The sequence below is a fragment of the Muntiacus reevesi genome, chromosome 14 (genome assembly GCF_963930625.1).
Source record: "Muntiacus reevesi chromosome 14, mMunRee1.1, whole genome shotgun sequence".
Taxonomy (NCBI): domain Eukaryota; kingdom Metazoa; phylum Chordata; class Mammalia; order Artiodactyla; family Cervidae; genus Muntiacus; species Muntiacus reevesi.
In genome coordinates, this window is record NC_089262.1 from 50,144,013 (window position 1) to 50,288,191 (window position 144,179).

Consider the following 144,179-nt stretch of genomic DNA (forward strand, 5'->3'; position numbering starts at 1 on the left):
CTTTTAATTTCATGGCTGCAATCACCATCTGCATTGATTTTGGAGCCCCAAAAAATAAAGTCTGCCACTGTTTCCACTGTTTCCCCATCTATTTGCCATGAAGTGATGGGACCAGATGCCGTGATCTTAGTTTTCTGAATGTTGAGGTTTAAGTCAACTTTTTCACTCTCCTCTTTCACTTTCATCAAGAGGCTCTTTAGTTCTTCTTCACTTTCTGCCATAAGGGTGGTGTCATCTGTATATCTGAGGATGCCTTGCTCTAATTTGGTCTGCTGGCCATTTCCTACACTTTCCTACCTCTGGGCCCCCTTGATTTGTTATTTCTTTTTACCTAGAACACCTTTCCCACTAAGCCACTTCCCATTTTGATAACCTGTACATGACCCACATTTACATACCTTCATGGAGCCTTCCCTGCTACTAAGTGCCAGAACCTTGACTCATATGACACCAACCATATACTTCCCTGTAACACAATCTCCTCTGACAGCATGCAAGCTCCAGGGGGTACCAACTATGTGGTAGGCATCTTTGATTTTCATTTTTTAGGCTGTGCTGTGCAGCATGTGGGATCTTAGTTCCCCAACCAAGGATTGAACCTGTGCCCCATGCAATGGAAGTGTGGAGTCTTAACCACTGGGCCATCAGGAAAGTCCCATGTGGTAGGTAGGCACCTTTGTATTTTGTAACACTCTAACATCCAGGACTTTCCTGGTAGCTCAGACAGTAAAGCATCTGCCTACAATGCGAGAGACCCGGGCTTGACCCCGGAGTCGGGAAGTTCCCATGGAGAAGGAAATGGCAACCCACTCCAGTACTTGTGCTTGGAAAATCCCATGGACAGAGAAGCCAGGCTACAGCTCATGGGGTCGCAAAGAGTCGGACATGACTGAGCGACTTCACTTTCACTTTCAATGTCCAGCACAGGGCTCTAAACAAAGCAAAGGTAGAACAAGTGTGCGAAATGATTTGATTAAATGAATATTCAGATTACAACACCATCTTTCCATGCAAACATACATAGTTAGATTCCAAAATGAAAAACACACACACATAGACATGCAACACCACAAATTTATTATTATATTTCACACACCGAAAATCAGACCTGAACTTTGACAGTTTTCACGGAGTTTTCCACAGTCTTTAAAGTAGTTAACAGAAATAAGGGATAATTGAAGAAATGCAACTTCATAATCTTATAATTTATGTAACAATGCAGTCTGCTCAATTAAGATTGTAAAATGGCAATGTCCCACAGATTTTAAATTTTTATATTTGTATTTATCTATAATGTAGGTATAGGTTCTAAAGAATTCACAGAGCTTTGTATCATAAGCCAGGTTTTGTAGCTGGCCTTTTTATTTGTCAGGTAAGCAGAGAACACCCAAAGGCAAGGAAGTCTTGAAAAGTGGGATGAAAGTCCAACAGAAACTTTATGTGACCCACAGAGCCATTTAATAAAACAATACCCACCCAGTCCTGCAGCCAGTGGCACTGATCTGCTGATGTTCATTCATATGGAGGTTGCCTCTGCCAGTTCTGATTTCTTTTCATGTAACATTCTAGCTCTCTACCCCTATTCATAGTGTAGACTGTGATTCCATCACATGTTGCTATTAGTTCATAAGCACCTCAATCATTTTAACGGCTACAGGAAGAGGAGAGGAGGTTGTACAGTACAAGGCAGAAAGTATGCAAAAATACCAAGTGAGTGAAAGCTGTTCAGTCGTGTCCGACTCTTTGCGACCCCATGGATGATAGCCCACCAGGCTCTTCTCTGTCCATGGGATTCTCCAGGCAAGAACATTGGAGTGGGTTGCCGTTCCCTTCTCCAGGGGATCTTCCCAAACCAGGGATCAAACCCAGCTCTCCTGTTTTATCTTCTTTTAGTTTTGCTTCCTTTTGGTCTTTACCCTACTGGGGTCTTTGGGAACTGTGCATATGTGTAACAGCATCTACCATACCTCTTCACTTTAGCTTAGACTGGATTTGAAGAGCCAAAACAGGAAAACACTTAAGGAGACCTGAGACTCTCATAGAGAGATAAGTTAGAGCTGCTGTTTTGTTTACCTTTGCTTTCCTGTTCTTTATTTTTTATTTTTTTTAAAAAGGTAATCTCTCCTTTTATCAACCTTCATCATTTTATACTGTAAGAAAGTGAAATCACTAAAGGCAAATAACTATGAACCTGCTGAATGTGAAAAGAAAAGACCATGGTATAGATGAATGGATTAAGAGAGATACACCTAACTCTAGGGGTTTACAGTTGGTAGAAACTCAGGCTTTGTTGTACAATAAGTATCATTATGTGTCACATAATGACTGGGTACCAATTGCTTGCAGTGACACAAACATAAGCAACCCTTCAAAATCAAGTATAACAGTAAAAAAGCTATATGGAAAAATTCAGAAATATTCAACTATTGTTATTTCTTGGGTGAAACTCTACTGATCAGTAGTTGGGTTCCCTGACAAAATGTGAAAAGAGGATTTTAGAAAGCAGCAATTTTAAAGGAATGAAAGCTATGCAAAATGCATTGCAGTCCTTCATTATATAGATCATAAATATGAAAAAAAAGAATTCTAGGCTGTTATTTAATTCATAATTCTGGAAAATATTTTTCCATGCAGTGAATTTATAACAATAACTGCTACACAGTCTCTCTCCCTCCCTCTCTTTATGAGAGGCCCCTATCACCAAGTCTTCCCTGGATAGTTTCTGTGACACCATTTGCTTCCAGTTGCTTCACAAGCCACTGTTAACCCACCCCTGGAAAACTATGTATAAAGTCATTTAATGTGTGCTAATGATATGAGCATTTACACATCTAACCAATATATATTTAACCAAGAGAATCCTTTAAGCCATGATCATATGAGAAAGTGACATTACATCAATACTATAGACAACTATTTATTTTTTCCTTGGACAAATTCACCTCTTCCCAGAAATATGCAAAGTTCAATGCAAAAGAGTAACAGTAAAGTGTTCATTAAGCCATCAGAACAAATCACCTTGTTTTCAAAATATTAACTCCACCTTAGTTTCAAGTGCATCAATGACTAACATAAAGGATTGTTAACTTTTAAACAGTTTACCAAGCAAAAGTGTTGGAAGTCTTATAAGCAAAACCGGGGCTGGCTATTTAAGAGATTCATTAAAAATGACTTAGTGATTTTAAATGATAACTTATCAAAAATCATGTTAGCTCTTTAGAATGGGAATTTAAGTTTAAATACAGTGTCTTCTGAATATAGTCAACAAGCAACAAAGCCAGAGCCCATAGTTAAAGGTTTTCAGACTCTGCAGAAGGAATCTACTGTACTGCATGGATCTCTACCCATGCTCAAAATATCAAACGATATTTTTCATGTATACTGGACTTCTTTGTAGACTACTGTACTGTTTCACATCCTTCTTTCAATCTAAAAAATGTGTTAAATAAGATCTTTAGGTTTAAAAGCAGCTGAAAAACTGGCTACTTTAGGCTCTAACTATCAGAAGACTGTTCTCTGGGAGCTTTGGGCTCTCAAATACTAGCAACCCCAATAACTTATCATAAAAACACAAGCTCTTGGTTTTGAAAAATATACAAAATGCACTGCACATGGAAATATCTCTTGATTGTCAAGGAAGACAAGATATCAATCTTCTTCATAGACCTATGTTGTGCTTGAACTTTAGTGATCTTTGTTTTTGCAGATTCCATGTTTCACAGTTTTGGGTAGCCTCTGACCTTTGGTGTAAGCACGGTACCAAAAATGGAGAAAGAGCAGCAGGAAGATGCAGCTGAAACTCATAATGATGTACAGAAAGACTGGAAACTGGTACTTGCAATCCTCCATGAAAAAGAACTGGCCGATGTGGATAGTGACAAGACTGAACTGGATCTAACAGATGGAAGAATGAAAAGTACTGTTAAGCTACCAAGAGTCACAATGGAGCAATTATTTAACGCATTCTTTGTCTGCTTATATTTAAACACTCTCCAACCACATCTAAGCTACTGTTGAACAGGGAACTTTATCTTTCAATCTAGCCTCCATGGGAGTCAGAGTAGGTGGAACACTGTCAAAATGCAGATGGGAATTTGGAACCACTGTTCATTGGGGCCAAAGCACACAGCTCCAGGGAGTACTATGTCAATTCCCTGGAGCTGTACAGCCACAGTCCAAGGGATCGTGAAGAGTCCGACACAGCGGAGCACGCACGCGTGCAGTACGCTGCAGCAGCCCTTCAACACGCAGAGAACCATCAGTCTCAACTTGAGCTCTTGTCTGAAGAAATACACTCAGGACCACTAGCTTATGGCCTAATTTTCTATGACAGCTTGATATCAAACATTCCGTCCTGCTGTTAAGCTGGATGTTTCAGTTGAGGATGGGGTGGGGAGGGGAATAAAAACATTCTGATTAGAGCCTCCTTTACATTATGGGAGCCACACCATCACTGAGTCTTCATATTTGCCAGCGGTCCTCCACTGTCATAGACAAAAATATATCCTATCTGCCAACTGTAGCAGAGAATCTTCAAGCAGTAAGACAGCACTGGGGACCCCCTCATATGCCCAAGTGTTCTGAGTTCCAGAACGTTCTACACAGTCTTAAAAGAACGTATTACATGTTCTGGGCTAATGTCCACATTTTTTGGATATCTTTTTTCTCATGACTAAAAGGTAACACGTGTTCTGTGGAAATTTTGGGAAAGTAAAAATCTACACATAAAAATAAATAATGATTACCCACAATCTATTCTAACCATAGTTAAGATTTTTACATCATTCTTGTTATTATCATCATCAACTTTCCTTGCATTATCTCAAGGAACTTTTAGGACATTTCTGTGCGGCAGCTACAATTATTCCTCTCATTCTGCAGATGAGAAAATGAAACTTTAGAAAGTCAAAGTAGCATCCTCCGCATTCTATGCAGGTGTGTTTGTGTAAAGATTATTAATACATTCGAAAAAATAATGAACAGCATGTATTTTCTCTATATAAGTATTTTTCCATACTATTAAAAAGTTTTTTACAACACTTAAGAGTAAGTTAAGTGAAAAAAAAAGCCTAAGATAAATTCTATATGCATCATAGATGTTCTAACTTCTCTACAATAAACATATATTACTTTCCATTTATATAAAATGCTTAAAAAGAAAGGACTTGTGAATAATTCTCAGAACTTTGTAATATTTCCAAGCAGGAATTAAAATAATTTACTTCTCCATTTCCTTATGTTTGTTTATTTAGGGTGCTGTCACTTTTGTCAATATGTATTTTACAGCACCACTCTGCACCTTTAATTCCCACAGGACTTTTACTAGTTGGAGGAAAGATAAACTTATAAATGTCAGGACTAGGCAGGCAGGCACACAGGAAGGCTCATAATTCTCTGAAAGTTACATTCCCTCAAGGTCATTTAGATCTAGCATATGGAATTTCTAACTTCTAATTTAATATTATGTCTAATGAGGTTCACATAATTTTGAGATTATTTTGATCATAAATATATTTATTTTATATAAATGCATGTTGTGTATGTGTTAGTTGCTCAGTTGTGTCCAACTCTTTGCAACCTGTTCACTGTAATCTGCCAGGCTCCTCTGTCCACGGAATTCTCCAGGCAAGAATATTGCGGTGGGTTACCATTTCCTCCTCATATAAATGCATAAAATAATTTAAAGATGGTATAAAGATACACATGCTAGTTTAATTGTCTGAGCCTCTTGGCTACCAAATATACTTTGTTTTCAATCAAGTTCCTGACAAAAGTTCACAGAAGATATAAAGAGTGATGGTATGCCAGGCGTGTGCTAGTCGTGTCTGACTCTGCGATCCCATAGACTGTAGCCTGCCGGGCTCCACTATCCATGGGAATTCCCTGGCAAGAATACTGGAGTGGGTTGCCATTTCCTACTCCAGGGGATCTTGCCTACTCGGGGATGGAACCCGTGTCTCTTGCATCTTCTGCACTGGCAGGTGGACTCTTTACCACTGCGCCACCTGGATGCCTTAGAGGTCAGGCAATTTATATTCCTATGTTTTGTAAACTTTGCTCTTTCGTTAGTATCCTCATTCATAATGAAGTCAAGCGACTCCCAGTTTAGTTTCATATCTGCTTTTAAAGAAAATTAACTACTCACAAGTTGTAATGATGTCAAATATTTTTTCCACCACAAATACTTCTGGTAATCTGGTCCCAGTGCACACAGTCCATAGTAGGAATACATGACTACGTGTACAGCTGTGTTTACAAGGGCATGGAAGGTTCCCAAACCACCTGGAAAAAAAATAACCATAAAATAGGGGCACTGTTCCTTAAGATGAGATATATTTTGGTCTAAACTTTTAGTATATTTCTTTAATTTTAGCGGGAAGAAAAATAAACATGAAATATCATTATTATTAAACATCTATAAAATTAGAGGGATCTGGATACTACATCCATTTTGTAAAATGCAAAATAAAATCTTGGAAAATAAATGAACACAACTTTATTTATTCTATCTTAACATTAAGATTTTCCTGTGATTTGAACTTACCTTAACAAACTAAGTGGAATTACCTTTTAAATATAATATATTGCTAAATAATAGTAATCAAATTCATTTTTACTAAGAATTTACATACATAAAGCACACAAAGGACACTAACCTTAAGTGTACAACTTGATGATTTTTTACATATGTTACCACCACCAAATTCAAGATAGAAGACATTTCTGATGCCACATAAAGTTCCCATGTGCCCCTTCTAATGAATATACTCCTTCCAATGTAACTTTTATTCTGACTTCCATCATCAACTGTTAGTTTTGCCTGTTATAAAACTTCACATAAATAGAATTATACAGGATGTATTCTTTGTGGCTACCTTCGTTTAATCAACACACTTTTAAGATTCATCCACATAGATTGGCTTTTTATTTCTGTGTAGTATTACCTGATATGAATTCATCACAATGTATTTATCTACCCTCCAATCAAAAGATGTTTGAGTTGTTTCCAATTTGAGGTATTATGAATTAAGCCACTAAGAATCTATATATATATATTTCTTACATATTATTGTGTAAAATCAAGTTAACTTTTTTTCACTCTTAATAGTTTTCAATAAATACTTTTAGTGCCACAAAATTTTAGCAGTAGAACCACTGGCTTTCATAAGTAAGCTATGTTAAGTTTGCTTGAATCAATCATTGTTTTTCCAAAATAAACATTTATTAATTGTTAGGCCATTTTGATGCTGTTTCCATTTGACTATTATCAATTGTGCCTTCCTATCTTGGTTTCCTCTTCTAATCCCACCACATCTCCCACTGATCACCTTCAGTTTAGGATAGAAGAAAAGGACCCTGGAGTAAATATAACCCTAGATTCTTTCAATTGTCTTTAACTAAATCAGTGAAATGAAGTGAAAGTGGCTCGGTCATGTCTGACTCTTCACGACCCCATTGGACTATACCCCATTGGAATTCTCTAGTCCAGAATACTGGAGTGGGTAGCCTTTCCCTTCTCTAGGTGATCTTCCCAACCTAGTGATCAAACCCAGGTCTCTCACATTGCAGGCAGATTCTTTACCAGCTGACCCACCAGGGAAGCCCTAACTGAATCAGTAGTACAGTGGAAAGGGAAAACAAAGTGATTAGCAGATGGTGGGAGAAAAAACCAAAACTCTTCCCCAGTGTCTTTTTCCTAAGATGAACCACTTAGAAGAATCTTCATTCTTTATATAGAGCCTGAATCAGCTTAGTAATGTTGACTTGGAATTTAAATTTTTCTAAAAATATTCTATTTACTCTAATATTCTTTAATTTCAGAAATAAAATCTCACAAATTTGCCTAATTACATTAGAGAAATGACTAAATTCATGAATACTGTGATTTATAGAAAGTTTAAAGCAAAACTGAAATTTATTACTTTGACTACAATCTTCTAAGGGCAGATGTCATAAAAGCTGCTTCATAGCAGAAATACTTTTTAAAAAATCATCCATAATTGCAATAATGCTAGATACTTCTAAATGTTACCATTGCCAAAGTACTCCTTAAAATAACCTGCTTTAAATAATAGTTAAAACTACTTAAAAGTAATTAAGTAGTTTTAAAATAAATATTTGAAAAATTTCATATTTAAATATGAAAAATCTTTTTCATGCTATACTATATTTCATAAACTTTCCTCTCCTGGATAGAATAAATCAAATTTCAGCTAATCCTTTCATTATCACAAATTTCAAGTAAGAAGAAACTGACCTAATGAAACTTATTAACAAACTCCCAGCTTCTATTATTTACATTTGGATTAGTCTTTTTCCCAAAAGAAATATAAATAAATAAATTAGTGTGGTGTAAAAACACCTTTTCTAGGGTAATTTAAAAATAGAATAGTTTATGAGTTAAGCTACTTAAATGGGGACAAGCCAGCTACCTCTCAAATCCACTGTCTCACAATTACAGATACACAGGAAATCTATTTCATGCTTGATAATGAATCAGACGGAGCCTTTCTCACTAAGACACCTCTTCCATTTTTTGGTAGAAGAATTCTATTTTCCATTCAGAAACTTTCACCATTTGAATGTCCTAAAATGAGGCTCCTATGGACAGGAATTTAACATGGCAGTAAGTAGCTAAGAGTGTTTATAGTTAGGGTTACTGATTAAAATAAGCTATCAAATCAAATTAGCTTGCTTATTTTCTCTAGTAGTGATTGTTTTCTGATGAGTTACTTTAATGTTTGTTCACAGAACAATCACATTTTAATTAGTAATACTTCTCATATCTCCTTTGGAAGACTTTTCTTATAAAGTACTTTGTAAGCTTGCTTTCTTCTTTACAATAGTTCTGCAAAGAATGAATTATAATTAGTACATCACATTTTACTTCTTTGGTTTGGAAAAAATATAAAGGAACCACCTGGGTAATTATCACAGTTCTCCATATCTCTGAAAGGGAGTATACACATAATTAATATAAAAACCTGCCACAGAAATATTTTTCATCACATTCAAAAGAAGAGCTGGATTGCTGTTATCCTGGGGAGGAGTACAATAGGCAAACAGGAAATTAAATACTAGATAGAGATCAGTTGTGCTCTGGTTTTTGAAAGGACAGATAAAACTGGACAGTTTTATTCTAGGAATGAAAGCCAACACCACACCACATTTCTGGAAACACCCTTGCTCTTGTTGCTGCATTTGTCACTGAACAGATATCAGGTATGCTGTTCAAGTGTTTGCTAGTCCACTATAGAATCAACAGATATTCAAACAAGAAAATTTAGAAAATGCAGAGATGGATAAAGAAGGAAAGGGAGACCCCTTGTGTCAATATCTCTTAATCACTGTATTTGGGGGTACTGCTTTCCTATTTATTTTTAATTTATATTTATTCTTCAGTGTTGGAATAGAATCATCTGGTCTTTTGGAAGATATCTGAATAAATAAGTTCTAAGAGTGTGAAAACACCTTGTCTAGCATATTTTAAAAATAGAATAGTAAGAATAGTTATCTATTTCTGATAAATTTAGGAGCCAAGCTGCTTAACAGGAGTTGAAGCTACATGTCTCTCAAAATCATTTGCATTTCACAGTTATAAACACAAGACATCACAACCATTTGATTACTGGATGTTTAGGTATTTTCTAATTTCCGCCAAAAGAAATAGTGTCGAGAAATATCACTGTAAAAAGAACTGAGAGGCGCAATATACGTGCAAGAGAAAACAAAAGCGTGGAAAGCAAAGTAAAACAATGGAGATTAAATAATATAACTACCATCGATTTGTGAAATGGACACAGATGAGACCATCTTGTTATGATGTGAGTTAAAATTTTAAATTCACATATATACATTATAAGAAAAACAACTACATTTCCTTAAAAAAAAATCTTCAACAGATAAATGCCAATTTTTGGCAAGGAGCTACTTTACATACTGGAAAATCTGATACCCTTGGGCCAAAGTAAGGCCAGCTCTTCCAGCTCCCCTAGGTTCTGGCATCCTATTCTAGCCACTGGCTTATCTATGTCCCTTCATGCTCTGAGACATGCAGACTTCCACCCCCTGCCCCCGTCCCCATGTCTAGAGAGTCTAAAACTCAAACAAGAGTTCCTCAATTATAGTTTCTCTTTCCTTTAGTCTTACAAAGTCAGAATGCCCAAAAGAGGTGAGCTGTTCACAGAAATGTTAAACATTTGCCTAGAATGGGCTGCAAGCCTACAGGAAGTCTTTTTTTTTTCCTTTCTGTGAAAATGTTTAATTTGGAGAAATAATCGATAGCGATGGGGAAAACAGATTATTCAAAGGATCTTTAGAGTTGCTTCCTAAATTGAAGAAACTAGAACAAATAAATCCCCCAGACAACTTTTGCTAATAAAACTATATCGTTGAGGATCTCACTTATTTAAAACTTTATGATAGGTAAAATTACTTACCTTCCTGTTCTCTCATATTCTAGATGTTCAGAAGCCTAAAATCAAAACCAACTAAAGAATCTGTTTGCCACGCTTTTGAGTTAAACTATTTTTGACGTTAAAAAACAATCAAAGCATTCTTTAATATGGTAGGATGTTTAGGGAAGGTGGGACAATTGTAATCTGACACATCTTTAAAGAGTTCTTGGTGTATCAGCTTTTGGAACTTTGAAAGCAAAGAAGACATGGAACTTGAGGTAAGCATTCTAACTTCCTGGAAACATATAAGCAATAGTTATCTAATTATATTCCTATAAAATTAAGGATTTTACCATTTTATCATTTATTACTTATTTTAAAATATTTATAGAATTGTATAGGAAAAGAATAAAATCCAAGCAAAACAACTAAAGGATGAGTAGAAGACTATACCAAAGGTCATACATACTAAAGAGTATTGGGGATTGGGGGAAGATCTAGTTAGGAGTCTTGTGTTTATGTTTCAGATAATTAATGAAAGTCAGAAGTTTGATCACAGTGATTCTTTGATGTTTTAGGATTCTTTTTAAGTCACACTTAAAGATAAGAGTTTATGCTTAGAGCATACAGAAATGTAACCAATTATAGCACATAATCCCAACTCTCCCTTGGCTACCTGCAGCAAATTTGACTCCAAACCACCAGGTCCATGGCATGATGGTATGATGGAAGACATGCAGGAAAGTCACTTGACTATTTTTCTTACGCAGAATAAAAAAGATCTGAAATAATTTAAAGAAAATCAAGTTCATATAAAATCATGCAATAATTTTCTAATGTTACAAAAATATCGGCCAAGTGCAAACTATTACTATTCCACTTTGTAATGTGCTTTGAAAGAGTTGCCTTATAGAATCTAAAGAAGCAGTTGATTCTCCAAGAGGCAGCTCAAAAGATAATTAGCATGAGAGAACTTAGGTATGATGCCTAGTCACAGAAGAATCAATAAAAAGGTGAAAAGACACTGAATGCCATGTTTAAAAATCAAAAATATAAAGTGAAGGATATGACCAAAAATTATTGAAAAAATGTTACTTGTTCAAAAATAAAAAATAAAAAACACCATGTGGACTTTGAAATATATAGAAAAGCAGACTTTGAAGTCCTAGGACTGAAATTCTACACTGCTCCCTAACATATTCTACCAATTTAGATAAAGGATCAAGCAAATTGAAAAAAGACTTGCAGCAAATCAGAAGATAGCAAATTATCATTAAAGAAAGATGAAAAGGGAGATAATTGAAGAATTAATTAGGGAAGTAAGGTGAAAACGAAAGCAAAGCAGCTTAGGAAAAGTGAGAAGGGTGTCAAAGCCCTCATCCAGATTGAACGTATCCAGTCAGAAACTCTATCATTTCTATAATAAACAAAGAGGTAGAATAAGAAAGCTGGGGGTAGGGGGGTTGGATTTTTTTTTCTCAAAAAAAATATTCAAAAGCAGAATTAAATGTTCAAAAATATTCAAAACGCAGAAAACCAGAGCTAAGTTAGACTTCTAAGTACAGGACTAAACAGAGTGGCAGAAACAAAAGCATCCCTAAGAGTATTTGAGAAATGTGGTTCAGGGAAGGACACAGAGAAGCAACAGTTTCCCATGGAAGCTGAAACTGAGAACATGCAAAGCAGGAACAGTGAGGTCAAAACACATTTCCTTTTGTACATAGAGGAAGGCAACCCAGGGCAACAGAAAAAGCCATAAACGAGCAATCTGGGGTCCTAGTCCCAGTCAGCAGCGGTATTTCTCTGGGTAAGTCTTATAACTGTCTGGCTTCTATTTCTTTTCAGATTAAGCGCTCTGGGCTAGATCAATGATTCTCAACCCTGTCTGCATCTTACAATGTCCAAGAAGGTTTGTCTTTTGTTTTTAAATAACCATGCCTGGTCTCTAACTCCAGACCATCTCCACACCAGACCTCTAGAGGTGGGGCCCAGGTTTTTGTTTTCTAAGGCAGTTAGGTCTACAGGGCCATAGGGTTGAGAACCAGTGGATGACAGCAGGGGTTCTTAAAGTGTGGACCCTGGACCAACAGCAATAACTTCACTTGGGAACTTGATAGAAGTGCAAATTCTTAAGCTCCATCTAAGACCCACTGAATCAGAAATTCTGAGGGTGGGGTTGAAGCATGTGTGTTTTCAATGAGTTCTCCAGGTGATTCTGTGCATGGGTACATGCTCAGTCGTGTCCGACTCTTTGCGACCCCGTGGACTATAGCCCAGCAGTCTTCTCCGTCTGTGGAATTTACCAGGCAAGAATACTGGAGTGGGTTGCCATTCCCTCCTCCAGAGGATTTTCCCCACCCAGGAATCAAAACCCACATCTCTGATCTCCTGCATTGGCAGGTGGATTCTTTACCACTAGGACTGCCTGGGAAGCCCAGCCAGGTGATTCTAATGCATGCTAAAATTTGAGAACCCCTGGATTCTATGCTTACCAAGTTCTCCTTTCTATCAATAATTCAGGGCTTCCCTGGTGACTCAGACGGCAAAGAATCTGCCTGCAATGGGGGAGACAGGGTTTGATTCCTGGGTGGGGAAGATCCCCTGGAGAAGGGAATGGTAACCCACTCCAGTATTCCTGCCTGGAGAATTCCATGGACAGAGGAGCCTGCTGAACTACAGTCCATGGGGTCACAAAGAGTCGGACACAACTGAGCGACTAACACACACATCAATAATTCTAACATTACATGTAGCCAGCTGAGAAGGTAAAGCATGTTTAGATTTGCTACTAGAAACGCAGTGGAATATATTCTGAAGAAAACACATTTGGCAGTCTTAGGCCAGAGTGGATTCCAGATAAATAAGGTCCACATGCCACAAAGATACAATAATAGCCAGTTTTCTGTTGTTTCTGGAAACAAAGGTACAAGGTTTTCTCCTCTCATTATGGATCCTAATCCATGGCACTTGCTTTTCACAGGAGCCAGTCAGAGTTCATCCTCAGGAAGGGAGAAGACCCAATAAGACAGACTTCAGAAAGGCGGCTGGAAATAGTTTTGATATTACTGATATCCCAGAGATAACAACATTCTAGTGTGACTTTATGAATTTTGAAGCATTTGTCCTCTTAAAGGATTATGGATGACACACTGCTTTGATATAAAGAATCAGAGGTAACATATTCTCTGTTCTTTGCTTCCTGAACTTACTTCACAAAACAACCGTCATCCATCTAGATAAAGATGCTCAGTTTTATAGTATATGTGACAGTTACATTTTTATCTTAACCAGATGATAGATACACAAAAAATCTTTTGGCATTTGCAAAAGACTGAAAAATAAGTTTATGCTATCTATTCTCTAAAATAACTGATAATAAAAAATAATAGATAATAGGAGTCTGCCTGAGGAAGAGAGATAACCAAAGTTATCAGACAACTGAACCCTCACAGTTTATCACTTTCATTGAAACATCAAACATTTACCAAATGTGGTGATGATATACTCACAGTATCTAATAGCTCAATAAATTTGGAGAAGTAATAAAGCCAGCAGGTGCGTACCATCTGCAGAAACACACATAGATAGGAATTTATTATTTTTTTTACATGGGAAAAAACTTTATGTTTTCTAATTTTGGCAAAGTTTACATTTCATAAAATTTACCATCTTAACCATTTTAAAGTGTATAGTTTGGTGGCATTAAGTACCTTCACATTCTTGTACAACTATCCATAAAGCTCTTCCTCTCACAGGACTGACTCTCTACCCATTAAACAGTAAGTCCACACCTGGGAATCCAGCCACCGACAACTACCATTTTACTTCCTGTTTCTAAAATTGACTATTCTGTGTAACTCATAAAACAGAATCATACAATATTTCTTTGTCCCTTTGTGCCTAGATTATTTCACTTAGCATAATGTCCTCAAGGTTCAACCACATTGTATCAGGTGTCAGAATTTCCTTCCTGTTAAGGCTGAAAAATATTCCATTGTATGTATATACCACTGTTTATCCATTCATCTGTTGATGGACATGTGTGTTGACTTCCGTCTTTTGGCTAATGTGAAGAATGCTGTGAACACTGGTGTATAAATATCTTTTTTTTTAATTGGTGTATAATTGCTTTACAATGTGTTAGTTTCTGCCATACAATGCAGTCAGTCAGCTATATGTGTACATGTATATCTTTTCTCTCTTGGACCTCCCTCTCACCACACCCTCATCCCAACCATCTAGGTCTTCACAGAGTACCGAGCTGGGCTCCCTGCCCTATACAACAACTTCCCACTAGTTATCTATTTCACATGTGTATATGTGTCATTTGAATCCTCGCTTTCAATTCTTCTAGGTATACACCCAGAAGTAGAATTGTTGAAACATATGGTAATTCCATTTTTGAGGAAACAGATACAAATTTACTTTTAAATCCAAGAAATTCAAAAAGAAAAGCACCAATTTGCATTTTACAGAAAACCCGACACCTGAATTTGATTTTTTTCTAGTAATTTTTAGCTTTTTTCACTCAACACATATGTGATAATTGAGCCATTTACTCCTTCTGATTTCACAGTCAGTATTTAAAAATGGAGTCTACAAAGTTTTAACACTGACTTCGAGTTATAAGTTTTTTCTGAAAAGAAACTTACCCTCAGTGCTGTAGGCGACTGTGAATAGTCAACAATATCACATCGAAACGAATAACCTGTACCCCAGCCAGACATTATAAACTGTAAGAGAGCACAGGCATATTACAGAAAAAAGTACTTGCTCAAGAGCTACAACAAAGGTAGTTTTGACCATGTCTCTTCATTGCATTTTCAGCTAACTCGGCAGCCAGTGCAGAGGGAAAAGTGGACTAGAACAATTACAAACCAGGAGCTCACTTCATATGAAAGCATCAAGAGTTTTAAAAGTTGTAAAGTCACATTTATATAAACTGTGTGCTAATTAAAATGACTATTTCTTGGAATGATTATTCTAATAAACTGGAGAACAAAATACCAGGAATGCTTTGTTTAAACAGCAAGTATTTGACCTTATTTATATACATCTCTATGTGCCTGTGCATATGTTTGTGTATTCTCAAAGCGGTGACTGAGTCTGAAATCAGCCTTTTCTGATGATTTCAAATCTCTGCAGTTAGTCAACAAATAAATGAGCAAACCAACCTTCTCAGTGTACTCATCCAATGTCTATAACAACTAGATTTTTCTTGTTTCAGTTAGTGGATGTAATAGGAAGTGATAGTTCATGGCTTTTAAATTAAGATAGACCAAACACAACACTCACACATTAGTTTAGATTTGAATTCACATAACAAGTAAGAGACAAAAATATTAACAAGAGAATACAATCTGGCAAGCCTTAATTCCAACACACCCACGAAGTGACTTTAGGCCAGTGGTGAGAAGAAAAGGCCTATTGTTAAGTCTGGACTATAACTCAAAGATTACATTGATATGCTTTCAGTCTAGTGGTAGGAAGGTCTCCTTTTAAAACAGTATCTGAAAATGAAAAGCTAAGGGCTCTAATTTTAAATTAATATCTATATTAAGTGGTTGGCTTAAGTTAGGGCTCTAACAATATGACCAGTTTCTTCTCTGGCATCCTGTTCTCACAAAAGCCAGCATCTTCCCTAAGAAAGATGACTTCCTTCCCAGCATAAGGATTATACCATTTTCTATTCCATTACATTTTAAGTCTGTACTTTTAAATACTATTAAAGCTGAAATGACAACTTTACAGTAAGTTAACTTCTATAGGCAAAAGTTTAGGAGGCAAAATCAGAATGACATTTTAATGGTGAAAAGAAATGAAGGAGAAAGAAAAACCATTTAGACCATAGTATTTAAAAACACTATCCTTTTCTGATAACTAGCTCCTAGCTTGACTTGCAATATAATCACACTATCAACTTGGCAAATTATGAAATCTTAAAAATTAAGATTCAGAAAAGCATAAAAACAGATTTCATGGATGAAAAAATATCTTACAAAGACATGTCAATAAATTTTTTCAAATGAACAAAGCAATGAAGTACTGAAATAGTTAAATCTGTTTTACAAAGTCCTGATCTGTCAGTGAGAGTCTTCATACTCTCTCGCACTCACTTCTGACTGACTCAGGTAACATGCTAACTCCATTCATTTAGATGGGGTTGACTGATTCGCTACTCCAAACAAGCACTGCGATGAATAGGAGAAGCTCTGTGATGTGACCATCTGTGGGGCCTCTGCTGGTCTCTCTTTATTATTCAACTTTTGCCAAGTAATTAGCACATTCAAGCCATCACTATAAAGTGAGGCATGTGGGTTCCTTTAGTCTGATGTACTTCCTTTCACCTTGTTCATATTTGCCCTAACATCCTTCGTGGAGGATGTAGACTAAATGCAATTGTGCTCCACCCAATAAACGTGGATGTGTCCTGGAGCTGACAAACTGCTCAGCTGTCAAAAACCTTTGATTAAACAGAAAGCAGAACTCTCCTGATATTAACTTTAAGAACATTCCAAAAGTCTGCAGAGCTTTTGACATATATGTCTATATTTTAGGCTTTCACAAGGGAAGAGTAACCATTTATATTTGGTAGGTAATAAATCTCCAAACTGGCATATAAGTTACTCAGGTATTACTGGTTAACAGGGGATAGAAACTCTCAGATTCAGACATTCTCAGACCTTTTATGTTGTAATTTCTAAAGCTGAAACCAAAACTTACTGGTTATAATTGGATTCCTTCCAGAGAAATATATTTGGAGACACCACATTCAATGACACAATTAGAAACCAGAGCATAAAAGGATCTGAGAGACAAGGTAAATCCTGACTCTATATAATGAGAACTGAGGCCCACAGAAATTAAATGATTAGTTAAAAATCAGGTAGCTAGTTAGTAGTATAACAGGGACTAACTAGTCCCTGGTCTCCTGGCTTCCAGGTCTGTTCTTAGTACTTCTGGGTCTGTCCTATAGTAGGTTATATTCTATCTCTAATAACTTGCCAAAAGCATGTATTTTTCTGCCACCCCCTCCACCCACATCTCTATTCCATTACTCCCTCCCTTTCAGTTGCTGATGCTCCAGAAAGAACAGTAAGATGACCTGTGAGTTAATTTTGGAAATAAAGTAGAAGGCAGCAAAGTAAGTTTGGACTTCAGAAAGGCCTGTGAGAAATGACGCCAGAGCAGATTTAAGGTGAGCTAGTCAGGTGAATCCATAGCAACAATCAGGCTGGAGAAAGGCATGTGCAGAGGCCATGATGTCTGGAGAGGATGGAGAGGCAAGCTAGGTCCTCCTGGGTCCTGGGAATGAGGAAGCACAGGCTGTGCTGCAGAGAAAGTGGATTAGGAGTAGAAGACGAGGAAGCCAGACAGCACTGAAAGAGAAGCAAGGAATCCCAGAAAAGCAGAGAAGGGAGCGTGGCTGAGATTTGCAATTAGCAGAAGGGAGAAAGAGAGAATTCATGAGTCTGCTTTTGGTCCTGGAAATTCCTCACCTCTCTTATTGACAAGGAAGGGACAGCTTGCCTCACCTACTGCCTTGTAGGAGTCTAAGTTCTCTGTCCCCCCCCCAAAATCCAGCTAAACCAAACCAGTCTATCACCTAACAGGTCATCAGGGTGTGTATACATTCTGAACCCCAAATTCCCTACCATGATGATGACAACTCATTAGAATCAGAATGAGCTCTGCTGTCAGATAGACCTGGACTCAAATATCAGCCCTCCACTTACCAGCTACACTATCTTTGTTGTTGTTGTTGTTTAGTCACTAAGTTGTGTCCGACTCTCTTGTGATCCCCTGGCCTGTAGCCTGTCAGGCTCCTCTATCTATGGAGTTTTCTAGGCAATACACTATCTTGACTGTATCTAATTTCTCCAACGATGAGTTTCCTTAAAGTTGAACATTTATGGATTCAATCATCTTTTATGGCTAACTGCATGTGAGTCCCTGGACTTAATGTTAATTTTTTTCACTATCTGCGAGGTAGCCTATACCAAGATCCTTTAAGAAGTTCAATATCTGGTCTATAGAAAACAATATTTTTGGGGAGGGTGAAAATACCTGCTCTAGTGAGCTAAGTTTCTGAAATTTCTTAAATCTTGGAGAGTTACCCTTAAAGTCATATCAAGAAACATCATGACAGACAAACAGAAAGACTCAGGTAAAATTCTCCCATTAGGAATACTGAAGATACTTGCCTCATAAAACATATACACAGAAAAGAGTACTAGGAAAAAATTGTACATTATCATCGTTTTCTTGAGTTCAAAAGGCTTTCGATTCTCCATGAGCTTTGGTCCCAGGGACGTGACAAAATAGACATAGAATCCTAGGATGATGGTTTGTGGCAGAGGTGAGGACATGAGGAGCCAGTCTTCAACTCTAGGATCTAAGAGAAAAACAAGATGTAAGCGCACAGACATTTAGCTACGTGGTAACTGACAGTAACCAGCATTTTAATGAGCACCTAGATCCTAATGCTGTCAGGGAACTTTTTGGTCAGTGATGACTACTATCTTCAGGATGTGTCAAGGGAAATCACGAGGGATTGGGACGGAGCTATAAACAGTGAGGCTCGAGGGGCAAAGGGAGGTAGTGGTCACCAGAGCTCAGGAGAGAGGCACATGGAGAAGCCCTTCTGCTAAGGAGCCATGTCCTGCAGTGGAGGGATTCAGCAATCCTGCAAATAAGGGGCCAGGGAAATCAATACCCTAACCTCACCCTCCTCCCTATCCATTAGCTGAACCCAACCAGAAGCCACAGGGCAGGAGAGCAAGTCCATGGAAAAATCGTATCATCCATCTATAACCACTAGTAACATAGTAGAGTTTCTCCACCCAGACATTCTTTCATATATATAAATATGTTTGAGCTTACTGTTTGTTAACTTTCTCCATTCCCCAAGAAAATGGGAAAAGTTTTCCGTGTACTGTATTATTCAATTGAAAGGGACTTTAGCATCATTTAAGTATCTGAACTGTGGGTTCTAGGTGTCCAGAATGTGGGCTAACCCATCTGATATTTAAAACAGAAAAACAGAAAAGTTTTAGCCTCACAATCATGTAAAGAAGAAATTCACATGATTACTGCTAGTTCCAGGCTATGAGAATTAGATTAATTAAAAAGCTGCAACTCAAGATGAAATGTGATTAATTCCATAATCTTAAGTAGTTTGGGTGTAATTTTACAAAATTGTTTCATGAAGCCAGAATATTATAAAGGAAAATATGTGTGGGCAAATTTCCAAGTGTGTCTGATTCAAAATCGAGTCTTTAACACTAGGTTGCTAAATACCACTTTTGTTAATTGGAAAGGACGGGTGGGGGGAATACAGCCCTTGCCCATTGAAACTGCTGATGGTGTAGCTAATTACCAAAAAAAGTTGACTATCCCTTCAAGTCTGACTTCTTACCCAATGCAAAAATTTCTTCAATAGACTCCATGATTGATGACTCACTTGGCCTCAGTTTTATTGCTGGAAAGCTCACATTTGATACTCAGATATACTGGGGCATGTCTGCAGTAATTAAAGTTGATTTATTCTACACTCAAATGGGCTTCCTTCAGAAAAACTGACAGATGCCTTATCTCAAAATAATAAGCTAAAAGTCAGCTCTAAGATGGACCTCAGATAGTTAGGAATTTAATATACAATAAAGAAAGCCACATAAGCAAGAAGAAAGGGAGAGATAATTCATTAAAAAGGAAAACTGGCTACTTGGGAGAAAAATGAGTTTGTGCCTTACCTTGTATCCTACCGAAGCATGTCCCAAACTATGAAATACAAGGAAGATATTAAAGAATTCTTTAAATTCAGCGGTAAAGAAATTGCCTGCAATGCAGACATTCGGGTTTGATTCCTGGGTGAGGAAGATCCCCTGGAGTAGGAATTGGCAAGCCACTCTAGTACTCTTGCCTGAGAAATCCCATGGACAGGACAACGTGGCACGCTATAGTCCATGGGGTTACAATATGACTTAGCGACTAAACTACCACCCCAAAAAGTAGGAAAAGTCTGCTAGAAATGCTAAGTTAAGCAAACAAAATACTTTTCAGCAGAATTTCTTAGTGGTTCATGTTTGTTTTGAATTGTCAAGATGAGAATGGTGGTATGCAGCATTCCTCAAACTTACTTGGCCATGGAGCCCTGATTTTTTGCATCAATAGGATACTATTTAACATCTTGTGGAATCAACACTGTGTGGAACACCATTTAAGAAAGACAGCCCTTTCTGAAAATGAATTCATAAGTGAAACTACTAAAAATTAGGTAGTAATAGGAGAATATCAATAGGATCAATCATTTTGACATATAGTAAGGAGGTAGAAAACATAAAATTTCATAAATCATTTAATCACGGGGAATGAGAGGTGGAAGTGAAGAAAAACATTTGAGTTTCTTGTTGTTGTTGTTCAGATACTGGCTTAGGAAAAGTGAGCAGAGTAAGTAGAGCAAGTGGCCAAAGTCATTGGCAAGTGGCCAATGTTGACTCTGGAGGACTCAACATTCAAAGGAGGAGAGGACTGAGAAGGAGCAGGCAAAAAGGGAGAAAAAAACCACAAGAGTGTGATATCCTGAAGCCAGAGGAAGAGTGAACTTCTGGAAGGAATCAAGGTAACAAATGCGGCAGACAAGGAAAGTAAAATGTGGGCTTAAAAGTACCCCTGGATTGATGCTCTTAGTAGGAAGAATTTCAGTAAAGTATCGTGTGCAAAACAAACGTTCAACAAACGTTGCCCAAAGACATTCAAAAGAACACAAAAAAATATAAAGTTCTCAAAATTAAAAAAATTGTTTTCATAGTAAGATGTCACCATTTTAAATCAGGAAAAGCTGTGAAATCAGCGATGCAGTTAGCACACATCCCTGTGTACTTCAATTTATTCCCTGCCTTTCCTATAACAAGTTTCCCAGGATATCTGGGTACTATATGCAATTAAAAAGGCTATAAGGAATGCCAGCCACAGTCTAGCAACTCACCAGGAAAGTTTCAGTAAGGAAAACTGTCACAGAACTGGGGACCAAAGGACAGAACTGGAACAGATCACACTTTTTTAAAAAACACAACTTTTAAAGGTTAAGCTCCATCTACAATTACTACAAAATACAGGCCATACTCCCTGCACTGTACATCTTTGTCGTTGATCTTACACTGAGTAATTTGTACCTCTGACTCTCCCACCCCATGTTCCCCCTCTCCTTCCTCTTCACTGGCAACCACCAGTTTATTCTCTGTATCTGTGAATCTGGTTCTTTTTTGTTATACTCACTAGTTTGTTGTATTTTTTGATTCCACATATGCTATATCATATAGTATTTGTCTTTCTCTGACATTTCATTTATCATAATGCCTTTAAAGTTCACCCATGTTACTGCAAATGGCAAAAATGTGTTTTTTTTAATAGCTGAGTAGTATTCCAGTGTGTGTGTGTGCGCGTGTGTATGTGTGTGTGTGTACACACCACATCTTCTTTATCCATTCATCTGTTGATGAGCACTTATGTTATTTCCATAACTTGGCAATTATAAATAATCCTGCTGTGAACAGGTACCTTTTTGAATTAGTGTTTTTGCTTTTTTTCCCCAGATATATACCCAGGAGTAGAATTGCTGGGTCATATAGTAATTCTATTTTTAGGTTTTGGAAAACCTCCATACTGTTTTCCGTAATGGCTGCACCAATTTACATTCCCTCCAACTATGCATGAGGGTTCCCTTTTCTCCAAATTCTCGCCAACATTTGTTACTTTTTCTCTTTTTGATGAGTACCATTCTGACAAGTGTGAGATGATATCTCATTGTGGTTTTAGAAATGATCAAAACTTTGATGGATTTTTTTTCCATCAGTGAGTAGTCTAAACCTTAAATATATGAACATAAACCATATTAATATGTCTAGCTTTTATCTCCAATGAAATAAACACATAAAACCAGTACTAAAAGAAGGCTTCTAGAAGAATGTTAACATTATTACTGTTGGATGGTGACAACACGGGTGATTTTTATTTTTATTTTTAAGAAATTTTAAATGTTTCTGTTATGAATGGACATCATAGGCATGGTTGAAAACTAGTTTTTTGATTTTTGCTTTTGTCAGTAAAGGAATTTCTGAATTAGAGATATTTTATTTCATTCTTTTATTAGTTCAGTGACAGCAGGGTGATGGTGAAGGTAGTGAGATGGGGTATCAAATGATACCATATTTCTGTTCTTCCGCTGGTAGCAGTAGGAAAAACAAAAAGCCAGGAAAAGCATGCTGGGCTGGCTCAGGAAGCAGAAGGAAATAATATTTAAATAAATCATGTTTCCTGCAATTTAACATTATAAGCACATACTTTAAAAAAAGAAAAATCCTGAGTGTGCCTTTCAAGTTCTGCAGATTTTTAAAAAAATCTTATCTTTGAGGAAAAGCTAGTTCATTTAATTTCATACTATTTTCAAAGCAAACAACAGAACAAACCACCCAGCTTTTTAATCCTTTCTCAGCCTGCACTGATCCTGGCCCTCCAACGGACTCATTGTGTGACCTGGGGTCACTGACTTAACTTCTCTGTGCTTAGTTTCCTCATCTGTGAACTGGGTGCAAAACAACACATATCTCAGAGAGGATTCAGTGAGTTATTACAAATATGGAGCCTGGTACAACTTAAATGCTCAGTAAGCATTGCTACTATTATTTCAGCAGATCTTGGTTTTGTACCCCTGCAGTGGAATCAGAGTCCTAACCACTGGACCTCCAAAGGAATTCCCCAGGCATTCATATTTTGAAACAAACTGCTGAGATGACCATGATGAACGTTCCATCAATGTTATAAACCAAGAGCTCAATGCTTCCTTCAGCAACACCGAGGCCCTCAGTACCCCACTGCTAGGTGCTCTGCGGTAATTTCATGTGGTTTCTTTGTCTCCTGACCCAATCTGCCACCATCTTATCTTCTATATAACTACCAAATTTACTTTCTAGAAGTAAAGCTTTGCTCAGATTATTCCTTTGCATAAATTAGCTCTCCCTACTGAGCAAATAGTCTTTAATATGTCCATGACTCTGATAACTGCTCATTTTTCCTGCCTTCTCTCTTGGCAGATACCTTTCCAAATAGGGAGCCCACTTTCATGTGAGGCAGGGGGCTCCCACTGATGAGACATCTACAAGTCAGATGGGGCTGGTGGCTCGATAAAGAGGTGTAGAGAGAGCTGCTAGACAATATTTAAAGGTAATTCTGCCTCAGTCTATGATCTCACAAATTGCAAATGTTCTGGGGTGAAGTGTGCTCTATTTTCTTTAGAGACGAAAGGCGGATAAGGGAGGGAGAGTTTCATGTACCTTCTATTTAGCATCAGAGTTGGGTTTAAGTACTATCAGCAGATAAAGGCAGAGGATGGAGGGGCAGGCTGTCTGAGAGTCCATACCTCAGTTCTGAAGTTCTGACTTATTCCTAGCCCTGTAATGCTTTTCTAAGAGCCTTCTGGAGAGTGAGTACAGAGGAGTACAAGGGTCACATACATAGAATATTAATGAGCTTTTCCATCAACCACTTTTAAGAGTGTGTTCTCTTTTTAAGTAGCAGTACTAGCTCAAAGGGTACACCCTTTAAAATTCTAAGTGCCAATAAGATGAAGAAGCTGGAAGGAGAAACAAACATGTACCTCTGGTACTTTGTGAAGTACTAGAGAGTCAGAGTGGCAGCAGATTTTCTGTCTTCTTGCAAAAAGATCACTCTGAGTCTGAAAGGTCATCATCATTACTATTCAAGCACAAGGAAAGTTGCCTTTTAAACATCAAAACATTATAAATCCTCTTATAGCTTAAGTATTCATTAAAGCATTTTAAAATTCTGTAGCTGTGGAATTTTCCACATGAAATAACTATGCCTGCCTCCTACTTCTCTAACAATCAGAAAGCCAACGAGTATCAGTAAGTTTCCCGAAGTCTATTCAGAATTAGGGCCAAAGCCAAGAATACACTTGAAATTCTTGGCACTTGATCATGGCCTTAGGCCTTTGAAGGGTAGGCAAAGTAAAACAGAACTAAGATGCCCAAAAATGATTCCTAATGGTTCTCAGAGATCAATACCACACTCCACAGAGCAAAAAAAAAAAAACCCTCTTGTTACACCCAACAGTATTCTCATAAAGTTATACATCTCAACATAAACCATTTTAAACCTCCTAGATTTCGACAGGAAAAAGAATGAAAAAACTTAAAAAAAAAGAAGATATGCTATATTAAAAGTATTTGAACATAGAAATGCACTATAAGTCATCAACCACCACCACTGTTTCTGTTGAGATACTTCCTAAATAACATAGCACTTTCACGCATATTGGGGAATGGCAATCTACACCAGCATTCTTGCCTAGACAATTCCATGGACAGAGGAAACTGGCGGGCTACACAGTCACAAAGAGTCAGACACGACTGAGTGACTAACACTTTCATGTGTATTATCTGGTAGCCGGCGGACACCAGTCTCAACTCTCTTTTGCTAACAAGGAAACTGAGGCTCACAGACAGTAAATAATTTGTGTAAGATCACCATGCTGGTTCACAATAGTGGCAGAACTTAAATCTAGGTTTTCTCACCACACATCTCCATACCTTCCCTCCTCTCTCAAGACTTTAAATTAGCATCGCTTCAGATCAGTAGCATCACCTGCCTCTTCCTCTCATCCTCCTCGCACTGTTTGCAACACTGCCTCCAGGACTTGCCTTGTCTATCCCGAACCACTTCTCACCTCTTTCACTCCCTTTTCTGACCTAATACTACTCATATTTTCAATGTAAGTATTCATAATAAAAATAAAGAGTTGACCCATGAATAAAATTGGAAGTGGAATTCAGAAGTAGTTCATCTTAAAACATTTTATACTTTGAGCACTATATAGATATTTATCATCACCTAAATCTATTTGCCTCGTGAATTAGGATATTGATTAATTGAATCTCTTGGGTTCTTACAATGGGGATAATGAGTAGCAAGAATTGGATAGCAAGTGATCTGTTCTTCCAAACATGTCTATTTCAAAACATTACCCAAATCTACTTGGTTCCCAAGGTTAAATCATGAGAGTTCAGGTAGCAAGTTACATCTCTACCTTGAAAATGAATTAAAATATTCATATTTTTAAATAAATAAATAAAACCCATTACAACAGACAAAAAATAGTATTTAAATTAAATACTGAATTTATGAGAACAACTGTAAATCTTCAGAGAAAGATGATCTTTAAAGAAATCTATATATTCTCTGTATCATTACATAAGCTGAAAAATAAGAAAAAATTAAATATATAAATAAAAATTCCCTTCACTCTCCATTCACCAGAGTGAAACTTCTCTACTTATGGGACCCTTTATAGTTAGGTCCTTTGCATTCTTCAGGGGCAAAACTATAGGACCTTTTTCAGTGACATAAGATTGGTTTTTAGTAATCTACTGAGAAAGATTTGTTGTTGTTGAATTGCTAAATTGTGCCTGACTCTTAAGACCCCAAGGACTGTAGCCCACCCATCTCTTTTTTCAGTGGGATTTCCTAGGCAAGAATACTGGAGTGGGTTGCCACTTCCTTCTCCAGGGGACTTTTTCCCAACCCAGTGATCAAACCTGGGTCTCCGGCATTACTGGTGGGTTCTTCACCACTGAATCATTTAGAAAGCCCACTGAGAAAGATAGCAACCATGAAACACTGTATCTTTGCTGATATAACAGAAATATAATTTCAACTGAGCTAGGTAGCAAGAAGCGACACTTTTTCCTCCTGAATTTCGTGAATATGTGATTTCTAAGTGATAGGTAACAAAGTAATCTAAAGTGGTGATGGTGGTGAATATGTGGAAAGGAATTCAAATGTGAAATACCAGAGTACTAATCATAACCAGAAAATGTATGTTCTGATCTTTCTGCCGACAAATGATCATAATGTTGGGAAGGTCCATACAGCCAAAGCTATGGTTTTTCCAGTAGTCATGTGCAGATGTGAGAGTTGGACCACAAAGAAGGCTGAGTGCTGAAGAACTGATAATTTCAAACTATGGTGTTGGAGAAGACTCTTGAGAGTCCCTTGGACAGCAAGGAGATCAAATCAGTCAATCCTAAAGGAAATCAACCCTGAATATTCACTGGAAGGACTGATGCTGAAGCTGAAGCTCCAATACTTTGGCCACCTGATGCGAACAGCTGATTCATTTGAAAAGACCCTGATGCTAGGAAATACTGAGGGCAGAAGGAGAAGGAGCAACAGAGGATGAGATGGTTGGATGGCACCACTGACTCAATGGACATGAGTTTGAGCAAATTCCGGGAGTTAGTGAAGGACAGGGAAGCCTAGCTTGCTCCAGTTTACGGGGTCACAAAATGTCAGACCCTACTGAACAACAACATGAGGAGGTAGCTTTGATGATATCTAAGTCCATTTCAGCTCTGAAATGTTCTGATTCTTTGTCTATTCTTTTAAAAATGCTACGTTTAAAACATTTTATAACAGCTATAAAAGCAACACATATTGATGTGGTTTAAAAACATCTAGACAGGGACTTCTCTTGCAGTCTAGTGGTTAAGACTTCACACGTGCACTGCAGAAGGCGAGGGTTCAATTCCTGGTCTGAGAACTAAGATCCCTCATACTGCATACTGTGGCCAAACAAACAAACAAAAGACAAAACAAGAAACCCCCAAACATCTAGTAGACAGACACAGAAAAGTAAACAGAAATTACCCATAATCCTACCACACAAATGGAATAGAAAATGGCAATCCATTCTAGTATGTTTGCCTAGAAACGTCCATGGACAGAGGAACCTGGCAGGCTACAGTCCATGGGGTTGCAAAAGAGTTGGACATGACTGAGCCACTAGCATGCACACATGAAATACAGGTGGTCTTTTATAACCTGTTTGCATTTAAGAATTTTAAACCACTCACTATGGCATTAAATGTCTTTCAATAACATTGATTTTTTTTTTATTTAATGGGCAATGGGAGAAGATCAGCATTTCAGAATTACTCAGGGGTTACCCCAGCAAATGCCCCCTCTTTCTGATACACTCCTGGGGGCTGTGGCCCTTCCCACTCAAGAGTTATTACTGGACAGAGAGTCACTATTGGTGATAACTGTTATTTCCTTTTAGAGCATTAGGGCAGAATCAAGCCTAAGAGCATAGTGCCTCTAAAATCACTTCTAATGGCTACTGAGTTGGAATGATGTACCACCATGTATTGACCAATTCCTTTCCCTGGATATAAAGCTATTTTCACAATTACAAACATCATATTATAACATCATCTATGTATTAATACCTCTATCTTTATACACATCTTCAATGAAATTTTTGATACTTCTTCACTAATTAAAATAAAAATCAGGGGGATTTCCCTGGTGGTCCAGTGGCTAAGACTCCTCATTCCCAATGTGGGTGCCCGGGTTCAATTCCTGGTCAGGGATCTAGATCCCACACGCCACAACTAAGACCCAGTGTGGCCAAATAAATAAAAATTTGAAAAAGTCAATATATGGGGTGTCTGTAAGGGAGTGTTAAGTCACAAAGTCTCTCATTCTGTTTCAATGAGATCCTACTAAGTACGAGAATCTGACCAAAAAAGGAAGGATGAGCCACAGTTAGGAAATCTGGTTACTTACCAGCATCTTTGATCCAATTATCATAAAGATGCACGGTCCTCGATGTAAGATCACTGAAGGCCATCTTCCACAGGATTTACTGACAAACAACAACAAAAAAATGGGTTTATGATCTATGGATGCAAATAAAGCCAAGTTTCTAGTAATATAATATTAAATATGCTAAAAATTTAATAGGAATAACTGGCAAAACAACAAACCTACTGAGGGTAAATGCATTAGTGAACCACATTAAACCCTGATGCAACTGCAATCACTTAAGACTTTTCATCATAAAGACAATGCTTAATTCACTTAAAAAGGCTGATATTCTATGTACCAGATGATACAAAAGGAGTAAGCGATTCTAAGAACTGTCATAGAAGCATCCATCTTCCTTTTATGGCAGCAAAATAGGTCAGGAATGGACTGTGCCTCCCATGGCCATGTTGAAGTAAAAACCCAGAACAAAGTCAAGAAGAAAAGCTTTCAGGAAAGATACCCTGATTCAGACTTTTAGCTGATCTTCAGGTGTAAGAAGTTCTTTTGCATTCAAGTTTATATAATTTACATGAAACAGAGGTACACAGAGGGAGGAAAAGAAGATCTACAAAAACCAAAGAGAAGGTGCCTAGTTTATCTGAACAGATAGACAAAAACAGTTGGAAAAAAATGTCTTCTGAAAAAGAAGACCAGTGAGGGAAAACTAGCTCTATTGTGTATTAAACGATATTTTGAATCTTCAGTAATTAAAATAGTGTGACATTAGTACATGAAGAGACAAACCAGTGGCACAGAATATAACGTCTAAGAAACATACCAAAAACATTTGGGAATTTACTACCATATTTCATAAACTCTAAGATATACACTTTCCCAAGTTTTAACATCTCTGAAAACAGCATACACCATACATCATAAAATGACCAGTATGTTTGATTTCAAGTCATATGGTGGGAAGATGAAAAAGTTCTGAAGGTAGATGGTGGTGATGGTTGCACAAAACATGCAAATATACTTAATGCCACTGAACTTTATATGGTTTAAGCTAAAAATGGTTAAAATGGTAAATTTCACATTATGTATATTTTACAAAAAAAATAAATCCTCTAGGTCTGCAACAGAAAAATTTAGACTTTATTCTGGTATTCTAAGATAAAGCCATTTTATATTATGTTTATAATATATATGTATATTTTTAAAGACATTTTGTATATGACATATGTGCACCTCAAACCAGTAGGCACTTGAATTACCAGCAGTTGTTGAGTAAATGGTGTGGTACAACTAGAGAGTCATCTGAAAATAAAAAGTTGGATACAAAAATTATACTATAAACCAAGATAAACTCCAAGTATTCATAGATCAAAGATTTAAATAAAATTTTGAAAGAACCATGAAAGTACTGGATGACAACAGGGAGGACACTTATATAATCTTGGAGTAGGAAAAACTTTTTAAATTTGACTTAAAAGTTCATAAGACATAAAAGAAGACTAATAAATTTAACCATATGAAAATCAAGAAGAAAAAAGGAAAAAGGCAAATGACAAAGAGAAAGAAATATGTTCAATTCATAATACAAACAAGTGCTACTCTCCCTAATATATTAAGGATTCTTAGAAACTGATTAAAAAAAAACACCTATAAGCCAAGAATAAAGCAGACAAATTTCACAGAAATGGAAGTGCAAACGGCTCTTAAGCATACAGAAAGTGCTTAACTTTAACCATAGTAAGAAAAATCTATAATACTGCATTTTATTGCATTGGATGGGTTAAAGTCCAAACATTTTATCAGTCAGATTAGCCAAAATTTGCACCACCACCAGCAATGTAAGAGTTTTCCACAATTCAAAAATGTGTTCCCTCTGTTGGAAGGATTGTGGAAAACTCACATATTGCTGGCGACCGTGCAAATTAGTATTACCCTTGGTGAGGGCACTTTGGCATTATCAGTAAAAAAAAAAAAAAAAAAAAAATATATATATATATATATATATATATATATATATATATATAAACCCATATTTTTAAAGCAACAATCCTATTTCTAGAAACTTCTCCTATAGAGATATATGCACATATGCACAACGACATACATTCAAGCTTATTCATTGTATCAGTCAGTAAAAGATTGGAAACAAGCCAAATGTCTATTAAAGAGAGCATGCTAAGTTGCTTCAGTTGTGTCCAACTCTTTGCAACCCTGTAGACTGTAGACAGCCAGGCTCTTCTGTCTGTGGGATTCTCCAGGCAAGAGTACTGGAGCGGGTTGCCATTTCCTCCTCCAGGGCATCTTCCCTGACCCAGGGATCAAACCTGTGTTTCCTGCCTTGTCAGGTGGATTCTTTACCCTTGTGCCACCTGGGAAGGCCACTTCAGAGGAGCTCTCCAAATGCAGGATGGTATCGCAGCATGACCTCTGATCTGATACATCCTGTGTCCTCAAGCTGAGTTCAGACCCAAGATTGGCTGTGGGGATGCCAGGATTTTGCCAGAGTAGCCTGGACTCAGTGTTCCTGTGGATTGTTTCTATACCAAAGGTATGATAATGGGAGTAGGAGCAGAAACTTTGGGATCACAAAGACCTTGGTTTGAATATCACCACTGACTAGCTAATGTGACCCTGGGCAAAATTAAAGTTCAATTTCCTTATCTGAAAAATGGCAATTTACAACCTACTAAGATTTTTTAAAAAAAAACTCATAGAATTGTTTGGAGGAATTTATGAGATAATATATAAAATTTATGAAATTTATATGACAATATATATGAAATTTAGAGCACAGAATCTGATAAAGAATGAACATTCAATCAAAGTCAGATATTATCGTTTGTAGAGATAAGTTGTACCGATTTAAATGGAAAGCATCTGGCCAAGTTGAATGGAAGTGTATGGAACAAATCTAGAGAAAACGCTGCTACTTTCATTTTTAGAGCTGGTATGTCACAAATTATACATGATTCTTCCCTTGATGTTTTTCAGTGGTTTTGATAGAAATGTTTTAGACACTGATAAAAGCTCCTTTCCCGCTCACCTTAACCACTGATGTAACAGACCTCGACCCACTGTTCTCCTAATTAAACTGCCAAAATAACGTTGTTTAAATTATTCAGAATCAGAGTGAAAGATTCTAATTTTATAGGGCATATGGTGGACTTACATTTCAAAGTATTAAGCTGTTTTTCTGGGCAAGCCCTGCCTCTTCTTCCCCCACTCATTCCACACAGGCCATCTTCCTCTCCCCAGCACTCATTAAAGCATGAAGCCTCAAAGAGACCACAGCAGCCTAATGCAGGTCAGTAATACTCACAGGCAGCAAACGGAGCTGGTTTCTCTGATCTAAAAGACAATGCAAGATTGAGATGGAGGAAGAGGGAGAAGGTCATCAGAGGAGTAACTTATACTGGAGAGGTCTGTGAGGGGGAAACTGCAGAAGTAGATACCCACCACCAAGTGAGGGAGGACCGGAGAGACAGAAAAGGGACCTGGTGGCTCCAGCTCACTGGGGTGGAACTCTCTCACTGATCCTTTGCTCGTAGATACCCTGCTATCCAACAGTCCTTAACCCTTGTGGACTCACCAGAGGAAAAGGAACGTGGATCATTGTATAAAAATGGGGCGTGAAAAGAAAACCTGATCCCTTTAGCCTGTTGGAACTAAATAAACTGCTGAGAATTTCCTTTTAAGCTGACACAGTGATGGACTCGGTGCTAATATTACATTGTGGGGTCTAGTCTAGAAAGTTATTAGTAAATGAATTGGGGGCAGCCTGAGTTGTCCTGTAAATACAGTGCTACCCCCAGACTAGAGCCAAGCATACCTTCCCCCTCTTAACCCAGACACCCTCCTCACCCGCCCTTCAGTACAGACTGTTGATTTTTTAGTGAATGTACCATTCAGATGGGGAGAAATGTATTCTATGTGGTGAAGGTATAGCTGATAGCAGATCTAGGGCCTTAATAACTGATTTAAAATACTCAGTGGCATAAAATTTCAGGTCTAGAGATGCCAGAATAGTCAGGGTTCTCATGCATGTAAAGCAGAGACTTAAAACTCAGACACAACGGACAGATGACCACACCTCCATAATAGGTGGAAAAGACAGGCAGGTGCTATCAGGGAAGAGAAAAAGCCTCCTTGCCAGAGCTCAGCCCTTCTCCAAAGGCCTTGGATATGTGTGTCAGGATGAGAGTAAACAGGAGCTTACTGATGGGGAACTGGTGCTTCTATTTCATTGACCAGTACCTGCAACAAACCATAAATTTCACTCTTTGTTGTGGACAGTATCACTTCATGACTGGATCATTTGGTGAAGTAAAGATTTAATCTGCCTAGACTAGCTCCTTTGTTGTCGTTTAGTCACTAAGTCCTGTCTTGACTCTGCAACCCCATGGACTGCAGCATGCCAGGCCTCCCTGTCCTTCACTATGCCCTGGAGCTTGTTCAAACTCATGTCCATTGAGTCGGTGATGCCACCCAACCATCTCATCCTCTGTCATCCCCTTCTCCTCCTGCCTTCAATCTTTCCCAGCATCGGGGTCTTTTCTAATGAGTCGGCTCTTCACATCAGGTGGCCAAAGTATCAGAGCGTCAACTTCAGCATCAGTTCTTCCAATGAACAGTTAGGGTTGATTTCCTTTAGGATTAATAGATTTGATCTCTGTGCTGTCCAAGGGACTCTTAAGAGTCTTCTCTAGCACCACAATTCGAAAACATCAGTTTTCCTCACAGCCAATCCCTCCCATCATGAAGCTTACACAAGTCTCTTATCCTCATGCACCGGAGGGCAGAGAGAAGAAGTAAGAACTACAATCCCACAGCCTTGAGAATGAAAACCACAACCACAGAAAACTAACCAAAATGATCACACAGATCACAGTCTTGTGTAACTCAATGAAGCTATGAGCCATGCCGTGCAGGGCCACCCAAGACAATGTGTCACGGTGGAGATTTCTGACAAAACAGTGGTCTGCTGGAGAAGGGAAAGGCAAACCACTTCAGTATTCTTGCCTTGAGAACCTCATGAACAGTATGAAAAGGCAAAAAGACTAGCCTCTTTAGACCTGAAATTAAAGATTTCAAGTTCAAATGTGATATATGTACCTGCTGCCAAGAGCTTACCTGGACACTCTTCAAAGCCACAAAAATATGAACACCAGGGCACATAATGAATTTGAGGGATCTGATCACTTTGCGATCTGCCAACAGGACTCACAGGCAGCACTCTGCTGAGGACTTCTTTCTGAAATTCACTCAGATGGGGCTGTGACCTTAGGGTTGCCTATGGTGGGAAGCACCTGGCAGGAGTCCAGAAATTGAAAACCTTTGCCAACCACTTCCAGGTGAACCTTAATGTATAGGGATTTATCCAAACCTTGCAAAATATATTGGGACACTCTCCCTGAGGGAAAGGAGGATAAAGTCAGCATCTGGCTTTCCCAGGGCACGCTTGTCATCCCAGAAAGGATACATGGTTTTCCCTTCCTCTTTAGATATTTGGGAGGTCCTGGGCTCCCCACTGATCTCTGCTTTAGAAGTCAGACATCAGGGACAAACCTGCAAGAACAGATCTGGCTAGCTGCAGACCCTGCTCAGGGACACATAAACTGAAATGACCTGTAGGAAGGTACAAGCAGAGAGATAGAGGTCTGTAATGGAAATAGGGCAGCAGGGTGAAAACAAAACATCTGACCTGCCTGAGGCTGGGGTAAGGGGATCAGAAACTCTTAAGTGTATTAAAATGTGAGAAAGACTATAAAGTGATCATTTGTTTCTTTAAACCAGGTTTTTCAACCTCAGCTTTATTGACATTTTTGCCAAACAAGTTATGGGGAGCTGTCCTGAGCAATGAAGGATCCTCAGCATCAACCCTGGCCTCCGCTCACCAAATGCCAAGAACACTCCTTCTCTAGCTGAGACAATCAGAAGGTTTCCAGAAGTTATCAAATGTCCCCTAGCGTGTAAAGTCATCTGACTGGTTTAAAGTAAACTACAAATATTTTTTCATTGAAATAAAATGCTTCAGGGTAATCACTTCAGCAATTATATATTCATTTCAGTGATACTGCTGTTCAAAGCAGCTTTTGAGCTTTTCTTTACGATTCATGGGGTTGCAAAGAGTCAGACACGACTGAGCGACTGAACTGAACTGAATTGAACTTACAAATCAACATCAGAGTTTTTCAGAATTTCATTTAACTGGCTTTAAGAGAAAAAAGTCATTGTCTACTGCTTTAAAAATCATGCCCAAAACTAATCATAAGTTAAGAATGGTTTCAAAAGTCAGTGGATTAAGCTGAGGTACGTCTTGATAAGTGGAGTTAGAATGGGGGAAGTGGAGGTGGGATTAATCATAATTTACTAACATTTTCAACTTATAGTTTGTAAACTGCAAAGGAATAAATCCAGAAATGTTTAGGGCTATGGTAATATTAGTGGAATATATGTATAGTAGCCTGAGGTGACTATGTGGGATGTGTATTTTCCAGCATATATTTTTTTAAGATTTATTTATTTATTTATTTTTGCCTGGGCTAGGTCTTTGATGGTGCATGTGGACTTTGTCTAATTGCAGCAAGCTAGGGCTACTCTTTGTTGTGGTGCCTGGGCTCTGCATGGCAATGGCTTCTCTTGTTGCAGAGCATGGACTCTAGGTACGTAGGCTTCAGTAGTTGCGGTACACAGGCTGAGCAGTTGTGGCACATGGGCTTACTTGCTCCACGGCATGTGGGAACTTCCTGGACCAGGGATCAAACCCTTGGCCCCTGCTTTGGGGAATCCCAGATTCTTAACCACTGGACCATCAGGAAAGCCCCCAGCATATTATTTTAAATCCTTTTTCTCTTTGTCATCTATTATGAATTCAAATTTAAATAAAGTAAATTGAGAATGTGAACAGACTCAGTGAAAAATTATTTCAAAGGATAGATTTTCAATTTTGCTAATTACTATATATGTGTGTGTACTGCAATTATACGTATATATACACACACACACGGAGCAGAAGCAAAAAGCACATCATACTCCTTACGCTTACCATACAGGGTTTGTTTTTTATTTTAATGTTTCATATATAGATTTGTGTTTCTCTTTGGCATTTTCTTAATCAGCTAGATTATGCAAATGCCTTGGGAATGAAACACAACAAAGAAGGCAAAAAACCAGAAAGTTTAATCCTAGATTCTGAGTTATAAAATCTTAGGTACATAGCCATACAGAAGAATTCAAGGGCCTAAACAAGAGATTTGGAAGGAAACCTTGGGAGTTTCCATGCCTCCTAGCACAGAAAGAGCATGTTTCAGGCTTGGGAAAGGGGAGAGTCAGAGGGAAAGCAATTCATGCAGATCTCAGGGAAAAGGCCAATAAGCCCAGGTGAGATGCCAAGTAGGATTAAAGAAACAGAGGCGAGGGATCAGGCTCAGCTGCCTGGGTAGAGAGGGACCAGGTGGCTGACGTGGCCTTAGGCAGCTATGGAGAGTGTCTCCTGTGTGGTGAAAGGGAAGCATAAAGTCTTCTGAGTGCCCTCAGTGGACGTGGAAGTGTTGCAGAAGAGCTGGAGAAAATGACAGAGTCGTGTTAGCTAGAAACAACGCAGACCTATACGGGCTAGTGCTCAAAGACCTGAAGGACCCCGGACATCTCAGGAGATGGCCATGTAGACAGAGGATACGGAGACCAAAGGACTCCTTCCAACTCGCTTGATATACAAGTTTTCTGTAACTTTCTGAGAGATTTTGTTCTTACATGGCTGACTTTATCAAAAGAGATTTGAAACCATTTATGTATGGGATCAGGTCAGTACTAACTTCTCTCTTCTCTACCCCTTAAAGTAGAGGTTGCCAGACCTGGTTGATTGTCATAATTACCTAGAGAAAGATTGGTATGTCTGGGGAGACGCTGATGATGGGCCAGGTTTGAGAACATTTTTTTTTTTTTCCTTTTATTTCTTTTTAATTGAAAGATAATTGCTTTATACTACTGTGTTGGTTTCTTCCATACATCAACATGAATCAGCCATAGATATACATATCTCCCTTGCTCTTGAATTTCCCTCCCACCAAGAACTTTTTTTTTTCTAAAGAGCTGCTTCTTTATACTGCATAAACCGTTCTCTGACATGACAATATCCACAGTATGAGAAATACATGATTTACCATAAAAGATTAAATAATGAATGTCACTTGGATATGATAATGTATCTGGGTCAAGAAGGGCAGGAACAGGAAGTGCAATCAACAATGGAAACAATTTCTCTGATGATTCAAAATAATTGCGACAGATGTGAAATCTGGAACATCTTACAGTCAGCATATACACCCAAAATGTAAGGTGTTTAAACTATGTCAAGGATGAAATAAGTTTCTTAAGCATTTGTGTAAAGAGAAATTATTGCTACATCTTAGGTCTTAGTAACTTACAGAAAATTAGAATATAAGACATGTCTTTTAGGCAAACAAAACTGATCAACACAAATACCAAATTTACTAAGCACCTAATTTCTGTTTTTCAAATGGGAATGTTATAGTATCAAGGATCATGCTTTCACTTGGAAATAACACAACTTAAAGTGCTAAGCAGTAGGAGCTGTTACATAGAACATAGAAAAAGAAGTCCAAAAGTAGGAAAATTTCTTCTGAGTTAGTTCATATCTACTTTGTCATTTTTGTGGAAAAAGATGGTGATTGTCCTTCCAAATATCACATTCTCATACACCTTCTTCCAGAGTAGTAGAAGAGTCTTTTCTTTGTGTCTCTTTAGGAGATTTAAAAGCTTTCCCAATGCTCTCAGAGGCCCCTTAAACACCTCCTCCCAGAACTGTATCACATTTCCATATTTAAATGAAGCATTGAAAAAGGTTTGGGTGTGTAGTGGTTTCTAAAGGGTAATTGATATTGTTTATCCTCACCCTGCACATTTGGGGAAGCACATGGCTGTCTCCTCTGAAACCTGTATGCAGGCCAAGAATCAACAGTCAGAACTGGACATGGAACAATGCACTGATGCAAAATTGGGGAAGGAGCACGGCAAGGCTGTATATTGTTATCCTATTGATTTAACTTATATGCAGAGTACATCATGTGAAATACCAGGCTAGATGAATCCCAAGCTGGAATCAAGATTGCTGGGAGAAGTATCATCAACCTCAGATATACAGATGACACTACTCTAATGGTAGAGAGAGAAGAGGAACTAAAGAGACTGTTGATGAGGGGCAAAAAGGAAAGTGAAAAAGCTGGCTTAAAACTCAATGTTCAAAACACTTAGATCATGGCATCTGGTCTCGTCACTTGATGGCAAATTGATGGGGAAAAAGTGGAAGCAGTGACAGATTTTATTTTCTTGGGCTCTAAAATCACTCTGGGTGGTAACTGTAGCCATGAAATTAAGATGCTTGCTCCTTGGAAGGAAAGCTATGACAAGCCTAGACAGCTTATTAAACAGCAAAGACATCATTTTGCCAACAAAGGTCTGTATAGTAAAGCTATGGTTTTTCCAGTAGTCATGAAAGGATATGAGAGTTGGACCATAAAGAAGGCTGAATACCAAAGAATTGATGCCTTTGAGTTATGGTGCAGGAGAAGACTCAAGAGTCCCTAGTACAGAAAGTAGATCAAACCAGTCAATTCTAAAGGAAATCAACCCTGAATAATCATTGGAAGGACTGATGCTGAAGCTGAAGCTCCAATACTGTGGCCACCTGATGTGAAGAGTTGACTCATTGGAAAAGACTCTGATGCTGGGAAAGATTGAGGACAGGAGAAGAGCGGGCCAACAGAGGATGAAATGGTTGGGAAAGACAGGGAGCCTGGCGTGCTGCAGTCCACGGCATCACAAAGAGTTGGACGTGACTAAGTAACTGAACAACAATGGCTTGAGGGAGGAAGGATGAGGCTGAAAAAGGCAAAAGACTTGTTAACCTACAAGGAAAAAAGAGGGGTTAGCTTTGAGAAACAATATCTGCTTAAATTGTGATGAAGAGGTCACTCTTCAGTGGCATTTCAAGTAGGAACCGAAGCTCCAGCAGGGAGCCCACCCATCGAAGTGCCCTCTGCTCATCCTGGTGTTCAGGATAGACTAATCTTGATTTTTTGTTTGTTTGTTTAAGCAAACATGATTGATAAGTTAAGCATGTTTTGTAACACCATATAAGACTTTCTAGTGACTCTTACATGTCTGCTATTTGGGGCTATCTTCTGCTACAGTCTGAGGATACAGATAACACACTATAAATCCATAAGTATAGATAGTATAGAGCTGGACACACACTTGTTATTTTTATGATTGCAAAGAGTCGAATACAACTGAGTGAAAACACTTTATACATTATTATTCAGCTGAATCCATTGTGGAATTATCCAAATTATATGCAGTCCTACAGCACAGTATACATAACCAGTACTGATATTTGACTCTGGTGCATTGGGATAGCCAGGTCAGTTTTCATGGGTGGTTTTCTGTCTGGTAGACTGGACATTCACGCTTCACTATTGTCAATTATTCTGCTTCTCAATCTTGCTTGTACCTGTACCTCTATATTTGGTAGTTGTCACACTACATTTTATCTGCAGACATGTCTTGCATCACTTAAAACTCTAGCAAGTTCTCCTGGAGTAGTGAGAGGGGTGTCATGTACAAATTTACATCTCACACAGAACTAAACCAGGGGAGGGAAGGCAAGAAATAAATGTCCATGGTATGAATCAATCAATCAATCAAGTAAATGATCAGAGCTAATGTCGACACTTTGTTGTGCTGGCTAGCAGGAAGGTCCAAGGTTCTTAACTTCAAATTAAGTTTAAGTATAAGGAAATGAGGCATATTTATCTGTAAATAACTCACACGACAAGGTCAACTTCTCAGTTACTTACAGTTTAATTGGATTTACTTGTGCCTTTTGCCTTTTTCTGAGAGGTTATACTTGATCTCTCAAAAGATTTCCTTTAATGGAATTTGATTCTGAAAAACTTGAGGAATGTTATTTTCATTAAAGGTCAATTGTACTTTTTTTTCTCTTTTTAACTCTAGAAATAAATTGATTACTTGTATTTCACTCATTTGAATTGTGACCATTTAATGAAATTCTCATGGCTTAAAGGAAGACAGGAACATTTAAATTATAGTATAACATATATATATATATATTCTATATTTATATTATATATGTTTAAAAATATTATTATTTGGGCTTCCCAGGTGGCTCAGTGGTAAAGAATCCACCTGCAATGCAGGAATGCAGGTTTGATCCCTGGGTCGGGAAGATCCCCTAGAGAAGGAAATAGCAATCCACTCCAGTATTCTTGCCTGGGAAATTCATGGACAAAGTAGCCTGGCAGGTTACAGTCCGTGGGGTCACACACAACTGAGCAATTAAACAACAATAATATTATGTATTGTATAGTATGTATATTTAGTATATATATAGTATGCTAAATTAGCTTTAGCTAATTCTGAGGTGGAGAGTTTGTGATTCCTCCAAATAAAATTTAGGAATATAACCTTGACTCATGTAAGAGCAACCCACTCCAGTGTTCTTGCCTGGAGAATCCCAGGGACAGGGGAGCCTGGTGGGCTGCCGTCTATGGGGTCGCACAGAATCGGACACGACTGAAGCGACTTAGCAGCAGCAGCAGCAGCATGTAAGATCAAGTGTGTTGATCTTACATCTCAGTCAAACCTCATTCATGGAGTCCTTGGAAGGCTGAGGACAGTAACAATGCAGTCTCTTTTCATTAGTCTGAAAATCCCTTCCCAGTCATGAATGTCATCCTACCCTTTGAACAACCCTAGCTCTCCTTTACTCTCTTCTGGTTATGCTTCTCTATTTAACTAATCTCAATGTTAATCTCACACAAGTTCTAGAAAAAAGGAAAAATGAGAAATATGAACAATAAAAACTTGAAAGGGAGGAGCACAGAGAAGCAAAATGAGCCTTGCCACTAAGTTTGACAATACAGCCAAACTTATTATCTGGTATACATTTAATTTTCATCATAAGACATGTGTTGTGACAGGGAAAAGTTTAACTGGTTGAAGCCTCTGTTGGTAAATCAATAACCCCAGCAACAAGCCCCTGGCCATGCTGGACTATAAGCCAAATAGAAAAAATAAGGGCTGGGTATATGATAAGAGAGAGGGACTGTTCTTGAGTAGATCTGACATACTGTAATTCATCATGGTGAAGATTCTGGATCCTACTGTCTCTAAAGGGTGCTTCATGGACTAAAGGATGTGACTATCCTCAGTTAACTGTCCCTCTTGCTTAAAGGTGTCCTCACCCACAGGTGCAATGCAAAAAGGTAAGAGAGTTCCCTTTCGCTAAACCCAAAGGCTTTTCATGAGTTCTTACCTATACTCATTTCCTTGCGATCCCACAATTCTGGCTTCTTCCTGAAACCCTGACCTTGGTTTTCAGAACACAGCACTTTTCTAACCACCTCATGCCTTTCTACCAGTCAGTTCTTTTTCATTTGGTTCTGCAGGCTCCTTTCTTTACATTCCTGCAGTGGGGCAATCTGTCTTTTTATCCACCTGCTCTTATTCCTACTATAAGTCATTTGGTAATGACCTCCAAATCTACACTCTGCTCTAACCTTCCATGGATGCCAGAAGCCACTATTTTGCAACTGCTCATAATATAAACTTGGACGTTCCACTGTGCTAACTAATTCCAAAAGAAACTCACCTTGCCCAACTTCTATGTTCTACCAATTGGTTTCTTTATCCAATGTTAATGTTAATGGCTTGATTTTTCTCTGATATAAAACACCAGACTCATCTTTGACTGTATTCTTTCACCTCTAACTTGCAAACTGCTACAGGTTACTTTGAGTTTTCTTATTAGATGAAACCTTTCTCTGCCTTTTTCACACTAATAACCCAAACTCCACTTCACCTTGTGTTACTGCAGTTGTGTGAGGACAACTCCTGCCTCCACTTTTAATTCTTTTAGATTCATGTTTAGGGTAGTATTAGTACCAGAAAAAAAAATCAGCCTATTAGTGATATATTTTCTCCCTTCTGAAGAACCTATAGTGACTCCTCATTATAAATCATATCAAGTCCCAAGTTCTCAGCTCCATTATCTGATTCTGCCCTCCCCATTCAAATTCACTTCTCATCACTCCCTACTACTCTAAAGGTTAAAATCTCTCTCTTTCTCTCTCTCTTTCCAGAAAGCTATTTTCCACCTGTCCTCTCTCCTCCGTCTTAACCTCAGAAGTGGTCAACTGTTTGGTTTTGCTCCTATGACATGTTTTCTGTTAACAGAAATGCGGACTTAGAAACTTAGGGGATGCTTGTTAAAAGACCATTAGTCTAGGTGTATAGCACACAAGGATTTGTAAAGTGGGGAAGAGGCAGATACAACTTGACAAAGTTAGGACTTCCCTGGTGATCCGGTGGTTAAGAATGCACCTTGCAATGCAAGGGACACTAGTTTGACCCTTTGTCCAGGAAGACCCCACACGCTGTGGAGCAGCTGAGCCCAAGTGCCACAGCTACTGAGCCTGCACCCTGGCGTCCGTGAGCTGCCGCCGCTGAGCCCGCGCGCCCCGATCACTGAAGCCCGCCTGCCCTAGAGCCGTGATCTGCAACAAGAGAAGACACGGCGGTAAGAAGCCCAGGCACCACAGCTGGAGAGTAGTCCCAGCTCATCACAACTAGAGAAAGCCCCATGTGCAACAACGAAGACCCAGTGCAGCCAAAATAAACAAACAAATGAAAAAAAAAAAAAACAAACTTAAATGCCTGGACAGATTGAGGCTGGATAATGAAAATCCTTAAGGGCAAGTGTGTCACATTTACTCACTGTACAGACTTACTCTCAGGTGAAAACACTGACCCAATCGTGAAATCACCATAAAGCACAAACAAGTAAGACAAAACACCAAGGTCTCCCTTGGAACCACTATGTATGAGATTTGTAAGGACAAGCACTTCCTGCCGAGCGAACTCTGCCACAGTGCGTCTCAGATGAAAGCGGTTCCTTTGCTTTCATAAATTAACCAAGAGGTTCAGAAGCAAGGTGGCAACAAGTTCTGTTAAAACAACTTCTCTGACAAAGGTCAGAAACACTTTTGTCCTAATCAACTCATGCCAAACTGGAATCCTCATTATCAGGGATTTTTGCAATTAAAAAGCTGCTTTTATTAAAGTTTTTAAAACCGGTGCTTCTGAAAGGAATGCCCTTTTAATAATGAGTTAATAGAAGCAAGCAAATCTAGAAATGGGTCGGTTAAAGATTAAGCAGAAATTCCCAAGGAAGAAGCAAAACCACAAATGACAATCAACTATCTCATCAGACCTCAGTTGTTTTTGCTCAAAAACTGAAGTGTTAACAGATTCTGAGAGTAGATTTGCAGGGAGTTTTTAATAAAGAAAGGGAGCTGACCCAGCTTACCACTAGCAGTACAATTAGGTGTATCTGAAATCAACTGTTGCTTCTATTTCTTGAGGCACAGGAGTAGGGTAAGCTGCTACCCATGTTATCCATAGAATAACAATTGCCCACTTATCAAGGGCTCTGGGTCAAGTCCTATGCTAGGTATCTCACTCACATTATCTATTCAATACTGAACCCTCATATCAACTCTAGGGAAAAGGTATCATTATCTAAATGGGGAGGCAGAGAGTGAGACGGCTAGAAAGCATCACCAACCCAATGGTGAATTTAAGCAAATTTGTCAATCACCGACGAATTTAAGCAAACTCCAGGAGAGAGTGAAGGACAGAGAAGCTTGGTGGGCTACAGTGCACAGGGTCACAATGAGTTGGACATGACTTAGCGACTGAACAACAACAGCAATCTTAATGTCACAGATAAGGAAACTGAGGCTTAAGAGACTTGTCCCTAATCACACAGTTGTTACAGAGCAGGTATTCAAAGTTCAACAGGACTCTGGTCTGTGCCTATTCACCGCAGCACACAGCTTTCCAGTGTCGTAAGAGACACAAAATGTCAAAACAAACTTAGCCAGGTCAAGACCACAAGCAGGTCCAGGATTATCCTGGGGATACACAAGTGGACCAGAGAACCACTTTATAGCCACTAGGATGGCGGTCATCAAAAAGACCGACAATAACCAGGGAAGAAGAGGAATGATCATACATTGTTGCTGGAATTGTAAAACGGTGCAGCTACTGTGGAAAAAAGTCTAGCAGTTCATCAAAATGCAGGTATACCTTGTCTCATCATCATATATTCTATCTTGCTTCACAGATATTGTGTTTTTCACAAAATGTTTTGTGGCAATCCTGCATTAAGCAAGTCTGTTGGTGCCATTTTTCCAACAGTGTTGGTTCACTCTGTGTCTCTATGCCACTTTTGGCAATTCTTGCAATATTTCAAACTTTTGAGTTATTATTGTATTTTTTTACAGTGATCTGAGATCAGTAATCTATGATGTTACCTAATTTTTATATATACTGGGAAACAAAAATATTTATGTGGCTTATTTCCACACTCACTTTATTGGGGTAGTCTGTATCCAAACCTTTGATATCTCCAAAGTATGTATGCCTGAAGGCTGTGATAGTTCTGTTTAAATTAGTGAAGGTGATGTAAAACTGAATGCAAACTGAACAACAGAGGTCCCCTCAAAGTCTCAACAACACAGTTGGTAAAGCATTCACTAGGTTTCTCAGCCCTACAAAGAAGGGTCTTGTGAACGAAGGATTTAAAAGAAAGAATCATCTCTAGAGAGGAGAATGGAATCGGACATATTTGCTTTAATTCGAGCAGACAATCTTCTCGCGTAGACCTGGTTCTCCTGAGCAGGATTATCCACTTGCACATTTACTCAGTATTGGTTTTGTCTATATATATGACCAATTTTAAATGAATGACTTGGAATTCTAGTTTATGAACCAGTTTCTAGCTAGGTATGGCTAGCCTTGGGTATGGCTCACTAGACCCTAAGAATATACTCCCCTCTACCAAACACATGAAATGACTTCTGTATCTAGATATCAAAATTAGCCAGTGTGAGGACCATTCATAGAGACCACACACAGACACAGACTTCCAAGGGAACTGGGCCGTTCTGGAAGTTCTCATCATCTGGAAGACCTTACTTTGCTACAGTGATAATTCTTAACAGTAGGAGGAAAATTCAGAGCTGGAGACTCACCTGCTTTACTTCTCCTTAAACCTCTATCCCATGGAAAGCATCTCAAGCATTGCACTGAAACTAACAGAAATTTTAAGTGGACCATATAGGGTGTGTGAATTGATAACTTTGAACTCAAAGCACATAGTGAATTTTAAGTGGTGGCCTTTTAAAAGTTGGCTTGAAACTCCAACATTAAAAAACTAAGATCAAGGCATCCAGTCCCAGCACTTCATGGCAAATAGAGGGGGAAAAGTGGAAGCAGTGACAGATTTCCTTTTCTTGGGCTCCAAAATCACTGTGGATGGTGACTACAGCCATGAAATGAAAAGATGCTTGCTTCTTGGAAGGAAAGCTGTGACAAACCTGTACCGTGCCAAGTCGCTTCAGTCATGTCCGACCGTGTGCGACCCTATGAACTACGGCCCACCGGGCTCCTCTGTCCACGGTATTCTCCAGGCAAGAATACTGGAATGAACTGCTATTTCCTTCTCCAGGGGTCTTCCCGACCCAGGGATCAAACCTATGTGTCTTATGTCTAATCTGTATTGGCAGGCAGGTTCTTTACCACTAGTGCTACCTGCGAAGCCAAAGTATTAAAAAGCAGAGACATCACTTTGCCGACAAAGGTTCATATTAGTCAAAGCTACGGTTTTTCCAGTAGTCATGTACAGATGTGAGAGTTGGACCATAAAGAAGACTGAGTGCCAAAGAATCGATGCTTTCAAAAGTGGTGCCAGAGAAGACACTTGAGAGTCCCTTGGACAGCAAGGAGATCAAATCAGTCAATCCTAAAGAAACCCATCCTCAATATTCATTGGAAGGATGGTTGCTGAAGCTGAAGCTCCAATATTTTGGCCAACTTATTCAAAGAGCCAACTCATTGGAAAAGATCCTGAACCTGGACAAGATTGAAGGCAAAAGGAAAAAGGGCAATAGATGATGAGATGGTTAGATAGCATCACTGACTCAGTGGACATGAATGTGAGCAAATTCCACGAGATAGTGGAGGGCATAGGAGACTGGCGTGCTACAGTCCCTGAGGTTCCAATGAGTCAGACACAACTTAGCAACTGAACAACTTAAAATATATCCTGGCAAGCTAATGTAATGAACTGAAATCAAGACTGCTATTGGAGAAGGAAATGGCAACCCACTCCAGTATTCTTGCCTGGAGAATCCTCAGGACAGAGAAGACTGGTAGGCTGCCGTCTATGGGGTCGCACAGAGTTGGACATGACTGAAGCAACTTAGCAGCAGTAGCAGCAGCATTATATTACACAATAATCAGCCTATGGGACTTCCCCTAACAGACGTGATTTTAATCAGAGTAAAGAATTTCTAGCATGTTTTGCCTCTAAATAACCCACATATAAATACTTGTCATTCTTCAAATGCTTTTGTTCACTCTCTCCTATATAGGCACATAAAGCTATGGAAAACAAGTAGCAAGATAAAAAACATATATCTAGAATCACAGAACTGGGAAATAATTTAAGAATTATCTAAATCTACTCCTTAAATTCAGATAACTCAATAAGCAGATGAATATTTTGTTTTTCCTTTAGCATTGTTCAAAGTGAAACCAGAAAAACCTTGGAAAAGTTATCTGTCTTTGCTTAGCCTTTTCATTGGAAAGCAAGAACTAAAAATGGTGACTTAGGTTTGCTAAGGCAAGAGGGAACAATGGAATTATGTTGCAGCCTAGAAGTGATGTCAGTTTTTATCTTAGACTGATGGACTAAAGAGACATCTCCAGCAGGTCTGAGGCATGTTCTAGAACAATGTGGGATAATGCTAATAACAAGGCCAGAACCTGTCTGAGTTCTGCCCACTTGCTTTAGACCTGGGTTTGGGCAATTTTAATCTTTCTAAGTCTCTATTTCCTACCTACAACATGGAGATAATACACATCCCTCAGAAAGGTTTTGTGAGATTAATTGTGTGGTTCACCTTAATCACTACATATTCTAAAGGTCTTACTTTAACAGATTGGGATCAATAGGCTAAGATGAACTCCTGGAAGCCAAAGACTGAATTATTTACCTGTATCCCAGCACAACCCACAACTAATTCTAGACCAACAGGCCAAATTATATACCAGAGTAATTTTGAAACAAGGTCAACTCTGGTCATCTCAACATGTAGCTCATGGGAAAATATACACTGAGAATTTAGTGTCTCTTCATGTTATGATACTTACTTATTTGCTTCACAGCTTGTGGGATCTTAGTTCCTCAACAAGGGATTGAATCTGGACCCTCGGCAATGAAAGCTTGGAGTCCTAACCACTGGCATGTGTGTGTGCTAAGTCACTTCAGCTATGTCCAACTCTTTGTGACCCTATGGACTATAGCCCACCAGGCTCCTCTGTCCATGGGGTTCTCCAGGCAAGACTACTGCAGCAGGTTGCCATGCCTTCCCCCAGGGAATCTTCCCAACCCAGGGATTGAACCTGTATCTGTTATGTCTCCTGCATTTACAGGTAGATTCTTTACCACTAGCGCCACCTGGGAAGACCCTTAGCCACTGGACGGTCAGGGAATTCCCTGGTTGTGATACTTTAAATATTTGAAAAAATTAACCAGTATATGCAGAAATTTAGCATATGATTGATATATGCTTTTTTTAATATTCATTTTTATTTTTGGCTGTGCTGGGTCTTCGTTGCTGCACGGGCTTTTCTCTAGATGTGGCGAGTAGGGGCTACTCTCTAGTTATGGTGTGTTGGTTTCTCATTGAGGTGGCTTCTCTCGTTGTAGAGCACAGGTTCAATAATTGTGTAGCAGAAGGTCAGTAGTTGAGGTGCAGAAGCTCAGCAGTTGCGACTCCCAGTCTCTAGAGCATAGGCACAATAGCTGTGGTGCGCAAGTTGCTCCAAGGTATGTGGGATCTTCCCGGACCAAGGAGTGAACCTGTTATTCCTGCAATGCCAGGTAGACTCTTTACCACTGAGTCACCTGGGAAGTCCCTACGCATTATCAATTATTGGGGAAAATATAGATGACAGTAAATAATGTTAGACAAATGGGCTACGAATTGGAAAAAAAATTGGAATCCACATCTCATACCAAAATAAACTTCAGATGAATCAAAAATTTAAACATTAAAAAAATGAAACTACAAAAATTTCTGGTGACTGGAGGAAACTGAGTGAAGGGTACATAGCACCTTTCCATACTAATTTTGCAACTACCTGTGATTCTATAATTATTTCAAAGTAAAAAGTTTAAAAAACATTTGGTGAAATCTGAGATAATTATTTCATAATTCTGAAATGAGGAACGGTCTTTCCAATCATGACACAAAGTCAAGAAGTCAGACATGTAAAGTTTTTTAAACATGTAAACCCCACCGAAAATTAAATGTTTGTTCATGTCAAAAGCCTAAGTTATACAAAATAAAAAAGACAGGTCAAACAAGGACTTCCCTGCTCATCCAGTGGCTAAGACTACACACTCCCAATGCAGGGGTCCCAATTTCCATTCCTGGTCAGGGAACTAGATCCTATAGGCTGCAACTAAGAATTTCTAAGTCCCAACTAAAGATTCTGCACGCCACACACACACACACACAAAATCCCACCTGCCACAACTAAGATCTGTCACAGTCAAATAAATAAATATTAGGAGAGAAAAAAAAGACAAGTCAAAGAGAAAGAAAAATAGAGGCAGCTCATCTCCCAAATGGCTAGTTTCCTTAATACATAAAGGCTGCCAGCAAATTAATAAAAGAGGCCAACAACCCAACAGAGAAATGGATAAAAAATGTGGATAGTTTATAGAAAAGGAAATAGAAATGTTAATAACTCTAAAATATATGCAAAAAAGATGTTCACACTTACTCAGCAATGTGATGTTCAAATTCAAATGGCAAAGACCATGAAGTTTCATAACACACCTTGCTGGCCAAGATATAGTGAAATAAGCACCCTTGTATACTGCTGGTGGAATTTGTGCTGGTACAACCTCTGTGGGAGTGATTTGGCAATCATTGCAGTGCAATATTCCAGGTGTTATGTATTTAACACTGTGAAAGTTACACGTAGAAGATTTTTCACAATTTTTAATAGCAAAAGGAGTGGAAACTAACTAAATGTCTGCCAATATGAGACCTGTTAAAAAAAAACTGGCATATTCATACCGGGAAATACTATGTAGATATAAGAAGGAATGAAGTATCTTTAAGCTGCAATGAAATAATCACTTAAAAATAAAATTATTACCATGTGCAACATAAACACTTCCTTGTCTCTGGAAAAATTGGTATGAAATTGGTAACAATAGTTACTCATTTTAATAAAGTTAAAAATTAAAACAGCAATAATATACATTTATTAATGTGTCCTATATTTTATGGCCACACATAGAAGGGAGTGACCCAAGCAGTAATGATCATAATCACACAAATTTACTGAGTCCTTGGTATAAGATATGAAGCTAAAGCATGTTAAAAAAAGATTATTCACTAAAGCAGGTAAGAAAACTTATCAAGACAAGCCAAACTCACCAGTACACGGTATGAACTAATGAAAATTTGATGTAGACATCAATATACTGAAAACAAGCTGACAGAAATCAGGAGTCATTTATCTTGGTAGTTCACTCACTTCTCCATTTTCCAACCTAGCATAGACTCTTAAAACAAAGCAGGTACTCAAAAATGTTTATGAATAAATGACAGGTTGAAAGGATGACTGGATGGGATGCATGGATGGATGGGACAGATAAAAAGATGGATGACTGGAAGAAAGAGTAGACATTGAAGGACTGTCATCTACCTCTGCTCCCATTTCCCTCTGACCTGGGCCAGCCTTAATCTCATTGTCCTCCCCTGTACAAATGGGATATGCTGGAATTAATAAATAATTAAGAAACATGATCATAATCGCCATACAGCTTGGCTAATAGGGTTAGCAAAAACAATGGTACCACCTCCCCTGAAATGTCCATTCCTTAGACTTTGGAATTTGCAACTATATTACATAGAAAAGGGATTCTATAGATCTAATTAAGGTTGAAGACCTTAAAGTAGGAAGATTATCATGGATTACCCAGGTGGGCCCAATGTAATCACATGAGTCCTTTCAAACATGTGGGTGGTCCTCAAATGTAGGGGTCCACATTCAAGGACTGGAAAGAGCTCCCCTAGGAGCTAAGGTGGCCCTTGATGACAGCCAACACAGGGACCTCAGTCCTTCAAGCCTCAAAGAACTGGATTCTGCCAGCAAACTGAATGAGCTGGGAAAAAGATTCTTTCTAGAGGCCTCTGATAAGAGCAAAGATGGCCAACACCTTGTGAAACACAGCACGGCAATCACCCTTCCCAACCTGGATTTCTTTTTTAAATTTTTTAAAAAACTTTTTGTTTTGTATTGGGGTATAGTCAATTAACAATGTTGTGATAGTTTCAGGTGAAGAGCAAAGGGACTCGGCCATCCATATACATATATCCATTCTCCCCCAAACTCCCCTTGTGTCCAGGCTGCCACATAATATTGAGCACAGTCCCGTGTGCAATACCAACCTGGACTTCTGACCTACAGACCTATAGATATAACTTTCTGTTACTTTAATCCACTAAGTGTGCGATGATTAGTTATGGCAGCAATAGAAAATAAAGATTCTCCCTTTCTGTTCTGCTTAAGAACCACGTGTGGAGCCTGTTCATGTTAGGTTCACTAACAAATGTTTAGGACAGAAAAGTAAGTACATGTCCTCAAGGAGTTTACAAGCTTAGAAAGCCAGTAAACGATTCTATGATAGAGGTTAGCACAACGCACTGTAGGAGTACAGAGAGGAGGCACCTAACGGTGTAACGTCCTCAGATGCTCTACTTCTGTTCAGTTCAGTTCAATCATTCAGTCGTGTCGGACTCTTCGAAACCCCATGAATCGCAGCATGCCAGGCCTCCCTGTCCATCACCAACTCCCAGAGTTTACTCAAACTCATGCCCATCGAGTCGGTGATGCCATCCAGCCATCTCATCCTCTGTCGTCCCCTTCTCCTCCTGCCCCCAATCCCTCCCAGCATCAGAGTCTTTTCCAATGAGTCAACTCTTCCCATGAGGTGGCCAAAGTATTGGAGTTTCAGCTTCAGCATCAGTCCTTCCAATGAACACCCAGGACTGATCTCCTTTAGGATGGACTGGTTGGATCTCCTTGCAGTCCAAGGGACTCTCAAGAGTCTTCTCCAACACCACAGCTCAAAAGCATCAATTCTTCGGCGCTCAACTTTCTTCACAGTCCAACTCTCACATCCATTCATGACCACTGGAAAAACTATAGCCTTGACCAGACAGACCTTAGTTGGCAAAGTAATGTCTCTGCTTTTTAATATGCTATCTAGGTTGGTCATCACTTTCCTTCCAAGGAGTGAGAGTCTTTCAATTTCATGGCTGCAATCACCATCTGCAGTGATTTTGGAGCCCCCCCCCCGAAAAGTCTGACCCTGTTTTCAATGTCTCCCCATCTATTTCCCATGAGGTGATGGGACCAGATGCCATGATCTTAGTTTTCTGAATGTTGAGCTTTAAGCCAACTTTTTCACTCTCCTCTTTCAATTTCATCAAGAGGCTTTTCAGTTCCTCTTCACTCTCCGCCATAAGGGCGGTGTCATCTGCCTATCTGAGGTTATTGATATTTCTCCCAGTAATCTTGATTCCAGCCTGTGCTTCTTCCAGCCCAGCGTTTCTCATGATGTACTCTGCATGTAAGTTAAATAAGCAGGGTGACAATATACAGCCTTGACGTACTGCTTTTCCTATTTGGAACCAGTCTGTTGTTCCATGTCCAGTTCTAGCTGTTGCTTCCTGATCTGCATACAGGTTTCTCAAGAGGCAGGTCAGGTGGTCTGGTATTCCCATCTCTTTCAGAATTTTCCACAGTTTATTGTGATCCACACAGTCGAAGGTTTTGGCGTAGTCAATAAAGCAGAAATAGATGTTTTTCTGGAACTCTCTTGCTTTTTCAATGATCCAGTGGATATTGGCAATTTGATCTCTGGTTCCTTCCGCCTTTTCTAAAACCAGCTTGAATATTTGGAAGTTCTCAGTTCACGTATTGCTGAAGCCTGTCTTGGAGAATTTTGAGCATTACTTTACTAGTGTGTGAGATGAGTGCAATTATGCGGTAGTTTGAGCATTCTTTGGGATTTCCTTTCTCTACTTACCTCTAATCCCTTCCCCTTCCTTTGTACCCACAGTTCAGTTCAGTTGCTCAGTGGTGTCCAACTCTTTGTGATCCCATGGACTGCAGCACGCCAGGACTGCCTCTCCATCACCAACTCCCAGAGTTTTATTGAAAGTCATGCCCATTGAGTTGGGGATGCCATCCAACCATCTCAACCTCTGTCGGACCCTTCTCCTCCCGCCTTCAATCTTTCCCAGCATCAGGGTCTTTTCAAATGAGTCAGTTCTTCCCATCAGGTGGCCAAAGTATTGGAGTTTCAGCTTCAACATCAGTCCTTCCAATGAATACTCAGGACTGATTTTCTTTAGGATGGACTGGTTGGATCTCCTTGCAGTCCAAGGGACTCTCAAGAGTCTTCTCCAACACCACAGTTCAAAAGCATCAATTCATCAGCACTCAGCTTTCTTTATAGTCCAACTCTCACATCCATACATGACTACTGGAAAAACCATCACTTTGACTAGACGGACCTGTGTTGGAAAAGTAATGTTGCTGCTTTTTAATATGCAGTCTAGGTTGGTCATAACTTTTCTTCCAAGGAGTAAGCGTCTTTTAATTTCATGGCTGCAATCACCATCTGCATTGATTTTGGAGCCCCCCAAAATAAAGTCTGCCACTGTTTCCACTGTTTCCCCATCTATTTGCCATGAAGTGATGGGACCAGATGCCGTGATCTTAGTTTTCTGAATGTTGAGGTTTAAGCCAACTTTTTCACTCTCCTCTTTCACTTTCATCAAGAGGCTCTTTAGTTCTTCTTCACTTTCTGCCATAAGGGTGGTATCATCTGCATATCTGAGGTTATTGATATTTTCCCCAGCAATCTTGATTCCAGCTTGTGCTTCATTGTACCCTCTTCCAATGAATTAATTGGATCATCAGTCTTAATCATCTGGCTTCCTTAGTGGCTCAGCAGTAAAGAAATTGCCTGCCAATGCAAGAGACCCAGGTTCAATCCCTGGGTCAGGAAAAACCCTGGAGAAGGAAATGGCAACTCACTCTAATACTCTTGTCTGGTAAATCCCATGGACAGAGGAGCCTTACGGTTACAGTCCATGGGGTCGCAAAAGAGTGGGACATGACTCAGCGACTGAACAACAACCTAATCATAAGAAACTGAAAGTCATCCTAAACTCCACAGACCCTTTAAGACCTCTAATTTGTATCACCCCAATGATTTTTCTCCTAAAAGTCTCTTTCCCTCACCTTCATTTCTTCCCCAAATCACTGATTGCTACTTTCTGATCTTTATCATCTCTTCTCTCACTTACTGTAATCACCTCTCAACTTTGCTGATTCATTAGCTACCCATTTCCCCAAATCCATTTTTTTCAATTCACCAGGGTTGTTTTCCCAAGGATTAAATTGAGCATGCCACATTCCAGCTCAAAATGCTTCAAAGACTGCTTGCAGTTAAAGCCTTCCATCTACTCTTAGAGAGAAAACTGTCTCTGCTTGGCTTCTGTCTCCAGTGCCTAGGAAGGATCTGGTACATAGCTGATTCTTGGAAAGTATTTGCTGAATGAAAAAATCCAACTCCTGCTGACTCTGAAACCTCATCACTTACCTTACAGCACCCCCACTTACTATGCTCCTGCTACCTTCACCATCTCCTGGAGTTTGCTCAAATTCATGTCCTTGAGTCAGTGATGCTATTGAAACATTTCATCCTCTGTCACCCTCTTTTCCTTTTGCCTTCAATCTTTACAGCATCAGGGTCTTCCCCAGTGAGTCAGCTCTTCCCATCCGATGGCCCAAGTACTGGAGTTTCAGCTTCAGCACAAGTTCTTCCAATGAATATTGAGGGTGGATTTCTTTTAGGATTGACTGGTTTGATCTCCTTGCAGTTCAAGGGACTTCTAAGAGTCTTCTCCAGCACCATAATTCAAAAGCATCAATTCTTTGACATTCAGCCTTCTCTGTGGTCCACCTCTCATATCTGTACATGACTACTGGTAAAACCATAGATTTGACTAGATGGACCTTTGTCCGCAAAATGATGTGTCTGCTTTTAAATACTCTGTCTAGGTTTGTCATAGTTTTCCTTCCAAGGAGCAAGCGACTTTTAATTTCATGGCTGCAGCCACCATCTACAGTGATTTTGGAGCCCAAAAAAAGAATATCTGTCACTGTTTCCACATTTTCCCCTTTTATTTGCCATGAAGTGATGGGACAAGATGCCATGATCTTAGTTTTTTGAATGTTGTTTTAAGCCAGCTTTTCCACTCTCCTCTTTTCACCCTCATCAAGAAGATCTTTAGTTCCTCTTCACTTTCTGCCATTAGAGTGATATCATCTGCATATCTAAGGTTGTTGACATTTCTCGCGCCAATCTTGATTCCAGCTTGGGATTCATCCAGCTTGGGATTCATCCAGTCTGGCATTTCACATGATGTACTCTGCATATAAGTTAAATGAGCAGGGTGACAACACACAGTCTTGTCATAGTCCTTTCCCAATTTGGAACCAATTAGTTGCTTCATGTCTGGTTCTAACTGGTGTCCTTGACCTGCATACAAGTTTCTCAGGGGAGAGGTAAAGTGGTCAGGTACTCTCATTTCTGTAAGAATTTTCCACAGTTTGTTGTGATCCACACAGTCAAAGGCTTTAGTCAATGAAGCAGAAGCAGATGCTTTTCTGGAATTCCCTTGCCTTCTCTGTGATCCAATAGACATTGGCAATTTTGATCTCTGCTTCCACTGCTTTTTCTAAACCTAGTTTTTACACCTGGAAGTTCTCGGTTCACATACTGCTGAATCTTAGCTTGATGGATTTTCAGCATAAACTTACCAGCATGTGAAATGAGTACAACTGTACGGTGGTTTGAACATTCCTTGGCATTGCCCTTCTTTGGAATTGGAATGAAAACACCTTTTCCAGTCCTACGGCCACTGCTGCGTTTTCCAAATTTGCTGATATGCTGAGTGCAGCACTTTATCAGCATCACTGGATAGGGGAGGCTGTTGTGCTGCAGTCCAGTGTTGCAAAGAGTCAGACAGGACCTAGCAGCTGAACAAAAACAACAGTCCTAGTCTTTGTAGTCCAAGCCTACTCCACCTTCCGTTTCTCTATGCTCCAGTTTCTCCTTGTGGCTAAAATGACTTGTTCTCCTAACTGGTAAGCATATCTTTAAAAAAATTTTTTTTGCCCTTCTCTAACAGGGTTCTGCCCCCCTTGCAATTCTATTCCGTCTAGTCTCTTGAGTTCCTGGTGTAACTGTCTTCTCTCCTACCATAGCATCTACAGCCAACTCTCTAGTACATTGCTACTCAAAACTGGCCAGTGGACTGGTGCTGATGTCCAAATGGTTTATTACCATTCTGGTCCAAGGTTAGTCCAGAAATCAAGTGCAAGTATTTGGAAATGTTTATGGCAGCTTGACACTTCCGTGACATTTAAGTATGTGATACTTGTTGAACAAGGAATAGACCAGTTTGGGTGTTGTTGAATTAATCTGGTGAGTCACATGTGGTGCAAACTGCATTTTATCATGTGCAACAGGACTACTTATTGTTCCATGATAGAGCCAAAACAAAGAACAATTCAATTGGTCTATCACCACAGATAATCTAAGGAGCACTGCTCTAATAATGCACTCAGGTATGCTGTTGGATGCTGTTGGCTGCCTGAGACAATGCAGATGTCCCATGAATCTAAGCAAATAAAAAATAAGGATGTGAATGATAAGAAGACCTCCTAAAAGACATGAGATCTGAGCTACTTCTTAATGATTGGCAGGAATTGAGCACTTTGGGTGTAACAAATGCACTGAATAAGAAGTGCAATTGAGAAAGAGCAAGAAAAGATGGTGTACAGGCAATGGGAAGCTTTCAAAAGGCAAAATATTATGCTGAAGCTCAATGATATAAAAGAACTTAACCACACAGTTCTGCTGGAGCCCTATCCCCTAGACCCCTGCCCTCAAGAAGCGCCCTCACCCCAGAAGCACCCTCTCAGTACAGTGTGCAAGCCTTAGCAAAGGCAGAGGGAGCCTCTGAAGGACATCTCTCAAACAAGTCTTGGGACCTAATGAAGAATGAATGTCAGGGTGTGAGCCTTAAAGGTAGGGAGACCAGTTAGGATTTAACTGCAATCATCCCAATGAGAAATGCTGGAAGGCCTAAACAAGGACAGAGATGATCTGCTGACATGCCTCAGTAGAAACAAAGCCAAGAAGAATTTGTGAGGCAATTCAGGAAGGGCTTGGTGATTCGCCAGACAGGATACAGACATAGGGTAGTGTGAGTAAAGTTACTGGTTTGGTTGGGGTGACTATGTGCATGACAGTGTCACCAGAGGAGATAAGGAACACAGAAAGAGGGATAGGTTTAAGAGGCAGGGAATTAATAAATTCCAATGTGACAAGCCTGTGGGACATAAAGGTCGAGATGGCCACAGGCATTCGGGAGGAAGGTCAAGGCTGAAGACAGATACAGATTTGGGAAGCTTTCCTTCCCAGGTGGTACAAGTGGTAAAGAACCCACCTGCCAATGCAGGAGATGTAAGAAATCTGAGTTCGATCCCTGGGTTGGGAAGATCCCCTGGAGAAGGGCATAGCAATCCACTCCAGTATTCTTGCCTGGAGAATCCCCATGGACAGAGGATCTTGGGGTCACAAAGAGCTGAACACAACTGAAGTGACTTAGCACATAGCACATGTCAAATAGTGATTAAAATCAGTTATGGATGAATGAGAAAAATAGTGGAGAATACCATCATTTAACAGGCAGGCTGAGGGAAGAAATCTCACCAAGAAGATGAAAAAGGAAGAATCAAAAAGGACAGCTTGTGAAGGCTAGAGAAGAGGAAAGAGATGCAAGATCAAGCTTTATCATTCTGGTAAAACCTTAAGAATTTTTACAGTGGGAGGAAGAAACAACAGAAAGAAATAGGGAGGGACAACCAAGGAATGTGTGGAGGAGAAATAGAAGGGATGGAGACAGAGGCCAGCATGATGGTGAGTCTGGCAGGTCATCCTCCAGGAAGGGCAAGAGAAAGGAGGCAGGTCATAGATGCACTAATGAGGGGGAAGGAAGCCTTCCTGGCACAAGTCTAAATTAGGGCCTTTCCTGTGTGCCCCAGGACACCTGATTGCCTAACCATGTGCCACTATTGCCTAGTTCACCTGCCTGCCTGCGGCACTGTACTGAAAGCTCCAGGATGGACTGGACTGTTCTGATCCTGCCCACCACTCTATGCCCAGTGCCCAGCACAACACCTGGCACTAACCATACCCCAATTCAAAGCCTAGCTGACTGGGACTTCCTAGTGGTCCTTAACCACTGGTGGTCCAGTGATTAAGAATCGACTTGCCAATGCAGGGGACATGGGTTTGATCCCTGGTCTGGGAAGATTCCATGAGCTGCGGGACAACTAGGCCTGTACATCACCATTACTAAAGCCCGCATACCTAGAGCCTGTGCTCCGCAACAAGAGAAGCCACAGCAATGAGAAACCTGTGCACCTCAAGGAAGAGTAGCCCCCCATTTGTCGCAACTAGAGAAAGCCCATATGCATCAACGAAGACCCAACACAGCCAAAAGTAAATAAACTGCTTAAAAAGTTCAGTTGACTAAATGGGGACCAAAAATTGAAAGATTCACCAACAAAAGCTTCAATTTTTCTGGCAAGGTAGGAGGTGAGGTTGATTAGTGAGATAAAATAGGGTTAGGGAGGAGGGTTTTGGGGGGTAGTGAAAGAAAGAGATTTTGTGGGGAGTAGAAAATGAAAATCATTCAAGGACAAGTTGAAAGCAGTGCTTCTCAATCTCAGTTGCATACTAGAATAACCCAGAGGACATTAAGAGTGCCGGAGACCCACCCTGAAATTTCAGATTTAATTGGCCTAGACAGCCCAGGTGTTGAGATTTTCCAAAAGTTCCAAGAAGATTCTGTTATGCAGCCAAGGGAGAGTCACTGAGTGAAAAGATTAAATAATGTTGGTCAGAGTATAACTGAGTCTGGAAACTATACATTAATAGATTATCAGTTTACCTTTTTATCCAGCTTTCTGCAATACTGTTCAGCTGCCTGGGTATATGTTCAGAAGAAGACTATAGGGTTAATTTGGAGTTAGGGATTTGCCAGACAAACACAGAAGTAGAGAGCCGAAAGACTAAGGGAAAATGAAGGTCTTTCTGAGAGTAAAAGGGTGGTGCTAGTGGTAAAGAACCCGTCTGCCAATTTGGGAGACATAAGAGATGCAGGTTCGATCCCTGAGCCAGGAAGATACCCTGGAGGAAGGTGTGGCAGCCCACTCCAGTATTCTTGCCTGGAGAATCCCAGGACAGAGGAGCCTGGTGGGTTACAGTCTATAGGGTTCCAAAGAGTCAAACAAGACTGAAGCGACTTAGCACGCACACTATGAGTACCGAAGGGGAAGGGTGAGGGGAGGAGAGAAATAGGTGAAGGAGGTTAAGAGGTTAACTTGCAGTTACAAAATAAATGAGTGACGGGTATGAAAGGTACTCTGTGGGGGAAATTGTCAGTAATTCTTTACATGATAATAGATAGTAGATGGTAACTAGACTTACCACAGTGATCATTTTGAAATGTATGGAAATATCAAATCACTATGCTGTACCAGGAACTAACAAAGTGTTGCAGGTCAATTGCATTTCAAAAACAAAGTCATAGAAAAAGAGATCAGATTCGTGGTTACCAGAGGTAAGGGATGTAAGGAGAGGGTATTGGATAAAGGCAATCAAAGGTACAGACATCTGGTTATAAGATAGATAAGAACTAGGGATGTAACACAACATGATAATAGTTAACACTGCTGTATGTTATATATATAGGAAAGTTGTCACAAGAGTAAACCCTAAGAGTTCTCATCACAAGATAAAACAATTTATTTTTTTAATTTTGTAACTATGAGATGATGGAGAACATTAAGAACTACGGATGCTGGAGTCCCACCCCCAAATTTCAGATTTGTTCTGCAAAGTTCACTAAAGTTCACTGAAAAGCTCCCTAAACCTACTGAGGCCATCATTTCAGGATGTACAAGTCAAATAATTATACTGTAAACTTATACAGAGTTTATGTACATCAATTGTATCTCAATAAAACTGGAAGGAAAAAATAAAGAAGGGGAGGTGTAAGAGAGCTGATAAACCAGACACTACGGTTTGAAGGAGGGCTTTTAGAACTGATGATATTTTTCTCGGCACATATCCAGGTTAAAAGTTCCAGAGATAGGCTATGAAAGCAGGCAGTTTCAGTGTGGTAGGGCTTATCTCAGTTGGGTCAGACAATGAACTTTTCTGAGAAGGCTACTTCTAAGTTGGCTTCTGAAAGGGTTCTGAAGTTTCCCAGAGCAACAACTGATGGGGAGATGCCAAACAAGTCAGATGCCAAAGTCCAAAGCATGTGAGACTCAGGAGGGGAAGTGATGGATAAAGTGGGTTAAGAACAGCAGAGACAGTAAAGCTGGAGGTGGAAGCATCCAAAAAAGGAGCATTGTGTTCTATTCACACATGAAAATGAAAAAGGTAGTCTACTTCAGATGTGGCAATGGCAAGAGAGTGGAATTCTGGCCAGTCCATCCAAACACGGAGTAATTCAGAGTACAAAAAAAAAAAAAAAAAAAAATCCTCCATTCCTCTTACCCCTACATCAAATTCACCAGCAAATCCTGACAACACCCTTCTAAATAAATTCTGGAATCCGAGTAACTCTTCGTTTAATAGTGGTCCTCCCTTATCTGAATGACTGCAATAGGTTCTCAGCTGGTCTCCCTTATTTCACCTTTGTTCCTCTTCAATGTACTTAACACACTGAAGAAAAAAACAAAATAAAATGAAAACCCTCAAGTCACTTCTCTGCTTAAAATGCACCAATGTCTTCCTACCTCACTCGCACTGAGTCAAAGTTTCTATAATGGCCTCCAAGGTCCGAAGTGGCCTTGACTACCTCTCTGACCTCTTCTTTTCTCACCTATCCTCTCACACGGAGGGCATCAGCCACACTGGGCTGCTGGTCCTTTCTTGAACACTCCAAGAACATCTGAAACCATTGCCCCAACAGTGTGGAACTCTCTTCTTGCAGATACTTGCCATGGCTACGCCTTCGCTTCTTTTGGATCTCTGCTAAAAATGTCACCTTCATCATCCCACCAACATGGACTACCCTGTCTTTGTTGCTTTATTTTTCCCTGTAGCACTTGTTATCATTACTTTTACATATTTCACCAATGTTCTATATTTATTTGTTATCTGACTCCCCCTCACTCCCTAATAACACTCTGGAATATAAGCTCCTCAAGGTAAACAGGATCTTTTTCTGTTTTGTGTGTTGCTCCTTCTCTAGCACCTGAGATGATATCTGGAGTATGTCAGACATGAAAGTATTTGTTGAATGGCTCAATGGATGAACTTTCTTATAATGGATATACAGGCATGGGATGGGGAAGAGTTATTTTTGGCAGGTGATGGCACGAGGATATGATAGAGTTTGAACACAGTGGAAGAGGGCTTCAAAGAATAAAAGACAGAGCGGAAGTGCAATTAACAGGAGGAGGAGACAATAGAAAGGCTGAGATGCCTAGAAAGGCACTTCTCTTGTAGGCAGTAACCCAGAATCATGAGAGCAAGTGTGGGAAATCAACTGACCTCAAATACCTCATCTTTGAGACAAGCCAGAATTAGCAGTAACAGGTTCGGTCTGGTTGGGGGTGGGAATAGAGTATGGTGTCTTATCAGGGAAAGGAGATGGTACCCAGAGTAGGTGGGTAGGTCATGTGGATTGACAACTCCTGGAGAGAACAAAAACCATACTGGTCTTTCCCATTACAAATCAGAACATAGGAAAAGTATTATAACATACACGTATATAAGAGCACACACCCACAAAATATACAGATAAGCCCATAAAAGGAAGAAAAACAAATGGTCCTCAAAAAAAAGTGTGTATAAGAAAAGTAACCAACAATAAGATTAAATTAAATCATTGTGCTTTCTATTTCTGGATTTTGTTGTTGTTCAGTCACTAAGTCGTCTCCGATTCTTTACAACCCCAAGGACTGCAGCATGACACGCTTTGCTGTCCTTCACCATCTCCCAGAATTGTTCAAACTCAGCAATACCATGCAACCATCTCATTCTCTGTCGTCCTTGTACAATTTATCTATCCAGCCTAATCCAGGATTGCAGTGTTCCACAGAAATGAATAGCAATAACCTCAGATATGCAGATGACACCACCCTTATGGCAGAAAGCAAAGAACTGAAGAGCCTCTTGATGAAAGAGAAAGAGGAGAGTGAAAAAGTTGGCTTAAAACTCAACATTCAGAAAACTAAGATCATGGAATCTGGTCCCATCACTTCATGGCAAATAGATGGGGAAACAGTGGAAAGAGTGGCTGACTTTATTTTTTGGGGGCCCCAAAATCACTGCAGATGGTGACTGCAGCAACGAAATTAAAAGATGCTTGTTCCTTGGAAGAAAAGTTATGATGAACCTAGACAGCATATTAAAAAGCAGAGACATTACTTTGCCAACAAAGGTCCATCTAGTCAAAGTGATGGTTTTTCCAGTAGTCATGTATGGATGTGAGAGTTGGACTATAAAGAAAGCTGAGCACCAAAGAATTGATGCTTTTGAACTGTGGTGTTGAAGAAGACTCTTGAGAGTCCCTTGGACTGCAAGGGGATCCAACCAGTCCATCCTAAAGGAAATCAGTCCTGAATATTCACCAGGACTGAAACTCCAATATTTTGGCCACCTGATGGGAAGAACTGACTCATTTGAAAAGACCCTGATGCTGGGAAAGATTGAAGGCGGGAGGAGAAGGGTTCGACAGAGGATGAGATGGTTGGATGGCATCACCGATTCGATGGACATGAGTTTGAGTAAACTCTGGGAGTCAGTGACGGAGAGGGAAGCCTGGCATGCTGCGGTTGATGGGGTCACAAAGAGTTGGACACGACTGAGTGACTGTTTATGACACTTTGGAGTGTACACCAGGCTCCTCTGACATGGGATTTTCCAGGCAAGAATACTGGAGTGGATTGCCATTTCCTTCTCCAGGGGATCTTCCCAACCCAGGAATTGAACCCGCGTCTCCTGTGTCTCCTGCATTGCAGGTGGACTCATTACTTGCGGAGCCATCGGGGAAGCTCAAAACAAAGATTAGCCAAACTTAAAACATATGTGGCAAAAGTTATGAAGAAATGAAACATGACAGACTGATATCATTGGGTCAACAGAGGCAGAGGACAGCAACACTAGGAGGGGAGTCAGAAAGTTCTAGAACATATGAGAGGATCTGAGGGGCGAACAGTCCTGGAGGAGACAAAGGCAAGGCCGAAGGCCAAAGGCAGGGACAAACAGTATGTTGGAGTAATAGCAAGCAGAGCCAAGGAAGAAACTGATGCTAGATAACTCAGAGAAATGGTACACAGGGTCTCGAGGCCTCAGTGAAAGAGTCAGGGCTTTTATTCTAGGTACAATGGGAAACCATCAAAGACTTTTTGTTGCTGTATGATTATTTTCAATTATAAATAATAAAATACACATAAAGTTTACCAACTAACCATTTTTAAGGGCATTGTTCAGTGGTATTAAGTATATTCATATTGTTGAGCAACCATTACCTCCATCCATCTTTGGAACTCTTTACATCTTATAAAACTGAAACTCTCATCAGAGGCTTTTAAGCAAAGCAGTGACATGATCTGATTTATGTGTTTAAAAATTAACTTGCTTGCTTGGTAGAGAATTGACGGTAGGGAGGCAGTAGGATTAGGAGTTTATTGAAGCACATGGATTCAGGATACACTTTGGGGACGTACCTGACATGATGGCCACTAAGTCGGATGTGAGCATGAGATATAGAAAGAAATGAGGAGAGGGGTTGACTTCCAGATTTCTGCATCTCCTGTGTCTAACACACAGATAATAGTCAAGATTTATTTCATAAACTAGTGAATATTGATTTAACACTTAAAGCAGAAGTCGTTTTTCCTAGAGAACCGGGAAAACAGAAATGAAAACTACCATGGATGAAGGTGATCTCTCTGTTCAGAGGCCTCCCTATTAGTGCTATGTCTTTGCAACTTGGATAAATTCTACACAGTTGGTTCATGTAGACATTATATGCTTAATTCTAACATTAACATTAAAAGCTAATCCTTGTACATGTTTATAAGTGAAACTTTATTAAGCGTTTTACATATTTTATTTCATGTATCTCCTAAATCAATAGCCTTTGAGACTATGAGACTTTGAAACTATGGTGCTGTGTGCTACTACTCTAGAAACAATAATGTATACATAAATTTGATTTTTTGAGATAGTATGAACCTTCTAATGCCCACCCTTAGACTAATCTTAGATCTAAAAAACCTGCTTTACTTAGGATGAGTTGTTACTGTAATCACTATAAGAACCTAAACTTTATTAATTTAAGTCTTAATTTTGCAATAAGGAGCTCATGATCTGAGCTACTGTCAGCTCCAGGTCTCGTTTTTGCTGACTGTACAGTTTCTCCCTTGTCTGCTGCAAAGAATATAACCAATCTGAGTCTGGTATGGACCATCTGGTGATGTCCATGTGTAAAGTCATCTCCTGTGTTTTTGGAAGACAGTGTTTGCTATGACCAGTGCATTCTCTTGGCAAAACTCTGTTAGCCTTTGCCCTGCTTCATTTTGTCCTCCAAGGTCAAATGTGCCTAGTACTCCAGGTATCTCTTGACTTCCTACTTTTGCATTCCAATTCTCTATGATGAAAAGGACATCTTTTTTGGTGTTAGTTCTAGAAGGTCTTGTAGGTCTTCATAAAACCATTCAACTTCAGCTTCTTTAGCATTTGTGGTTGGGGCATAGACTTGAATCATTGTGATGTTGAATGGTTAAAAGGACAGAAACGGTGAGGATCTAACAGAAGCAAAAGATATTAAGAAGAGGCAAGAATACACAGAAGAACTGCACAAAAAAGGTCTTAATAACTGGGATAACCACAATGGTATGGTCACTCACCTAGAGCCAGACATCCTAGAGTGGGAAGTCAAGTGGGCCTTAGGAAGCATTGCTCCGAACAAAGTTAGTAGAGGTAATGGAATTTCAGCTGAGCTATTTAAAATCCTAAAAGATGATGCTGTTAAAGTGCTACACTCAATATGCTAGCAAATTGGAAAACTCAGCAGTGGCCAAAGGACTGGAAAAGGTCAGTTTTCATCCCAATCCCAGAGAAGTGCAATGCCAAAGAATGCTCAAATGTGAAAGTGTTAGTCACTCAGTTGTGTCTGACACATGGACGGTAGCCTGCAACACAAGGACTGTAGCCCACCAGTATCCTCTGTCCATGGGGTTTACCAGGCAAGGACACTGGAGTGGGTAGCCATTCCTTCTCCAGGGGATCTTCCTGACCCAAGGATTGAACCTGGGTCTCCTGCACTGCAGGCAGACTCTTTACCATCTGAGACACCAGGGAAGTCTACAAGAATGTTCAAACTACCATACAACTGTGTTCATTTCACATGCTAGCAAGGTAAAGCTCAAAATCCTTCCAGCTCGGCTTCGGCAGTACATGAACGGAGAAATTTCACATGTACAAGCTGGATTTAGAAAGGGCAGAGGAACCAGAGGTCAAATTCTGTTTCATTGACTATGTGAAAGCCTTTGACGGTGTGGATCACAACTAAGATTGCCATGAGAAAACCTTAGATATGCAGATGATACCAGCCTAAAGGCAGAAAGCAAAGAGAAACTAAAGAGTCTCTTGATGAAGGTGAAAGAGGAGAGTGAAAAAGCTGGCTTAAACCTCAACAGTCAAAAAACTAAGATCATGGCATCTAGTCCCACCACTTCATGGCATATAAATGGGTAAACAAAGGAAACAGTGACAGATTTTATTTTCTTGGGCTCCAAAATCACTGCAGATGGTGGCTGCAGCCATGAAATTAAAAGACAATTGCTCCTTGAAAGGAAAGCTATGGTGAACCAAGACAACATATTGAAAAGTCACACTTTGCTGACAAAGGTCCGTATAGTCAAAGCTATGGTTTTTCCAGTAGCCATGTACAAATATGAGAGTTGGACCATAAAGAAGTTGAGCGTCAAAGAACTGATGCTTTTGAACTGTGGTCCTGGAGAATATTCTTGAAAGTCCCTTGGACTGCAAGGAGATCAAACCAGTCACTGTAAAGGAAACCAATCCTGAATATTCATTGGAAGGACTGATGCTGAAGCTCCAATACTTTGGCCATCTGATGGGATGAACTGACTCATTGGAAAAGACTCTGATGCTGGGGAAAATTGAAGGTGGGAGGAGAAGGGGACAACAGAGGATGAGATGGTTGGATGGCATCATGCAACTCAATGGACATGAGTTTGAACAAACTCAGGGAGACGGTGAAGGACAGGGAAACGCTGTGTGCTACAGTCCATGGGGTTGCAAAGAGTTGGATATGACTTAGCAACTGAACAATAAAACTTTATTAGCCTAACCCTGATGCCTCTGAAGAGATGCTTCAGAGTTTACCTTCATTATTGTCCATAATAAATTAGTTACCAAGAGCCAGTATTAATATATGGGACTTTCCTAGTGGTCTAGTTGTTAAGATTCTATGCTTCCACTGCTGGGGGCACAGGTTCAATCCCTGATCAGGGAAATAAGATGCCACATGCCATATGACTGGGCCAAAATGAAGCAATAAACAAATGAATAAACTGGGCCAAATGGATAAACAGCTGAATAAACTGGGCCAATGAACAAACAATGAATAAACTGGGCCAAATGAATAAACAAATGAATAAACTGGGCCAAAATGAAATAAACAAGTAAATAAGGTGTCACATGCTACTTGGCTGGGCCAAAATGAAATAATAATAAAAGAATATTTTTCCATCTTTACCAAAACTATTATTGAAAGCATTATATTTACATGAAGTGATTTAAGATCCTTTTTATAAGAACCTACTTGATAAATAAATTCCTCCTATAATTCATTTTTAGGGGAAAAAAACTACCTTAAAAATTGATCTTTTATGTGAAAAAAACCAAACCATTAGAGTTGTGGCAATACCATCTTACTCTTTCATCTACTCCCAGCTAGTAGTTAAAACTCAGTGTTCCATTTATCATAATTCTATCACCTAGATTTCCCCCTTCTGTGCTTGGATCTTAATATATTTATTGTGAGCATTTCAAATATATTTTTTAATGTGGAATGTAAATTATATATTATCACGCACAAACTTTGTCCTATTTCATAAGCATATTATCTGCTATCCTCCATGACTCTTTACTAAAGGTGAAGAAATAGATTTTAAGGTCACACAGAATAAGTGGCAGTCTGTGTAATCGGAATATCTGCATTCTAGACCCAGGTCTGGGCTTCCCTGGTGGCTCAGATGGTAAAGAATCTGCCTGCAATGCGAGAGACCTGAGTTCGATCCCTGGGTTGGGAAGATCCCCTGGAGGAGGGCATGGCTACCCACTGCAGTGTTCTTGCCTGGAAAATCCCCATGATCAGAGGAGCCTGGTGGGCTACAGTCCATGGGGTCAAAAAGAGTCAGACACGACCTGCCGCCCACCCTGCAGTGACAGCAGAAATCACCTAAATTTCTTGGAGTCTCAAATTTTTGTCTCTAAAATTGAGTTGAGATACACATCACTCAGGGTTACACTAAGAACTGAGATGATGTACGCAAAGAATTTCTTTCATGCCAAGTACAGGCAAAGAAGGACAAGGAGGAGAAACAGCAGCACATACTTGTTTGGTAGTGAGCAAACGGTTAACAACCATTTGTTGTTAACCATCCTTGCTCTGTCTCCTGATGAAATAGTGAAAGACTGTGGGTTGACAGATTTTTTAGGGGGTGCCGAGAAAAGCAGTGGGCACCAACTCTCCTCTGATCTCACCCCATCCAGCCCCACAGATGCTACTTCCATGAGATTCTCAGGCAGTCACCTAAAGGTGATGAACTATGACTAAGGACAGAGAATGAGTGTTAGGGGCTGTTAGATGAGCTAGCATGGGTTGACTGGATGGTTTAGCTGTGTTGGCTAAGATAATGTATTTTTCTTCTCTTATACTTTCAGTCATGGTTCAGGGTTAGGTTCTATAATTCGTGGGCATTAGAATGAGAAACATCGCATTGCTTTGCATTTCCCACTCATCACACAGGGGAAACGTAATCCTTGTCCTGGCCACGATGTACAGTAAAATCTACAGGACTAATTAATGTTGTTACTTACAGACAAGGATGAGTGGGGCAATTTAGGGGCTTTAAACATTCGGTAGTGGAACTTCCCTGGCGGTGATTATGACTTTGCCTCCCAGTGCAGGGGGTGTGGGAATGATCCCTGGTTGTGAGCTAAGATCCCACACATCTTTGGGCCAAAAAAACAAATCATAAAAGAGAAGCAATATTATGACAAATTCAATAAAGAATTTTAAGATAGTCCACATCAAAAAAAATCTTAAAAAAACAGATTCAGTAGTGAAGTCATATTCAGAGTTAAGGTTAATGAAGACAAAATAATTAGCAAGTCAGAAAACCATTTAGACTCTAATCAGGAGAACTCGTTTCTAGTCCCCACATTTTTATTTCCAAATTAAAAACAATTTTTAAAAAATTGAAGTATAGTTGATTTACAGTGTTGCATTAGTTTCAGGTGTACGGCAAAGTGAATTAGTCATACATATACATGTATCTACTCATTTTAAGATTCTTCTCCCACGTAGGTCATTACATACTATTGAGTAGAGTTCCCTGTGCTATACAGAAGGTCCTTATTAGTTATCTATTTTATACATAGTAGTGTGTATATGTCAATCCCTATCTCCCAGTTTATACCTTCCCACTCTTCCTCCTGGTAACCATGTTTTTTTTTTTTTTTTATATATGTGACTCTGATCCCCACATTTTAAATAGGCTTATGGCCTTAATTGGACTTTCCTGGTGGCTCTGATGGTAAAGAATCTGCCTGCAATGCAGGAGACCCAGGTTTGATCCCTGGGTCAGGAAGATCCCCTGGAGGAAGAAATGACAACCCATCCCAGTATTCCTGCCTGGAGAATTCCATGGACAGAGGAGCCTGGCAGGCTACAGTCCCTGGGATCACAAAGAGTCGGAGATGACTGAGTGACTAACACACACACAGCCTTGGCCAAATGACCTGTCCTTGCTGGGCCTCGGTTGTCTCATCTGTAAAAGAAGTTGATCTAAAGGATCTCTAAGGTCCTTTCCAAGTGTAAAACACTCTAACGTGTCTTTTAAAAGACATGCACATGTCCCAACAAAGTTTTTGCTTCTTTGCCCCTTGGATAGATAAGTCTGAGGAGTATCCCAGTGGGAGGGAGGCCCAGGCACCCACAGTTAGTAGTACCATCTTCATTAACACTCTTTGTACTGGCTGCCTCCCTTCCCCTGTGCCTGCTATTACTGCCTAGGACCACCTCTCAAATAAACTGCTTACAAAAGGAAAAAAAAAAAACCTATATTACAAATTCAGATTAAGAATACTTACATTATAAATTGGTAAGAGCATGGGCAGGTAGGCATTGGAGCGCAGACTGAACTGGGTCTGATTTCCAATGCTGTGTCTAACCACATGATCTTGCACAAGTCACTCAACTTCTTTATGCATCAGTTTTCTTGTCTATACAATAGAAACACTACCATCCTCCTAGTAGGGCTTCTGTGAAGATTAAATAAGGCGCATTAGAATTTAGCAAAGTGCCTGGCATACAGCAAGTGTTCAATAAATGCTATTATTATAAAGTGTATTTTTATTTCTCACATTTTATGTTTGGTCTTCTTCACTAACCTGTTATAATGTTTCAGGAAATAATTATCATACCACTATAACAAACATTTGAATCTAGAATAAATTATACCTTGCCTAATTCAACTTACCAACTTAATAACACTAAGAAATTGATCAAGTTTAACTGATTCTAGCTAGTGCTAGCCTTTGTATTTTTGCTTTCAATCTTATGGAAGTTGTTTAAGGGAGGTAGGAACCAGCTCTAGGTTCTATATATTGGTTCACATTATTAAAATAAGCTTAAATATTATATGGATATTAAAGACCTAATTTAAAATAAGAAGTAGAGTTGAATATGCACCATTAGTATGGTATGCTAAGCAAAGGAAAAAAAAAGTCTACATGTACTCTGCTTTTTACAATCTAAATGGCAAAGCTTCACTCGTCTTTATTAATGAGGTACATAAAATACCTAGAGGTAAAGGTTCTGACAACCTACTATGAAACAGCATAAATGATTACAGTCTAACAGCTGTAATTTAAAAAAAAAATACTGCTGCAATTTTGACTGGTCCTGGTTGGTTAATAAAAAAAAAATTGAAGAATCAACAAATTATATACATACCATAAACATGTACTTTACCTTAAGACATATTAATAAGCACTAATTTCCCAGTTTTCCAAAGTAGTTTTAAGACTTCCCTTGAGGAAGAATTCCTGCCCAATATTTTTCTCACATAAACCACAGTCAAAATTTATTTTCTACAATTCTCACTTATAGTGTTCTATATGGACTGAAAACTAAAAAACAAAAAGAAAACAAACAGAAAAAATTGCAAAGCAAGCTTAGGATATTATCTTTCAAGCTTTCAAAATTTTCTCTCCAATTCTTTACAGTTCTTCTGCCTACTTTTTAAGCCACTTGCTTTAAAGGAAACTTTCCAAAGAATATAACATTCTCTTCCCAGGAATTCTCTTTCCTTTTGTACTTTTATAGATTTACACACATTTAAATTACCTAATCACAATAACAAGCATAACTGACACCAATAGGCTTGCAATAAAGACAGTCACTGACCCAGTCGTAGGAGCAGGGAACAGGCTGCTAGAAGCCCATATTCATCATATCTGGGCAGCATTTGGTCTGTTTTATGGAGAAATGAACACGGGCTCGTAGGGTCAACCAGTTAGATGTCAAGAGGATTATCTTTACATTAGGATGTGTGCATGCTAAGTCGCTTCAGTCGTGTCCGACTCTGTGATGCTATGGACTGTAGCCCACCAGGCTCCTCTGTCCATGGGATTCTCCAGGCAGGAATAATGGAGGGGGTTGCCATGCCCCTCTCCATGGGACCTTCCTAACCCAGGGATGGAACTCCCGTCTCTTATGTCTCCTGCATTGGCAGGCAGGCTCTTTACCACTATTGCCCCCTCGGAAGCCCCATATTAGGATGAATCATATGTAACTGCCAATATCCAAATGTTTTTTCCTAGAGAAATGTCAACTAAATATGTTCAATCTAATATATTTCTATTTTTTAATTGTAAAAATATTGACTATACTTAATGTTTAATATTATATCTATTACCCCCTTTCTCCTCCCTTTGGACAAGGAATAGTGGTCCTGACGCTTCACTTTTTAAATTCCACATTTCCTCAGCAATAAGTTATTCTATAAGCAGTCACTTGACTTTGGTTTCCTAAGAATGTGATTTCTATGTTCTTTCTTTCTTCAGGTTAAAGTCTCACTTGTTAGAATTTCAGAGAAATTTTTCAAAGGCTGAAGGTAAAAGAATGTGCCTTGTAGCAAATCGCAGGATAAAAGCAGAGGGACTAATGTGTGAGGTCAGCATTTGTTTGTTAGCTTCTCAGACATACATCTTTGGACTTGCAGGATCCAGCACAGCACTGTCTGCCTAGAGAAGGCAGGAAACAGTAAGAAAAGGATTGGGCAGAGAAACCCTGGACAGACTAAGGATAAGACCCCGTGAGATACAAGCAGCCTTTCCTTCTGATCTGTCCATGTTACACCATGTAACTACAATAAGCAAACAAATACATCATAAATGTGCTATTAAGACAAAAATCCCACAATTTGGGATGGAAAGGAAGGAGACAAAGGAACGGGGGGCTGTATTTAGATGGGGGACAACTTGCCAAACCCTCTTTTTCTAGTTCTCATATTTCTACCACTGACCCTAAAAGTCTAAAATCAGGTTTATGTTTATGGTTGTCCTTAAGAATTATTAAGTACTAGTTGCTCAGTCCTGTCTGACTTTTTATGATCCTGTGGACCATAGCCAGCCAGGCTCCTCTGTTCATGGGATTCTCCAGGCAAGAATACCGAGTGGGTTGCCATTCCCTTTTCCAGAGGATCTTCCCGACCCAGGGATCAAACTAAGGTCTCTGGCATTGCAGGCAGATTTTTCACCATTTTAGCTACTTGGGACCTCACAAAACTAGTGTTGAATATCAGAACCCTAGTGTCTTAAGAGACACCCTCTAAATTATCAACCCACAAAGTTAGTATACTAAGGCAGAAGAGCCTGAATACTGTAACTATACTTGGGTTTAAATCCTGGCTTCACACTTGTAACCCTGGACCCTTGCTGAGCACATTTTCTGCTTCTTCACCTGAGCACCTTTCTTCACTTTTCTGTACCCATGTGTGCTGTAAGGATTCTGGTGCAGACCTTGCTGTCTTCAGACAATTCATGAGAAAAATGCACAGAAAGTGCCTGACTGCAACTATTGACTGATACCTAAAAGATGCTCCTTTCCCCCTTGTAATCGTTAGCAAGAGCATGCATTCTATAAACATTTGGCACAAGCTCACTTTCTATTCCCAAATCGCTATGTACACTGAGCATAATCAAGATACCTCATGTAAACAGTGAAGGGAGCTGTCCTTTCCAGGGTCAGATCAAGAAAAGAGATAAAGCTCCACAGGAGAGGGAGAGGTTCCAGAATGATGAAGTTGGCAAGCGCAGAGGTGTGCTTTCGAAATACAGATCTGAACAGGTCCCTTCCCTTCTTAAAGGGCTCCAAAGACCCCCTCCCCAACATTGCCTGTAGAATAAAATCCAAAATCGTTACTAGGTGAAATGCAGCCCTCAATAAGCTGAGCATGCTTAGCAACCTATAACATGCTCTCTCCAATGATTTTTACAGTGTTTCCAGTTCTCTGAATGCACCACAGCCTGAATTTGACTTCCAGCCCTCAGACCATTTCTCTACTTCCAGTATTCCTTCTTTCAGCTCAGGAGGACAGTTTGGCCTGCCTTCCCCTTTTTGGCTTTCCCCATGCTCTGTTTGTGTTAATCACAGTTTTCCACATTGTACTGTATTTACCTCCCTTGAACCCACACAGACCTGGATGAGCTTCAGCATCCTGCCAACCACTTTGCCTGATGCAAGCCTGACACTCAGATGTTCATTGAATTTGAACTTCTGCAATTTCCAAATTTTGGCTGAGTTTGACTCTATACTTAATGTTGGAGGAAACAAAGGAGCTGGGTTGCTGGTGGTCAAGGCCTGTGGCTGCTTCTCCAAGTGGATGCAGATTTGTCTTTAACATGGCAGTCTTACAAGTTACATGTTATATGGTAACTTCGTTCATCTGAATAATGGAAATATCCATCTCTTTGGACATATTTATCACCAACAAAAAGGATATTTTACGTGTCAAGGCAATAGCATGTGCTTTTGATATATCTAAATCAGTTCAATTCAGTCACTCAGTTGTGTCTGACTCTTTGTGATTCCATGGACTGCAGCACACCAGGCTTCCCTGTCCATCATTAACTCCCAGAGCCTGCTCAAACTCATGTCCATTGAGTTGGTGATGCCATCCAACCATTTCATCCTCTGTCAGCCCCTTCTCCTATCTAAATCAATTAGGAGTAATTAAAAATCTCAATTTTTTTTAAAAAAAGACTGATCCTATAAAGTCCATGAGTGTTCAGCTTTTTATAAGTAGTCCAAATTGGCGGAGAAGGCAATGGCACCCCACTCCAGTGTTCTTGCCTGGAGAATTCCAGGGATGGGGGAGCCTGGTGGGTTCCCGTCTATGGGATCACACAGAGTCGGACACAACTGAAGTGACTTAGCAGCAGCAACAGCAGTCCAAAGTGGATGAGTCCAATTTGTATTTATGGGATGCTTCTTCCCCTATTTTATGATGTATTTTATTGAAATTCAAGATTAGCTCTCAATTTAACATGCTACTATTTATCAGTTCAGTTCAGTTCAGTTGCTCAGTCGTGTCCAACTCTTTGCGACCCCATGAACCGCAGTACGCCAGGCCTCCCTGTCCATCACCAACTCCTGGAGTTTACCCAACTATATATACAAAGGCTCCAAAATTCTTTCATGTTCTAAAGCTGATGTTTGCACATGTAGTACACCAAGAAGAATAAACAATTAAACAAATTAGAAAAAGTCTTATTTCTTCAACTCAAATAGTAATTATCTGAAGACAGGGACTTTCTTTTACATACATTCCATTGCCTAGCATAAAGAAACAAATCCCAATTTGTACAATGACATATCTGTAAAGGTAAGCCTTACTGCAATGTGAGCTGTTTATGATTAATCCTAATACACCTATCCAACAACAGAGGATTGGTTAAGGAAATCATATTACAATTATTGGAATAAATGCAAATAATAGGAGTTTTAGAAATTATATGAAAAATGCTTACTATATATTACAAGGAAATATAAAATATTAAAACTCTATATGTAGTATGATAGAGGAAAACACATATTTAAAAAAATGAGAAAGACAAAGGTAAAATGGCAAAATGTTTACTGTGGTAGAATCATGCTCGAGGAAACTCTCTTCTTGGCTCCCCAGTCTCACCACTTTGACACCTTCCAGTTTTCTTTTCCCCTCACCTCAGACCTCCCCAAGCACAGCCAGTTCTTCTTTGACAATGCCTTTCAGGATCAATCCAGACCCACACCACCTTACACAAAGGTTTTGAGAAAAGACTCCCATTTAGCCTGTCTTCAGTCTCATCCAACTATCATATCTACTGTCAGAATAAGACAGTTATTCTACTTCTAAATTATCTACTGTGGTAATCTCTTCATTTATGTTTTCTGCATTTTTATGTGTTATTTTTGTCAGTAAAATTGGGGTTTTCATGTAACTCACTGTGGTTTCATATCTTGTTTTACTAGGAGAAGATTAGGACTCATGATTCTCTGTTGATATGGTCCTTATTCATTACACTTCTAAGTGGAATGTTTAGCCAGGATAGGCAGGTTTCTGTCTGCAGCAATGTAGCTGACAGAGGCCAACTCCTCTTCTTCTGCATTGTCTGCCAGCTCCCCCATGTTTACCAAAACAAACTCCTTAACATCCTCTAAAATCCAGCTTAAAAATTTTTTAATTTTCTATCATCATCCAACCCACCCAATATATGCTACCTTAATTCATCTTGGATCATATTCTGCAAACATTTATCAAGCAGATCCTAGTTGCAAGGCTTGAAAAGTTAGCCTTACTTTGTGTACAATCTTTCTATGGACCATGACTATTGATGAAAGAAGCTAACCAACAACAAAAAATGACATAAGTGATAAACAAATGTTCAGGAGTGGGGAAGAGGGAGACTGGTAAAGAGAAGGGAACAGAGGTGAGAATGAGGAAGGCTAGAAGGAAGAGACAAGGTAAAAGCTGAACAGAAGAGGTTTCATGACTGGGAAAAGTGTGATATGAGACACGACCTCTGAGTTTTGCACTTGGGTGACTATGATAAAGGGGAGGGAGGCTAACATAACTGATGTTAACTAGAAATGCTTTGGGGCAAAGCAAGACAAATCCAAATGAAATACAGTAAGTCCCCTACATACGACCAAGTTCTATTCTAAGAGTGTGTAAGTCCAACAGAGTTAGTACTAGATTGTAAAAGGTTTATAATACTTCTCACACAAATAATTCATAAAAAACAAACACAAAAAATAAAGAAAATGTATACAGTTGTACAATAGCTGGCATCAAGTGAACAGGCAAGAAGAGTCACTGACCGGAGGAGGGAGGAGAGATGGGAGATGATAGAACTGAAGGGTCATCAGCAAAAGGAAATGGAGAGCAAGCTGCTGTTTCATTCACACCTGACATTGATGGCGCAGACTGTGGTTTCTTGCTGGAACCAGATGTACACTTGCACCTTTGAAAGTTCACAATCGGGAAGGTTCTTCATATGAGGGGGACTTGCTATTTTACAATACTCACTAATAGATGTTACATGAAAACTGAATAAGATCCATGGACACCACAGAATTCAGATGAGTAAGTAGCAGTGATAACCTAAGTAACGAAATGCTATGAAAAGGAAACCTAAATGAGTGCAAAGTTACACAAGAAGGAAAAAAGGAACCAGAGAAGGAGAACCTGGCCAGTGAAGCATGAAACAGCACAAGGACGTCAGGCAAGTCAGGGAGGAAAGAAAGGAACTAACTCTAGGTGAGTGGGTACCCACAGTGGTTGTTACCAGCCTCAGCCCTGGACCAGAGCCCCTGAGTTGGAATCTCAGTTGGAATCTCCTCCTGCTACTTGTGTGCCTTTGAGCAAGTTCAGTCTCAGTTCTCTTATCTGAAAAAGGATCATGTTTTCATTTATTTACTCCATAGGGCTGCTGCGAGAATTAACAGATTTGATACAAGTTCTTAGAACAAACAGTGCCAGGCCAAGAAGCATTCAATGCATGTCTGCCACTGGGGGTGGAGGGAATTTTTTTTTTTTTTTTTTTTTTAATCCTCAGTGACCTAGAGGGGAACCATTTCAAGCCAGTAGTAGAAACAAAAACTACAAAGTAAGGGAATTAACAGTCAAGGAAACTGACAGTAAGGGAATTAACAGTCAAGTGATGGGCAAGAAGACTGGGGACAATCAAAAGCATGATGACTCTTTCAAGGCAGTAAAACAGCAAGAGCAAGAAAGAGTAACCTGAGAATATAGGGTTAAGTGAAAAAGCTTTTCGAGGGAATAGATCGGTAAGAGGAAAAAGGCTTGGTCGCCAAAACTATCCTTCAGTCGTGGTGGGACTTGTTTTCCCCAAGCTGGACAGGGGTAGAGACCAGATCCTTCCTGTCCCAGCCTTCCCCAGGGAGCTCCAAAGAACGCTCCCTTGGCATCCGGTAAGTTTGAATCAGCGCTGGTTGATCAGGGGGGAAGGCCCATTTTCCAGCCAACGATACCTCGGAAGATGAAACAACAGGCTTTCCGATTTCCATCTCCGGCACGACCTGTTCTACCGCTCTGTACTCATCACTCTCCTCAGCCAGCAGCCGCTGCCGGGACAGGATGCAGTTCAGGCAGCCAGAAACGCAGCGCCCGCTGCAACAGCAGCGCCCCCGAGTTCATTCTGGCCTCGAGGACACAAAAGCACCCCAGAGGGGAAGGAAGCAGAAAGAAAGGGGCTCGGGCAGGCGGGGTAGGGGTAGGCTGTGGCGAGCAAGGCCAGATCCCGGAGCTGGGAAAATGACCTCGGCGGTCAAGGTCGAGGAGGTCCCTCTTTCTCCCCGTCCCAGCAGCAAGCACCTTTGTCCTCCCGCCTGGAACAGCGGGGCCCGGTCCCCCGGGAAAGCTCGGGGAAGGCTCAAAACCCAGGGACGGCGGGGACCACCGTCCCTGTGGGATGCTGGGGGGTGGGGGGCTAGGGGGCTGCCAGGGAGGGCGCAGGTGAGCTCCGCGGCCCCGCCCGCCGGCTTTGACCCTGGGCACTCGCCGGCGTCGCAGCCACAACTTCCGAAGCGCCCCCCAGAGTCTAGGCAGGGCCTGGCCCGGCTCTTGAGTCTTCCGGACCCGGATCCCACTCCTCGCGCGCCGCGCCCAAGTTCCTTCCACTAGGCTGCCCTCGATCCCCAGGTGTCGGGGTCCTCTTCCTCTCCTCCCCCCATCTCTCCTCCTCTGCGCCCCGGAAAAGTTAGGCCCCGGTCCCCCGGCTGGGAGCCCCGCACTCACCCCGCGAGGAGCGGAGCCGAAGCGCCCGGGCGCGCGAGCAGAGGGCGGCGGCGGGCGGCGGCGCGAACGCGGAGCTCCTCACAGCGGCCCCTGCTGCCCTGGCCGCCGACCAAGCTGGAAAAGGGGCGGAGGCGGCCGGGGTGTCACCTGCCCGCTCTCCCACCCTGCCGCGTGACGCCGCGCAGCGCCGCCCCCTGCCCGCCCTCCGCGGCCGCCAGGTACCCGCGAGGGGGCGCGGGGAGGAGCCGCCCGCTGGGAAGGACCCGCTGGGAGGTGCGCGCGGCCTCGGGCGCCCCTCCTCCGCCTGGCTCCGCGCCCCGCCGCTCGCATCGCGGCTGGGACCGGGGACCCAGGGCTGTTCAGGAAGATGGGTTCTGGCCTCTGGACTAATTACATTTCTTTCTGAGCACAGATGTCATCACCTGAGGTCATCTCGAGGCTTAAATAATAAAGACTTAAATAATGTGAAAACTGTTGTCAAGCATGACTCAGGATTAAGTTGCAGAAAAATCTGAAATGAGGAAAAGCTGGCTGAGGATGAGGCTGGCGGCGGAGCGGTAGAAAAAAAAAGGGAGTTCTCGCTCCTGACAAGGCTCGTTCGGAGGGTTAATTCATTGTCTAAAATGGAAACCAGACCCAACGGCCGTGAGAGGCCCAGTGCAGGTCAGCCCCACCCCTACTTACTAACAACTACAGAGTTGCGGGGAATATTGGGGTGCGAAGGGGGCTATTAGAGCGATGAAGAGGAAATCGTATATAATGTCAGTTAACTTCCTTGTCCTGATTCGTAACCGCAGCTGCTGCAGCCAGCACACCCCGCACATTGACTCCTTATCCGGGGCTGCACTGGGTGGTGGGGTAAGGATGAATGCCAGGGGTTGCCTTGCTTTGTGTCTGATCTTGATCCTCCTCACCGCTGTCATGTTTGGAAATCCTGGCGTCAATCTGGAAGGTAAAATAAGAATCCTAAGAAGTTAATAATTGTGGAGGCAAAAAGCCAAGAATGAGAATTGAGTTGTCTTCTAGAAGCCTGAAAGTAGCGGGAGGGGCTACAGTCCTGACCCCCTCGATTCACAAACATGGTCTGTGAGTTTCTACTGTGAGTTTTAAACTTGAAATCACTGCCGGAAGGTCCAGACTACCCAGGAGGAAGGGGAGGGAGAAGTACCGGTGTGGCCTTCCACCACCTAATCCTACTGCATCAACAGGAGATTTTAAAGGTTTTGTACAAAATGTTGAGAGCCCCCATAGTAGCCACTGGGGAGGGGGAGAGCAACAAACAGGACAGCTCAAATTTAAGAGAATCCCAGCTTCAGCGAAACTAAAGGCAATGGAAATAAAACAATATTATTAATCTTTTAGATATTCTTGTCTCTTTATTATTGTGTTCCTGAAGCCTGGAATTCTTTGTTAAAATAGGTTGTCAATGTTCATCGCAGCACTGTTTATAATAGCCAGGACATGGAAGCAACCTAGATGCCCATCAGCAGACGAATGGATAAGGAAGCTGTGGTACATATACACCATGGAATATTACTCAGTCTTTAAAAAGAATTCATTTGAATCAGTTCTAATGAGATGGATGAAATTGGAGCCCGTTATGCAGAGTGAAGTAAGCTAGAAAGATAAAGACCAATACTGTATACTAACGCATATATATGCAATTTAAAAAGATGGTATCGATAACCCTATATGCAAAACAGAAAAAGAGACGCAGATGTACAGAACAGACTTTGGGACTCTGTGGGAGAAGGCGAGGGTGGGATGTTCAGAGAGAACAGCATTGAAACAAGTATACTATCAAGGGTGAAAGAGATCACCAGCCCAGGTCGGATGCATGAGACAAGTGCTCGGGGCTGATACACTGGGAAGACCCAGAGGGATGGGATGGGGAGGGAGGTGGGAGGGGGGATCGGGATGAGGAACACATGTAAATCCATGGCTGATTCATGTCAATGTATGGCAAAAACCACTACAATATTATAAAGTAATTAGCCTCCAACTAATAAAAATAAATGAAAAAAAAAAGAAAAAAAATTAGGTTGTTAAGTATTAGAGAAGCTAAAATTTCTACTTCTATTTAGATAAACTTTGCTTTCATCATAAAAACATGCCATTTACAAGATGTGGCTACTGGGAACTAGAGACAATTGCTTAACAATATTTGCTTTTGTGTTTGTCACTATCTACCTACCTACGTATAATTATGAAATTTCAAGTATGCAAAAAGGTCAAATGGAGTCATTCATTTAACATATATATTCAGTGCTTTTAAGTTCCAGGCTCTGGAGATTCAACAGATAACAACAACAAAAATCCTCTGTTCTTGTGGAATGTACCCTCACTTCCCTTCATTCTAGTTGGGAGTGACATACCACAGATGAATAAACAAGTGAAATACAACTGTCATGTTATGATGAGTGCTACCAAGAAAAATAAAGAAGGGGAAAAGATAAGGGTTTTTGGAGATAGGGAGTTAGAATGTTAAAGTAGCCAGGGAAGTCCTCAGTTGAAGGAGGCATTTGAACCAAAATTGTAAAAAGATAAGTCGCAAGGTTGTGTGTCTGTCTGGGTAACAGCATTCCAGCCAGTGGGAACTATGAGGCTAATGCTATGAGCGAGCATCGTATAATCAAGTTCACAGAATAGCAAGGATGCCAGAGTGGTTGAACCTCAATAAGGGAGGCCAAAGGGTCAAAGGAGGCATTTTGAGTAAATATGTGACATCATGTAACTGAAGTTTTTAGAGGGAGCACTAAGACAAGTCTTTTGAGAGTAGGGCGGGGGCAGGATGGGAAAGGTAGAGAGGCAAGTTGGTAATTAGGAGGCTCTTACAACATCCAGGTGAGAGATAAAGGTGGCTTGGACCAAGTTGACTGGGAGTGGTTAGAGAGAATCAAAATTTAAAAATATATTCTGGGGAATTCCCTGGTGGTCCAGTGGTTAGGACTCCACCCTCTCACTGCCGAGGGCCCAGGGTCAATCCCTGACTGGGGAACTAAGATCCTACAAGGCAAAAACATATTTATATATATACTGAAGGTAATATCGAAAGGATTTCCAGAGGAGCTGACATACAGTATGAAGGGCGGGGGGAGGTTGAGGATGACTCCAGGGTGTTTGTAGATAGAAGGAAAGAGCTGCCATTTACTAAGAAAAGGAAGACCGAGAGAAGACAGTTGAGAGGGGGACATCAGGAGCTGTTTGTGGGACTAATTTAAGACGCCTATTAGATATCCAAGTGGAGGTGTCAAGTAGGAAGTTGTTTCTACCAGTCTGGAGTTCAAGAGAGAGGTCTGGCCTGGCAACATAAATTTGGGAGAAGTCAGCTTTCACATGATATATAATGGTCTGAGAATGGCTAAGAGTACCATGAAGGGGACTAGAGAAGAGATTTTAGAACTTCATCCTGGGGAGTACCCCAGGTATCCCAGTGGTCAGAAGTGAGAAGGAACAGTCCTGAGCCTGGAGTAAAATCAGAAGAGTGTGGTCGCCTGGCAGACAAACATATGAGTCAGCTATTGCCACAACAGTCCTACATAATAAATCACTTCAAAAGCCCATTCCTTATAGCAGTATACCTGTCCTCATGCCTGCGAGTCAGCAGGCTGGTTGGGGTTCAGTCGACCTAGATGAGTGGCTCTGCTTTAGGTTGCAGATTTAGCTTCAGTTTGTTCCATGTGTGTTAATTCTGGAGCCCAGAATGAAGAGTCAGTAGCCATAGGGGAAAGATTTTCCCATGGTAGATAACTGGGATACAAGAACCAGTCCGCACCACGCATGCTCTTGGGAACTCTGCTTGCATCAAGTTTGCTAATATTCTATTGACTAGAGTAGGTCACATGGGCAAATCCAGCATCAGAGGGGAAGTGAGGAACGTACTCAACCCACAGTGGAATGGTGAGGAAAAGAGTATTTGCTGAAAAAAAATCTGTACTTTTGTCACGGCAAGGGAAGAAAGTGTTTCGAGGTGGGGGAAGTGATCAACTGAGAATGAGAAATCGGTCCTTGATTTGGCAATACAGAAGTCATTGGTTGACCATGACAAAAAACAGGTCTGGAGGAACAGAAGGAGCAAAAATCCCAAATGAGATGAGTTACAAGAGTGAGTGGGAAGGGCCTAGAGGCTCAGTGGTCAAAAATTCACCTGCCAATGCCGGGGACACAGGTTTGATTCCAGATCCGGGAAGATCCCGCTTAGCACAGAGCAACTAAGTCTGCACCACAGCTACTGATTCCGCACACCCAAGAACTGCAACTCCTGAAGCCCCTGCACCACACAGCCCGTGCTCTGCATGCAGAGACGCCACCGCAATGAGAAGTCCAGGCACCATAGCGAGAGAGTAGCCCCCACTCACGGCAACTAGAGGAGAGCCCTCGTGGCAACGGAGACCCAGCATAGACAAAAATAAATACATACAATTAAAAATTAAAAGAGTGAGTGGGAAGAGAGAAATTGGAGAAAACAAGTTTATACAATTCTGTCAAGGCTTTTTGTGGCAAAAAGAAGAAATGAGGTAATGGCAGGAAGAAGAATTGATTCTAAGGAGGCTTTTTTAAAATGTTCAGTTCAGTCACTCAGTTGTATCCGACTCTTGGAGACCCCTTGGACTGCAGCAGGCCAGGCTTCCCTGTCCATCACCAAATCCCAGAACTTGCTCAAACTTATGTCCATCGAGTCAGTGGATGACATTTAAAATATGTTTGTACACTTTGGAAAATTTTAGTAGACAAGGAAAAACTGATAATGCTGCAAAGAGGACAGTTGTTGTAGTGATGCCCTTGAGTGTGTGAGAGGGGTGGGACTTGGTACACAGGATAGGAACTTGGCCTTAGATATGAATATGCACATTCACCCATAGGCAATAGAAGGAAGGTAGAGTAACAGGCACAGATTGTGGAAGGTAGGAGATGGTTAGATTAGACAGTTCGGTTAATAGGTTAGATTAGGTCAGATTTCCCAGAAGCAGACTTGAGGCAGGAAATCATGTGCAAGGGATTTATTGAGGTCAGTAACGGATCCAAGGAGATCTGGGTGAAACAATGATATTGTCCACTATGCAAATGCTGTGTGTGTGTGTGTGTGTGTGTGTTGTGTTTCTGCGTGTGCGCACTCAGACTCAGTTATGTCTGACTGTTTGCACCCCTATGGACCATAACCTGCCAGGCTCCTCTGTCCATGGGGTTCTTCAGGCAAGAACACTGGAGTGGGTTGCTATTTCCTACTCCAGGGGATCTTCCCCAACTAGGGATTAAAACGATGTCTCTTGTGTCTTCTGCATTGGCAGGCAGATTCTTTACTACTAGCGCCACATGGGCAGCCCTTAAGCAAATATTAATGTTTTTGAAGTTTAGCTTTTTTTTTAAAGAAATATAATGTTACAATTAAAGCTCCACCCTGCCTTAATCCTTTTCTTCCTCCCAAAGGTATCCTAAAGTAGCTATATATTATTTCCATGTGTGTGTTTATACTTTCCTAGTATATCTATCTCAATATATACTGTAATTTTGTATATGGTTAAATTTTATATAAATAGTATCATACTGTATGTATTCTTCTGCAGCTTTGCTCTTTAGTCATGTTGATTCATATAGATCTTATTCATTCATTTAACTACTATATTCTATTGTACAATTAAGTGATTTATTCATTTGCCTGCTGATAAACAAAATTGGGCTGGTTCTAATCTTTCCCTTCTGGAGATGATGTGTTACAGAATATAGAAGTAAAGATTTTCTTGTATACATGGAGAAAATTTTCTAAGGTTTATACTTAGAAATGGAACTGTTGGTCATGGGATAGATTATTCTGTCCTGTGGACATTTGCTGTTTTTTAACTGCCATATATCTGAACCCTTTGTCTGTATTTGAGGAAGTTCCTATTATGACTTCACAGAGACCAAAGTCACCTCCCATTAGAGAAATTGAAAATGCATGACACTCACTTTGTCACCCCCCCACCATGGACACCTAGAGCTCACAGTTATGACAGAGCCTGGGACAAGGGGACACCTCTCCACTCCCTGATCACCTCCTCCCAGGATTCTGAAGTTGAAGTTAGTGATACAAGAGGGACTTCGCTGGTAGTCCAGTGGTTGAGAATCCACTTTCCATTGCAGGGGACACGGGTTCAACCTCTGTGGGCAATTAAGCCCTCGTTCTGCAAGGAGACCCAGCGCAGCCAAACAAGCAAACAAAACAACAACAATAACAGTGACACAGGGAGGCTGTCACTCTCCAGACTGACTCCCTGACATAAATTTAGCTCTAGTTTGTCAGTAAAACTTGCCTTTGTTCCTACCTTTTCCAAACCTGTTATCCAGTCTATGTGGATAATCTGTAAGCTCTCAATATTTTTCAATAGCCACCTTTGCCTGCTTAAAGTAGTCACTTTGTTTCTATTTCTTGTGACTGAAGACTGTCTGACAGACTTTCTTCACTTTAGTTCAGTTCAGTTGCTCAGTCGTGTCCGACTCTTTGTGACCCCATGAATCACAGCACGCCAGGCCTCCCTGTCCATCACCAACTCCCAGAGTTTACTCAACTCATGCCCATCGAGTCGGTGATGCCATCCAGCCATTTCATCCTCTGTCGTCCCCTTCTCCACCTGCCCCCAATCCCTCCCAGCATCAGGGTCTTTTCCAATGAGTCAACTCTTCACATGAGGTGGCCAAAGTACTGGAGTTTCAACTTCAGCATCAGTCCTTCCAATGAATACCCAGGACTGATCTCCTTTAGGATGGACAGGTTGGATCTCCTTGCAGTCCAAGGGTGATGCCAATTTACACCCCACCGCCTTGTATTAACAGTTCCCATTTCCCTAAATCCTTGCCAACATTTGATGTTTTCAGACCTTATATTTTTCCCAGTCGGATGGATGTAAAGTGATTTCTCACTGTTTTTGTTTTTTAATTAATTTATTTATTTTCTTTGGCTGCATCAGGTCTTAGTTGTGCTGTGTTAGATCTTTGTGGGCTCTCTAGTTCTGGCTCGTGGACATGTGGGATCTTAGCTCCCCAACCAGGGATCAAACCCAAGTTCCCTGCATTGCAAGGTGGATTCTTAACCACTAGACCACCAGGGAAGTCCCTCACTGTTAATATACATTTTCAGGATTCCTAGTGATACTGAACATCTTTTTATATTTTTTATTCATCGAGATAGCCTCTTTGAATTGCTTTTTCATATCATTTGCTTATAAAAATTAGCACTGGTTTAGTCATACAAACTTATTTTATATTTTTCTTATTGATGTGCACATTACATATTTTATATCTTTTCTCAATCTAGGACTTTTATAAGGATTTTTGTTATTTTTAAACTTAAATATAGTTAAATTTATCAATATTTGTCCTATGTTTTATGCATTTTGCTTCTCAAATAAATGTTTTCTGTTTCTGCAGGTTTAAATATGCTCATTTTTGTTTTCTAAAATCTATGTTTTTTCTCATTAAATTTAGGTCTTTAATCCATCTGGAATTGTTTTTATTTATTTATTTACGTGTGTGTGTGTGCTCAGTCACTTCAGTCATGTCTGACTCTTTGTGATCCTATGGACTGTAGCCAGCCAGGCTCCTCTATTCACAGGATTCTCTAGGCAAGAATACTGGAGTGGGTTGCCATGCCCTCCTGCAGGGGATCTTCCCGACCAAAGGATCAAACCCATGTCTCCTGTGTCTCCTGCATTGCAGGCAGATTCATTACCATTGAGCCATGGGAAGTCATTTATTTGTTAACACCAGGTCTTAGTTGTGGCATGTGGGATCTAGTTCTGTAACCAGGATCGAACCTGGGCCTCTTGCACTGGGAGCTCAGAGTCTTAGCCACTGGACCACCAGGGAAGTCCCTGGAGTTGTTTTAAAATTGTTACATTAGAGCAGGTAACACATTCACATGCTTTACATATCAAAAAGTCCTACAGTGAAAATTTCCCTTTTTATCTCTCATCTGTGCTTTTTTGATATACTTTGAGAGATTAGAAATAATTTTTAAACAGCATATTCTTCCTGTTTATGTCTTTTTTATACAAATGGTAACTGTTAATACTCTCTACATTGCTTACACCTATTTTTTTCACTAAACAATATATATTGAGATACTTCCATAAAAAACCTTATATATTCCTCTCTTTAATGTTGTATACTCTACCGTGATTTATTCAACAAGTTTCCTATTGAGAAATATGTAGGTTGTTTGTAGTCCTGTGATGGTAATACCAATAGCTGACACATGTATAGTATGGGCCAGGTACTGTTTAAATCGATTAACTCATTTAATTGTCACAGCAGCCCAAAGAATAGATACTATTATTACCTCCATTTTAGAGATGAAGGAACCAAGGCATGGGGAGATTTAGTAACTTACCTGAGAACATAATATTAGTCAGCGGTAGAGCTAGAATTTGAAACTAAACTCTAGCCTTCATGCTCCTCACCACATACAGTGCTACAATGAATACCCTTGCAAACACGATGCAGTTCCTAGAAGTAGATCTGCTGGTTCAGGGAGTAAGCTTGTGTAATTGTGCTGTCTATTTCCTCTGTTCAGGCTTGCACTAATGTACACGCCTGACAGCAGTGTATCAAAATATCTTTTTCCCCCTGTAGCCTTATCTACAGTTAAGGTAACATTTGTTATCAAATGCTTGGATCTTTGTCAACTTGATAAAAGAGATACAGGATATTGCTGTTGTTTCCATTTGTGTTTCCCTTAAGATGAGTGAGATTGAACAGCTGTTTCTTAAGTTTAAAAGTCATTTATATTTCCATATCTACAGACTCTTTCTGCTCTTTAGTTTTCTACCAGGATGTAGCCCCTTTTTTCCCTTATCAATTTCTAGGAGGACTCTAATATATCTGTAGGAAGATGAACCCTTTGTTCATGAGTGGTAGGTATCTCCTGCCCCCCTTTCACCTTTGCTAAGATGTCACATACATGTCTTTCTCTGTGAGCTCTCTGTTCTACAGTCTATTTGTCCTGCCTTGGATTTTCTCTTACTCCTCTGTATAAATTTTAGAACAGTTTCTTCTTCTTCTTTTTTTTAAATGAAAAGTTATGTTAGGATTTTGATTTGAATTGCTTAAAGTTTAAAGATTTGTTTAGAAAGAATTGCCATCTTTAGAATATTGAAGTGATCCATCTATGAGCATGGCATTACTCCTCCATTTATGTAAATCTTCTCTGTCTTTTAATAAAGTTTTCATTTTTCCCTCTTTTGGTTTATCACATGGTTTACTAGATTTGTTCCTAGGAGTCCTATAATTATTGTGGCTCTTATAAATAGTATATGTGCTTTAAAGTTACAGTTTCTAATTGTAAATATAAGAATGCTATTAATTTTTGTTTAATGACTGTATATCCTTCATCTATATTAAACTCTTAGTAATTTGTAGAATTTCTTTGATTTTTTTTTTGAGACAATAATGTTGTTGTTTAGTCACTAAGTTGTGTCCGACTCTTTACAATCCCATGGACTATAGCCCACCAGGCTCCTCTGTCCATGGAATTTCCCAGGCAAGAATATTGGAATAGGTTGCCATTTCTTTCTCCAGGAAAGACTATAATATCTCCTATGAATAATTACAATTTTATTTCTTTTCAATACTTTTTACTCTTTGAGTTAAGACTGAGTCATTACCTGCAACTTCTTACTCTGTATCAGTCTGTTATGGATTTAACTTTTAGCAGTGAGTCACAAACTTTACTGAGAGTCAGAATTATGGAGTTGTTAAAATGCAGATTCCTGGAAATATGTCTTCAGAGATGCTGATTTAATTGGTCTAGATAGTGGAGGCCTGGCATGCTGCAATCCATGGGAGTGCAAATGACTGAGTGCCTGTTCTGAACTGAACTGAGATAGTGGGATAAGTAATCTGCATTTTAACACACACCCTTTGTGATTCTGCTATAGTTGTTCAGAGAGCTGCAGTTTGGAAAATTTCTTACATATAACCCATCCCTTCTTATATTTATTATTGCCTCCCCAATGAAATTATAAACTTTTGATGACAGAGATTTAATCAAATCCCTCTTTGTATCCTTTGAGCCTAGGATAGTAGCCTACAAACAGTAGATGCTAAATAAGTGTGCAGATGGTTAAAAAGGAATTTTAGGAAAGTTGTTGGAAGGACTTTGTGTGAAGTTGCAATTTAAATGCTATAAAATATTTTCTCATATGCATTTTATATACATTCAAAAGCTATCTTTGCTATCATCAAGGAAGAACAATGATTGCAATTTGATAAGTACATTGACTGAGTGACTACCAGCCCTTACTTCAGTGTGTCTATATCTTGCCAAGCTTAATGGCTTCATTCCTTTTTGGCACTGAAAATGCAAACTATGACAAATAGTTTCAGACAAATCATTTTCTTTTTGGTATCTTTCTGTTCCGGTATCTGAGATGTTTGTAAAATGTATAATCTCAGGACAGGATATAAGTGAGATATGGAGTGAGAATATCCCTTAAATTATCTTAACAATCAGTATTATAAATATCTTCCTATAAATCCCAATCATTTGAAAATGTTAATTAAAAATGGTTTTTCAACTGTAAAGGATTGTCACTTACTGTGACTTTGACATTCAGTTCAGTTCAGTTCAGTTCAATCATTCAGTCATGTCCGACTCTTCGCAACCCCATGAATCGCAGCACGCCAGGCCTCCCTGTCCATCACCAACTCCCAGAGTTTACTCAAACTCACGCTCATCGAGTCGGTGATGCCATCCAGCCATCTCATCCTCTGTCGTCCCCTTCTCCTCCTGTCCCCAACCACTCCCAGCATCAGGGTCTTTTCCAAAGAGTCAACTCTTCACATGAGGTGACCAAAGTATTGAAGTTTCAGCTTCAGCATCAGTCCTTCCAGTGAACATCCAGAACTGATCTCCTTTAGGATGGACTGGTTGGATCTCCTTGCAGTCCAAGGGACTCTCAAGAGTCTTTTCCAACACCACAGTTCAAAAGCATCGATTTTTCGGTGCTCAGTTTTCTTCACAGTCCAACTCTCACATCCATTCATGACCACTGGAAAAATCATAGCCTTGACCAGACGGACATTTTTTGGCAAAGTGATGTCTCTGCTTTTTAATATGCTATCTAGGTTGGTCATCACTTTCCTTCCAAGGAGTAAGCGTCTTTTAATTTCATGGCTGCAGTCACCATCTGCAGTGATTTTGGAGCCCCCCCAAAAAAGTCTGACCCTGTTTCCACTGTCTCCCCATCTACTTCCCATGAGGTGATGGGATGAGATGCCATGATCTTAGTTTTCTGAATATTAAGCTTTAAGCCAACTTTTTCACTCTCCTTTTTCACTTTCATCAAGAGGCTTTTTAGTTCCTCTTCACTTTCTGCCATAAAGGTGGTGTCATCTGCATATCTGAGGTTATTGATATTTCTCCCAGCAATCTTGATTCCAGCCTGTGCTTCTTCCAGCCCAGCGTTTCTCATGATGTACTCTGCATATAAGTTAAATAAGCAGGGTGACAATATACAGCCTTGGCGTACTCCTTTTCCTATTTGGAACCAGCCTGTTGTTCCATGTCCAGTTATAGCTGTTGCTTCCTGACCTGCATACAGGTTTCTCAGGAGGCAGGTCAGGTGGTCTGGTATTCCCATCTCTTTCAGAATTTTCCACAGTTTATTGTGATCCACACAGTCGAAGGCTTTGGCGTAGTCAATAAAGCAGAAATAGATGTTTTTCTGGAACTCTCTTGCTTTTTCGATGATCCAGCGGATATTGGCAATTTGATCTCTGGTTCCTTCTGCCTTTTCTAAAACCAGCTTGAACATCTGGAAGTTCTCGGTTCACGTATTGCTGAAGCCTGTCTTGGAGAATTTTGAGCATTACTTTACTAGTGTGTGAGATGAGTGCAATTATGCAGTAGTTTGAGCATTCTTTGGGATTGCCTTTCTTAGGGACTGGAATGAAAATTGACCTTTTCCAGTCCTGTGGCCACTGCTGAGTTTTCCAAATTTGCTGGCATATTGAGTGCAGCACTTTCACAGCATCATCTTTCAGGATTTGAAATAGCTCAACTGGAATACCATCACCTCCACTAGCTTTGTTCATAGTGATGATTTCTAAGGCTGACTTGACTTCACATTCCAGGATGTCTGGCTCTAGGCTAGTGATCCCACCATTGTGATTATCTGGGTCGTGAAGATCTTTTTTGTACAGTTCTTCTGTGTATTCTTGCCACCTCTTCTTAATATCTTCTGCTTCTGTTAGGTCCATACCACTTCTGTCCTTTATTGAGCCCATTTTTGCATGAAATGTTCCCTTGGTATCTCTAATTTTCTTGAAGAGATCTCTAGTCTTTCCCATTCTGTTATGACTTTGACATTAGCTATGATTAATTTGATTTTAAATATTATGGAACTGTTTTCTGAATCAACTATATTACCTGAAGGTAAAGTCTAGCAGCTTATTTTGTGCATTCAATTGATATCTTTGATACCACCAGTTCCTGGGAAGACCAAGTCTAAATAATATTTAAAATTCTTATATATTTCGTTTCATAATAAAATGCTTCTCAAATAGGCGAACTATCTTACGTTTTTAATAATTTTATTTATTTACTTTTGGCTGTGCTGGGTCTTTGAGCTGCATTGGTTTTTCTCTAGTTGTGGTGAGTGGGGGATACTCTCTAGTTGCAGTGCACAGGCTTCTCATTGTGGTGGCTTCTCTTGTTGCAAAGCCCGGGCTCTAGGGTGCCCGGGCTTCAGTAGTTGCAGCACGTGGGCTCAATAGTTGGGGCACCCGGACTTAGTTGTTCTGTGGCATGTGGAATCTTCCAGGATCAGGAATTGAACCCATGTCTCCTGCATTGGCAGCTGGATCTTTACCACTGAGCCACCAGGGAAGCATGAGAACTATCATAATTTATATCTTATTGAATGACTAAATAATATAGCATCAAGACAGGTTACATTTTAATGATGTGTTGAAACAGAGCAACCATTAAGAAAGCATTAAAAAATTTACATTGTAAAACTATTTAGCAGTCATGATTCTTTTGGAATTAGGATATTCTATATTTATACTGTTACTCTAAATTTTATGTATTGGTAATTGTTCAGTGTACCTACGCGTTTACTAAACAATTCAGCAGATGGAAGTTCTGTCTTCTTGGAGGAGTTAACACTTATACTAGGTTGGTGTTTCACAAACTTGTCTGATTTTAATAATCACTAGAAATAAATGTTTAAAAAGCACAGATTTTTTTAGCCCCACCCTAGTGATCCAACCCTATCTTGAACAACTCTGAAATAACCAATGGTAAGAATCTTGATCAGTTTCTCTTTCTCTTTAATCATTGCATATCTTCCCCCCTCCCACACACATACATATACTTGCTACTGAAGAGATAACCTGTATAATTTATTACGCATTTGGGATGATTGGGTAATCATTTATTTTTTGTGAAAGGTTTATGATTTTGAGGTAAGAGAAGATACTAAGGACATTTCTATTAATGGCGTATCACATAAGATTTTGTAATATATTAGATTTATCATTACATTTTAAACCCTATATCATACACTAACAATTAAAAAAATGTTTTTTGTTGCTTTTGGGGTATTTCCTTGAGACTGCTACTACAATAAAATTGTAATAAGTAAGCAGAAAGAGAAGGCAGGAGGAGAAGGGGATGAGATGGTTGGATGGCATCACCGACTCAATGGACATGAGTTTGAGCAAATTCCAGGAGTTGGTGATGGACAGGGAAGCCTGGCATGCTGCAGTCCATGGGGTCACAAAGAATCGGACATGACTGAGCAACTGAACTGAACTGAAGCAGAAAGAGGCACCAGGGACTATGTTTTGTCAACAAAATGTGTGAACCTTGGCTGCCTACAAGAATATCAAAACAATGAAATTGTCTTTAATTGAAATGAGCATTTTAAACTGTCACCGGAATGTTTTTATTTTATAGCTTAAGATGTATCTTCAAAACAATCTATCCTATGTGTGTAACCTGTAGCCAATTCATCAATGTTTACTGATTGTTTGTCATTAATGACAGTAGGGGCCAGCTCTGAAAATAAGACTGAGTGGAGACATGCATACGTGCATTTGTGACTAAATTCTTAAGTGAAGAAAAGATAATGAGTATTGTTTCAAATTATCCATGTTTCTTTTTCTTCCACACAGATCATTAAGAGCTGACTGTGAACGCAAATGTGTATCTTTCATCTCTGCTGTTTTTGGTTTTACATATCTATTCTAATGCATGTGAAATGAGTTCCCTATCTCTTTCCAAGTGATAAAGCAACTGTGCAAAGTGCTCTAGGAAATGCGTGTGCAGCAGTTGTGGACTATATTCCCCAAAGCAGTTTGTTAGTCACTCCGTTTGCTACAACTTCATTCATTTCAGCTTCTTTCTTCTAGAATTAGGCTGAGGAAAAATTGGACTTTTTCAGGAAGCTTAAAGAGTTGCGGCAAGTATGTGACAACAGTGGTGGACATAAAAATAGCCATCTCTTTGTAATTTAAAAATCTGCAAAGGAATTAGCTCGTGGTGCATTGAAGAAGGAGGTCTCAGAATGTATTGTGATTAACAGCATGCTCTTTCACAACTGAAACAGAGGCTAGCTCTTCACTGGGTCAGCTTCCTCTTCCTCCAGGGCACACAGCGGGGCTCCCTTTCCCAGATCTTCCTTGCAGTTTAAGTGTGGCCATATGGTAGGGTTCTGGCCAATGGCATTGGAGCGGAAGGGCTGGCTCATTCATACTTACCAAGTAAGACTCCTGCTCTTTCTCCTGCAGCATAGGAAAGCCTTCTGTTGACTGGTGAAGCCACAAGGTGGAAGGATCCTAAGCTCTCAAATTACCATTTGGAAGAGAGGGACTTTATATGAGCTATAAACAAATGTATATTGTTAAGTCTCAGAAATCTTGTAGTTCATCTGATACAGCAGTTAGCCTGCCCCAACTGATAAATAGTTAGAATAGTACTATCGGTCAAGCATTTTACTTCTCAGCCTGTAGAAAGCAGGAAATGGTTGCCTCTTCAATAGTTTGCAACTTCTTTGGCATTCTACTTTGGACAAGTTTTCCCAACCTCACCTTTGTTACTCACCTTTGTTATTGTAGCTGCCTACTAACTAGCTCCCTGCTTCTGTTGGCACCCTCCTCTACAGTTTATTATCAAAGCAGAAACCAGGGTGATCTCACGTCATTCTTCTCAACTCCCTCCAAGCTCTCCATTTGATTCAGGGAAAAAGCTAAGATCTTTTCAATGACCTACAAGACCTCTGCCCACCTGCCCCCTCTCCTCATCACTCCTCTGTACTTCTCTCCTAACACTCACCCTTGCCCTTGTTCTGAACCAGCCTCACAGATTCCTGTGCTACTCCTTGAGCAGAGCGGGCATGGTCTTGCTTTAGAGCTTCTGGGTTTGTTTCCTCTGGAATACTCTCTTCCGGGGTGTCCTTGTGGTTCGCTCTTTGCTCGGAGAGGCTTTGCTGAGCATGCTGCGTTCACTCCCTGACCCCTTCCTTCTGTTATTTCCCTCTGCAGCACTCACTACCTTCTAACACACTACACACATTTTCTGTTTAACGTTGTTCACTGTATGTTCCCCTGCACGCCCCTATTAAAATGAAAGCTCCATGAGAAAGGATTTTTGAGCTTTTGTTAAGTTGCCAGCCTAGAGTAGTACTTGGCAATTAATAAATAATAGATACATTTTTGTTGAATGACTAAATGCTCTTAAATCGATCAGTGCCATGTGCCAGAGGAGCACTAAAGGGAAACTTCTAATTCCCGCTGGGATTTGGCAAGGAAAGCTCTCCTGGAGAAACTTCTACTTCTTCTGGGACCGGAAGCTGATGTACTTGCTAAGAGTATGAGCCCGTGGTCACTGTTTAGTCCTCCTCTTAGCTGACCCGTTAACACCATTTGACACAGTTATGATTGTTTTCCTGAAGCGCGGTCTTCGCTTGTCCTCAGAGTACCACGCCTGCCTGGCTGTTCTCCTACTTCCTTGGCCATCCCTTCTCAGGCTCTTTAGCCATTTCCCTCCATTTTCCCCACTGAATGCTGGAATGCCTAGGGTTCAGTCCTGGTCCTCTTCTCATCTTTCTGCGCTCATTCCCCCAGGGGATCCGAACTAATCTCAGGGCTTTAAGTGCCATCCGTATACTCGTGACTAACAAACATGTACTTCTAAGTGGTATCTCTTCCTGAACTCCCCATCTGTGTATCAGGGGGCCTCCTGGGCCTCTCCTCTTGGATGTCTAATAAGGATCTCGAATGTAAATGCCCACAATAGAGCCTCTGCTATTTCCCGCTTGCCTTGTGTTCCTGATCTCATTTAATGGCGGCTCTGTTCCTTTGGTTGCTCAGGCCGAAAGCCTCGGAGTTACCTTTAATTCTCCCCTTCTTCTCTGCCAGTGCCGCTTTCACTTTACAACCAGAACCACTTCCTGCCATCCCCGCGGCCAGCACCCTGGGACTGCTTGGGTGCTGCTGGTCTCTTAACCAGTTTCTGCTTTGCCTACGCTTCTTGCTGCTCTTCAACCAGTCCTCACACCGACACCAGCGTGATCCTATTAAAGCCTAAGTCACATCGTGTCTCTCTTCTGCTCAAAACCTCCCAATCGTTTCTCCTATGCCCTCAGGGACCTGCAAGGCCCTCCTTGACCTGACATCATCTCCAACCACGACTCCACTCATTACTCTTCCCCGCTATCTTGCTGATCCTTAGCTATTCCATGTATACTTTTCCTTCAGAGCCTTTGCACTTGATATTCCTTATCTGGAATGGTCTTTCCCCAGATGTCTGCTTGGCTAGCTCCCTCACTTGCTTCAGTCATTCCTCAAAATTCATCTTTTTTTAAAAAAATTCATTTTTTTCAGTGAGGATTTTCTTGGTTGCTTTATCTAAAATTTTAATGCAGTTTCCTGCCTCCACTTCTCATTCCCTTTATCTTTTTTTCCTCCCTTGAGGTTTTTAATAATGTATTTTATCTTCATATTTGCCTTATCTATTGTCTTTTTCCTCCACTTCAGTATAAGACCATAACTCTCACCTTTTAAAAGGTGCATCTGTCTCCTCCCATTTTCATTTCTTCAGTCAGTTTTAAAGTCATGCTAATAACACTGACTTGCAGTGGAAATGTTTGAACATAGCAAAGGATTTGGTCTGTTTTGTTCTCTGAAACATAGTCGATGTTCAACTCATTATAATGAGTGGATCAAAATTAATTAGAGCTGGTAAAACTCTTTTCTTATCAAGCAGATGTTCTTCAAACCTCAGGAAGAGTTAAAATTTTAAAAGATGCTAAAAGGAGTCAAACTATCTTATATAGTATTATCAATATAGTAATTATTGATAATTAATATAGATAATATTGAAATGTTAAATACCTATAATGATGATAGATATTTGTTAGTAGTTATGAGTATTTAGGGTTTAAATACATGAGTATTTAGGGTTTAAAATTTCACAGATTAGGTTTATGATTCCATTTTGAGTTTTATAGTTGGACTCAGATACATTTAAAAATTAGAATGCAAACATTTTTTAAAAAAAAGTTTATGTTTATAATTAGTACTAAATGCTTGAAATGAAAAGTTAGGTTTTATTGTCTTTGTGTGTTTAATTTATTGGATTTATAAGAGATGTTTGGACTTCCCAGGTGGCACATTGGTAAAGAATCTGCCTTCAATGTAGGAGATGCAGGTTCAATCCCTGGGTCGGGAAGATACCCTGGAGAAAGGAATGACAACTCACTCCAGTATTCTTGCCTGAAGAATCCCATGGACAGAGGAGACGCGGGCTACAGTTCATGGGGTCGTAAAGAGTTGGACACGCCTGAGCACACACACATAAGAGATGTTTAAATTATTGGAAGTTTTGCACATTCATTTATCTACTAAGACATTTGAAGTGCTTAAAAACATCGATTGTTAAAATTTTCAATGCGGTTAAGGGAATTTGAATAGGTTTGTGAATAGAGCTTATTGTTTAAGAGAAGTTGAGTTTTACAGTGAGTTACCACTCACAACTACTAATATAGATATAATAAAAAAGATAGACAATAACAAATGTGAGCAAGAATGTAGAAAAATTGAGATTGGAACTTGCATACGTTGCTTGTAGGAATGTAAAATGGTGTAGGCATTTTGTGAAACAATTCGACAATGCTTCAAAAAGTAAGATGCAGTATACTTGAAACTAACACGATATTGTGAATCAACGATGTGCTTATGTTGTGCTGGGCTTAGTCGCTCAGTCATGTCAGACTTGTCGCGACCCCATGGACTGTAGCCCGCCAGGCTCCTCTGTCCGTGGGGATTCTCCAGGCAAGAATATTGGTGTGGGTTGCCATGTCTTTCTGCAGGGGATCTTCCCAACCCAGGATTGAACCCAGGTCTCCCACATTGCAGGTGGATTCTTTACTATCTGAGTCACCAGGGAAGCCCATGAATACTGGAGTGGGTAACCTATCCCTTCTCCAGGGGATCTTCCCGACCCAGGAATTTAACTGGGTCTCCTGCATGGCAGATGATTCTTTACCAGCTGAGCTACCAGGGAAGCCCAAATCAACTACACTTTAAAAAGTAAAATGCAGAGTTGACATATGACCCAACAATTCTTGGATATTCTCTTGTGTACTCAAGGGAACTGAAAGCATATATCCACACAAAAACTTGTGAACAATGTTCATAGCAGCATTATCCATAATAGCCAAAAAGTGGAAACAATTGAAATGACCATCAGCTAATGAATTGATAGATATAATGTGGTATATCCCTACAATGGAATTCTTTCTGACAATAAATAAAGCATGAAGTGCTGATGCACGCTACAATATGGATGAATCTTGAACACAGCATGCTAATTTTAAAAAGTCCGTTACAAAAGACCACATATATTAGGATCCGTATGTATGAAATGTCCAGAATAAGCAAACTTATAGAGATTGCTTAAGGCTAGGGATTTTGCGGGCAAATGAGGAGTGACTGCTAAGGGGTATGGGATTTCTTTGGGGGCTATTGGAAATTTTCTGGATTAGATAGTGATGATTGTTCGTTTGCCAGTACACCAAAACTGCTGAATTGCATAGTTTTAAAGGATGATTTTTTAAAACTGGTGTGTGACTTATACCAATAAAAAAGAGAGACATTGAATTCTTTAAGTTCAGTTGATTGATATGCTTTTTGGATTTATAAATTTATTAATTTATAAATAGAACAAGATTTGTAAGATGAATTTGCCATCTTAAAAAAGACAAAGTTTTAAATTTGCAATTTTAATAACTTTATTATTAACTTTAAGCCCAGTCTTAAAGATGTAAATTTGAAAGGAAACTTGGCTTGAGTAACTCATTCATTTGGGACTGTTCTTAGGTGAGAGGTTAGGAGGAAAGAGGACTATATATATATGTACTAATATAAATACAAAACAGTGAAACAGGCTCTAGGTTAGATGGGCTTTAAAGAAAAGCACAGGATTTTAATAAATGTCAATCAAAACAGATCTCAAAAAATACATACTTTAAAACTCTTTCCTCTATTATGTTTATGTTTTGCTTCCTATATCATACTTTTGTTTCTGTACTTTGGTTTTTAATTTGTCCTTTAGAGTTACATATAAATCTGAACTTTATACTACAGGACTGTTCTTCATATAATAAATGATAGTTATCATGTCCACAGCAGATTTTCTTTTCTCTGGGTTAAATGGTTCTTGATCCCTTTGACTATTTTCCTATGACTTCATTTTATGTCTCTTGGTCATCCTAATTGCAAATGTGAGACCTCTTTTTCATGATGTGTTCTACTCTTATCTACATAAATGGTCACAAGTAGTACACTCAAGTAGGATATAGACCATTGATTTTTGACCCTCAAGCCATAAAACATTTTGAATTGCTTGTCAACATCTAAAAGTTATACAGTTTTTCACAGAATACGAATTTTTCACTTCTCTTGAATAATTAGCATTTCTAGTTTCAGTAGGTCCACATTCACACATGGCTTGTTACCTGGAATTGAGCCATCTTACGACATGGGCTGTTAGTTGTTCCCCAATATTTGTTTTCCCCAGTGTCAACAGTAATCAAGCTCCCAGTTTTTAGCTCAGCACATGGCCACTTAAAAACCCAGTTTCCTTTTCAGTTAGGTCTGACCAGGAGTTCTGATTAGTAGGATGTTACTGACTGTGGTGTGTGAAAGATAGAAGTGTCCTTAAGGACAGAATGCTATTTTCTTCATTTTCCTTTTTCTTGTTGGGTGGAATGTGGATTTAATGGCTAGAAAAATCAAGTTGTATTTCAAGGGGGAAGCTGCTGATAAGAGGGTGCAAGAGCAATCAGATAGAAAGTGCAGGGTTTCCTGATGGTCTTAGAATCAGCACACCTCTGAGGACTGCTTTCCTGGACTTTTATCAAAATAAATGCATTTTTATTTAAGCTATGTTATTTTGGGCTTTCAGGCACATCTATTCCTAATTCATAACACCTGCCATTAAGCAGGTGTTCTCAGGTTTATTACAAATCCCACCACTATGTAATATCTCTGTGATATTGACCAGGAGTTGACATTTATCATATTATACTTTTTTCTCTCCATTAAAAATGGAAAGTTGAAGAACTGACATAGTCATGTGTTTCAAAGGAAGTTGAAGAGTATATGCCATGTGGAATTAGAGATTATTTCTATATGATTAATTCTGCACACCAACTTGTAGCTCAGTCAGTAAAAAATCTGCCTGCAGTGCTGGAGACCCAGGTTCGATTCCTGGGTCAGGAAGATTCCCTGGTCAGGAAGATTCCCTGGAGAAGGAAATGGCAACCCACTCCAGTATTCTTGCCTGGAGAATCCCATGGACAGAGGAGCCTGGCAGGTTATAGTCCATGGGGTCGCAAGAGTCGGACTAAATTATGACTTAGTGACTAAATTACTTTTTTTAAAAAAGTATTAAATATACAATGACTTTAGAAGCTATTATGAAACTACCCACAGCAAGAAATATGCCCAGAAAAGCAAAGACATGTTAATGACAAACTTAACTTAGTGAATAACTAAATGGACTGAAAACAAGGACTGGAATTACAGCAGTGATAATGGTGTAAAATGTATCAAGTTAAAAAAAAAATTCTTGGCATTAAAACATTTTGCCAGGGATGGGTTGAGGAAAAGGTTGATTGCAACAGAAATTGTGTACTGAACAGAAACTAACATTTCAAATATAAATTTAATCTCATTAAATATTTGTTAGCATTTCTTAGGGGTGAAGGGATTTCTAGTACAAAGTAGCGTGAAAAGGTTAAATCATTTATAGTTTTTTCCCCTTCCAGCCAATGAAAGTATAGATATAAAAGATATAAATACCACCCAAGTAACTATAGTCATCTGTGGTGTCTGGAAGACTTTAAGTGTTTGAATAGCTTTTGAACATTGTGCCAGTGATAGGCATATGAAGACATTATTTTTATGTGTTGAGTAAAGTGAGTAAACAGGGCCACAGTTTTTAGCAAGTCAGAGCTACTACTGGATTTGCTTTTCAAAACTTTAAGTCCATGAGGGCAGTTTGCGCAAGTCATGCAACACGTGCTTATTTTATAACTAAATAGGAATCAAATTTAATTTAGGAAAAAGAGACATAAAATGAATGTAGCAATGAGTACTATGAGATGAATGTACTAGCAAGGTTTAAACCATAGAAGACACATCAGTGTTTTCTTTACTTGGTGAATTGTATGTAAAGCAAATGTGGTGTGAGAATGAAGAGTTTTGTTTTGGATGTTTCTAAAAATTGGTTTGTGTTATCTAAAGAAAGTGTCAGCTGAACTCTTTAGTGAAGATTTCTTCAAAGATTGTCTATGCCATTAGCTGACATAGACACTCTATTTCTCTGCAAGTGTGTTTACAATCAATTACACAAACAAATCATTTCTTTTATTCATCTAATTTCTAATAAAACTGTGCCTTTGGGAAACTCACTAAACTAGAAAAAACATGGCCTACTTTCAGAGGCAGAAATCATTTTCCAGAAATTAAGTGAGAATTACCCCTTGTGGATCTAAGAGCTGAATTCTAAGTTATATGATTTTGAAATTTATAAAAACAAACAAATCAGTTTGCCTTTTCTCATCTATAATATTGATAATGTGAATAAAGAGCTAAAAAAAAGTATACTAAAGTGTGGGGCTTCCCAGGTGGCGCAGTGGTAAAGAACCCTCTTGCCAATGCAGGAGATGCAAGAGACACGGGTTTGATCTCTGGGTCAGGAAGATCCACTGAAGAAGGAAATGGTAACCTGCTCCAGTATTCTTGCCTGGAAAATTCCATGGTGAGAGGAGACAGGTGGGCTACAGTCCATAGGATTGCAGAGCTGGACATGACTGAGTGACTGAACACACACACATACTAAAGTGTAGTTATAAAACTAACCAGGAACTGAATTCTATGAACAATTCAGATATTTTAAATATGAAAAAGAAAAAAAAACTGAGTAATAAATGTATGTTTTGGAAAAACCTTATTTGTGAAAAACATATTAATTTTAATAAAATTAGTATTGCTCACAGATGATGAAGAAAAAAGCCACATTTCTTTGGTTCAAGATAAAAAAATAATGAATTACAGAAGAAACACATAAAATACTAGATTTGGATTTATAGTAGAATACTTAATCTTTAGTTTCATATATTTATGTTACATGCTTATAGCAAAGTGCAATAAAAATAAGCAATATAATTATAATTCTCATATTTGATTCATTTACCATGTTCTCCTGGCTTTTGCAAGTTTTTGAGTTTGTGAGCCCTCATCTTGCCTTTCTTGCATTCCTTCTGGTTACAAAGCTAATCAATGACCTTAGTAGGTGAAATTTTCAAATATATTTGTCATTTTTCCATAATGGGGGTACACAAGAGTAGAAAGCCCATAACTTTAGAGCTAAAAGAATGGAGAAATTCAGTCTAACCATATTACCGGGTGGGAATGGGCTAGAATTAGAGAAGAACACATAAAGAAGTCTGAATTCAAGGTTTCATAAAGATCCTCTAATTTTGTTTAGCTATTGAGCTTCACACAGCATATCTCCAGGGTAACAGCAGCCCTCTAAAGGATTCATGGAGGATCTACGATAGGTGTACAGGCCAATAGGACCCTTTGCCACTGCGTGAGAAGAAAGACTACAAGATTAATGCAACACCCAAGTTGTTAACTAATATTTAATAATACAAAATTTCTTGCACAGTAAGTTTTAAAAATAGCATAATCAGTTAAGCATTTTATTATTTGCAAATTACAAGTGGAATTTTTGTTTTGCACTTAAGTGACTGGTAATGGTTCAGTTCAGTTCAGTTCAATCACTTGGTCGTGTACGACTCTGCGACCCCATGGACTATAGCATGCCAGGCCTCCCTGTCCATCACCAACTCCTGGAGCTTGCTCAAACTCATGTCCAAGTCGGTGATGCCATCCAACCATTTCATCCTGTCGTCTCCTTTTCCTCCTGCCTTGTGTTCACTAATAAATTATATATATATAATTATAATGTATATGACATATATATATAATATTAACACATACATATGGCATCTTCTATTTGCCAAGCAATGTTCTCAGTACTGAGGATGCAGCAATAATTAAAACAGATAAAAACCCTGCCCTCACAGAATATACATTCTAGGAGAGAATGATAAAATAAATAAGCAGATCATCTACTGAGGAGGTAATGTTGAAGAGAATTTAACAAGAGCTCAGAGCCCAATAATCATGAGATTTTAAGTAACAAGAGTTCTATTAGGTGAACAATTATCACATGTAAGAACTTTATTTCATTTATCCTTACAACTTTTTATGGTATATTTTATTCCCTTTCCACAAATGAAACTAATACAGGGAGGCTAACTTGCTAAATCAAATGGTGGTTGCATAATAATTTGGATGGGAACTTTACAAGCTTTAGTTTAAGGAAAAATACCATGTTCATGCCATTAAAATTTGGGTATTTAGTGTACGATTATTCATGAGCCTTTTAGAAAGACACTCTACTTTTGCCTTTAATGAACTTCAATTAATCTTGAATATAAACCTCTGTTAATGTATTTCACACAGTGAATACTATTTAAAAATTGCTTTGCTGTGTTGTGGAGCCTGCAGAATCTTAGTTCCTGGGCCAGGGAGTGAAATCCTAACCACTGCACCACGAGGGAATTCCCGAAGTAACACACACACAAACCCATTCACACATATATTGGCCACACAGCTTGTGGGATCTTAAGTTTACTAACCAGGTTTTGAACTTGTGCCCTGAGCAGTGGAAGTGCAGAGTCATAACCACTGGACCACCGGGGAATTCATGAATATCATTTAAAAATGCTTTCTAAATATTACAATGTGTGATTCTGGATCAGGAATGAATTTAACAATTTTCCACTCCAGTTTTCTGTCCCTTCCTTTTTTTTAACTAATGAAAAAAATTAAAAAACCAGTTAAAAAAAATAGTATTCAAATTTCACATGTTTACTTAGTAGTAAAACTAAGACAAAGACTCAGGTCTTCTGATTCGCAGTCTATTGTTCATTATTTCTTTATGAAAGCAGTACAATTTTAAAATAAACTTACCATTCTTTAATGTTCAGAACAATATTACCGAATTACTTTTAATACATTTTTTCCCACCATATTTACTGAAAGTCACATTTTTTCCACACATAATATATATAAAAGACATTAAAACAGTACAAGAAAAATAGTTAATAACTCAATTCTCAAAGATCTATTTCTTCATTTTCGCACACTAACAGTACACGTGTAGATGATGCAGATTTACGTGACAGTGGATGATGCGACTACGCAGGTGAAGAGAAGCTGGAGAGTGGGGCGTGAGCCACTGGGGAAGGATCAGCTTTCCTGCTCCTGCTGGTGTCTGAACAAAAGGGTGACAGCAGTGCTGTAGCTAACTCCTGCTATACGAATGAGATAAACAAGAGAGAAGTGGCTTGTGCCAATCAGTCTGTGCCACACTCAGACATTTGCTGCCTTTAACAGTTGACCACCGAGGCCTAGGAAACTAAGTCACTGGCCAGGCCCAAGGCTACAGATCCTATGCAATAACCGCTAACACACGGTCAAGGCATAAGAAAACATGAGGAGCTTGAGGAATTTGGTATTTAAACACTGACTGGTGTATTTGGTGATAAAATAACAAACCACATTAAGCTTGTGATATTTATTTAGCTCCAAGTTTAGGGAGAGCACAGACTGGGACAGCTGTATTAACCCACTAGCACAAAGTTTATGAGTACTCTCTTAAAAGATAAACAAGACTGATTTGTCAGGAGTATACAGGGCATTTGTAGACTCCACACACAGAGAATTACAGAGGTCACAGCGCAGTTGTTTTTTATTATTTCCCTTAGTGTGTTTTTTTTTTCCTATTTTCTAATTGTCCAGTTTTTAAAAAGCAGAAAGGAAGGAACTAGATGGCAGCAAAAGAACTATACCTCCTGTAGTTGAGGATGCTGCTGATATTCTAAGACAGACAAGCTTGCCTTCCCAGAAATGACTTGTAATAAATTCTTGGCACCAGGGTTTAATACAGCAATCTAGGCAGCACAAGACCACATATATTTTTTGCAAATAAAAGCCATATTCATGACTGAACTGTTTGTCACTTAAATGTAATATTTTTTGCAGAGCTAAAACAGAAGAAGAAACTCTATCCTAGCAATAGATTTATCTTTCAGATGTCTAGACCCTTCTTCATTATACAAAGTGATTATTGTCTATTTTGCAATTAGCTTTCCCTGCTATACTTTTTGAAAGGAAAATCTCAAGCATGCCAGGCTTTGCGCCAATTTCATTTCTGGCATGATTTGAATGATTTTAAGTTTACTGTTCTAATGATACTCAAGAGTTTTAAAATACAGGCTCAGTAAATAGATGTGAATATAGAGAAAAAATTACATTGAAAGAAAGAAAATTTATCAATACATTTATAAAAATTATAACTTACAGAAATCTCTTTCCCTTTTCTAATCTTCCACAGCTAATCACTTTTATAGAAACAACCAGGTATTAGGATATGACTGAACAGTGATGAACTATTGAGTTAGAACTATGCAGTCATTTGGTTTAATATCTAATCTATGAGATAGTGACTTTTCTTTAAAAGATAACCGAGATTAGTTTGTTGAGACAAGCTTTTTCTATTATTGTCTCATTGAGACTTTAAATAATAGAGCTACAGGTTTTTGTTTTCTTGTGTCTCATCAACAGTAGGCTTTATATGGGAGAGTCCTCACTTTGAAGCTAATTTTATCTATTAATGCAACTGGTACAGTTTAAGGGTTTGCCTTCAGGGCTTTCTTTAAAGGATTTTACCTATGTGAAATGGGGCTTTTTAGTATAGACTGAAGAGAAAGAATGCTTCAGTTGAAGATTTTTTTTTTCAACAGTATCTAAGTGGAGTTGGAAAGTGTGCTAAAGGTATGATAATATCTATTTGTATATATATAATATGTATATATGATATGTACATCTCTCAAGTTGACAGGTCCAGCAGTTATTCTGTTGGGCAATATGACTTAACACATTAGTAAAGTATATGTAAGATTAGTGAGATTGTGCGTAGCCAAGGAGAAAGAGTAGTTGTGGTGAGCATGATGAGACACACGAGGTGAGAGCAAGAAAAGGCCTTGGAAACTCAGTGGTCCTCTCCCCAGAGCGTTAAAGGATTTGACTGATACGAGGCAAATGATTTCAGGGAAAGCAACAGTCTCCACTAATATTTAAAACACGAATAGCAATGACCTCTACTAGATTCTTCTCTAGGCACAGGAGTGGGGGGTGTACCTTTTGGCAGAGAACAAGTAGGATCACGGGCTAAGCAGACAGTAAACTCAGAGCTGTAATGGGATCCTTAGCAAGAATCTCTTGTGTCCAATTTGTGCAACCCCATGTATGTTGATGGAGCTGAGGTTCTAGTGTCAGGATGAAGTCATCTCCAATGGGCGAGGTCTCAGTTTAGGAGACGTCCTCTTGGAGGTGGGATTAGGGTATCCTTTCCAAGAGGGTATCCACTTGAGGGAATGTGAGACTCACATTTGCCATGTTTGGTTTAAACTACGGCTTATTTAGAGGATTTGGGCCTTTAGACGTACATGAATGAAAGCACATAGACTAGTAGCAATAAGACTGATGTCAGCAGAAAATACATGCAGCTGCACTGACAGGGCTTTTGTTTTTGGTGGAAGTTTAGGCTCTAATAGTTTCCCTATCAGATGAACAGCTGTCTGGTGTATGGACAGCCTGGCTAATGGGCTCCTTGATACGGCTTCCAGCCCTTCTGGGATGAGGGAATGATAAAAAATTTATAAAGATACGGGAAGACACTATAAAAAGGGCCTCATATAAACTGAGTCTTTATATACATGAAGGCAATGCACATCCCCTTTAAATGTAAGGGGTGGGAAATTTTTAAAAGTTGATGTGAGGTGTATAGCCTTGAGTGAAGGCCTAGAGCAAGATACAGACCCATTTAGGGGTCAATTTACCTGATTGGAACTTGAAAAGGAGCCATGTGAGACCATTATGTCTCTTAATTAAACTGGCTATTTGGTACCTTCGAGGGACGTGAAAGTTCTATTGAATACTTTTTCCAAAAGATTAGCACCATGTATTTTATAGAGAAGTAAAATGTGTATCTTGGTTATTATCACTTATTATCTGTAACTCTGATAGTATGAAGTACATTATATTGTGTATTATGGCCTCAATAAATATTACATGGAGATGTGTGGTTGTGATTTATATTTTGGGTATCTGTGAGGCTAGACACTCCCAAGTTTTGTTAGCTTTTTCTCCCTTAAAGGGACAGTTTTAGGCAATGACCCAACAGTTCATAATAAATGTGAAATGGGGCTACTTGCTGGCCAGCAGCTTGGCTGAGTGTGTTGTTTCTTGGGTTCTGTCATTCATTAGGGATATCCTGGCTAAGAGATGGAAAGCAGCAACATTCCATTGAGCTCCATCATGTGTGATGATTGCCAGTGCCACTTGCATAGTCTATAAATATCCACTGCTGTTCGTTCAGTTAGTGCCTAGTGGATTCTGAGCAGCCAAGTGGACTGGGGGAGGGGTGATATTCTCCAGCACCATGGCATTTAGCAAGGGATTGATGACAGCGGACACCACCTCCTTCTGTAGGTGGAATACACCAGAGAGCTCAGGTTTGGCTCCATGCTCTATGAGGCTCTATGAGGCCTTACTAAGAGGCCTTAGTAGCTATGCCACGTTTCTGGTGTATTATTTCTATGACCAATGTTTAACAAGCAGTTGGTACGGAAAATCACAGGCTCAGAGCTTCTATTTTCCAGAGAGCTCAGCATGTACTTCATTTGTTGTTTTTCTAAAGAAGCATAGTATGGAGCTAAGAGGGGCAGTTTCTTGCCTCAGAAGCCCTTGGGTAACATATCCATCCTAAGTGGTCTAGCGATTCCGAGAGGTATGACAAGAGGTTACCAAAATTTCCCTGGTGAAAGAGTCCTTCAGGCCACTAACAGGAGAAACTGTTGATTTTAATTTGGAAGTATTAAAATTTGTAAAGAAAGAATATTTTTTGCCATCAGAACCCCGAAAGTATAAAGATGTTAGACCCGTATCCCTTAAATGTATATCAAATGAATAGCCTTGGAGGAGGATGCAATTAATGTAAACCCACACCTCTGCTCCTGGAAGAAGGTGGATGCAGTTGAGATCCCGTCTGCCAAGACTGTGTGACGGCAAAGCTGCTGAGGATGGACAGTCTGGAAAAGGTTTATTGTGTCTCTTTGAAGTGAAGGCAAAGAGCAGTTAGAGGATGGTGAAATAGGCATTGAACAGAACATGTTAGCCACATTTTCAGGGGTAAGATATTTACCAGTTGCTGACTGAATAGAATCAGGAATTTCAATAATATTGGATATTCAAAACTATAACGAAGTACCACCTCACACTGTTCAGAATGACCATCATTAAAAAGTCCTCAAATAAATGCTGGAGAGGTTGTGGAGAAAAGGGAACCCTCCTACACTGCTGGTAGGAATGTAAACTGGTGCAGTCATTATGGAAAACAGTATGGAGTTTCCTCAACAAACTAAAAAAGGCAACTCTATTGCCATATGCAATTCCACTCCTGGGCATACACCCAGACAAAACTGTATTTCGAAAGGATACATGTACCTCTATGTTCATAGCAGCACTGTTTACAACAGTCAAGACACGGAAACAGCCTAAAAGTCTATCAACAAATGAATGGATAAAGAAGATACGCCATACACACACACACACACACACACACACACACACACACACAATGGAATATTACTCAGCTATTCAAAAGAATGAGATGCCATTTGCAGCAATATGGATGGACCTAGAGATTATCACAGTAAGCAAAGTCAGAAAGAGATAGGAAATATATGACACCACTCATATATGGAATCTAAAATAAGCTTCCCAGGTAGTGCAGTGGTAAAGAAGCCACTTGCCAATGCAGGCGATGTAAGAGATGCAGGTTTGATCCCTGGCTTGGGAAGAGCCCCTGGAGAAAGAAATGGCAACCAACTCAAGTATTCTTGCCTGGAAAATTTCAAGGACAGAGGAGCCTGGCGGGCTGTAGTCCAAGGGGTTGCAAGCAGTCAGACACAACTGAGCACAGGAAGGGACAAAACAGGACCAGACTCACAGGCACTGAGTACAGACAAGTGGTTGCCAAAGGAGAGGTGGGTAGAGGAGGGAGAGGAGAAGTTTGGGAGGAGCAGATACAAACTCCTATATACAGGATGGATAAAATACAGGTCCTACTGTAGTGTACAGGGAACTGTACTCAATATCCTGTGATAAACCATAATGGAAAAGAATATGAAAAAGAATATTTATATGGATATAACTGAATCACTTTGCTGTTACAGCAGGAATTAAGACAACACGGTAAATCAACTATACTTCAATAAAATTTAAAAGAAATAATACTGGATATTGAGTATGGGGGCCCCCAATGGTGGGATGTTGTTAATGCTGTAGTAATCCAACATAAGTTACCATTTTAATCTTTTTGTTATACAAACTCTTTAGTATATTCATTTACTATATAAATTTTGGATTTCCAACTGGATCAAATTAAAAGTTTTGTTTTAATATTATATTTATGTATATATTATTCAATTACCTTTTATCTGTTTTTGCTTTTAAATCAGTAATCTAGAGTTAGCATTGTTTGCTAAACTGGCACTTGCTTATACCTAAGATTTAAAGTTCCCTCTTTTTTCTCCCCTGGGCTGTAGCCACCTAAAGTGGCAGTCAGTTTTTCTGTTCTCTTCCTGTTTTAGATTTTTGTATCCTGAAGGTACAGTCTTTACTTTTTCTGGCTGTTAAGAGGAAAAGAGGGAGGCTGAAGGGGTCAGGTACTTCTAGTTAACCTATCCCTGGGATTGCCCCTGTCCAAGGAGTAATCAGTCCCTTTCTCACGATGCCACCTTTTTTAAAAAAACTTACAGAAAGACTTCTCTCTCTAACTCACTAAAACTTTTCCATTGTTTTCTTTTCGGTGTTTACCTGATAAGCACCTGTTGGTCCCTAGTAGCCTCTCTGTGATCAGTGCCCCTTCTCTAGGGTGTCCTAATCAACTTTAGCGGGGCTAGTGTCTATATCTAGAAAAGCAACGGTGGCATCAGCTTATCTTTTACATTTGCGTATGAGACTCCTTGCATATTGCTAAGTAGCAGCTCTTAGGAGAGCCCATGTACATGGATCAAGTGCTTTGCATTTTTAACATTAATTGGATCAACTCCTCAGGGTTTTTTGGGGGGGCATGCTGGAACCAGGTGCTCCTTTCCTTTTCTCCTCCTTTTCATTTGAGACACAGGTCTCTGGGCAAGGGACCTCATACACCCTACTAGGTTGGGGAATGAGTTGCTCGTGATAGCAGCAAGCACGCATGGCAGAGAAGATTGTGACCTGAACAACAGTGTTTGTAGGAAGCCATGATCTCCTGAGAAGGCCCTCACATCAAACCCACAAATGGCCTACAACACCTAAGCAAGTGTTCAGGTGGAGTCATCTCTTACTACTTTGAGGAACAGGCTGAAATTTGACTCAGAAAAGCTCAGAGGGGGGAAAGGGAAATGGTTTATGGACGCCTATAGGAACATATAACGTCACAGACACTAGGTACTAGTATGGCCTCAATGCTTGCCAGCACTGCCTGGTCAGTGGATTAGACTTGTCCACGGCACTAGGAGGGCTGACATTCCTCATCCCCAGCAGATGGATCTTTTAAAAATGTAGCCAGTTATTTATACAGTATTTGCAGTTTGTAGAAAGACTTCTTTCTTAAAATTAAAAAAAAAAAATTCCAATTTTAACAGCATTCTTAAAGGTTATAAGAATCCCCACTAAGAGGAGAAAAAGTGAGAGTCAAATGGTCAGGGCTTTAAAAGGATGCAACTATAAAGTAAACATAAGGAAAACATTTGGCCAGAAAGCTCTGATATGAGGCCTAACAGTTACACATTGAAAACTCAACTGTATACTTGGTCAAGCTCACAAAAACCTCATTAACTAGTCTCCTATTGATAAGAATCAGAAAGAAAGGGAATATAAGACTAGGCTCATGATAATCATTTGTGGGTTATGATACAGAGCAGAAAATAAAATAGAAATTTTCTGACATTTGACAATGTTAATCAGCTATACCCCAACAAAAAAAGTGAAATTTTATGACATTTCATGTTTAAACCCAATTACCTGACAGGATATTTTCTGCTTTGGTGAATACAGTAGGACTTGGTCACACAGTAACCAGATTCATAGAAAAGTAGTTCAAGCTGCCATCTGATGCATTAAAATAAAGGAAATGTAGGATTTTTCCTAAGTTAAAAACCTCCTATAATGCATTTTTTCAATTGTGGAAGGCAATGAATTAAAAAATAACAGAAAGCTAGAAAATGGTTAAATAAATGAAACCACTGCAAAAACAACATATTAATAAAAATAAACCAATTTTGATTCTAACTTTTCAACTATAATTTTTTATATAATCCTCAGTAAAATCACCCTTGAAGGTGAAAATGAACAAAGTGACTGTACAACCAGCAGGAGAAAGTCAGTGCTGATAACCTCTGCTTGCTCATCCTCTAAGACTGCATCTTATCGTTCAGACAATCTGCTCAGGTCCCACAAAGAGGATACCACAACCTGTCTCCTTGTACTATAGTGGCTGCAGCAAGCCATAGCAACTAGGGTTAAGAAAAAATGTTCTCATTAAATAAACTATACTGAACTTTGTTTTAGGACTTCATGCAAATATTAACCTTATTTTAAGACAAAAGGGAAAACAATCACTCAAATTCATGGCTCATTTAGCTGTCACTGGACAAGATAGGTCCATCTAGTCAAGGCTATGGTTTTTCCAGTAGTCATGTTTGGATGTGAGAGTTGGACTATAAAGAATGCTGAGCACCAAAGAATTGATGCTTTTGAACTGTGGTGTTGGAGAAGACTCTTGAGAGTCCCTTGAACTGCAAGGAGATGAAACCAGTCCATCCTAAAGGAAATCAATTCTGATATTAATTGGAAGGATCGATGCTGAAGCTGAAACTCCAATACTTTGGCCAGCTCATGCGAAGAGCTGACTCATTGGAAAAGACCCTGATGCTGGGAAAGATTAAAGGCAAGAGGAGAAGGGGACGACAGAGGATGGCATCACTGACTCAATGGACATGACTTTGAGTAAACTCCGGGAGTCGGTGATGGACAGGGAGCCCTGGCGTGCTGCAGTCCATGGGGTCGCAAAGAGTCGGACACGACTGACCGACTGAACAGAACTGAACTGGACAACTGAAAAGATAAAATAGTCCAGTTTTAAAAGTTTTGATAGAGACAAAAAGGGTACTAAGAACAATATTCATCCTTCCTCGTCACTGCTGCTCCAGGCATCTTCAAATGCTGGATTTAACTGTGATCTGGTTGAAGTCTAAAAAAGGAAGCAAAAAAGAAAGATTCGATTATTCTACCTCATAATTTTAGGCTCACAATATAGTTATGAAATCAGATAAAAGCAACTAGATTATTTTGAAAGAAACTATATAATTGTTCATTTAAAATCAAAAGTAACTTAAGAAACACCCACATTCAATATAAAACAATGCAATTTCATTTTAAATAGACATATCAGACTTTATTCAAATTCTCTGTTTCCTTCAAAGTAGTTACCTTACACACAGACACACACACAGGATGCTGTTACTATTATTAAGGCATTTTAAAAAATAACCCTTTGGAGTTACCAGGAGTACAGGGCACACTCATATCCATGTGGCTAAGACTGGACTCAGGTCTGTAGGCTGGCTTGACAGCCCAAAATATTAAAGTGAGCAATTTTTACTGTTTTGATGGGCCTGATTTTTATAAATAAGCAAAATTCATATACAGGGAATAAGGTGTTCAACAAATGGAACAATGTTCCTTTTGGTATGAAGTAGTGAGGTTTGTTTGTTTGTTATTATAGCTAATAAAGTAGTGGAAAAAGACAGACAAAATGTGTTAGATTTGGTAACATTTGGTCATTAGCACACCGGTTTCCCTGGGAGAATTCTTTGAAAAAGAATATGCATTAGATGGTGTTTCAAAAACAACAAAACATCACAGTATTCTTGCAACTTTAGAGCTGTACCTAAATAAATGTAATCAGCAATAGAGGAATTTTAATATTTGTAGTAGTTCAAATCAATTCACTTATTTGGGGAATTTGTTTGAATGGCTACCTTCTTATTCTTAGGCAAATGATTAAGGGACTTTGAAATGATCTCTTTTGTTGTTGTTTTTGAGTACCTAGGTTTTATGAATCATGTGTGCTTCCTATTTTGCAGTTTTTACATTTACTGTCAGTTTGTTCATATCCCAAACCCAATAACATATTAGTACTTATTCTTAAATTATTTTAGAAGTATTACATTTTACAACATATACCAATATTTTATGTTAAGGGTAACCCTTACTACATATTTGAGAATGTTCATTTCCTTTTTGATGAACATGATGACTTAGACTCTTAAGATTCAAACAATGATAACACTAGAAAAAAGTGGCTGTTTCCAGTAAATTTCCCAAGTATCAGCCAGGATAGTCAGAAAACAATATAATAATTTAGGTATTCTTTATAGCTGTGAACGCGATGGATCTGAGTCCTTTACTTAATCTAATAATGTTGGCCATTGTCACTTAGTTGTTCAAGCAAAATTCCATTATACCCTGTGTCCAGATCTAAAACTATTATCAAAGCTTAGCTAACTATTCACTTATTTCTAGTAGCAGTCCACTGATATGCAAGAGTGGCATATTGAAGTCTGTTTATTCTTTCAACCAAGCATTTACTGAAATTCCTACCTTTCTGGGTTTATGATTTACCTACCAAGTTAGGTTATTTACTGAGTTTATTTAAAGACGCACTGTCCTCTGTGGTGAGGTGATTATTTTTCCCTACTCTATCTCTAAAAGCCTTTAACTCTGCCTTAGATGTCTACTTAAAATGTCCTTAGGTAGATAAGTCACACAAAGGCCATGTCTCCTAATTTCACTCTGAAAGCCCAATATATACCCTATTAAGCACTAAATTTCATTTGGAGAATCAACAGAGAAGCAGAATTATATTTTAATGTAAATTACTGTTGCTATGGTAGGCAAACAAAAATAATTAAGTGAAAACTAGAAATGCAGTTGCATATAAATTTTACTATATTTATAGTAGTAAAGAAAAAAATATGAATGTATTACACTACTATTAGAAATACATTTTTTTGCTAAAAATCACAAATAAAACATCTTACTTATAATTAAAAGCTGCAGTAAAAAGTCACACATGATATAGTACTGTTTGAGACCTATGGATCCACTACTTCAGTTTTCTCTACAACATCTCCTCCTAGTGGACATTCTGTCTCTGCTTGAACATATCCATCTCTACTTAACCAGCCTGCCTGTTCTACTGAGTTGTGAAGGGAAGTAAGAGTTAAAAGGGGATCTAGTTCAGGTCCATAGAATGGGAAGGAAGAATGAAAACAATTTTAACATCTTCTACACATGTATCTTACTAAATTTGATAAATTCAAAATTTTTTTTACTGGTAATTAGTGGAAAGTCTTTATAGGTAGAACATAGGGTTGTGTGAATACAGAAAGTAATTACACATCTTATCGCTGTTGTTTAGTCTGACTCTCTTGCAACCCCATGGACGGTAGCCCGCCATGCTCCTCTGTCCATGGGGTTTCCTAGATGAGGATACTGAAGTGAGTTGCCATTTCCTTCTCCAGGGGATCTTCCCAATCCAGGAATCGAACTAGCGTCTCCTGCACGGGCAGGCAGATTCTTTACCACAGAGCTACCAGGAAAGACCCCAAGATTATACATCTAAATAAAACAGCTACATATTGTGTAACTGTCAAAATAAAAGTAAGATTCTTGATGAGAGGTCAGATTTAGAATATAATATAGTCACTCTAGAGATCTCAGGCAGGAAAAAGTGATTAGGAATTGTACAGGCATGCCTTGAGTGTGACCAAATTTTAGGAAGAGTGGGCAAAAGGAATCCAGATCCCTCAGAAAAATAAAACAAACTTCCTCTGCAAAAAAAAAAAAAAAGCAACCTGTCAATTAAATAATAGGATTTATGCTTAAAGATCATAAAACCTGTTTCTATTGCCGAATGCCCTTCAGGTTTTTATGGTAGAAATAAATCCTCCTCTATAGGTTGAGTATCAGAAGAAACAATCCTAAGGGATTCTGTCTTGGTTGATGGAGAAGTATATCTCATCTCAAAAGTCGATCTGAAAGGTAACCTAGGAACAATTTTACTTTGATGATTCTGATGTTTGATGATATTATAAACTTGCCCTAGATCATTAACGAATGGTAGAACTGGAATTTGAACTCAATTACCAGTATTACTATTATTGAGTTTACCTGACACTAAAGACAGGTGAGTGTGTAAATGTACATATGTGTGTGTTTTGTGTTAACTTGCCTCTCTGAGGAACTGCAGCAGTCATTCATTTGCGAGGTGAGATGAAACTACTTCTAAATATCAGTTAAATAGTAAGTATACATGTAAGGAAGAGGGTCTTGTGTACACAGACTACGCTACTGAGATCTGCATCATGATCATATTCATGTTCTACCTACATTCACAGGACTCTTCAAAAGTTTTGTGGAAATAATCTTAGCATTTATCATTTTATAAAGAGAATGGTGCCTATCTTAAAGCACATATATAGTGCATTTTAACGGGTTAAATATAAAACCTTGTTTTTTGTGCATCCCTATTTGATTTATACTTGTTCAGCTTAACTGCCTACATACAAAAATTCTTCCAGATGGGAAAGAATCAAACTATCACCATAATTATATAATAAGGAAATAAACCATCAGAGTCACATACCATCTTTATAAGATAAACAATTTCAGTTTTCTTCTAATATTTTTTTTTTATACACAGGTCAAAGATGATTTACTTTTATTTTTATAGTTTTCATTTGGTGAATGATTGCTAAACATTCTAATGTGGCCTAGTGTTATAAGTTAGATTTAATGTATACAATAATTCCCCAACAGCAGGACACAGTAATTAACATTATAAGCTTTGTATAAAAAAAAAATTCAGTTTTTAAAGCAGCTGTGTACTAAAACTACTCAAGGTCATACTAAACCAAATTAGACACACATCTATAAAATTTCACCTTTAGATAGCTTGACATGAAAATAGAAAAATTAAGAGGCTACTACTTAAGACCAGAGATCATGTCTTATTTATCTTTGTTTTCCCACAACATTTTTCAGGTTCTTTATTCACAGTATCATATTTACACTAATTTATTTGGTAAAAGTGCAAACTGATAAAATTTGACAGTGTGAATAAAGAGCCTTAAAAATGTCATACAAGATAACTCAAGCCCCAAGAAGTCGTGGCACTTCCCTGGGGATCCACTGGTTAAGACTCCATGCTTCCACTGTAGGAAGTATGGGTTTGATCCCTGGTTGGGGAACTAAGATCCTACATGCCACAAAGCGTGGCCAAAAATATTAAACAACAACAAAAAAAACTTGAAAGAAAACAAGATAAATCTACTTCTAGGAATATAACCAAAGAAGGAGTCAGAAATATAAATAATTTGTGAATAGCTATAAATTGGTTTGTTTATAACGATCAAAAGAAATGTCTTCAAAAAAGGTAAATGTTTAAGGAAATTTAAGTAAGAGTGACAGAAAGCTATATTATTAAAGACAATGTTTACAAATAGTTATTAATGACATGGAAAAAATCTAAGAAGGATGCTAAGCTGTATGCTCAAGCGTGATATTAACTATGTTAAAAATATGCACAGGAAAAAACAAGAATGAAGTAAATAAAAATGTTAAAAGTAATTGATAAACTTCAGAAATTTATTTCATTCTCAATACTTTTTGAATTTTCCCAATGTATTATACAGGTAAATTATTTAAACAATCAGAAAATAGCAAGAAATGCTTTAAAAGCCTCTCCCATTTAAAGTAAATTAGTAAAAAGATTTTTATTATTTAGAAGTCACTGTACAACTTGTATAAATAATATTTACCTCATCATCATCATCAGGAACTGAATCACATAAGGATGGTACCCAAGCAAGAATATTGCAGTCTCTGCTACCACTGTAAAGTTCCTATAATACAGAAAACAAAGATGTGGTTGTGGGTCAGTTGAAAGCTGATGCCAATGTGAAATGAACAATTTTTTAAATGACTAACTCTTACGTTAGATTAGATGAAATCTATTTCTATTCCCCAAAGAAACTGGATTGATGCCCCTTTCTTTTGTTTAAGAAATAGTAAAACTTTGTTTTGTATTTTAAAATAGTATTAGGATATGTTAGAATTTGCTTACATGATTAAAATTCACAAAAACCATCGCCATAGTTTTTTTTTAATCAATTGTATCTATATTTCAAGTGTCAGAGAATAAAACATGGTTGCATCAATAACTGAACTTTAATAAAGGCTTTCAATGAAGAAACCATATGCTGTTGTTCAGTTGCTAAGTTGTGCCTGACTCTCTGTGACCTCATGGACAGTAGCACACCAGGGTCCTCTGTCATCCACTATCTCTCAGAATTTGCTCAAATTCATGTCCATTGAGTTGGTGATGCTATCTAACCACGGCATCCTCTACTGCCCTCTTCTTTAGCTTTCAATCTTTCCCAGCCTCAGGATCTTTTCCAGTTAGTCGGCTCTTTGCATCAGGAGGCCAAAGTATTGGAACTTCAGCATCAGTCCTTCCAGTGAATATTCAGGGTAGGAAATCAACTGGTTTGATAGGTTTGACCAATCAAATCGACTGGTTTGACCTCCTTGCAGTCCAAGGGACTCTCAAGAGTCTTCTTCAGCACCACAATTTGAAGGTATCAAGTTTTCAGTGCTCAGCATTTTTTCTGGTCCAACTCTCACGTCCACACATGACTAATGGAAAAACCATAGCTTTGACTATAAGGACCTTTGTGGGCAAAATGATGTCTTTCCCTTTTAATATGCTGTCTAGATTTGTCATAGCTTTTCTTCCAAGGAGCAAGCATCTTTTAATTTCAGGGCTTTAATTTTAATTTGTCACTACCTGCAGTGATTTTAAGAGTCCAAGAAAAGAAAATCTGATACTGCTTCCACTTTTCCCCCTTCTATTTGTCATGAAGTGATGGAAGTGGATGCCATAATCTTAGTTTTTTTGAATGCTGAGTTTCAGGCCAGCTTTATTCACTCTCCTCTTTCACTTTCATCAAGAGGCTCTTTAGTTCTTCACTTTTTGCCATTAGAGTGGTATCATCTGCATATCTGAGGTTGTTGATATTTTTCCCAGCAATCGTGATTCCAGCTTGGGATTCATCCAGCCTGGCATTTCACATGATGGACTCTGCATATGGGCTTCTCTGGTGGCTCAGAGGGTAAAGCGTCTGCCCGCAATGTGGGAGACCTGGATTTGATCCCTGGGTCGGGAAGATCTCTGGAAGAAGGAAATGGTAACCCACTCCAGTACTCTTGCCTGGAAAATCCCATGGATGGAGAAGCCTTGGAGGCTATAGTCTACGGGGTTGCAAAGAGTTAGACACGACTAAGCGACTTCACTCCTACTCTGTGTATAAGTTAGATAAGCAAGGTGACAATATACAGCCTGGTCATACTCTTTTCCCAATTTGGAATGAGTCAGTTGTTCCATGTCTGGTTCTAACTGTTGTTTCTTTACCTGCATACTAGTTTCTCAGGAGATAGGTAAGATGGTTTGGTACTCTCATCTCTGTCAGAATTCTCCACATTTTGTTGTAACCCACACAGTCAAAGGCTTTAGCATAGTCAATGAAGCTGAAGTAGATGTATTTTTGGAACTCCCTTGCTTTCTCCATGATCCAACGAATGTTGGCAATTTGATCTCTGTTCCTCTCTGTCTTTTCTAAACCCAGCTTGTACATCTGGAAGTTCTTGATTCACGTACTGCTGGAGACATTAGCTCGAAGAATTTTGAACATAATTTTGCTAGTAAGTGAAGTAAGTGCTTTGAACATTGTTTGTCATTGCCCTTCTTCAGGATTGGAATGAAAACTGAACTTTTCCAGATCTGTGCTCGCTGCTGAGTTTTCCAAATTTGCTGACATATTGAGTGCAGCACTTTAACAGCATCATCTTTTAGGATTTTAAATAGCTCAGCTTAATTCCATGACTTCCGCTAACTTTGTTGGCAGTAATGCTTCTTAAGGCCCACTGGACTTCACACTCCAAAATGTCCAACTCTAGGTGGGTGACCACACAACTGTGGTTATCCAGGTCATTAAGACGTTTTTTGTATAATTCTTCTGTGTATTCTTGCCACCTCTTCTTAATCTGTTCTGCTTCTGTTAGGTCCTTACCATTTCTGTCCTTTATCATGCCCATCCTTGCATGAAATGTTCCCTTGATATCTCCAATTTTCTTGAAAAGATCTCTAGTCTTACACATTATATTGTTTTCCTCTATTTTTTTTTGCACTGTTCATTTAAGAAAGCTTTCCCATCTCTTTGCTATTCTGTAGAACTCTGCATTCTGTTGGATGTATTTTTTCATTTTTCCCTTGCATTTTGCTTTTCTTCTTTCCTCAGCTATTTGTAAAGCCTCCTCAGGTAACTACTTTGCAGAAACTGTAAGAGTTTCTAGCTAAAATAGGCCAGGAATTAAAAAAAAGTTTTATTTAGCTCAAAACTGCCCAACTAGCTGCTGAAGAGCATTAAGAGTCATATGCCATGCTTGTTGAGAAGCTTATTTTATAAGCTTGGACTGATGCAGTCAATGACAATGTCTTTTTGGATATGGTGTCTGTACATGCTGAACAATGTTCATTCTTCTTCTGAGAAAACTTCAGAAATATGTTATATTGGCTAGTACTAAAAATATTTCTATGGGGCAGTGAAATAGATACTCTCACATACAGAGGGTATAAATTGATATAATCCTTTCAGAGACTGAAATCTCTGTATGTGACAGAAGTTTCTGCATACATTTCTAAGAAGTCATGCTAAAGACACATATGAAATTCAATGTTATTATCACCAATATTATATTTATAATAAAACAATAATTTCCCAAATATTATTGTCCAGGGTTATGATTTATATATAAATTTATGCTGCATTAATATGATATGATACTATATAGCCACTAAATTTATTTTTGAAGAATATTTAATGGCACTGGAAAACATTCATATTGTCAAGAGAAAGGAGCAGGATATAAACCAAATACAGACTGAAAAAAAAAAGCAAGATATAAAACAGTAGCTCAATTTTTTAAAAAGCTACTAAGTAAAGAATAAGGGCTAAAAAGAAAAATCAGCAAAATGTTAAGTTAAAACTCTGACTGACTGTTTTACTTTTCTCACAGATGTATTTCTGCACAAATATTTCTAACACTACAACTTTCTTTCTGATCTGGTATTAAATTATTTAGTTTTTTTTTTTCATCTCAAAAGCTATTTGAGGCGTGGTACAATCAGCATTTTTCTAAAAAAATAAAAGTAAAGGTTCTTGGTAAAGGGAAAATAAGATTATTAAGTAACTTATAGGAAATATAGATGTAAAGAAAATTAGGTAAATTATACTTAGCTACACATTATCAAATTTCCTAAATGGAACAAAATTCTACAGACTGTACTATTTAAAATTTAGAATGCATGGTTACTGTGGATGGTGCAAAGATATTTTCATATGCCCAGTGCTGTAGAGCAATTTACTTCCTGAGAAGACAAGATTATATACTCAAGACATACTAAAGTCAGGTAACCTTGTTTTTTCATGATTAAATTAAGGTACTATATCTTTGCCAGGAATATCCCATACACTTTGACAATTTGACTAAGCTGAAGCATGCCAGTCTTATTAAAGGTAAAATTATTTTATCTTTGTAATTAATATGTTGTAGGGTGCAACTTTGAGACTATGTAAATATTCCCTTCCTCATCAGACTTCCAAGTTAATTACTTCCAGGTTAATTACTAGTAGCAGAATGGATTCAGGGATCCCTATTCTAGTTAAAAGAAAATAATCAACTATTATCATTATTTATTTTGATGTTGGATATATCTTCAAATTTTTATATTTATAGCAGAATTACTATAAATATCAATTTTATTTTCAGATAGCGAGTTTTTGTGTAATATATAATTGGTAAATGGGTTCTGCTGCTAAATGGATGCAAAAGCACTATTCTTTTACTTTTGCAATTTAGATTTACAATTATCTTCCTTTTCAGAAATCATAATAGATGGAATGGGATAAGAGCTGGAAGCTTTTTGATATAATAAAGTAATTCAAATCTTTCTTAGCACATAGCACATATAGAAATGGTATTTGTCAGGAGGCAACTGGCCTCAGCTTTCTGGCTATCCTAGGCCTGTTCCAGCGATTTCAGGGACTGAGAGGAATCAATTATCTTTACTTACTTTTAATCTGTTCTAATCCATTCTTCACTCACTTTCAGTCCAATATTCCTAGCAGGAACATCTGCTAGGAAGCTCTGATTAGGTGGAAAGCAACAGCTGGTAGTCAGAATACTTGAATTAAAATCTTGGCTTTGTCTCTAGTGACTCTGGATAAGAAAAGTACTGTATTCTACAAATTTCTTTGGATGGACAATCACCCTCTGTCAATCTACTTGCAGATCTGAGGCAAGTTCTATCACCCCCTGGTTGCCTTAGTACTATTTCCCCAGAAGTAACACTAAAAATAGTTAATAAGTAGTACATCAGGACACTGGCCATCAGAAGAGATACTGGACATAGAGTAGAAGCAGGGTTTCAAAGGTCCCTCTTAGTTACTGGGTTGAAGTGAGGTCTAGGAGGCTCCAGGAGATGAGGTGAAGCTGGAGGTCATGTAAGGCGCTTAGTACAACAGCTACGTAACAAACTAAAGGATATGTGTTTGAGTATTTTAATAACGAATACTGCCATATAGATGTGTGCTAGCTGAAAACTAGCCCTGTATATCTTACTTCATAGTGTCAGACACAGATTAAGTAGTGCCTATTAATGAGTGACTGAATAGGTGATAAAGTCCCTCCCTGGCAATAACCCATGGACAGAGGAGCCTAATAGGCTATAGTCCATGTGGTCGCAAAGAGTTGGACACGACTGAGCGACTTCACTTTCACTTTTCACTTTCATGCACTGGAGAAGGAAATGGCAACCCACTCCAGTATTCTTGCCTGGAGAATCCCAGGGACAGAGAAGCCTGGTGGGCTGCCGTCTATGGGGTCACACAGAGTTGGACATGACCAAAGCGACTTAGCAGCAGCAGCAATAACCCATAATTTTCATTCTTTCAGTATTTAATTTTTATAAGCCTTATTTTCCTCATCTACAAGGCAGGGAAAATCCCAACAATCTCGCTACACTGAAGAATCACTTAAAGGAGCATATGAGATAATCTATGCGAAAGTTCTATGGGGAAAACACTCTGTTCCATTGGTGAGACTAAAGAGAAAGGTTAAGATGTTAAAAAAAACAAAACCTACAGGTTTTGGCAAGCTAGCTACCTGAACACTTTAAATTCCCTTAAGTATCATTCTTACCTGGAAATTAGACTGAAATACACAGCAGTCAACACTTTTATAGTGTCCCTTAAGCATAGTTATCTGTTCTCCAGAGTAAATTGTATAAACAGCAATGGTGCTACCATATGGTACAAAAACAAATTCTGAACTGCAGCCAGAGGAGACAGTGAATTTCAATCCTTTTCTACTATCATTATATACTTTTCCATAGTTGACCTGCAAGATGTAAAAGCATAAAGTTACTTATACATGAATTAAAAAGACAATAGAGATAACCATTTACTTAAAATATATTATACTATAGAAACAACTCCAGTGAGTCTAAAGAAAATGATCAGTGTCCTAACAGAAACAAGGACCAAACATGTACATTTTGCATACAAGGAAAGTACAAATAGTAAAATGACCCACAAAAACAAATGTTCACATTTCAACCTTGACAGAAATAAAAATGCAAATTAAGGTAACCTTGAAAAATCATTTTAGACCATTTAGCAAAAATTTTAATAAACCATTAAGACACTTAATATTACTACAAGTGAGGTAAACATGTAGATGGCACCCCTACATGTCACCCCTTCTAAAAGGCCAAATGGTTTATTATGCAACAAAATATAAAGTATACCTTAATACTGACACAGATGTATATATAAATACATTTTTGGAGAGAGAATAACTTTATTTTTATACATATATAAAATACACATAAAGTTAATATACAAATATACATGTAACAAAATTTAAATATATAATATAAAGAAAAAATACACATAACATAAAATTTGCCTAACCATATTTAAGTATACAGTTCAGTGTCATTAGGGCTTTCCAGGTGGCTTAGTGGTAAAGAATCCATCTGCCAATCTAGAAAATGCAACAGATGTGGGTTTGATCCCTGGGTCAGGAAGATCACCTGGAGGAGGAAAGGACAACCCACTCCAGTATTCTTGCCAGGATAATCTCATGGACAGAGGAGCCTGGCGGGCTACTGTCCCTGGGCTCACAAAAAGTCCTACACGACTGACACACATCAGTGATGTAAAGCTTATTTACACTGCTGGGCAACCAGCACTACCATCCATTTTCTATCTTGCAAAACTGAAATTCTGTAACCATTAAACAACAAAGATATTCTTACTCCTTGACCTAGTAACTGCTACTGGGAATTCATCTTAGGCTAATAATTAAACAGCAAAAAGGTATATGCCCAGAGGAATTCCATGTGGCCTTATCTAGAATGGCAAAGTAATTGAGAACAGATGTAAATTCCTAAGAGTATTATATTAATTCTAGTTTATACAGCAGTTAAAAATTATAAGTTTGAAATTATGTAGAAAATAGAAATAAAAGTTAAGTATAAAAAGAAAAGAACACAAATAGTATATATACACTCTAATTGCAGCTTTATATAAAAAATTATATATTTGCAACAAAATAATAATTCTGTACCTGTACGCCAAAGTTGCAAGCCCAACAACATTAGCATCACCTGCACAATTAGAAATTCCAGATCCCATCCCAACCTACTGAACTACAATCTTCATTTTAACAAGATCCCCAGATGATCTGTAAGTACATCAAGGTCTGAGAAGCTTTGGGCTAAAGAAATTGACAGGTTTACTTTCTGCTGACAATTTAGATAAGCAGTTTAAGGTAAGCATAAAACCAGTATCTAGTGATCTGAGAATTGTGAGTGGGATCACCAAAATCTCCCTTCACTATGGCTAATACTGGAGTTTAAACAGTGAGTGATTTGCCCTTTTCTCCTTAGGTTGGGTGGGAATGGGTGTGTGTGTGTGTGTGTGTGTGTGTGCGCGTGCATGCGTGCACGCATGTGTATGAGGCTCAAAGGGATATGCAATGGTAATTATGGATACTACACTCAGCTTACACACCATTGAGATTTATATGTGAGAGAAATGAGCACATGTATTCAGCAATCCCACTGAAGGGGTGGTATAGTGAAATGTTAAAAGGTTAAACTTATAATCAGTAGATTTGGGTTTCTGAAACCAACTCCACCCCCATAACTTTTTTTTGCCTCTTATGAGTAATGAATGACTTAACTTCTGAGTTTCATTCTTCTAATATGTTAAAATGAAATAACATTGTTTACCAGAGATTGTCAAAAATAAAAAGAAATAATGCATAAGAGAAAACCTAGCATACCAAAGTATTCAGTGAGTCCCTAGATTTATTAATTCTTATATATTTAAAAGTATAACATTCCCCCACTTGTGTATTTTGATCCTTCATGTACAACAATTTGCAGAATAACATCAGGGTGGGAGGATGGACAAAAAACACAACTAGCAGAAAAAGAAAAATCTCAACTAGCAATTTTCTATTCCTCCTAGAAAAATTATGAACTGCTAGACTGTAATGGTCTTATTCATACATCAGCACACCTACCTACAAAACTTATGTCCTTTCCATTAAACCACATTCCATCCCAAATGTGAACTGGAAAGTGTTCAATGAGGTACAAATACTGAACTAGCTCACTAACTTCTGTGTTTTTAGGTGCTCCCCTGCAATCCATCTTGCAACTTACTGTCCTATTAATCTTGGTAACTCACTGTTGTGATCAAATCACCTTTGGGATCTAAACTATCAATACCTTTTCAATGTCCATGGAATGAAGTTCTAATAACAGACTAAGCCAAGGAGAGGTCTACCGTTTACTAAGTGCTCAGTGTCACACACTGTGCTAGGTGATTACCTAAGCTCCCCATTTTATGACTATAAGTATTTACCAAAAAAAGCAGCATGTGACAAATATTATACTATATATTATTATGAAAGTAAGGGAAGAAGAACTAAAGAGACTCTTGATGAAAGTGAAAGAGGAGAGTGAAAAAGTTGGCTTAAACCTCAACATTCAGAAAACTAAGATCATGGAATCCGGTCCCATCACTTCATAGCAAATAGATGGGGAAACAGTGAGAGATTTTATTTTTGGGGGCTCCAAAATCACTGCAGATGGTGATTGCAGTCATGAAATTAAAAGACGCTTACTCCTTGGAAGGAAAGTTATGACCAACCTAGACAGCATATTAAAAAGCAGAGACATTACTTTGCCAACAAAGGTCTGTCTAGTCAAGGCTATGGTTTTTCCAGTAGTATATGGATTTGAGAGTTGGACCATAAAGAAAGCTGAGTGCCGAAGAATTGAGGCTTTTGAACTGTGGTGTTGGAGAAGACTCTTGAGAGTCCCTTGGACTGCAAGGAGATCCAACCAGTCCATCCTAAAGGAGATCAGTCCTGGGTGTTCATTGGAAGGACTGATGCTGAAGCTGAAACTCCAATACTTTGGCCACCTGATGCGAAGAGCTGACTCATCTGAAAAGACCCTGATGCTGAGAAAGATTGAGAGCAGGAGGAGAAGGGGACAACAGAGGATGAGATGGTTGGATGGCATCACTGACTCAATGGACATGGGTTTGGGTGGACTTCAGGAGTTCCTGATGGACAGGGAGGCCTGATGTGCTGCGGCTCACGGGGTCGCAAAGAGTTGGGCACGACTGAGCGACTGAACTGAACTGAACTGAATAACAGGCTACTTTTGGTTATGATGTCTTCAAGTAGGTATGTACAGGCTTTGAAAAGATTTTGATGGGGAGGAAAATTTCATAGATGTTGGATAGGATGATGGCAAATACAATTCCCTATCTTATGAATTCCTTTAATTGTCCCAGAAATATATACATCTTGTCACTGAGTAAATATCTACAGTGATGCAGAGACTCCATCATAAGGCAGCTCATTTCACTGACAAACAACTATCAGCATAATTAATGACAGGAGAGGAAGATCCCCCTGGAGAAGAAAATAGCAAACCATTCCAGTAATCCTGCCTGGAGAATTCCATGGAGAGAAGAGCCTGGTGGGCTCCTACTCATAAAAAGTTGGACATGACTGAGCAAATAACACTTTCACTTTTCAACATTTACTGAATGTTAACATTTGCTGTAAGTATAAGACAATGTGTACCAAATATTTTACATGTATTATTTCATATAATATGCAAAACAATACTATGAGACAGGCAGCATTATTAAACAAATGAAAACACTTAGAAAAGTTAAGTATTTCAAGCAAGGTCTCTTGGCTAGTAAACGACAGAATCAGAAACTAATCTAGGTTACAGTAATCAAAAAGTATGGTACTACACTGTTGTAAATTATTTTTCTTTCATTCCACTAAATGATGATCACAGTCTACTGTAATACAAGTGAGCACTAGGTACTGTGGAATCATGTAAGCTAAACTAGAGGAGTTAAAGAGAAGTTGTGCCTGAGATGAATTTTGAAGGCTGAGAAGCAGCTAGTACAGAAGAGAGTATTCTAAAGCAAAGGCAGCAGTCTATACAGCAGAATGGAAGGGTGAGAAAGCCTGGCATATGGCACCCCACTCCAGTACTCTTGCCTAGAAAATCCCATGGATGGAGGAGCAGGGTGGGCTGCAGTCCATGGGGTCGCTGGGAGTCGGACACGACTGAGTGACTTCACTTTCACTTTTCACTTTCATGCATTAGAAGGAAAAGGCAACCCACTCCAGCGTTCTTGCCTGGAGAATCCCAGGGACGGGGGAGCCTGGTGGGCTGCCGTCTGTGGGGTCGCACAGAGTTGGACACGACTGAAGCGACTTAGCAGCAGCAGCAAGTTACTCAATAGGGCTAATGGTAGGGAAAAAATGGGGAAGTGGCAAGATATAAAGATATAAAGTTGGTGAGTTAGAAGAGACAGCTTATGAAGGCCTTGTGGACAGTAGGCAAAAACATTCAGTTTTAATGACCTGAAAGTGTACTGACGAAACACTGAAAGACTTTCACACTGAAAGATGACTTTGGAAAAGTTAGAAGGATGTTAGAGTAATTAAAGAGAGCAATCCTGAGAGCCCAGAGTAAGGCTGGAAGGGAAGACAACTATGAAAAAAATTAAGAAGAAATAATTAACAGGACCAGTAATTTGACTTAATTAGGAAGATGGGATATAGGAAGAGAAGAATAAAGGACAGACTCCCAGTTTCTAGACATTGGTAACTGGGTCAATGATAACATCAGTAACTAAAACAGTAAATACCAGAATTGTTATTTTAAAATTTTGTTGTTGTGCCAAAAGCTATCTCTCTGTGAATTTTGCCTGTGGGTATGTGTTCTGTACTCCAAGGCAATGGTCTCCAGATTGCAGCTGGCACCTCAAGGAGTCTGTAAGATGATCCATTATGGTGTGAGAGGAAAACGTGAGAATTTGTTTTATTTTTAACTAAAAAAATAGAAAGTAAGCTTTAATAAAATATATAGACTCAACACTAGGTGTATATAATTTACAAATAATTATATACACATTAGAAGCATGTACTTATACATTTTTCTCAAAATAGTAAGGGTACTACTCAGCAGGCAGCATCCTACAATGAAGATGGTTATCATTAATGATATGCCTATTACTCAGCAGATTATGGTCCAACTCTTTACCTACTTCCATTCTACCCTTACAATGACTGTTTAGGTACATAATAATCCTGATTTACAAAATGGAGACATTGAAGCTCACCATAGTCCTTCATTAACTCACCTTAGATAAACTGCCTAATATCCCCAAGTTACTAAATGGTAGGACTGGAATTTATTTACTATTCTGACAGCCCATTAAATGTTTAAAGACAGTGTTTTCCCTGAGAAATACTTTTCTGGGATCAGTGTCTCAATTTTTTTAAGTGTCTTTGTAGGTGAGTTTCTGGGCCACTGTAGTATTTCTACATGAATGACTTTTTCTCTGATAAAGACCTTTTTAAAATGCATTATCCATTATAATGGCTTCCCTGGTGGGTCAGACAGTAAAGAATCCACCTGCAATGCAGGAGACCCAGGTTTAATCTCTGGTTTGGAAAGATCCTCTGGAGAAGGGAATGGCTACTCAATCCAGTATTCTTGCCTAGAGAATTTCAAGAATAGAGGAGCCTGGCGGGCTACAGTCCATGGGGTCACAAAGAGTTGGACACGACTGAGCAACTAACATAATTCAATCATAAATACCCTATTCAAATTATGGACTTCTAGCAAAAATCCATAGATTATGAGTATCACCTTCAAGAAGGAGAGAAAAATGGAATAAAATCACATGAACAATTTATGGATATACTCACTACCATTTGTATCTATCACATTCACCTCTGATGCACATGTCAACTTACTTTTCCAAGGTGACACTGTCACTTCTCCACTCAAAAGCCTTCAGCAGCTTTCCATTTCACCCACAAAAAAAGCCAAAGCCCTTATAGAGGGCTACAAGCCTATAAGCTCTGGCATACTGTTCCTTCTGCTCCTCATCTCCTGCTACTCTCTCCTTTGTTTACTCTAGTCTAACACAAGAGCCACATACATGTTCCTTGGGTGTCCCAAGCATGCTTCTGCCTGCAGGTCTTTGTACTTTCTTCCTTCTTCCTGGAATGCTTTCCCCCCAGAAGTTGGATGACTCACTCCTCCATTTCCTTCAGGTCAAATGTCATGTTCTGAGTGAGACCTAGCTTGACTGCCCTATATAAAACATCAACTTCGACTTGCCAATATTTTCTGTGCTCCTTTTCTTCACAGAACCTGCTGTGTGCTGTGCTGTGCATCGCTGCTCAGTCATGGCAGACTCTTTGTGACCCCATGGACTGCAGCCCAGACTCCTCTGTTCACAGGGGTTCTCCAGGCAAGAATACTGGAGTGGGTTGCCATGACCTCCTCCAGGGGATCTTCCCAACCCAGGAATTAAACCCAGGCCTCCTGCATTGTAGGCGGACTCTCTACCATCCAAGCCACCAGGGAAGCCCCTTCATAGCACTTACTGCACATAATACATATTCTACCAATCCATCCACCCATCCATTTATCCATTGCTTGAATGATGGATATCTTTCTTTCTCTCCCTGGAAGGTAAGCTCCACAAGGAGAGAACTTTTCTGTGTTTGTCTACTGCTGTATAGTACTGTCTGGCATACAGGAAGTACTAGTAAATACTTATTAAACAATGCAAACAATGAGAAAAGGAAGGCAAGACCTAGTTAGGGACATGTACAATATAATGAACAGGAGAGTCTAAATGAGACCTCACAATGCCTGTATTTTCAGCCTGGGAATTTCATAAAGAATAAGAGGGATTAGCAAACTCTAATCTAGCACAAACAATTCTGACTTTAAAGTTAGTTTTTAATAATAAAAGTAATACATAGAATATTTAAGACAGAATTAGCTAGAAAGGATGAAAGAAAGGAATATGATTTAATATTAATATGAACCTTAAGGTAGTTAACAAATAAGTTAAGGGGTCTGGATATAATCAGCATTATTATGGTAACAGTGGAATCGAGAGTCAAACTTGTTTTCTAGCTATGTAAATTCAGGAAAGTTACTTAATTTTATGTCTTATTTTACTCATGTGTAAAATAGATATTATATTAATATTATAATAACAAGAACCTACAGAGTGTTGATGTGGTCATTAAATAAGGCCATATATAGTCTGGCCTATACAGTATAAGATAATTTTTATTAGCATAGTAACTAGGACATAAGTGCTTGATAAAGATTAGCTGTTAGTATTATCACCAAATTAAAAACTTTTGGAAGCCTATTCTGAAAGTTACTAAAACAAGAGGTACATCTTGTAAGGACCACAACATAAAATTTTTAAAAGGTACTAAAAATTAATTACTACATAAGAATCTAGCACTTTCATGGAAAGGGTGTGGAGAAAAGGGAACCACACTGTTGGTGGGAATGTACATTGGTACAGCCACTATGGAAAACAGTATGACTGTTCCTTAATAAACTGAAAATAGAGTTATCATATGATCCAGTAACCCCACTCCCAGACATATATCTGGAAAAGAAGAAAACACTAATTCAAAAAGATACACGCACCCCAATATTCCTAGTGTAACTATTTATAGTAAGACACAGAAGCAAACTAAATGTCCACTGACAGATGAATGGATAAAGATACACACACCCACACACACATACTAGAATATTACTCAGCCATAAAAAAAAAAAGTCATTTGCAGCAACAAGGATGAACCTAGAGATTATCATACTAAGTGAAGTGAGTCAAAGATAAATATTATATGCTATCATTTACATGTGGATTCTAAAAAATCATACAAATAAAGTTATTTACAAAACAGAAACAGACCCACAGACACAGAAAACAAAGTCATAGTTACCAAAGAGGGGGGTGAGGTGGGGTGGGGTGGGGCGGGGCAGATATATTAGATGTATGGGATTAACAGATGTTGCTGCTGTTAATAGATTAATAGATACACACCACCATATACAGAATATGTAAACAACAAGGATTTACTACATAGCACAGGGTACTATATACAGTATCTTACAATAACTTATAAAGGAAAAGAACTGAAAAAACAGACACATACAGATATGTACATATGCCTAAGTGAATCACTTTGCTGCACACCTGAAACTAACACAAAATTGAAATAAATTACACTTCAATTAAAAAAAAGAATCCAGCACTTTTAGAATACATCTACTCCAGTATTAAAAGTGCCATACATTTTGCTATTATAACATTCATTTTGGATTTTGCTTACAAGTCAGATACAATATAAAATTTGACTATTTAACTATATAGCTTTGATTTATATCAGTTGTTCTCAATCTTTTATTCTTCCTCAACATACTTAAGAGACATGGCACATTCCCATTACGCACAGTGGCTCAGCAGAGCAGTGATTCTCCACTAAGTGAGGAGAGTGTAGTGGGGGTAAGGTGCAGTGGATTGTGCGGAGTTGAGAATTACTAGTTCACTAATGGAAAAATAATATAAAATGAAAGCTATGATTCAGAGGCAAGAAACAAAGTTAAATCTACAGAAAAACACCAAGTGTATGTCACAGATCCATTTCTTTAATGTACATCCAAAAAGTTCAAAGTACTTAAAAATGTCTTACTAGTGTATTTTCTCCATTGGAACTATTCCAGAGCCTCATTCGATTATCTGTGCCAACAGTGAGTAGGTGAAGACCATCACTTGTAAAACATAAGCCGTTAACCTTCCCATTATGAGCAGTGTTTGCTGCAATGAAAAACACAATTCAGATTATCTCTTCTTATAAATTCAACATAGCTAATGCTTGATGACATAGTTATTAAATATATTAAACACATTAAGGACATAATGTCCTTTAAACACAGTAAAGGACAACTATCTGAACTACTTAAAATACGTAAGTTGATTATATTTAAAATTAATCGTCCCTTTTGATTATTTGAATATGATAAGCCATACAATTAGAACCATAATAATAGAGGAAAACAGGAAAACCAAAGGGAAAAAAATGTTGCCAAATAAAATTTTTCTTCAGGAAGTAACCTGTGCTATTAAACCTAATTAAATACAGAAACTAACAGTAAAATTTTAAATTAAATACCTTTTAAACTTCTTATATATTAATACTCTATTTTCAATCTAAAAATCATTTCATGGACTATTGAAAATCAATAATATCGTATTTCCTTCTTAAAGACAACTGTTCCAGTCTCAATCAAAAGTGATACTTTCAAAATGAACAGGTTTAAGAAAGCATAATCCTCAATAGTCTGATTAACTTAATTTAAAAGATTATTAAAACAAACATAGGTTTTAAATAGTTAATCGGAATGTATTTATTTCTGGTCCAAATTTAATTCTAAATCAGAATTTTAATCTACATAGAAATTACACTCTATTGTAAAAATGCAATTGAATTACTTTGTCTCCTAGATTGCAGTGGACTCAAATCTCATACAACCACAAATTTTATTGTGACAAACTTGTCACAAAATGCTACCATTCTTTTAATTTATTATAACTTCCTAAATGGTACTGAATTTGTATTATTAGTTGGCCTCATGTGAGCAAAAAAAAGTTTCTACCAATACATTAAAAAATTCAGGAAGAGAAGGAATGACATACTTGTATTTTGAAGGGAGACAACCATAGTTAGTTGATGTAAATTTAGCAATCGATTCATTGTGAATGCCTTTCAAAAAACATACAAAATCTATAATTTTTCAACATCCATTTATTATCTGCTTTCAATTCAAATTTTTCAATATAAAAAATTGTCAATGTCATAGTCATATATTAACGCATTTTTCATTACCTGATTCAGCTGCTTGCGACTTTTTCCCATTATGCTGATCAAGAGTTATCAAGCATCCTGATGCTCTCCTCACATCCCATAATTTTGCTCTACTGTCAGCACTGAGAGGAAATAAATGTTACATTGACATATATAGCTAGGATAAGGACTCTGCTCCTCACCCACCTTTCCTGTTTATTGGCATACAGAACCTCAGTGTATTAGCACAAATGCATTTGCATATTTGGGTGGCTATACTTTTGCCTTTCCAGCAAATATCCAGTAGTCAATAGAAGCACAAAGAAGTGAAAAAAAAAAAAAAAAAAACAAAAGTAATCTTTTTTAAATCACAAGGGATTCTGTTGCTCTTTCTGTTGTTTTTAATGACATGAGCATCCTTCTCTCCAAAGACAAGACAGGCTAAGAGCTTTTTTCCTTGGTAAGTTTGCTGCTAAATCCCATATCCTTTCTACTGTTTGTTATTCAAATGTTTACAGAATCATGCAGTGAACTAATCTCACTTTGCTTAAGAATTCATTTGGTAGGAATGGTTTTTCTTTTTATTTGAAAAAAACTGAAAATAAGGTGAATAATAAGGACAATATATTTTTATTTGATTTCCTGTACTCAAATCAATCTTTGCCAAAACAAAGGAAATACATTTAATGTCTCTTAGAATTACAGACTTATTTGCATTTTACTTCAAGTGAAAAGAAAAAGGTAAAACCATGATCATAAATCAATTTCAGCTTCTAAACTACTCCTAAGGAAAACATAAATCAGTTCAAGTATGCTATCATATCCTCACAAAGCCCTTAATAATATTTTAACCCATTGGGTTTATCTAGGCCATTTTAATCAAGAAGATCATTACACTGCATTTTATAAGCCTATTTCTCATTTAAAAATCTTTTAAAATGTATATATACAGGGTTTAGCTCTTTCTATAACTTTGATTCTTTTCACAGATCACAAGCAAAGCAAACCTAGCCAACTGGAATAGCTGGCAAAAAGTTAGTGTTTCCCATTCTCAATTTGGTTTTCTTTCTTGTCAATAGGGGAATAGGTCTGCAATGGTATGAGTCTGAAGACATTAAGTCTCTTCTGAAACATTAGATTTGGACATATCTGACTCCTAACACTGACTACAAGGTCCATTCTGGAACTGATTCGAATTCCTGGGGTACTCTGAGAATTGAAAGCCTCTAAGTCTCCCTCTTGATTTGAGGAAAACCAAATTAGAAAAGAACAATGTAAATCCACTCTAGCAGGGAACACAAGCAACGCCTAGCTCCTCACCTTCACACCTCTTTAGCAACCTCTTGTGGCTACACTGGGGCTTCCTTGGTGGCTCAGACGGTAAATAAACTGCCTGTAATGCAGATCAGGGTTCGGTTCGATCCCTGGGTCAAGAAGATCCCCTGGAGAAGGGAATGGCACCCCACTCCAGTATTCTTCCCTGGAGAATTCAATTCCATAGAGAGATAGAGGATTCCATGGCTACAGTCCATGGGATCGCAAAGTCAGACATGACTGAAAGACTAACACTTTGACTTTGCGGCTACATACTAGACTTAATTCTACTTTAGAAATTACAAATTTCAATGTCACATTCTGCAAACTATTAACACAAGTTTCTCTGGGGACTAAACTGTGACAGAGAAGGAGGGCTGGCAGCTTTACAAAAATACAGATACACTTCTTTATAAACCTAAAAAAGTAGATTTTCTAATAATTCTTCTGCAAAAAGTTTTATTAAAATGTCTATGTCAAAATTTGATTACTACTTCCTATCCCTTCAAGTTTCAAAATTTTCTGTTTGACACTCATACATCTATCTAGGTCATTGATCCCTCCTATAAGCCTTCTAGTGATTTTATTTCGTTCCTTATACCTATGACTTCACCAACTTTTAAACAATTGTTAAGTCTGTGTCATTCAATGTTTTAATTTCTGTGTCATAGCACAGCAGTGTGCTACACCTTCAGCAGAGAAGACAATACTGACCAGCAATTCTATGTGTCCCTAATCAGCTCCCTCTTCCATTCATTAAAACTTCTATTTCAAACCTTTACTACCTTCTCTGAACACTGCATCTATGTATTTTCAATAGATGACATCAAGTTCTAAAATACAAGAAACTGGCTTTGCATTTCTTGAACTTCTCTGCCAAAGTCACAAATTTAATTGTACTGACATTTACTATTTCCTCCTTGCATGTAGTCATGGTGCCCTTCATGTGCCAGATCAAGTGTCCCCCTTCTAACGGGACCCTTGATATTATCATTGCCTGTCTATTCAAGGTCCTGATATACCAATTATTCTCTCCATTTCTTATCTTCACTAATTTCTCTCCACCAATACTCTTCCCTCAGCATTCAAATATACAAGACTCTTCCTTCTAGCAAACAAAACCCCCAAACCCCATGATCCTCAAGAGTTAAGTGCTTTGTTCTTTCTTCCCATACTGAACCGCTCAGAGATGTACCTCTACTAAAGCATTTTTCAGGATGTCCTGCAATCACTGATTTTTCTGACTATACTCCCTCACTAGACTATTACCTTTTTGGAGGGACTCTGCCTGTGCTATCTCTGTGTCTCTGGTACAATGCTTGGCACATGACAAGAATCATTAATTGTCAGTAAATTGAATCAATGAATGTGGATGGAAGTGATGAATCAGATTTAAAATAAGTTTGGGTTAAAAGAAAATGAATTAAAATGCTACTAATTTTAAATTAACAGAGTGCAACACTTTCGTAGGCAAAAACGACACAGCACAGTGTTTCACGGGTAGTATTAAGAGATTTGCCTTGCTACATAGATTCAGTTTGTTTTTAAAAATGAGGATCTTCAAATTGGATAGTCAGGATTAGGATTATGATGAATAGAAAGATTTTTTTTTGGTAATATGAATTAAAATCTTTAACTCAATTATTTTTCAGGACTTACTTAACAGCTAAAAATGTACCTAGCATAAAACAATCTTTTCAAAATGCTTATCCCTAATTATTAATCTCAAACCCAAATAGTTTGCATTTTACCTTGCAGTTGCCAAGATATGTTCATAACGTGGTGACCAGGAAACTGCCAATATTTCTTGTCTGTGACCTGCAAAAGAACTGTATATAATGACTTGCACTTTGAAATATGCATCTTCAAATCTTTTGAAATATCAAAAGATATATCGTAATTAACTTTGCCTGATTATGAAGAAAGCACAGACTAAATTTTAAAAGTAAACTGATATAATCATTTCTTCACATTTACAATAATTTATATTTAAATACTAATGTGAAGTCTATGGGGCATTCCTCACATATGTTATTTTACTATAAAAGACTTGGGTTTGCTTTGGAAAGAACAGCCAGAGCAAGTGAGTCTGTCTTTTTAAATATAGCTGTTAGCCTAGTAGGTCAGTCCATCAATAAATGACATAGCTCAAGCTTACTTATGTATCTCTACAACAAAATCCCTGCAACAGGCCATACAAGACAAACATTTGTTGTGGTCCTTTAATGGACCGGAACCTGGCGGTATGGAGTCGAAGATAAGAAAGTAAAAGAAAGAGGCTGATATTCCCTGGTTTACGCAGAGGACCAATAAAACCCTTGACACAGGGCTTGCATCACTCACGAAGGCACCAGGCACCCTCTCAAGGGGGTGAAGGCACAAAGTGCCTTCTCGAGAGGGTCTTAGAAGCCCAGGCAGGAAAGTGAGCATGACGGGTCTCCACGTTCCAGAGAATCAGCCAGAAAAAGAGAGAGAGAGAGAGGAACAAAAAAGACACGGGGACCTAAGCTCTGATGGAGCAAAGGTGCTTTAATGATTTTTCTATGAGTATATATAGGCTGCGGTACAAGAAACTTCTTTCGGGAATGATAGAGATCAGCAAACCAAACGTACAGCAACCATTACCAAGGGAACAAGGGGTAATGTCAGTCACAAGGTCAGGAGTCAATCCATATTTCAAGAAAGGGGAGCAAGACTAAACAGTTTTGTCCTAAAGAGAATGTTTGCTAAAGGAGACCCAAGCCTGCCTCACACAGTGACCTCAGTCCCTGGGAGCAGCGTGCTGTTCCGCTTGAAGAGGGACAAAGGACTCATGGGAGACAGCACGTAGGAATCCTCCCGTCAAACATTCCCTGACAAACATTCTGAAGACTAAAAATGTTTCTTAACTTTTTTCAGAAAGTTGTAGCAGAAAAAGATTAATTCATAACTGTAAAAAGCATTTATATAAAAATTTTTGTTTACAGCACAAGTGATAAGTTCATAGGACAAGTGAATTCAGCATTTTAAATCATTTCTACCTAACTATTCAAATTATATATTTTCATCTACTTAGTATATTTCATAGAGATTCATAATATAAAACAGATGTTATCCATCTCATCAAGTTTTCCTAATATATTTACTATATATTTCTCAGAGATGAATACAAAAAGAATTTCTGAATTATGTCCTATTTTTTTCACTGTTTAGAATTAGACAGTGATTTAGATTATTTAGAATAATACTGATAAAAAAAAGTAGCAAAAATAATTTAAGGTGGTAAAGCTTTACCAAATTTTATCTCAATATTTTTTCTAAAATATTTTTATTGAGAAAAGAAGTACCTAAATATTAAGAACGTCTACTCAGCTAGAACAATATTAAATAACGCTCAGAGACAGCTGTACTGATTTAAGTTTCATAAGTAGTTCATTTTTTTCAATGTAGAACTAACACAAGGTTTTGAGTTTGACTTTCTGTATCCTTTAAGCTTCCCCTGCAGCCACTGTTCATATAAATGTCTCCTTAATAGTTTAGTTTTATAAGAATAATGCACAGAAGGATCTTTATTTTCCTGTTGACTTCTAACAACTAACACAAAATACATCAGTCATGTCATTTACAAAGACTGTATTGTTAGCAATGTTTCATTTTATTGAATGGTTTACTCAAAGTAGTTGTTGTTTCAAATAAAATACCCTGTAGAATGTGGGAACAGGATCCAGACTTCAAGTCACAAAGTTGTACTTTGTGTCCTCTAGTACCAACTGTAAAAACAAAAACAAAAATGGTTTAAGATAATTAAAAATGATCACCAAAAGGAAATAAGAAACTAACATTATGAATCATGACACTTTCACTTGCAGAAATATAAAAATGTATGTTAATAGTATAGTCTTTTTATGTTATAACTAGAAAATTATTTTAGTTGTAGTCATATGTCAGTACTAAGATTATTCTCTATTACTCTATTATTATTTTTTAATATTTAACTTTGAAATAATTATAGATTCACAGGAAGCTGCAAAGATAGTGCAAAGAGGCCCTACGCAGCCTTCACCCAGGTTGTCCCAACGGTTATATGTTAGGTAACTACAGCAGAGTATCAAAACCAGGAAATGTGTACTGGTACAATGTGATTATAATTCTACATTATTTTATCACTTAAATCATTTTATTTTAATAGCTTAGCTGTTCCATGTTAATACACTTCTAAATCACTAGTAACAGATTCACAGAAATTCTAGACACAGACTGAGTGAGCCTCAAAGACGAGTTAGTGCCCAAACGCTTTACAGATGAAGCAGCTGACTAATGTCCAGAGGTGAGGAGATTCATGCAGTGCCACAGAAGTAATATCACAGGGACCTGATGCCTGATACCAGAAAAAATATCTTTTCATCTTCACATATGAAAATTTTTCTTGTAGGTGCTTTCATAAAAATGGATGTTTAATTTGAATCACACATTCTCAGAGAGAAGGAAGTCATTTCTTTGTTTTACTATGTTGAATGAAAGGCTGCCAAATTTTGTTTACACAGAATCCTTGAACTTTGGTGGTTTAAAAAAATTCTTGAAAGTGAAAGTCACTCAGTCCTGTCCAACTCTTTGCAACCCCACAGACTATACAGTCCATGGAATTCTCCAGGAAAGAATACAGGAGTGAGTAGCCTTTCCCTTCTCCAGGGAATCTTCCAAACCCAGGTCTCCCGCATTGCAGGTGGATTCTTTATCAGCTGAGCTACCACGGGGAAAAAAGCAATTCTTAAGGGAACAGAAATGACCTTGCTTTCTTTCTTAAAAACACCGCACAAATGATACTGGTGTTCATCATTTTATTTTTACTTATTTATACATTTACTCTTCGGCTGTGCTAGGTCTTTGGTGCTGTGCGGCCTTTTCCTCGAGGTGTGGTGAGTGGGGCTACTCTCTAGATGCAGCGCACAGATTTTCTCGCAGCGGCTCCCCTTGTCGCAGAGCGCTGGCTCGGGGTACACAGGCTTCAGCAGTTGGGGTGTGAGAGGCTCAGCAGCTGCGGTTCCCACGCCCCAGAGCACAGGCTTCACAGTGGTGGTACATGTGCTTAGCTGCTCTGTGGCATGTGGGGTCCTCCTGGACTAGGGATTGAACCCATGCCTCCTGCATTGGCAGGCAGAGTCTATACCACTGAGCCACCAGGGAAGTCCCAGAAATGTGCTTTCTCAGTCTTCAAATCCTAGCCACTCTGAAATCTAGCATGGTGCCTGACTTGTACAATATCTGTTAAATGGAATGAATATAAATGCCAATATATATTTAAGTTTTTGTTTTTTTAAAAGAATCATGATCTTCATCTGGGTTAAAATGTTTATATCAAAACTAACTAGATATTAAAAGGGAAAAAGTTTTCAGGATGCTAAAAAAAACAAAAGAACACAAATACAAACCTGCTACCAAACAGTGCTTGGTGGCGACTGGAGACATATGATGACTATAAACTGTTTCTTCAAAATTAAATACATCGGCAATCTGGTAATCAAAAGACATTTAAAATAAGTGTAATCACAAAAGCAGCAAATTTTCTATTTACTTATTGTTACACTGTTAGTAATTTTTAAATTGTTAGCAATTTATTTCTCTCTAATGAATTCCAGAGATTAAGACAAGATAACCTCCTGGTTCACCATCTTCCTTTCTGCTCCATTCTGGAGAATTTCAGCACCTACAGAAATGATCTAGTCAGTACTCTGCCTCTCAGTTCCATATAACCTCAGCTACCACACCCGGGACATTCTCACCACATAAAACTGCTCCTCCTTTGAAATCACATATTTCAGTTACATATGACCAGAACTTTATATCATTTACGCTCCCCTAACCACATCTAAGACACCCAGACAAAGCCTAGCAGCTCTATCAGTTCCTCCTGTCTTCAATTTTCCTCCTTCAGCTTGGATTCCAAGGTTGAATGCTTCAGCTCCAGGATCTTCAACTCCTTTGCCATCATCATCTCACCTGTCAAGGCCTCAACCCTGGATGGCTCCAAATGTCTGCCTTCTGAGCACCTATATCCAGGTTTAACTACAGCAGAGGTTAACAAATGTTTTTAGTAAAGGGTCAGACTGTAAATATTTTAGGCTTTGAAGACCAGCTACTCATTTCTGTCACTGCAGAGTCAAAGTGGCCACAGACAATAAATGAGCATGTCTGTGTTACAGTAACACTGTTTACAAAAAAGAGTCCATGAGAAGCCTTGGCCGAGAGCACACACTTGGCCAATTGGCTGCAGTCAGCTGACCTCTGCCTCATGAAGGTGAAGAAAACCTTATAATAGTGCAGACTGCATGCATGCTCAGTCACTGCAGTTGTGTCTGACTCTTGGTGATCCCATGGACTATAGCCTGCCAGTCTCCTCTGTCCATGGGATTTTCTAGGCAAGAATACTGGAATGGGTTGCCACTTTCTTCTCCCGCGGATCTTCCCAACCCACAGAGAGACAGAAACCACGTCTCTTCACTGATCATCAGGAAAACGCAAATCAAAACCACAATGAGATATCACCTCACATCTGTTAGAATATTTATTATCAAATAGAGATAACAAGTGTTGGCAAGGATATGTATAAAAGGAAACCTCTGTGATTATTAGAGGGAATGTAAATTAGTGTAGTCATTATAGAAAACAATATGGAGGTTCCAAAAAATTAGAACCATATGATCCAGTGATCCCACTTGTGGGTATATATCCAAAGGAAATGAAATCACTGTCGCAAAAGAGATAGCTGCATCCTCACGTTTTTAACAGCACTGTTTATAATGGCCAAATCATGGAAACAACCAAAGTACCCATCAACACACGAAGGGATAAAGAAGACCTGATACGTATACACACATGCACATATATATATGATGGAATATTATTCTGCCATGAGAAAGAATGAAATTCTGCCACTTGTGACAATATAGATAGACATTAAGAGCATTAAATACTAAGTGAAGTTAAGTCAAACAGAGAGGAATAAATACTGTATATCACTTACAAGCAGACTCTTAAAAAGCCAAACTGATAGAAACAATGAACAAAATGATGATTACTGGAGCTGGGAGAAATAGAAAAATGTTGGCCAAAGAGTATAAAACTTCCAGTTATAACATGAACAAGGGAAGAGAAAAGTTTCATAGGGAAGGAAACCTGAGGTAGGGAATACAACATATAAGATGTGTTCAGAAGGCAAAAGGAGATCAATTTAGTGGTAGTACATTATCTACATTGAAAAGAGGTAGAAGCTAAGGTTGAGAAAATAGGAAGTGAGGTTACAGAGAACTTAGAATGCCAGGCTGAATTTAGACAATGGAATCACTCACCAAAGGTGGTTTGGGTTGAGACAGGATGAAACTGCTTTATTCTAATTAATTCTGGGGTAGAACTTACTGAGGAACTGTGAGAAGAAAAATAATAAAAAGAAATCATTTAGGAGTTTATTAGTATTCCAGATGAACAGTGACAGTGAGGGAAACAGAAAAGAGAAATCTGAGAGTCTGAAGGAAGACCTGCTAAGATTTGAGGACTAAATGGATATGAGTTCACTTCGATTTAGAATATGTTTAGTTTGAGATGACGACACTACATTTAAGTAAAAGAGGTTCTGTATACAGGTAAAGACATATGGAACTAGAGCTCAGGGAAAAAATTAGCATGAGAAAGAAAAATAAAACTTGATCAAATAGCATAAAAACTATTATCTACTGTTTACTTCCCAGGTGGTGCTATTGGTAAAGAACCCGCCTGCCAATGCAGGAGACATGAGATGCAGGTGCAATCCCTGGGTCAGGGAGATCCCCTGGAGCAGGACATGGCAACCTGCTCCAGTATTCCTGCCTGGAGAATCCATGGACAGAGGAGCCTGGAGGGCTACAGTCCATAGGATTGCACAGTCGACATGACTGAAGCAACTTAGCATGCAAGCATGCACTGACTACTTTACTCAGTTATAATATTAATAACTTTCTTTTTCCTTATGTTTTTAGGTCAACAGGAGATAAATCCAATATTTTTCCGTACACCACTATATCACAGAAGTTTTTGAGTAATAAAGTATATAACAGCTAATGGTATTTGAATACTTACTATATACTAGGTGCCGTTCCAGGTACTGTACACATATCAACCTATTTAATCCTCACAGCCATTCTACAGGGTACAATCATTACTCCCGTTACATACAGACACAGAGAAGTTCAGGTACTTGCCCAATCAATATCATATAGCTAGCTAGCAGACAGGGCTTCCCAGGTGGCTCAGTAATAAACAATTTGGCTGCCAAGCAGGAGATTCAGGTTCAATCCCTAGTTGGGAGCCTGGTGGGCTACAGGCCATGGGGTTGCAAAGAGTTGGACGTGACCCAGCAACTAACCAGTAGCAGTCAGCAGCAGAGGCAAGATATGAACTCAAGCAGTATCGTTCTCCTCAATCACTATACTGCTTTCACACCTAACATATATGACACCTTAGCAAATAATCACACTGAAATTGTTTAGGACTAAATTCTCCTTCATCGTACAGAACAACTTGGAAAAGCTTTAACGTACTTACTTGTAATGTATTTGTATCCCATACTTTCAGAGTCTTATCAAATGAACTTGATGTGAACATGCCAGTGTCATGAGGATACCACTGTACGGTCTCCACACTATATTTGTGAACATCGGGATGGCTTCTACAAAACAGCAATCAAAATTTAGAGATAACTGATTTACTTGAGTTTCAAAATGGATACCATATTAACAAGTTGTAGTTTTGGGAAGAATGATACAAATGGCCAAACCTAGAATTCTTGCCATGTCCTAGCTGTCTAGGGAAAGAATATGTAGGCATCTCTAATTTTAGGTGCCCACAGTGTGATGTGGAGGCCTGCTTCCTACTAAGGATCATAAAATGAGACTTCCTATTTCTGTATGAGAGCTTGGACGGATCAGCCATCTACGCCGGACTGCTTCACGGAAGAAACTGATTTTTTCTTACTGAAAGAGATACCTACTTTTGTTTTGGACTTGCTTTTCTGATCATTTTATCAGCATTATCATTTAGAATTGTTGCCTCACATATCTCCATAGTGTCCCATACAGTATGGCTTCTGATTAAGAACCTCACTTCTACAGCACAAGAATGTGACAGGTAGATGCCCATGGGGTTCACTACTCTTAGGTAGCCCATAGCCGATAGAAGCATGATCTGTTGAAGACTCAGTTATGACATCAGTTACAGTACACCACCTGTGATGATGACGTGCTATCCTGAAGGATGCAGTTTATGTTCTAAACTAGTGATCGACACAGTATGTGTCCTCTATTGAAACTTAACTCAAAGACACTGGATGTTTAGAAATACTTATGATGGTGGAGGGACATCTGAATACCAATCAGATACTTAATGTCATTAATTATTGTATATGTGAGACAGTGGTAGTGGTGTTATGCTTATAAAACATTTTTTATTTTTTAGAGATAAAATTACAAATGATATCTTTCTGAGATTTGCTTCAAAATAATCTTCAGAGTAGGTGGGTGGGTAGAGTAAAGATGAATAAGATTGGTTATGACTGATAGTGCTGAGGCTGGGTGACAGGTACACAGTTCATTATACTACTCTCTATTTTCATATGTATTAAATATCTATAATAATATAAAAGTAAACAGAAGACTATTTCAACCCAAAACAGACGGGACTGTCATGAGTTCTGATTCTTTAAGCTGAAAGTTTAGATTACAATCAGGATAAAGGGCCTTGAACACATGTGGTGCTACTTGAAGAAATAAGAATATGAAGAAGAAAAGCTTTATATGCCATTTCTGGCCTTGAGACAGCTGCAAAAAACAACTGCAGTACTTATCCATAATTTCTTACTTTCTACGTCATGTAAATATTTTAACAAATTTCCCCTTTCTTTCTTCTCTCTTACCTCGATTATTTTATACAGATTACCTACAAACTAAGTCTACAAATTGCATAATTCTAATATAAGAACACATAAAACTAGTGGAAAATAGACATTATCTTGAACTGGATGTGGTAACTAAATACACTTAGAACCATACCTTTTTGGGGAAGGGAATAATTACATTTTTGGTCAAGTAACAGACATTTGCATTAGGTTAGGATGAAACTTACTTTTTTAAAGGAAGGGTAAGTACAGTAAGAAAGGTATATACTGATATTGGACAGCCAAATGGGTAGATTGTAGTGGACATGTGATCTTTTCTTGACTGAACATTCAAAGTCTTCCTTTTGGGGGAAAATTCCCTTTATTGAAAGGCAGGGCCTTGTCTCTTATTACAGAAAACAAGAGACTCCATATATGGCTCAGCAGTAAAGAATCCACCTGCAAAGCAGGAGATGTGGGTTCAATCCCTGGGTGTGGAAGATTCCCTGAAGAAGGAAATGGCAACTCACTCCAGTATTCTTGTCTGGAGAATCCCATGGACAGAGAAGTCTGGTGGGCTAGTCCATGGGGTCGTAAAAGAGTCAGACATGACTGAGCGACTAAAACAACAAATAACAGAAACAGAGAGACTCCATATATTCTCTTTCTCTTGCTCTGGGCAGCGGGGGCACAAACGTGTCCTGGGCTTAATCAATCCTGCCTGGGACTCCAAAACTCCAGCTAGTAATGCAAACCAGGGATATATTAGCAATTATTCACAGTTGTGGAGTCAAGAGTCTGTGTTGGTAATATGCAGCAGATCCCAAACTCAGCTGTTCGTGTGGTATGACCTTGACTGTGTTCTCGTATCCTGGTTTCTCTTATTTTCTGCTCATTTTCTACATTTGATTCTTCTACCTTCCTGTCGTTATGTGAGATATTAAATATCTTTCCAGTAAATTTCTGCTGAAGATAAAGAGAACTGGTTTCTATTTGATCTTAAGAATCTACACAGAGATTATCTAATTTCAAATAAATCTTTAATGTAGTGATCACAAATAAAAGTTCATTTATATTTAGATTTTAAAAGAGTATAAAATATTATATCAATCTCCTACTACATGTGATATATCATTCTCCTTAACATTTAACAAAAATTTGAGCACAGGAATCTTTTTGGTGCTCAAGAATAAACATATTAAATAAAGCAAAAATAAATATTAGGAAACAGAGTAAGCCACACTAATTTAGTATCAATTTTTATTGAAAGTATTTTTTAAAGTCAGATTATAAAGTCTTTGGATGTAAAATGCTACTTTAACTCATTTTGTAAGGATATTTACTATATGCCCATTTACATTCAAACTGATAGTTTTGAAGACAAGACTCTGAATCTAAGAAGAAAGTCATAGTAAAGTAAGATTGATGTCCTAAGCATTTACTTGACCTCACATACCAGAAAAGCAAATCACAGCCACTAATGGAATAATATTATATAGCATGTGGTATATATGAAGATACTATTTTACCATATAACAAATTAAACAATGTTAAAATTATAGCTAAGATAAAATAAGACAAAGATGAATTAAACTAATTAATGGCTGCCTTACACTTTAGAATTTATATCTTTTGTTGCTGTTGTTGTCTGTTTGGTGGGAGTGGAGAGAGTATAAAACAGTATAAGCATCTTAGAACCAAGTTCCAGAGTACCTGAGGCAGTATCTTGTTTTGTACCAAGTGTATCTATAATTAAACTGCTTCCCACTTATATAGTGGTTTTACAATTTTAATGTGCTTTTTGAAGATAATATTTCATTTAAGTCTCATAGAAAACTTACAAGAATAATAGGCCAAGTATAATTATCTCTAAGACAAAATAGCTCTGTCAGAGGCTCAGAGAAATAGTTTCCTTAAATCTGTATTTCCAAAGTGAAGTGTCAGAGCCAAGAAATAATCATAATTCTCCTCACAAATATTCCACGAACTTATGTATCTATTCTAGCACTTTGGAAACAGCTTTAATACAGAGCAGTTAATGTTCATGAAGTTTTTTCCTCTTGAAAACATTTTTTCAACTCTTATTCTCTCTGTTAATTCAAGGTCTGCTTAAAATCAGATCAAATATAGGAGACAAGAAAGAATTAAGTGATGACTAAGAACAAATTAAATCATAAAACACTTTATTAAACAGCCAAAAAAATTCAAGGTAGAAAAGCATGTTAAGTCAGGCAGCTTTAAGTAAGTAGGTAAGAGAAGAGGTGTGTGTGTGTGTGTGTATGTGTTTTGTGTGTGTTATGTACTGGCTAAAAGCCAGTACATTATGGCTTCTGGCTATTAATCTTTTTGTTCTACTAATAATAGTTGAAAATACTAATTTGTGTTTATATTTAGCTGGAAAGACTTAAATGAATCTTATACTAAGTACTCTAAAAACTAAAATTAGTTACCGAGGTGTGCCATGTAGGTGGAGAACAAAAAGACCATAATCAAAAGTCTTAAAGTCCTTTTGAAAACTGATACCCAAGTTGTTTTGGAGAAGTCATATGTTAAAAACAGCAATATCAAAGAGACCTGAAGACACATTTCTCCAAAGAAGACATACAGATGGCTAACAAGCACATGAAAAGATGTTCAACATCACTCATTATCAGACCAATGCAAATCAAAACTACAATGAGGTACCACCTCACACCAGTCAGAATGGGCTTCATCATAATGTCTACAAACAATAAATGCTGGAGAGGATGTGGAGAAATGGGAACACTCTTACATTGCTGGTGGGAATGTAAATTGATACAGCCACTATAGAAGATGGTATGGATACTCCTTAAAAAGCTAGGGATGACCCAGCAACCCCACTCCTAGGCATATACCCTGAGGAAATAAAAACTGAAAAAGACACATGTACCCCAGTGTTCACAGAAGCACTATTTACAATAGCCAGAACATGGAAACAACCTAGATGTCCACTGAGGATGAATGGATAAAGAAGCTGTGGTACATAAATATAATGGAATACTACTCAGCCATAAAAAGGAACGCATCTGAATCTGTTCTAATGAGATGGATGAAACTACAGCCCATAGAGTGAAGTAAATCAGAAAGAGAAATATAAATATTGTATGAAAGTAAAAGTCAGTCATGTGTGACTCTTTGAGAACCGATGGACTATATAGTCCACGGAATTCTCCAGGCCAGAATACTGGAGTGGTAGCCTTTCCCTTCTCCAGAGGATCTTCCCAACCCAGGGATTGAACCCAGGTCTCCCGCATTGCAGGCGGATTCTTTACCAGCTGAGCCACAAGGGAAGCCTTAAATATTGTATACTGACACATTTGACACATATACATGGAATCTGAGGAGATGCACTGATGAATTTCTTTTCAGGGCAGCAATGAGAAACAGACATAGAGAACAGACCTACGGACAAGGTGGGAGGAGAGGAGGGAGAAGGGGAGAAGTACGAGAGAGTAACAGAAATTTACAAACAATGTAACAGACGGCCAACAGGAATGCCCTGTGTGACTCAGGGAACAGACAGGGCTCTGTGACAGGCTGACAGTGGGTGGGGAGGGAGATGGAGGGAGGGGACACGGGTGAACCTATGGCTGATCGTTGTCGATGTATGACAGAAAACCACAAAACTCTGTAAAGCAATTATCCTTCAATTAAAAATTTTTTTTAAAAAGCAATATTTGAATTTCAGTTATTACTTTCATGAAGATGTCAAGAGATAACTACGTAAATATATCATTTGAACA

The 144,179-nt window shown here is 38.8% G+C and overlaps 2 protein-coding genes across 6 annotated transcripts in view; both read right to left on the bottom strand.

The window, feature by feature from the left end:
• Nucleotides 1-1,059: 1,059 nt before the first annotated feature.
• ELOVL7 (ELOVL fatty acid elongase 7) lies at nucleotides 1,060-76,182 on the bottom strand. 2 transcript variants are annotated; one of them, XM_065905390.1, is made up of 8 exons: nucleotides 76,008-76,182; nucleotides 28,041-28,119; nucleotides 18,602-18,792; nucleotides 15,050-15,130; nucleotides 13,907-13,963; nucleotides 11,074-11,179; nucleotides 6,146-6,282; nucleotides 1,060-3,894 (listed from the first exon to the last, which is right to left on the bottom strand). In XM_065905390.1, exons 2-8 carry the CDS (start codon nucleotides 28,102-28,104, stop codon nucleotides 3,685-3,687), a joined length of 846 nt encoding a protein of 281 aa, XP_065761462.1. In that variant the 5' UTR covers nucleotides 28,105-28,119; nucleotides 76,008-76,182; the 3' UTR covers nucleotides 1,060-3,684. The 2 variants fall into 2 exon arrangements, with proteins under 2 accessions (XP_065761462.1, XP_065761463.1); XM_065905391.1 differs by lacking the exon at nucleotides 76,008-76,182 and adding an exon at nucleotides 75,242-75,266.
• A 24,407-nt stretch (nucleotides 76,183-100,589) lies between these two features.
• The window catches only part of ERCC8 (ERCC excision repair 8, CSA ubiquitin ligase complex subunit), a 57,529-nt gene continuing 13,939 nt past the window's right edge, over nucleotides 100,590-144,179 (bottom strand). For 3 of the 4 annotated variants that reach the window (XM_065905262.1, XM_065905260.1, XM_065905261.1), the window contains 9 exons: nucleotides 139,089-139,212; nucleotides 135,944-136,025; nucleotides 134,216-134,284; nucleotides 132,287-132,353; nucleotides 129,264-129,364; nucleotides 128,070-128,194; nucleotides 119,124-119,321; nucleotides 113,624-113,707; nucleotides 100,590-108,990 (listed from right to left, as the gene is read on the bottom strand). In XM_065905262.1, coding sequence (XP_065761334.1) covers nucleotides 108,922-108,990; nucleotides 113,624-113,707; nucleotides 119,124-119,321; nucleotides 128,070-128,194; nucleotides 129,264-129,364; nucleotides 132,287-132,353; nucleotides 134,216-134,284; nucleotides 135,944-136,025; nucleotides 139,089-139,212 — 919 coding nt within the window. In that variant the 3' untranslated portion in view covers nucleotides 100,590-108,921. Of the gene's footprint in view, nucleotides 108,991-113,623; nucleotides 113,708-119,123; nucleotides 119,322-128,069; nucleotides 128,195-129,263; nucleotides 129,365-132,286; nucleotides 132,354-134,215; nucleotides 134,285-135,943; nucleotides 136,026-137,860; nucleotides 137,935-139,088; nucleotides 139,215-144,179 lie in introns of those variants that run through there. The other variant, XM_065905263.1, reaches the window with a different exon arrangement.

Bases quoted from the DNA above. Each gene is read 5' to 3' on its own strand.
- ELOVL7 (XM_065905390.1), bottom strand. From the start codon at position 28,104: ATGGCCTTCAGTGATCTTACATCGAGGACCGTGCATCTTTATGATAAT. The intron at 18,793-28,040 runs GTAAGTAACCAG...TTTTTCTCTTAG, and splicing joins TAATTGGATCAAAGATGCTG to ATCCTAGAGTTGAAGACTGG. The intron at 15,131-18,601 runs GCAAGTATCTTC...GCTCTCTTACAG, and splicing joins CTGTGTATATGTTTTATGAG to TTTATAATGTCTGGCTGGGG.